At 41.0% G+C, this 144,179-nt stretch overlaps 6 protein-coding genes across 10 annotated transcripts; 3 read left to right on the top strand and 3 right to left on the bottom strand.

The window, feature by feature from the left end:
- Positions 1–6,423: 6,423 nt before the first annotated feature.
- Positions 6,424–7,991, bottom strand: LOC117496652 (protein NLRC3-like). Its single transcript, XM_034148368.1, has 2 exons — positions 7,260–7,991; positions 6,424–6,478 (listed from the first exon to the last, which is right to left on the bottom strand). Exons 1-2 carry the CDS (start codon positions 7,967–7,969, stop codon positions 6,424–6,426), a joined length of 765 nt encoding a protein of 254 aa, XP_034004259.1. The 5' UTR covers positions 7,970–7,991.
- A 23,430-nt stretch (positions 7,992–31,421) lies between these two features.
- LOC117496656 (protein FAM219B-like) lies at positions 31,422–48,981 on the top strand. 3 transcript variants are annotated; one of them, XR_004557312.1, is made up of 8 exons: positions 31,422–31,614; positions 32,768–32,876; positions 34,017–34,110; positions 36,594–36,671; positions 39,879–39,930; positions 42,570–42,686; positions 44,216–44,337; positions 48,840–48,981. XR_004557312.1 is itself a non-coding variant. In XM_034148373.1 (7 exons), the coding sequence occupies exons 1-6, from the start codon at positions 31,552–31,554 to the stop codon at positions 45,826–45,828; spliced, it is 510 nt and encodes a 169-aa protein (XP_034004264.1). In that variant the 5' UTR covers positions 31,423–31,551; the 3' UTR covers positions 45,829–45,837; positions 48,840–48,981. The 3 variants fall into 3 exon arrangements, 1 of the variants encoding a protein (XP_034004264.1); XR_004557313.1 differs by lacking the exon at positions 48,840–48,981 and adding an exon at positions 45,715–45,812; XM_034148373.1 differs by lacking the exons at positions 42,570–42,686; positions 44,216–44,337 and adding an exon at positions 45,715–45,837 and having other exon boundaries at positions 31,423–31,614.
- A 1,855-nt stretch (positions 48,982–50,836) lies between these two features.
- LOC117496658 lies at positions 50,837–141,421 on the bottom strand (the record flags this gene model as incomplete). Its single annotated transcript, XM_034148375.1, has 9 exons — positions 50,837–52,071; positions 136,560–136,701; positions 136,821–136,937; positions 138,409–138,668; positions 139,877–140,094; positions 140,489–140,535; positions 140,614–140,654; positions 140,785–140,825; positions 141,328–141,421. Coding segments are annotated over 9 exons (1,493 nt in total), but the record flags the coding sequence as incomplete, so codon positions are not given.
- Positions 67,083–70,750, bottom strand: LOC117496655 (protein NLRC3-like). Its single transcript, XM_034148372.1, has 2 exons — positions 70,182–70,750; positions 67,083–69,405 (listed from the first exon to the last, which is right to left on the bottom strand). The coding sequence occupies exons 1-2, from the start codon at positions 70,724–70,726 to the stop codon at positions 69,213–69,215; spliced, it is 738 nt and encodes a 245-aa protein (XP_034004263.1). The 5' UTR covers positions 70,727–70,750; the 3' UTR covers positions 67,083–69,212.
- Positions 105,415–114,253, top strand: LOC117496653. Of its 3 annotated transcripts, none has more exons than XR_004557311.1 (3): positions 105,415–105,753; positions 106,212–106,864; positions 113,399–113,520. XR_004557311.1 is itself a non-coding variant. In XM_034148369.1 (3 exons), the coding sequence occupies exons 1-3, from the start codon at positions 105,442–105,444 to the stop codon at positions 113,761–113,763; spliced, it is 936 nt and encodes a 311-aa protein (XP_034004260.1). In that variant the 5' UTR covers positions 105,415–105,441; the 3' UTR covers positions 113,764–114,253. The 3 variants fall into 3 exon arrangements, 2 of the variants coding, with proteins under 2 accessions (XP_034004260.1, XP_034004262.1); XM_034148369.1 differs by lacking the exon at positions 113,399–113,520 and adding an exon at positions 113,698–114,253 and having other exon boundaries at positions 106,212–106,769; XM_034148371.1 differs by having other exon boundaries at positions 106,212–106,769; positions 113,418–113,496.
- On the top strand, positions 123,262–132,309 carry LOC117496657 (cytochrome c oxidase subunit 5A, mitochondrial-like). The gene is made up of 5 exons (XM_034148374.1): positions 123,262–123,296; positions 123,377–123,493; positions 125,395–125,516; positions 126,890–127,012; positions 132,168–132,309. Exons 1-4 carry the CDS (start codon positions 123,263–123,265, stop codon positions 127,001–127,003), a joined length of 387 nt encoding a protein of 128 aa, XP_034004265.1. The 5' UTR covers position 123,262; the 3' UTR covers positions 127,004–127,012; positions 132,168–132,309.
- Positions 141,422–144,179: the final 2,758 nt, after the last annotated feature.

Genomic DNA, 144,179 nt, shown 5'->3' with positions numbered 1-144,179 from the left:
GTGCTGTGTACCGGAGGGGAGAGAGAGGAGCGAAGGGGGGAGAGAGAGAGGAACGAAGGGGGAGAGAGAGAGGAGTGAAGGGGGAGAGAGAGAGAGCAAAGGGGAGGAGAGAGAGAGGAGCGAAGGGGGGGAGAGAGAGGAGCGAAGGGGGGGAGAGAGAGAGGAGCGAAGGGGGAGAGAGAGGAACGAATGGGGGAGAGAGAGAGGAACGAATGGGGGAGAGAGAGAGGAGCGCATGGGGGAGAGAGAGAGGAGCGAAGGGGGGGAGAGAGAGAGGAACGAAGGGGGGAGAGAGAGGAACGAAGGGGGGGAGAGAGAGAGGAACGAATGGGGGAGAGAGAGAGGAACGCATGGGGGAGAGAGAGAGGAGCGAAGGGGGGGAGAGAGAGAGGAACGAAGGGGGGAGAGAGAGGAGCGAAGGGGGGGAGAGAGAGAGGAGCGAAGGGGAGAGAGAGAGAGGAGCGAAGGGGGGGAGAGAGAGGAGCGAAGGGGAGGAGAGAGTGAGGATCAGGATCATATCAGCCTGATGTCTGCAGCTCAGAGTCAACACAACTCTCACATATTCATCTCAGCACAGAAGTTAAAGATGGAGAACTGACCTGAGAGTCTCCAGTCTGCAGTCTGAACTCTCCAGAAGATCTCTCAGCAGCTCCACTCCTGAATCCTGCAGAGCGTTGAGACTCAGGTACAGACCTCTCAGATGGGATGGGTTGGACTTCAGAGCTGAGATCAGAGCAGAACAGCTGATCTCTGACAAACTGCAGCTCTGCAGACTGAATAAAGAAAACATGATGTAAGTTTAGAAAAACAAAGTTTCAGCTTAAAATATTCAAGGTTCAATAATCTGTTTATAGCTGGAGAAGTAGAGAATGTAGGAGTTTATAAAGTGGACATCCTGACAGGTTAAAAACTGTAAGATCCAGAAAGAGAAAGAGCTCTCATTAATATGAAAGACAACGTGCTTCACCTTCAATAAAAAGTGGAGACTTCACATCTGAACCTCTGCTCCATCTACACTAACTCATGATGTGCAGCCAGACTAATACAAACCCACTGAAACTGATTCAACTCAAGATCACACAGTTTACAAATATGACAAATATGTCGGGATGAATTTAGAAGAAATGTGATGAAAAATAAATAGAGAATATTTGTTTAGGAATAGTGGAGCCATACATCCAAAGCATCTTCAGTTTAAACTCCTCAGTCAGTATGAGCATCATGTAGCTTCATACAAATGTGAGAAACAGCTAAACCTGACATTATTTGTAAGTGTTTAACCTCTTAAGCCCTGAGCCTGTTTTTCAGGTCTCAGGCTCGAAAATGACATTCCCAGAACAAATGACCATATCTTCCCTTCTAACAGGGTTAAATTAATAATCTTTTTTCTCAAAGTAATGATAAACCTGTGAGTTGGATGTAGAAAAGTCAGAATCAATATAGATGTTTTTTATTTTAAAGAAAATTCAGATTTTACATAGTAAAAAACTGTAAATTATAGTGTCCGTCCAAAAATTATTTTTTACTTATAGTGAAAACCACCCTTGGATGATGGGTTAGTAGACAACATATAATAAGTACCCTGTATCAAGATTGATGCAAAACAAGTGAAATTTGACCTTTTTAGAGAGATTTAGCCAAAAAACGCCACTTCTGGGGTCATTTGGGTGGATTTGACCTATCTCTGGCCCCCCTTTGCTCGATTTTGATGAATGAAATCTCTTTATAACCGCTAGAGCCAATGGAATCGAGGGAAAGTTATATACACACACAAAACGTTAACAAATAAGGAGTGAGAGTGACGCGTTACCAAAACCGGAAGCTGCATACACTCTAGTGGCTACCATTAGCAGCTAACTTTTCCGCTCCGATTTTTACATAAAAAATGGAATTATGGATTATAAATAATTTCTTCAAAGGCACAGGTACATTATCAACCTATGGATCAACAGTTGTAGCATTTTTTTTTTTTCGTTTTAATGCCATTGAACACGTCTTTTGACCTAATTGACAGCTATGGTGAGACGATCTGCCGTAAAAGCTCCGTAAAGGTACGTGTTGTGATGTCTGTGTTTGCTTCCCCTGTCGCAAGTTCGGATCGCTCAGTGATGATACTATACCTAAATAATCAGTGGAGTCTCAGCTTTAATCGGCTATATTGTATGTGCAGCTACGATAAGTAATAAGGGTATTTTTATCTTGAATTGTGTGCCGCAGTGCGTTAGAATCTTTTCGCTCAGGGGTCATTTAGACGCTTCTTATGAGACTTGTGTTTTGTTTTGGTAAAAATGGTTAATATCTTCAGTTAGCTGAGATTCTTCCCGTTAATCTGGTGCTACACATTAATAGTTTCATAAATGTTAAGAAGCCCTGAGACATTATCTCGAAAAAAAAATGGTGGGAGGGGTCCAATGGGGGGACCGCCGTGCTTAACCTCTTAAGCCCAAGTCTCATAAGAAGGGTCTAAATGACCCCTGAGCGAAAAGATTCTAACGCACTGCGGCACACAATTCAAGATAAAGATACCCTTATTACTTATCGTAGCTGCACATACAATATAGCCTATTAAAGCTGAGACTCCACTGATTATTTAGGTATAGTATCATCACTGAGCGATCCGAACTTGCGACAGGGGAAGCAAACACAGACATCACAACACATACCTTTACGGAGCTTTTACGGCAGGTCGTCTCACCGTAGCTGTCAATTAGGTCAAATGACGTGTTCAATGGCATTAAAACGAAAAAAAAATATCTACAACTGTTGATCCATAGGTTGATAATGTACCTGTACCTTTTAAAAAATTATTTATAATCCATAATTCCATTTTTTATGTAAAAATCGGAGCGGAAAAGTTAGCTGCTAATGGTAGCCACCAGAGTGTATGCAGCTTCCGGTTTTGGTAACGCGTCACTCTCACTCCTTATTTGTTAACGTTTTGGTGTGTATATAACTTTCCCTCGATTCCATTGGCTCTAGCGGTTATAAAGAGATTTCATTCATCAAAATCGACCAAGGGGGGCCAGAGATAGGTCAAATCCACCCAAATGACCCCAGAAGTGGTGGTTTTTGGCTAAATCTCTCTAAAAAGGTCAAATTTAACTTGTTTTGCATCAATCTTGATACAGGGTACTTATTATATGTTGTAATTTGGATTCCTAAAGCTTTTAGTCTACTAACCCATCATCCAAGGGTAGTTTTCACTATAAGTACAAAATTATTTTTGGACGGACACTGTAATTTACAGTTTTTTACTATGTAAAATCTGAATTTTCTTTAAAATAAAAAACATCTATATTGATTCTGACCTCTCTACATCCAACTCACAGGTTTATCATTACTTTGAGAATAAAGATTATTAATTTAACCCTTTTAGAAGGGAAGATATGGTCATTTGTTCTGGGAATGTCATTTTCGAGCCTGAGACCTGAAAAACAGGCTCAGGGCTTAAGAGGTTAAGAGGTTAATAGTTTTGATAGAAATATGTATTAACTGTAATAAACTGTTTATTATATCATTTATAAAAGAAACCTGATAGAGAATATAAAATGAACTCCAGGTGTTTCAATGTTCAGAGTGAATTATGAAGTGTAGGATTTTCTTGTTGTATTTTAATGTAAAGCTCAACATTAGTCTGCCACAGTCAACACATGTTCTGTAGAATCCCATATGTCTGGTAACAAGCTGCACTGACTAACATGTGGCTTTGCATTGTCAGCTTGCATTATATTGTTCTTGGGAGAATGAAAGAAAAGAAACATAAGATGAACAAAAGGAGAAACTGCAGACAAATGGTAACATCCATGATTTGTTGTGCTAAGCTAGGCTACGCCTGGAAGGTGGACCTGGAGAGATTCCCCAGTGAGAGGAACACCTCCACCTCCCTGTGTTTAATACAATACTGCTGAACCAGCAGAGAGTCGACCCCTTACTGACCTGAGAGCCTCCAGTCTGCAGTCTGGACTCTCCAGAAGATCTCTCAGCAGCTCCACTCCTGAATCCTGCAGCTTGTTGTGACTCAGGTCCAGATATCTCAGATGTGAAGGGTTGGACTTCAGAGCTGAGATCAGAGCAGAACAGCTGATCTCTGACAACCTGCAGCGCCTCAGACTGAATAAAGAAAACATGATGTAACTTTAGAAAGCAAAGTTCCTAGAAAGGGCGCGAAAGTCATTTCATTCATTAAAATAATAGTGTCTTCATGTCTTAAAGCTGCTGAGTCATATACTGCACCTCAAACAACAAATACATCCAGAGTTACAGTTTCTTTACTTCCTCTACAGAAAAAAGGACAGTGAAAGAAACTCAGAAATCTCAGTTTCAGATGAAGCCTGCTGCAGACCCACCGGACATCCAAGGAGATAATAAGGTTCTCTAAGGTTTAATAATCGGTGATAAGAAGATGCAATTACAGTATGTATACAGATTTCATTGATCATGAGAAATGTGAATAAAAATAGCTCACAGTTTAGATTGTTTAGATTTCAAAATAAGGATTGCATTATCTGTAAATAAATCCCATAAAACAATACATCATTACAAATAACATGAAAGGAACAATGTGAACTTGGTTCAGGCGGCATCCAACTATTCAGGTCACTCACAATAACTTGTCGTGTAAAGGTCATCGCTTTCAGCAAGCCACAGTTGGTATAGTTAAAATAATCCTTGTAGCAATTCACTCTCAACACTGCACTCTGCTTCCAGTCAATCAGCCTTCAACTGAGTCCAGCAAAAGCTTCACATGGATAGTTTGCCGCCCACTCATGGCTTCTGTACATTTGCACTCTTCTCTTTGTTACAGTAATCATACGGGAACAAAATATATTTCTAAAACATGCTTTGAGGAAAAAGATCAGTTGTCTCCTTGCTTGGAGGCATAAGTTAAATGGATTGAATCAAAGATGGATTCCCCAATAACCTACTCGAAGCAGCCAACCGATGTTCTGTAACAGACAGAAGTAACTGTGATTGAGTGGAGCTGGCTATTTTTGAGGTATGGCCTCCTGAGGGGAGAGTGCTGTCCTCTGGAGCAAGTTGCCCTCGTAATGTTTTGTCTGATGGTCTGTCTTCTCAGGGTATTGAGGGCGCTCCATGCTGCCCTAAATGCATTTTGCTGCAGGGGAACATTCGGGGCTGTTTGACGAAGATTGTGAGAAATCAATCTCCAAGTTTGCTGATGCTTCTGGCAGAAGTGACGAGATAATGTAGACTGTCTCTATATAGTTATCAAGTGCATTATCTTTTTTTTGTGTTGCCTAAATCCACGTTTCTCTTGTTTGAACTTTATAATAACGCGCCAATGTTTCGGCAGATACCTGGATAATGCCTACAATCATATATTTAATTGATGTTATATACAATCAGAATCATTTCATAATAATAAATATATCTCTAAGGTTTAATAATCGGTTTCAGAGCTCAAAATGGTTTTAATGTCAGCAATGATGTGGAAAAACCCCTCTCCCACTCCGGCCTCCCTCTACCTGCTCCCTCCTCCAGCTCACCTGTGGGAAATCCTTTCCCCCATGAACAAAGAAGCTGGCTGGCCTCATGCAACTCCTGAGAACCAATCGTTTGAGTAAAATAATCAGTACGTGTTCCTTTCCTTTGTATTGTATGTTCATAGCAGCTCCAGTAGTTTACCTCCCTATTTTCTGTACCGTTTAGATTGGTTACTTTATTTCTACATTACATATAATAATGTAGAAAGATAACTGCTTTGCTGGAGTATCATTTGAAGTATGAATGTTATGTTTGAACTAACTAAGATGTGTTGTACTTTCCTACCAGATCAACCAGACAACAATTAAGACAAACAAGAATCAACAAATTACAATGAAACAATGATCTGGAACTCCTGCCTCCATGTGCTCATCTTTAAATCCACTGCGTTGACTGTTTAGTCCTTGAACCAACCACCCTCACCACCCTCCATATTCTTCAAAGGATGTAGATTCAAAACAATTGATAAGCTCAAACTCTCTGCAGCAGTTTTTCTCAGCAACATCTTTGACCTCCTTCATCTCCCTCACAGCTCATCAGTACTGACAGCATCTTCACTGACTCATGGAGCACAGTGAGAGTGAAGGCTGAAAGGATATCTCACATGAGAGCGGTTGGACTTCAGAGTCACACATTTACTTTCTCTGCTTTTTGTTGGTCTTTAAAATACTCAGCCATTTAGAAAGAAATATAAAATAATGTAAATGTCTTTGAACTCTTAGTACTAAACTCTGGAATTAGAAATAATATAAATGTTAAATAAATAGAAATCCACATGAACTACAGCCAGTGATCTGACCTGAGAGACTCCAGTTTACAGTTTGGACTCTTTAGTCCAGAACTCAGCATCTCCACTCCTGAATCCTGCAGCTTGTTGGCACTCAGGTCCAGCTTTCTCAGGTGGGAGGGGGTCGCACTTCAGAGCGAGGCCACGACTTCACAGTCAGAGTCTGAGATTCCACAGTTAGGAAATCTGCAAATGACACATATATTAACAGCATGTTATTATAAAACAAGGGGAAACATTACTTTACTTCATGCATTTGTTGAAAAAACATTTTGAATATAATGTTTTGAATAACTCTGATGTTAGTAATTAATATTTATTGAGTTTGCTGTAAGCCTTTTCAGTGTGATCTGATCCCATGTTTGTCCCGTCGGACCTACCTTCTGCTGTCAGTGAACAGAAATTAAACAAATCGACAATATAAGAGATGTACATAATGAAATGTTAATATATTTGGATGTGCATGACACTGAATGCATCATGTGTTGGCTTCTCAAAGCGTCTAAGAATGTATAATGCACACAAACATATAGAACAAACCAATAAGTTTACATTATTTTCAACAAAGCACCATGAAAAAGATGTTATCTGTGTATCAGCGTTAAAACACAATCTGACCTCTGTTCTTGGTGGGATTATGTAGGTCTTGTTTAAAAAGAGTCAACATAAATCAGATATTACTCTGTCTGATTGAACTATTAAGAAACTGCAGTAATGTAATAATAACTTTACTGCATTCACTGATATCTGTGAAATACTGCTGTATGTTGTGATCACATGTTGCTGTGATAAATCATAGGTCCTTCAGAAAAAGGAAGAAAATAAAAAACTGAAACATTTTTAATTATTAGAATAATTACATTTATCTTTCACAGTATTTGAAACAGCAAAAAGTTGAATAGTGTTTATTCGAAAACTAAACTTAATATCTACATTAGTTTATAAAGTTAATCACATCTGGACTCACACAGCCTCGCTGCAGTTCATCAAATCTGGAATCACTCTCTGTCGTCCCTCCTCTGATGTTCCGTACTTCTCGTGGTCCAACTCATCCAGAACCTCCTCTGACATCTGCAGCATGTAGGCCAGAGAAGACAAGTAGATCTGTGATGTGTCCTCTGACTTCAGTGCATCTGTGATCTCCTGATGGACTGAGTGGTCCTTCATCTCTGTCAGACAGTGGAAGATGTTGATGCTCCTGTCAAGAGAGATTTCATCACTGTGCATCTCCTTCAGGTTGTTGATGGCTCTCTGGATGGTTTCTGGATGGTTGTCTGTGCGACCCAGCAGGCCTCCTAACAGTCTCTGGTTGGACTCCAAAGAGAGGCCGTGGAGAAAGCGGACAAACAGGTCCAAGTGGCCATTTTCACTTCTGAGGGATTTCTTCATGGCTCCCTCCAGGAAGACATCCAGGGATGGGTAATCCTGATCACTGTTATACCTGTTGCTATAGTCTCCCTGCAGGAAGTCCTTCAGTACCTCTGTGTTCCTGTTGGTGTAACAGTGCAGCATGTAGACTGCAGCCAGGAACTCCTGAATGCTCAGATGAACAAAGCAGTAGACTGTTTGCTTGAAGATCACACTCTCTCTTTTGAAGATCTGTGTACAAACTCCTGAGTGCACCAAGGCCTCAGTGACATCAAGACCACAGCGCTCCAGGTCTTCTTGGTAGAACATGATGTCTCCTTTCTCCAGATGTTCAAACGCCAGCCTCCCCAGCTTCAGAAGAACCTCCCTGTCAGCCTTCGTCAGCTGCTGTGGACTCGTCTCATGTCCCGCACCATACTTCTGCTTCTTCCTCTTTGTCAGGACCAGCAGGAAGTGTGAGTACATGTCAGTGAGGGGTCTTGGGCAGCTCTCCTCGCTGGTCTGTAGTCCACATGTGGTCCAGAACTGCAGCAGTGATCCAGCAGAAGACTGGGATCAGACACATGATGTGGAGGCTCCTGGAGCTCTTGATGTGAGAGATGATTCTGCTGGACAGGTCTTCATCACTCGATCCTCCTCCTGAAGTACTCTCCTCCTTCTGGGCGTCAGTGAAGCCTCGTACTTCTGTACCCCACCCACACTACCCACCACCCGGTCCACACACTCAGGAGGGATCTGATTGGACGCTGCAGGTCGGGAAGTTATCCAGACGAGAGCCGAGGGAAGCCGCTTCCCCCTGATGAGGTTGTGTCAGCAGCACGTTGACTGAGGACTGCTGAGAGACATCAGACACAACCTCATTGTTTCTGAAGTCCAGAGAAAGTCTGCTTTCATCCAGGCCGTCAAAGATGAGCAGCACTTGCAGACAGCCAGCTGCTCTGCTGTGGACCTTCTGTAAGGTCGGATGGAAAACATGGAGCAGCCTGAGAAGACTGTACTGCTCACCTTTGATCAGGTTCAGCTCCCTGAAGGAGAGTGGGATCACCAAGACTGACATCTTGATTTTCCAAAACCCTCGGCCCAGTCCAGAGTGAACTTCTGCACTGAGAAGGTTTTTCCAACTCCACAGCGACTCCGTTGGTCAGGACCGCTCTGATGAGAGGTTGGTCAGGTAAGGCTTTAAAGATGTCCTGGCACTTGATTGGAGTTTCATGGAGGGGGCTTCTTCTGGGAAGCTGTCTCCAGCTGCCTCACCTCATGTTGGGGTATTAACCTCTTCACTCAGGCCTTGTGTGATGTAGAGCTCAGTGAAGATCCTGTTCAGGAGGGTTTCACTTGTATCAGTTCCTTCAGTCACATGTTCACATCTCCTCCTCAGACTGATCCGATGTTCATCTAAAACCTCCTGCAGACCACTATCTGCTGAAGGAGAAGGAAACGTGTGAGTAATACAAATAAAACAAATAAATAAAAGGGTTCAGAATGAATGTCTTTGCTGTAACAAATGAACCAGGAAGAATCCTGTTTTCAGACATGAAGACCCCAGCAAGACAGATATTTAGACTTACTTTGTACAGTGCTGGTCTCACTGTCTCTCTGCACTCCAGCTCTTGTTCTGATGTTTCCTCGTCCCTCTGTTGAGATGAACACATCCTTATAGCGCAGGTATATGTACATAATAAAAACATCTTCCTGTCTGGATTCATAACATAATTCAAAGTTGGACACAGCAAGTTCATCATATATAGCAACTCACACGTCATCAAAATTAGGGCTGGGCGATATGGCCTAAAAATAATATTGCAATATTTTTAACCTGTATCGCGATACACAATATAAATTGAGATATTTAGAAATCCCGTTCCATACCCAACACACCAGTATGAGGATTGTTACATTAAGACATTAAGGGCTATTCATGATCATTTGCATCTCGTCTTCATCTATTGTACATCGTGGATCACGTCGGAACTTTCAAAACACCAAACACAGTAGCCACTCAAATACTCGCTCAGTCTGGTCCACAAAGCCCTGCTCCTCCTCGGGAATAATGCTGAACCAGACGGGCTCGGAGGTAAAGACGGGTGAGGGTGTTTGCGGACGCAAAGGACAGCCATAGACTGTAGAGCAGCGGTTTTCAAAGTGTGAGGCGCGCCTCCCCTGGGGGGCGCCAGAGAGCTTCAGGGGAGGCGCAGCGTGAGACAAAAAATAACGAGAAAAGATGAGAAAAGTGACACTTGCCCACTGTTGGCTGTCTGTGGAGACCGAGTTTCCCCACCTCACCTCGCCAAAAAGGCTGTAAAAGTGCTCATTCCCTTTCATCTCCACCCACCTGTGTGAGTGCGGGTTTTCCGCATGGACTTTGAATCAAAATCAAGTGCCGAGTATGATCTGCGTTGATTCCTGTGTGCATCAAAGACGCAGACTCATTGTTCCCACTAAAGTAGGGTGAGTGTAATAAGGAGGCAAAATTGACTTTCAGTGTGTTGCCGGGAACATATAATGATTTAATCCACGATGTTGAAAATGTTAAAAATGTTTTAAAAACATGTGTTGAGAACACGGCGTGCGAAAATATACGGGTCGTGCTGCAGCTAGATTTGCCTGTCCTCTGTAAGAAGGTGCCGGCGACTGACATGCAAGGAAGAACGGCTGTCCACAGGCTGTTCCAACTTTAACAACTTTATTAACTTCCAGGGTAGTGAATTGAACATGCTATTGTAATTGGGTGTGTGGTATATTTTCGTGCACGGACACGCATGTTCCACAACACACAAACTGAACAACACTCAATTGTCCGATCGCTACCAGTGTCCTTGCGATCTTGTTTTAACAACAAAGTGCACATTACTGATGCAATATGGTTGAGACCATTCGGGCTTATTCTAGAGGGGTGCAAGGAATAGTCCAAGTAGTGGGGGAGTTGTATACAATATGTTTAAAACATAAAGATAAAAAGGTTTAAAAAAGTTATTGTTTAATGTTTTAAGGAGGTGACGCTACTCAGCCAATCAAATCGGTGCAGTCAGTGAGTCAGCACGATAGATTCAAACACACACACAGAGACGAGACAAGAGGAGAGAAACAGTCTTCATTTTCTCTCACTGGACCTCTTGTGAATGAAATTGAATACCTCTGCATTATAGCAACAACAACAATGATAATAATAATAATAATAGCAATAATAATTGGGAGGGGGGGCGCGGCTGTTTCTTATGTTCTCTGAGGGGAGGCTCACCTTCCCACACTTTGAAAACCCCTGCTGTAGAGGACAGCCCGCTAGGGGAAGCAGTGAGGTCTGTTGTGTGTACCATACAGAGTCTATGGTTCATACACATACATTAAAAACACTGAATTAATATGAGGTACTGTAAAGCTTGGCTGCTGATGTTTTCCTTTACTGATTCAACGTCAGCACGTCAGCACGTCAGCACGTCAGCACGTCAGTGACGATTTTCATTTCAAACCTTTATTTATCCAGGTTGTATCCCATTGAGATCATTGACCTCTTTTTCAAGGGAGACCTGCTCAAGTAGGTTCCACATGAAACATTAAAAACATAAACAGAACAACAAAAGGACATCATACATTAGCATTACAGGGATTACAATTTACATAACTATCCACATGCACAGGTACCAACAGCTTCCGATTGAGTAGCATCCAACCGAGCTTTAAAAACATTGAGTGGCACCAGATTGCTCAGTTTCCATTTTAATTGCAGACTATTCCAGGACAGTGGAGCTGCGCATCTAAATGCTATCTTCCCTAAGACAGTCCAAGCAGTTGGCACATTTAATAAAACCACAGCATGCGATCTCAGGCAGTAGCCACTTACAATTCGCCGTGAGATCAGGGAGCAGATGTAGGATGGAAGTTTCCCTAACATGGCTTTATATATAAAAATGTACCAGTGACTGAGCCTCCGTGCAGTTAGTGAAGGCAGACCAGCCCTTGCATACAGGGTACAGTGATGGGTTAATGCTTTACAGTTTGTCACAAATCTCAGTGCACTGTGATACGCAGCATCTAACTTGACCAGGCAATTGGCAGGTGCATTCATATAAATCAAATCACCATAGTCCAGCACAGGTAAAAAGGTCACAGTGACTAGCCTTTTCCTGGCCTCGAGCGAGAAACAGGACTTGTTCCTGTAGAAGAAACCTAGTCTAACCCTCAGTTTTTTAAGCAGGTTATTGACATGACATTTAAAAGTGAGACAATCATCAAGCCAGATACCAAGGTATTTGTAACAGGCAACCACTTCAAGTTTTATTCCTTGCGTAGTTAAAATATCTAAAACAGGCTCTGGTGTCTTTTTAGCTTTTGAAAAGAGCATTACCTTAGTTTTATCCACATTTAAAAGAAGCTTAAGCACTGAGAGCTGAGTCTGAATAATGTTAAAAGCAGCTTGCAATTCAACACCAGCCTCCTTAATGGAGGGACCTGCACAGTACATAACGGTATCGTCCGCATAAAAATGTAAGGTTGCTCCATCGACATTTTCACCTAAACTATTGATGTAGATGGAGAATAAAAGTGGACCTAAAACAGAACCTTGAGGAACACCATTAGTAATGTTTAACCACTCAGAAGACAGCCCATCAAAAATGAACACATTGGGACCTTTCAGAGAGGTAGTTCACAAACCACCCCACTGCATGGCTGGATATGCCAATACTGAGTAGCCTCTGCTTTAAGATGCAATGATCGACGGTATCAAACGCTTTGGAAAGGTCAATAAATAGAGCTGCACAACTCTGATTTTTATCTAAAATACTCGCCACATCATTCACCACTTTCATTGTGGCAGTGATGGTGCTATGTTGCTTTCTGAAGCCTGACTGATGTTTAGACAGGATGTCATTTGTACATAAAAACACCTTTACCTGCTCACTCACTAGGCGTTCAAGAACCTTAGCCAGAACTGATAATTTCGAGATGGGCCTATAATTATTTAAAACAGTTGCCTCCCCTCCTTTCAGCAAAGGCAGGACATACGCTGACTTCCACAATTTTGGAATTGTGTTTGTGCTGAGGGAGAGGTTAAAAAGAGAAGTGAGAGGTGGAGCAATAAAATCTGCTGCTATCTTTAAAAAGAAAGGTTCCACGTTGTCCGGGCCAGCCGGTTTCTTAGGATCTAACTTGGTTAAAGCTTCACGAACAACATCAACAGTAAAAGGAGTAAAACTAAAAGTGTTTTCCAGACCACATTGTTCAGAGTCACAGACTGTGGTGTTCACAGAAGCAGAGTTTGTCACAGAATCAAACAGAGAGCCACAGGACACAAAATGCTCATTAAAGCAATTTAACATAGTAGCCCTGTCCGATATAGAGCCAGATGCTGTGGTAATGCACGGAGGTAGCTCATTACGGATATCACCGGTGGATATCGATTTTATGGCTTTCCAAAATTTTCCAGGATTATTCAGGTTCTTTGTGGTAACTGACAGATAATACTTAGACTTAGCACTTTTTATTTGTGATGTGAAGCTATTTCTTAGCTGCCTAAAACGCAGCCATTCTACCTCTGAGCCAGATTTCCTAGCCTTTGCCCAGGCCTTGTTTCTCTCATGTAGGAGACTGGACAGTTCAGCAGAAAACCAAGGATTGTCTCGTCCCTTCACTCTAAAACTACGTAGGGGTGCATGTCTATCTATAATTTCCATAAAACCAAGATAAAAATAAGACCATGCAGTTTCAACATCAGCACACAGATCGATTTTACCCCAATCAAAATCAAACAGATCATGAACAAAACCCTGCTCCACAAAATGTTTTTTGTCTCTCTTACTGATAATGCGAGGTTTAACCTTTTGGACTTTTGTGTCCCTAATTGTGGCTACAACACAGTGATCACTCAGATCATTTGCAAATACTCCCACAGATAAGTATTTATGGGGAGCATTAGTTAAAATGAGATCAATTAAGGAGGATTTATTTGGGGACTTAATGTTAGGGCGAGTAGGACTGTCTATAATCTGAGTAACATTCAGAGAGATACAAAGGTTTTTAAAATCCTCTGACACAGAAGTTAACCAGTCCCAATTAAAATCACCAAGCAGCACTATTTCCTTGTAGTCAAGTTGAGATAAAAGTTTTGCCAATGAAGATAAAGAGTCCTTGACAGCTGAGGGGGGTCTGTAGCAGCCCACCACCTGTTGACCCTTTGCTACTTCAATATTTAAGGCTAAAAATTCTAGTTGTTTACTAATAGATTTGGAAACCATCTTGGTTACACAAAACTTATTTTTCACATAAATGGCAACGCCACCACCTTTTTAGGACGGTCGGTACGATATACACTATAACCATTTAAGTAGATGTCAGAGGCCAAAATAGATTTATCTAGCCACGTTTCTGATAAGACAATGATATCAGCATCAGTCGAGCTCGCCCAAATGCGGACAAAATCTAACTTAGGTAACAGACTGCGCACATTTAAGTGAATGAATCCCAACCCAGATCTAGAAATAAAATCAGCAGGAGTAGCTATCTGACTACTACTGCTACTGGGCGGTCCAGGGTTTAGTTGTACATTCCCTGATAGTAATAATAGCAAAAAAACCAAGCACCTTTTCCTTTTAACCGACACACATACATTGTCATCTGCTTTAAAGTCACCAGCAAACTCCGCAAAAGTGAGATTAGAGCTCAAGAAGCAGTCCTGAAGAACCATCATAGCAGGCAAGTGAGAAAGACAAACATTTGTCGAACTGAATGTCTGTGACAAGGCAACCAGTAATTGTTTGTGTAAGACATCCGAACCTTTACAGGGGATGTCCACTGCGGGCGGTAGAACAGACCTGAACCCAGTCGACTTCTCCGGATGACGAGAGAACTTCTCATAGTCCAAAATAGCTAACAGGCATAGCAGAATCACAATAGGGGCCATTTTCCCGGACCAGCACAGCATCCGGATAGGCGCGCAAGCAGGCCCGAAACGTGGAGGCGCTCCGGTATCTCCGCGATGACCCCGGTGCAAAACCTCCTCAGCACAGCAGGATAGGCGAAGCAGGCCCAGCTCGAGGCGTAGAGGCGCTCCGGTCTCTCCGCGATGTCCCCGGTGAAGATCCTCTCAGTACAGCAGTACAGGATAGGCGAAGCAGGTCCAGCCCGAAACGTAGAGGCGCTCCGGTCTCTCCGCGATATCCCCGTGGTAAAACCTCCTCGGCACCGTAGAGCACGACAGGTGGAGCAGGTGGATACAGGCCTCCGCTACAGCAGGTGTAAAGCAGGCCGCAGCCCGAGCGCGAAGCCGCTCCGGTCTCTCCGTTACGTTAAAAGAAACGTGTGTGTGTTTGTGTATATAATAATATTTATATAAATAAATGTGGATAAGTGGAGCTGCAGAACTCTGGATGTGATTCTCTCTGAAAGTGTGATATACGATGTTCATGAACTCATGTGAAACTCCGCCTCGGACATGTTGCGGTCTCATGAACCCCCGTCAGCTGGTCTCTGATCAGTGTCCCAGTGCAAAGTACGATAGTAGCAGAATCTCAACACTGACAGGTTTGTGCGTCAGAGCGTCACACAAATATCTCGATCAAGTTGACATTTTCAAGTTGCGGCTATACACGGGTACAGGGCCGGCTCGTGGCATAGGCAGTATAGGCAAATCCACCCGCAAATAAGGTGGGAAGAAAAGAAGAATTTCAAAATGTTGTCTCCATCCTCGGCTCTGTGTGCGTGTGGCACAGCACATTTTGTGTGAGCGAGCGAGACAGAGAGAGGGCACTGGCTACAGGGATTGTTGTTAGCATCCATAGACTGGATATCCAGGGGTGCACATCACTTTTTTAGTGAGTGACTCAGATGAGTACCAGGAGACAGCGTTTGGTACTCACCCCACACGGAGCGTGGTTTTAATAAGTGCAGTCTTCCTCACTATCCTCCTCAGTGTCTCCTTCACTGTCCTCTAGTTCCTCTTCTTGCATGGTAGATGATGAAGATGCTGCAGATGCACCTCCCTGTCCCTGTTTAAGCCTCAGATTTGCATTCTCCCAAACTTGTTGGCAAAACTGTGAGTCCTTGCATTTCCTGAGGCCAAGTTGAAGGATCAACGACTAAGAAATGAGCACATGACTTGAAGTCATATCTGATTTCAGATGTGGGAAGTAACTAAGTACACTTATTCAAGTACTGTACTTTGGGTACAATTTTGAGATACTTGTACTTTATTTGAGTATTTCTATTTTATGCTACTTTGTACTTCTACTCCACCACATTTATGTAATACCTTTAGTTACTTGACAGATCTGGATTAATGATGTGAAATATAATCAAGTCTTAAATCAGACTTTAGTTACACCTGGAGTAAATTCACAACTCGGAAGCTGCACAGCATCGAACCGCAAGACCCTGCAGCGCATCGTGAACACAGCTGAGAGGATCATTGATGCCTCACTCCCATCCCTCCTGGACATCTACAACACCCTCCTCACCCGCAAAGCACTCAGCATTGCTGGTGACCCCACCCATCCCTCCACCTGCCTCTTCACCCTCCTTCCTTCAGGGAGGATGCTCCGCAGCCTGAGGTCGAGCACCACCCGACTAAAACACGTTTCTTCCCACCAGGCTGTCAGGAGGCTGAACTCTCTCCCCTCCCTCCCCTCTCCCCCCTCTCCCCCCTCTCCCCCCTGCCCCCACTGGACTATAACTCCCACACACACAGACACTCAAATCCAGCACCAGACACTTTCTTTTTTACACTGCTATGGACAATGTTGCACTAATGTACATTTCCCAAAGATATTGAAGTGACTGTTATCTTGTATATATTGATTGTTGGGTTTTTATTTAGGTCTTAATGTGTGCATATGTATAAATGTGTCTTTTGATTGTGTATATATATATATATATATATATATATATAGGTATATACATATTTGCATACATATTTTTATATATTTGTTTTTATATTCGGGATTGTGGGAAACGGTATTTCGATCTCTCTGTACACACAAACTGGGTCAAACATAAAGTTGAGTTTGAGTTCACAGGAGAAACAGACTCTCACTTTGTTTCTGAGGGTCCAGGTTGATCCCTGAAGTCCAGAAGTCTGTCTGTAGACCGGTCACTCTTCAGAGACAGACAGCTGGGGACTGGAGACTCTGCTCTCCGTCTGCAGAAACAGAAAATGTTTTACACACATCATTGGATTTTGAAAAGAGCAGCTGAACCTGATTAAAGATTTTTGGACTTGCTCTGAACTTTCTGTTTTTGAGTCATGCTTGCAGGTTTCAGTCTTTACAATTCATTTGTGAGGATCAATAGTTTGACATGTTTGTATTTTATTCACTTAACTTAACACAAAGTCCTACATTCCGAGTGTGATTTCACTAAAGTAGTTTATTTTCTGTCGCTGATGAAGCCAAGGAACCAAGGAAGAAGATCTTCTTTACTGTACTCTACTGTGTTTCTTTACTGTATGCTTCTCCCTGAGTGTTTAGATAGTTTACATCAGTCTCAGTGATCTCAAACTTATTGGACACCATTAAAACCCTTTAACTGCCGGACCAAGAAAAAAGCTATGGAAAGATTATTTGTTTGCATTTTTCTATCAAATGGGCCACAAACTATTTTAATTTTTTTTACTGACCACACAGTTTTATTTTTATGAGCCTCTACCAACTGGTCAAGCTGGCCTTTTATGGTAAAAGTGCATTTTCAACAATCATCATATACAGTACAGTATTTGTATGCATCAAACTCAAATAAAACACAAACTGAAATACATTTGTTTCTTGTATGGAAAATGAGCAATATATACAACCAGATATATTCATAAAAGATAATAAATTATAATTGTAAAAAAAAAGAAATGGAAAAAAGTAATGTTAAAGGTTTTTCATAATAAAAGAAAGACTTGCTCATCTTACTGTATATGCTGAATTGGCCTAATAAGAAACCACTGGCTTAACAGCAAATGTCTACATCCTGTGTTGGCCTAACTTGCTCATCTGTGTGCAACTTTGGGCTGAATGCCATGCATGAAAGGTGCTATATCAATTATTATCACTCTTTCACTCTGAGACCCATAAGGCAGTACTAGATTTAGTAATATTACCATGAATCTAGCCATTTATTTACCATCTTTTATTGGAAAACATCTCTGAAACTCTGTAAAAAGTAATATTGCTAGTTTACCATAAAAAGCTAATTTGACCGGTTGGTTGAGCATATTTTCCAAAAAATAATTACACCCTTGTTAAAACTTTTTTTGTGCATCAAGTTATCTAAATATGTTCAGTAAGTGCTCTGACACTAAAATATGTCAAAATTGATATGGTTACCTTACAAAGGTTGACCAAAAAGAGTGATTTCTTCAGCAGTGATTTTTAGCATGCCAACTTCCTCAGTGGAAGCTAGCTGAAGGGCTTTCTGTTCAAACCACAATGACATCTAGAGGTTGTTTTGTGCATAACATGTCAACCAGAAGGTAGAGCTGGCTGAATCAGATGGAGTTACACTTCTTTTTTTTTTTTTCAACAAGATATGAAGACACAAAATGTGCTCTACCAAATGGTGGCGCTGGCAGTTAAAGGGTTAACAACATCCTGCCCACCAAGTTCTTACTCTTGTTATTTTCCATCTGAAAAAAATCTATTCAAAAAGATGTTTCTGACCCACGCCACGAGGGTTTAACTTTCTTCTTCTTTGTTTCTGTACTGCGCTCATGTAGTTACGAAATAACAGTTTAGATGATCAGATAACATAAACACTGAATCCTCTTCAGGTCAGTTCACAGGAGAAACAGACTCTCACTTTGTTTCTGAAGGTCCAGGTCGATCCCTGAAGTCCAGAAATGTGCCTTTAGACCCGTCACTCTTCAGAGACAGAGAGCTGGGGACGGAAGATGTGTCCTCCTTCTCATCTTTTGAATCACTCATCTTCTCCAGTCTGACAGATACACCAGTAACACTGCAGACACACACACACACCACACACACACACACACACACACACACACACACACACACACACACACACACACACACACACACACACACACACACACACACACACACACACACACACACACACACACACACACACACACCACACACACACACACACACACACACACACACACACACACACACACACACACACACACACACACACACACACACACACACACACACACACACACACACACACACACACACACACACACACACACACACACACTTCAATTGAATAAAAAACATCATAATGACAAACCTTGGTTTCAATACAACACATGAGTCAGACTTCTCACAGGTTGCTCATGTAACTATCATAGGAGGCTGTGGCTCAGTGAGGGAGTGCGCTGAACTTCTGATTACTGCAGTCAGCATGTTGTGGGTTTGCCCACATACTGTCACTTTGGATAAAAGCAGAGATTGCAAAAGTACACACACCTTTACTCAAGTGGAAGTACAGATACTCGTGTTTAAAAATACTCTGGTAAAAGTAGAAGTACTGACTAAACTTCTTTACTCCCCGTTAGTATATGTTGGTAGTGCGTGAGGCCATATGTACAGATATGTACATGGGACATGAAAACAGTGCATCTCATATTGACAAAAATAAACCTCGCTAACCGAGTTTTCCAAATCACTCTAAAAATAAGCCGTTGTGATACACGTGTAGACAACATCTGCAGAATCATAAATGATCATTACATTGGGGTCATTAAACCATTATTTCGCTAAGATAAAAAACATTAAAGTTTTGGATTTTAGTGTAATTCACAAATGTTCCACCAGATGGTGCCACACACACCCAGGGGGAAAAGATGATATATTAACCCAGTAATAAGTGGGCAAAATATGGGTACATTAGTGTTTAAAGTCGGGGGAACTGTTTTAATTCAGGACCACGGTGAAAAGATAACACATTTACCCAGAAATAATTGTCTGAATCATGGGTATATTAGTGTTTAAAGCCGTGGGAAATGTTTTAATTCAACAGGAGAGGGTAATTCAATTGTTACCCAGGGAACAGGGCTGCAAACATGGCTACATGAGTGTTAAAATGCTGTCAAACTGTTTTAATTCAGTCACAATTGTCGTTTTTAGACGGTGTATATTGGACTCAATAAACATACAGAGTTATGGACATAAATGTGTCAGTATAGACGGGATAATGTACATATTAATAATATTTAATTAGTTAAATGTACAATGAGCTAAAAACAGCAGAATCACTGCTGTTAGTAGGGTCTCAGAGACCCATAGACCCAGAGACCCAGGGTACAGCACCTCACTACCTTACCCAGAAAACAGGGCTCTGATCAGGGCTAAAGTAATGTTGTAAACTGGTGAATCTGTTTAAATGCAGGCAGCAGAGTCACTGCTTTTAGCAGGGTCTCAGAGACCCATTGACCCAGAGACCCAGGGTACAGCACCTCACTGTCTTACCCAGAAAACAGGGCTCTGATCAGGGCTAAAGTAATGTTATAAACTGGTGAATCTGTTTAAATGCAGGCAGCAGACTCACTGCTTTTAGCAGGGTCTCAGAGACCCATAGACCCAGAGACCCAGGGTACAGTACCTCGCTGTCTTACCAGTGTGAGAAAAAGTTTTTAGAGAGTACTTGTCCATGGACAAGTGAGTTTGGCAATTTACTTGTCCGAATACATTTTTCACTTGTCCAGAATGGACAAAAATTGGGGCCACTGGAATCTTCTTCTTCGCCATCGTATTTTACATTTTCCCACGGTTTTTACGACACCGCTAACGTAAGTGAGCGGTAAGATTTGACTGCATCACACATAGGGTTGGGTATCGTTTGGATTTGAACGATTACGGTTCTGCTTTTCGATTCCGGTTATTTTCGGTTCTCGATTCCGGTTCTTTGAGAGGGTAAAAATAAGTCCCATGACAAACTGGGAGAAAAATATATTTATGAAAACATTAAGTCAAATCTGTATTCCTATTTACAAATCACTTCATACTGTTGAATTTCGTTACGGTTATTGAATAAAATTATATAAAAATAATCTCTGCATTGTTTAGTTAGTTCTAAGTGGTGCAGTTTGAGAATGTACAATTGGCCCAGTCTCCTCTGATGTTACACTGCAACCTGCCTGTGAGACAGAGTCCAACCACACATGTCCAACACATAGGCCTAATAATAATGATACATTATATTTATAGCCTATAGGCCTAGCGCTTTTCTACAACTCAAAGACGCTTGCATGCTTACACATGTTCTGCAATACACATGCTGCAGCTGCTCACTGTTTGCAAAAGTAAATAAATAGTATTTTCATTTCAATAATGTACTTTCTATACCCTGCTTCATAAACAATACTGACATCCCTGTGCTCCTCGAGTCTGGGGGTCCGGGGATGTGAGGACAGCGCGAGGACACAGACAGGGAGGCTGCTTTACTTCATAAAGGAAATGGCGTCAATATTAACAACATAGGAGCTAAAACGCTTAATAACCTTCATTACGTGTTAGAGAAAGAACATAAGAAAGTTTGACAAATATGAGGCTGTTAAACGGGCAGCGGGTCCGCTGTGAGTAGAAAGAGAGAGAGAGAGACACTGAACTGCACCGTGCAGCGATCAGATGATCCGGAGCATAGAGAGAGAGAGCTGCGGTCCGCGGGGCTCCGCCTCCTGTCCTCACAACTCTTATTAATCACGGTACCGGACAATTGTTATTTGTTCCTACTCGGAACCGAGTTTTGCTTCCCAACCCTGCCACTGTGCTACACTTCCCGCCCCCCCCCCCGCCCCCGTCTAACAGTACAGAAAGCGGCGAGATGCATTTCCTTAGGAATCGACAAGCAGAACCGAAACTAACATTTCTAAACGAACAATGGCGGACACGGACAATTTGCGAACGAGTTCTGCCTTTTGAAAACTGAATTTATCTATAATTTGTTAATAAATGAGGGCGAAAAACGTCACTTGTCCACCGGACAAGTCAATTGAAAGATCTACTTGTCCGATATTGTAAATAACACGTCCCGGACGGTGGGACGTGTGCTTTTTCGCACACTGCTTACCCAGAAAACAGGGCTCTGATCAGGGCTAAAGTAATGTTATAAACTGGTGAATCTGTTTAAATGCAGGCAGCAGAGTCACTGCTTTTAGCAGGGTCTCAGAGACCCATTGACCCAGAGACCCAGGGTACAGCACCTCGCTGTCTTACCCAGAAAACAGGGCTCTGATCAGGGCTAAAGTAATGTTATAAACTGGTGAATCTGTTTAAATGCAGGCAGCAGACTCACTGCTTTTAGCAGGGTCTCAGAGACCCATAGACCCAGAGACCCAGGGTACAGTACCTCGCTGTCTTACCCAGAAAACAGGGCTCTGATCAGGGCTAAAGTAATGTTATAAACTGGTGAATCTGTTTAAATGCAGGAGACCTCCAGCATGAGTCCCTAACAGTGGCACTCCTCCATAACCTTGCACACCATGAGTCCCCGGGCCCCCGCAGTTAAGCACTTCCCCACGGACTAAACCCAGATATTCACACCCTCCAGAATCTCGTGCCCCTGGTAAGACTAACAAGGGGTGGATTTTGTGGTGGTCTACCGTCCGCCCTTAAGCATCCAACTGCGGACTCCTGACACTCAGACACTTTTCATATTTGTAGGTTACCAGTCCCACGCTTGTCTGGCAGTTATGCACATGGGGTTTTGTCCAAGGCAGTGTGCTTAAGTCAGGGGGCCCGGGGACTCAAGGTGCGCATGGCAGGCCGCCTATGAGCGGCCAAAATGTTTTAATTAACTCGTTATTGTCGTTTTTAGACAGTGTACATTGGACGACATAAACATACGGAGTTATGGACATAAACGTGTCAGTATAGACAGAACAATGTACATATTAATCATATTTAATTTATTAAATGTACAATAAACTAAAAACAGCAGAATCACTGCTTTAAGCAGCATATCACACGTCCAGGCAGACATACACACACCCAGGGGGGGAAAGAGAACACATTGACCCAGGAATAAGTGCTCAAAACGTGGGTAAAAGTGTGTTAAAAGGTCGGGGAACATGTTTCAAATGACAGCAGACTGCTGCTTGTTTGCAGGCTGACACAGTTCACTTGTCTCACACACACACCCAGGGGGGAAAAGTGAACACATTGACCCATGAATAAGTGTCTGAATCATGGGCACATTAGTGTTTAAAGTCGGGGGAACTGTTTTAATTCAGGACCAGGGTGAAAAGATAACACATTGACCCATGAATAAGTGTCTGAATCATGGGCACATTAGTGTTTAAAGTCGGGGGAACTGTTTTAATTCAGGACCAGGGTGAAAAGATAACACATTTACCCCGCTAAAGTGTTCAAAACATGGGTATATTAGTGCTCAAACTCGATGAAACTGTTTTAATTGCGGAGGTTTTACGTTTTGGTTCACTCGTCTCACACACCCAGAGTGTTAACAACATTTTTTACAAATTTTATAAATTAGTCTAGAGCTCCATCTATTGTAATTTGAGTGTATTACACGTCTGTCCATGGAACGCGAGTTGTGCGCCATTTGAGTGGAGTAAACTGATAGGCAGCTGGAGTAACATGTACATTGAGACGCATTGGGACATATCATCGTCACTTTCAATGTTAACCTTGTACATAGGAGGCACAATATGCTTACTCAAGTAAAAGTAAAGAAGTAAGGGCTTTGAAATGTACTTCAGTAAAAAGTACCCATAACTAGCAGCTGTTTTAAAGAGTACCTGACCTCCCTTTATATTAATAGAACAATAATGTCATTGTTAGCTAATGAATGTTTCCATGCTGAACAACGGCAACATGACAACGTTTTCATTGGTCCCTCTTCTTTAGAGAAGACCAGGAAATGATGGATACACGGATCGTGTTCAAATCAATAGGCACGCAATGACTCTAAATAATAATGATCACGCCACCAAACACACATTCAAACTAAAGGAACCAGCCTGTTTGGAAAATGTGAGAAGTAGAAAGTTCAGGTATTTGTGTTAAAAATGTAAGAAGTCAAAGTAAAAAGTCGTCAGAAAAATAATCTGAGACCTGTGTACACCTTCAGACAGCCTCCAAGTGAAGCACGCGCAGTTTACTCACAGTTTGAAAGCAGCGTGGAGAAGTCTTCAGCTGTGGAGCTGTGATCCGCTCAGGTTAAACTGTGATACGACTTCTGTGGCTATCTACCAGCGATCATGTTTAATATTAAAGACTACACACATGTATCCCTTATCAAAATGGTATTCTGCACTTTGCAGCACTTTTCCAGATAAGATGTGACTGTTTACTTGGTTAACTTTTGTTATGCATCGATACAGCGACACCAAATGACAAGGGTACTCACATACGTTGAGAACTAGAAACACAAATCACTTTTTCACACTGTTGTGAACATGTGTTATGCTTTTATCTTTGTGGTCTTTGTTCTCATATGTTTGATCTATTTCTGTGTAACTTGGTAATATTCATATTAATTCCTTGTTATTGTTGTCTTTCCATCTGTCGGTGATGATTATAACTACATAACGAAACACATGGCCTGATTTGCATATTTGAACTTAATGTGTGCACTGGAATACATTTATATGTGAAATGACCACTTATCACAACATAATGTGGACTGGCAGGCTGATAAACTAGGATATCTGATCTCGGTGGGTCTTAATGAGGCTTGATACAGACCTCAGTCAGTATACTATTTATAAGCAAATGCCTACTATAATATTTATATTATATGGCTTAAAGTATACATAAATTCGCTCACATTATAAATGATGGTTGGGTTGCATTTTTCTGAATCTTTTAACAATGTTAATGTGTGAAATTCAGCTGTGATGAATGAAGATGTCGTATTGATCCGTGGCTCACTCATAACGCGCAGGACTCGAGTGATTTTTGCTGTTGGGACTCGGGTTTGAGTCCAGCATGAACTTTTTAGTTATTTTCATTTCGATGGACACTGAATTATATTTTTGAATAGAGGATTGGATTGGATTAGTTTTGTGTCATAAAGATAAAGCAACACTTTCTCAGAATCAAGCAAAACTAAGAGTTTAAGAGAAAAAACAACCGAGTCAAGCAAAATAAATTAAAAAAATTAAACTATAAGTTGAAAACAAATCATTTGTGTAATCATGTCAACTATATGTCTTTTTTCTTTGTTTTAACATATTTTTGTTTGCAGTTCTCTTTCCTTCTTTCTCAATGATCAGACCTTTGCTCTCGCTGCAGCTCTCTCGTTTGCGCTCGTGATGTGTCGGTCGCGAACGAGCCGATTATTTTGAACGGCTCTTTGGTACGAACGAAGGGAACCGAGTCGTACTTGGTGAGAGCCGTTCTTTTTATCGTTCAATCGTTGGTCCGCACTCACTGCCTGTCAAAATCCACTCGCCTTTTAAAAAGCTTGATTTTGTTCCCCAAACGTATTCTGTGAAGACCCGCCCCTACTCTGATTGGTAGGTTTCAGCACGAGGAGTGAGATGGGGTGGGTCTTAAGGGAATACGCGAGAGAGAGAAGTCATAACAAGTGGTAGCCTAAAGCAGAGCCGGCCCGACCCATTAAGTGACATAAGCGGCCACTAAGGGCCCCCTAGCAAAAAAAAAATTAAAAAGAAAATGAATTATTTATTTTTTTATCTCAGTACACCGTTATTTATCTCAGTACACCGTCGCCGTGATAAGTATGTTTAATTAATCTTGTTAATATGCCTAGATTGCCTACTCTCAAAGTCATGTATTATATTATTGAGCCAATCATATAATACATTAACCGTGCTTTACCTGAACCTCATCATGAGAGAACGGCAGGATTGTAATTTCCCGTGTTCAGTGAATGCAACAGACGCAAGACACCAGACCAACCAGAGAGTTGAATGGAAATAAACATCTGTCTTATTGGCTGACAGGTACCTATCCTGTGAGCTGTGACAATGTTTAAAATAAACTGTCAGTCTTAGACTCAGAGTTTTTGAAGATGGACATAAGAACAATTTTTCTTAAAAAAGACGACAATTCTCAAGTGGTGGCTCACACAACAACCCCAGAGCCAGCACTTGAGCCAGGAGAAATTACAGCTACGTTGATGTTACTTTGAATTGCGGGGGTAAGCTAAACCGTTAGCAAGTAGCTATAGCTAGCCAGATATATTAAATAAACACTTTGTCATTCAATCTAAATGTAATGTTTATTAGCATTACCTGGTGATTTCAAAGAAAGCTCTCTGGGAAATGTTGACTTACTGTTCGACATGAAGCTAGAAGCTACCTTACAGTACACAGTTGATCCTGAATCCTGTCAGTTAAAGTGTTTCATAGTTAGCTTAGCTAAGCATCAACCTAGCACTGAAATATATGGATGTTATGTGACAGTATTTCTGAGAAAAAGTCAGCTGAAATGGTGGCATAGTTGCCACTGCTTTACGTGTCGACAGCATGTTTGAACGTATTTGCAGCAGTAAATGTGGCTGTTTGGCCACTGACGTTGCCATAACAACACCTGAATGTAAATGTGCAACCTCTTTTTGTGACAGATTCTTGCATGAAATTATAATTCTTCTGAATGATATTCCTATTGACAGTTAGTTTTTATGTGAACATTATGAGATGGACAGCCAGAGAGAATAAATGAAAAACAGTTATGAAATACTATATGACAAAACAAGAATACAGTTTAAAAGGGGAGTGATTTGTAAAATATCCATAAAGAAAAATCTGTTTACAGTTCTGTTTCATATGGGTGTTGAGAGATGTATCCATAGATCTCCTAATTTTGCTCTCAAAGTGCACCAGATTGATGCTTTTAACTTCAATATTTAAAAACAAATCTTCCCGGGGGAGCATGCCCCCGGACCCCCCTAGAGGAGGTGAGGATCCCCTAGAGGATGTTTACATGCTTATTTATACAATATGTGTGCTTATGCTAACATCATAAGACAGGAGCACTAGAGTGAGGGGGGGCCCCAAGCCAAAGCTCGCTTAGGGCCCCCAAAAGTCTAGGGCCGGCCCTGGCCTAAAGGACAGGTAGACGACGTGTTTTTCGGATGGAAAATGAGCCAAACGCGAAAACGCAGCAGCATTTGGATGCACTTCAACCAAAACCCAGGCAGTGATAAAGCAGAGTGTTCTAATATTAAGAGTTGCGTGAATTTCATGCAAGGCAAGGCAAATGTATTTACTTAACACATACATAGGGTAAATTCAAAGTAGTACATTCACTGACATGAATGACATGGATATGGCGCCACCCTGTGTCATGTTTACAATGCAGATTATTGACATTAGGTCTGGCAATACAGTCAATCATTATCCTGGTGATTATTATAAACTTAGTAACCCCGCCCCCTTTAAAAAAACGGCTCTTTTGAACGGCTCTTTGAAAGGAACGGAGCCATAAGATCCGGATCTCTTCAAAGAGACATAATTCCCATCACTAGTTTGCGCTCCTTCATTTTTTGTTTTCGATTCTGACTAGGGATGTCCCGATCCGATCACGTGATCGGGGATCGGAGCCGATCACGTGATTTTCACGTTCAGCTGGTGACTCGGGAGTCGGGACAGAGAAAATGTCAGGAGTTTGGAAGTATTATAAAATTGAAAGCGAAGGCAGTGTAACAGCCAGATGCAATGTTTGCAAGGCGGAGGTTCCGCGTGGTGGAAAGAACAGAGCTACGTTCAACACGACCAATCTAATACAAACACCACCAACAACAACACGACGAGTACACAGCGGCCACTCAGGTAACGGCACTGAAACAACCGACACTTTCAGAGACTTTTAAAAGGAAAGAGAAACTACCCCAGAACAGTGAAAAGGCCAAAAAAATAACAGCCAAGATAGCTGAATTCATCGCGTTGGATGACCAGCCGTTATCTGTTACCTTTTTTTTCCTCTTAATGCATTGCATAAAGATCGGATCGGGAAAAATCGGTATCGGCAGATTGTCAAAATCAAATGATCGGAATCGGATCGGGAGCAAAAAAAGGTGATCGGGACATCCCTTCTGACACAAACATCCGAGGGGGGCGGGACTTTCAGGGGTGCGTCCCCATTGGCTACTCAGTTTTTGAGTGACAGCCCAGTCCACCGGCGATTGTACAGTGCAACTGCGGTAGCTGAGCATGGACAGAAGACCCCCAGAAGAACCAGCATCTCAATTATTATAATACTACAAGTGAAAATATATGTAAGTATTGATCATTTGTGTTGTTTGTGCTGTACTATACGGTCTGTTTCTTTATTGTGTTAAGTGAGAAGTAAAGAAGAGCTGTGCTATGAAAGTTAGCTTTTGCTAACTTGAGATCCATAACAATGCTAGCTAAGTAGCCTAACAGCAGGGTTAGCTACTTAGCTACCAGTGCGTGAGCGCTCAGACACCGGCACACACACACAAACAGACTCGTGTGCCTGACTCTACCAACATGCTTTCATGATTCTGTTTAGACATGCAAGTATAAGCCATGATAGCTTATTTTATTAACACGCTCAATTGATATGAAAATCAATGGAGGCTGAGTTTACTTCTTCTCTCTGTAGGAAAACCTACCGTCCATGATGCCCCTGAGCTGAGTTTTATTTGTCATACAAATGTTGAGCTTTGGCTTCTCTTCTATGCATTGCAAAATGCTATACGTGGGCTACTCGTTCTGAGTATCAGATTTGAGCTCTCTTCCTATTCATTTCCAATTCTATTTAAAAAAAAAAGTTGAATTAATGGCACAATTAAGTTGTTTTTTTCTATATGGAGACCTTTTGATAGTTCACTTCATATTTTTCATTTCCTAAAACAATTATGTTCCTCTCATATTAACAGTGTGGATCATTGAGACAGCGTGGTGTCCAGAGGTCTTCTCCCATTTCCCACTTCCTGTGAGGGGACAGCACGAAGGGGGGGGGGGGGGGGGGGGGGGGGGGGGGGGCATGAAGAAAGACCTGAACCATCTTCATCCACGCTGGGCGTTGCTGTTATCGCTTGCTCAGTGTCATTTCATTTGACCAAATGTCTTTACATATACATTTAATAGATTTTATTATTATCTACCTTTTTGTTTTATGTCCTTTTATTTAAAACATTCTTTGAGACTTCATCTTCTGGTTCAAATTTCAATAAATGTAATGTGTATAATCACTCTTTTGTCTTTATTCTACATGAAAATGTTAGAGATTCCATTCAAATCTGTTGATTATTCATATCTTCCTCAGGATAGGAATAGTATGTTGAGTTTTTAATGCTAAATGTATATCATTTTCTCACAGGATATAGAATGAGACAACACAGTTTTTATCCATTGTGTATGAATGCTTCAGCTCTTCAGACCAACATAGTAAGATGTGAGCATGTTCCTAATTGTGTTGGTATGCAACCTAGGTCTGGTCTGTTTAATAAAGCAAATCTGCCACTTTTATATTGTAGAATTTGTTTTATTATTATTAAAGCAGTCTTTAATTGTTTGTCCTAAACATAGCAATGTATGCTTTTGAAATGTAACATGTCTTTGAAAAAAGAACAGTATACAGTTTATATTGTGTATCACCTTTAGCATAAAATAAATAGATAGACGGACACTTTATCAATCCCAAATTGGGAAATTATTTTGTTACAGCAGCAGTGTGTTCAGGTATTAAAATATTTAAAGTTGGAATAAAGTATAAACTACACAACACAAGTATAATGCACAGCAATCCATAAGATAAGTCTGATATTTTCATGAAAACTCCCCAGGAGGCACCAACACAAACGTGGCCGAGTGGTCTCCGGAGTTTGCTGCATGAGTTGCACTGTATGATCTGTGGTGTAGTGGGCTGTCACTCAAAAACTGAGTAGCCAATGGGGACGCACCCCTGAAAGTCCCGCCCACCTGGGACGTTTGTGTCAGAATCGCAAACAAAAAATGAAGGAGTGCAAAGGAGAATAGCTGCAGCGAGAGCAAAAGTCTGATCATTGAGAAAGAAGCAAAGAGAACTGCAAACAAAAAGATATGTTAAAACAAAGAAAAAAAGACTTGTAGTTTACATGATTACACAAATGATTTGTTTGCAACTTATAGTTTTATTTTTTAAATTACATTTATTTAGCTTGACTCTGGTTTTTTCTCTTAAACTCTTAGTTTTGCTTGATTCTGAGGAAGTGTTGCTTTATCTTAATGACACGAAACTAATCCCATACCTTTCATAATATTGTTTGCCGAGACCAAAATTAATGACCAAGCAGCATTTTAAAGTCTAAATATCCCTGCACATGTAGCAATGACATTTCTGCTGCTATCTTTGCAAAACGGGGGGAGCCTCGCTGCGAGGAAACGGTGGACCTCTGTCGCCTGTCAGCGCAACTTCAATGATGTCGTTTCAAAACGTAAACAAGGAAGGGCGGTGCCTGCCGGCCGTTCTGTGATTCTGTTTGTCGTCACTTCACAAGTGATGCGCGTTGCTGCTCCAAAGTTAAACTACTTTCAACAAAGGACGTTCACAACAGTTGATTTGAGCACGCAAAAACGGTGCCGGAGCATCAGCACTACAGTCCTTTATCCCCCCATACTTTGAAGGCTGGTCCGTGAAAATATTGTCGGTCCAGGCAGGAAATGAAAAAGTGAAATACATTTGAAAAAGTCACACTTGACTCTACGTTGCTGATTTTTGATCAAGTCTGTAAAAAATGTTTTTTGTGACATATGCCTACAGTATAACAGAGTAATAATAATGTATTAAAAACCCAGCAGAGCCTGGTTTTAATCAACACTCACCCTGTTGCTCGTGCTCTGTCGAAGTGTAAAATGGAGTCTGGCTTCATCACTTCCACTTCCCTGTCTGCAGCTCCTCCCTCTGTTTATCAGCAGAGGTGAAGTACACAGATCTTGATTAAAAGGAGAAGTACTCAGATATTGTACTTGAGTAAAAGTAGAAGTACTCAGATCTTGTACTTGAGTAAAAGTAGACGTACTCAGATCTTGTACTTCAGTAAAAGGAGAAGTACTCAGATCTTGTTCTCGAGTAAAAGTAGAAGTACTCAGATCTTGTTCTTGAGTAAAAGTAGAAGTACTCAGATCTTGTTCTTGAGTAAAAGTAGAAGTACTCAGATCTTGTACTTGAGTAAAAGGAGAAGTACTCAGATATTTTACTTGAGTAAAAGTAGAAGTACTCAGATCTTGTACTTGAGTAAAAGTAGAAGTACTCAGATATTGTACTTGAGTAAAAGGAGAAGTACTCAGATATTGTTCTTGAGTAAAAGTAGAAGTACCAGAGTATAGGAATATTCTGTTACAGTAAAAGTCCTGCATTCAAAATGTTCCTCAAGTAAAAGTAGAAAAGTATTATCATCAAAATATAGTTAAAGTAGCGACAGTAAAAGTAATGATTGTGCAGATTGGTCCATTTCAGAATAATATATATGATATGTTTCATAATGATTGATCATTAAAGTGTTCTCAAAGCTGGTAAAGGTGCAGCTAGTTTGAATGACTTTGTATACTGCAGGGTAGCTTGTGAATTTACTCCAGGTGGAACTAAAGTCTGATTTAACACTTGATTATATTTCACATCATTCATCCACATCTGTAAAGTCACTAAAGGTATTAAATACATGTAGTGGAGTAAAAGTACACCATTTACTTCTAACTTGTAGTGGAGTAAAAGTATGAATGCAGGACTTTTACTTCTAACAGAGTATTCATACACTGTGGTACTTCTACTTTGACTCAAGTACAAGATCTGAGTACTTATTCCACCTCTGATTGGTTGAAATAATCCTCTTTACAATTCCCTGCTACGTCAGTTATTCTCATGTTTTATTTTGAAAAACTTCTCCCGGAAGTAGTATGGAACCTTTTCACTCATGCATTAGCTGACAGAAGTGCCTCCCTGCTCCCGAGGAGAAGAGCAACAAAGTCCCACCATGGCTGTTTTGTGGAATAAATTGTGACAACTACCGACAAGATGATGAACGACATCATAGAGGAACCGGAGAAGGACACCCTGCTGGAGCCGCAAGTCTTCCCGGTAATGTCTGCTAAAGATAGCTAACGCTAACTTGTACATAGAAACTGGGAGGCTAGTTGAAGACGGTTTTTATGAATGGGCGTAGTGGCCAAATGGCAGTACTACAACTTCAAGGATGTCACTGGTATAAAAACAGCTATATTACAGCAGCAAACTGAAGTATAATAATTAATAAAGCACGATGAATAATTAAATCCTGGCAAGTTATGTGGAACAACGACACAAAAGCTAAAGTTTATAATAAAACTCAGACTGCGCATGCGCCTTGGGCTTATATCCGGGTACTTTCTGAACCTACACTCGCTCTATTTTTGGCTTCAAGCGCCACTGAGCAACTCTCATAGGAATGAACGCCTCTGTCTCTTTATACATCCATAGGCTAGCTGCTAGCTGATTAGCTTAGCCTGGGATTTTGACAGTTGTTTATATTAGTCGTGTTTACAAAATGAAGTGTTTCTCTTTTTCGTAAAACAATGCTAAGATTGAGTTTGATTGACATTAAGTGACATTATATAGTTGGCCCATAAACACCTACAGTGTTATCGTTTCTTATTCCATAAACAGAACTGCTGGGGACATCTGGAGGAGTTTTCACTTTATTTAGAGACAGTTATGGAGTAACTTATGTAGAAGTGGAAGAACTAATTGGATTTCTAACTTAAGTAAAAGTAGCTTAATAGAAAACATGCTATGTTATAAGTAAAAGTCCTGAATTAAAAAAGTATTGCCTCCAAATTAAGTACTAAAAGTACTTGTATACTGTAGGCGCATTCACACCGCAGTACTTTCCCCACAAAGGTTCATGAGAACTTAGTTCTCTTTAGTTCTCATGAACTAAGTACAGATCGCGTTCACACCGGAATAAGTTCCTGGGGAAGGATTAGGCAAATGAAGCCGCTGACGTCACTTCTTCTACTTCTGATTTGGGTTTACTGGCAGGCCGCAAACAACTTCACGGCGTATATTGCCACCCGGAGTCCCCGGACGGAAGTCCCCGGAGTTGGGGACTGGCTTCAGATTCATTTTGTAAAAAGCACTTTGAGCTGCACGTGTTGTATGAAAAGTGCTATATAAATAATGCTTTATTATTATGATTATTTAGCTGCCAAACATATATTAATGTACAGATTGTTCTCAATTCCTCCGTCCTCAGGGACCCAGTAATGGCACCAGACCTAAAACAGCTGACGGAGGCATCCGGCCAGTGGAGAAAAGAGGACCTTACATCATGTCGAGAGCTCCAGCAATACACCTCAAACTACGTGAGCAGCATTTCTTCACCCGTCATTACAAACTCTATTAACTATTATATAACGCCTGTGTGTTGGTCAGATTATAATGGTTGTTATTGTGGGGGAAACTTCTGAAGCAATTGGAAACAGGACTCGGAGAGACACGAGGAGAGCTTTCTTTAGTTGAAAGCCCAGTGGCGATCTGTTCATCTGTCATACTGATCATACAGTCAATAACTTTGTTGTTATTAGCATCTGGTTAGCTAGCTATGCTAACGAATATAAGAAGCTTTTTCTACAACCAGTGAGGTAAAGGCACATCTTTATATGATCATTAAAGTTATAAAAAAATAAGAGAATGAAGTAAACAGGTATAAAATACTATATGACAGTAAAATAAAGTTGTTATTAATAAACAAGAATACAGTTTGAAAGGAGAGTGATTTGTAAATATCCATAAAGAGAAATAAAATCTGTTTACAGTTCTGTTTCATATGGCTGTTGAGATATGTATCCATAGATCTCCTAATGTTGCTCTCAAAGTGCACCAGATTAATGCTTTTAACTTCAACATTTAAAAACAAATCTTCCCGGGGGAGCATGCACCCCGGACCCCCCTAGAGCAGGTTAGGTCCACCCCCCACTTAAATCATGTTTACATGGATAGGAAACTAAATACATTTGCACACATCTTGTGTCCATATCTTTCTGTTTTGGTGGTCATGCCACACCGTGCACGTGAATGCATGCGCGAGTCATGGTAAGATATCTGGATTAAGAGGTTGCTTTTTCTTTGCACAGCATGAAAGAAAGGCCAAATGAATGGGCTGTGATTTTTGTATTTTTAAGCAGAGGTCAATAATTTGTACGGCCCTCGGAGGATGTTGAAAAAATTGAAATGGCCCTTGAGAGGAAAAAGGTTCCCCACCCCTGCCTTAAGGACTACAAATATGGCCTCTTTCAGGTTAAAAGTGCCACTTATGATCCTGAAAATGTCAGAATTGGATTCAACATCCTCAATAACCCCCCAAAGCACTCCTAAATTGTTTTCTATGTGCTGGAAACCCGTACTTTACATTTCTATCTTAAAAAATGGGGTACTCAACATTTCTGGGTTCACAACAGGACTCTAAACTAGACTAAAAACACACGTCTGTTTATTTTCCACAGAGAAACACAGGGAGATGGCGAGGAAAGCCCTGAAGAAGAAAGCTCTTTCTCCAGGACCCCCTGTGGTGCATCAGCCCCGACAAGGAGCCAAGAGGTGAGGAGACGTTTGAAGATTACATTACATTTCATTTAGCTGACACTTTTATCCAAAGCAACTGACAATAAGTGCATTCAACCGTGAAGAGACCAACTCAAAAAGCAAGAGTCCTGCAGATACACTTCCTGTCTATAACCCTAACCAGATTAAAAGCTACTGCATTATAGTGATGTGTCGGTCGCGAACGAGCCGATTCTTTTGAACGGCTCTTTGGTACGAACGAGGGGAACCGAGTCCTACTTGGTGAGAGCCGTTCTTGTTATCGTTCAATCGTTGGTCCGCACTCACTGCCTGCCAAAATCCACTCGCCTTTTAAAAAGCTTGATTTTGTTCCCCAAACGTATTCTGTGAAGATCCGCCCCTACTCTGTTTGGTAGGTTTCAGCACGAGGAGTGAGATGGGGTGGGTCTTAACGGAATACGCGAGAGAGAGAAGTCATAACAAGTGGTACAGGACAGGTAGACAACGTGTTTTTCGGATGGAAAATGAGCCAAACGCGAAAACGCAGCAGCATTTGGATTCACTTCAACCAAAACCCAGGCAGTGATAAAGCGCACCATTTGTAAAGGCAAAATATCCTTTAAAGCAGGATCAACAAATAATCTCCATCGCCACTTAAAAACACAGTATCTAATATTAAGAGTTGCATGAATTTCATTCAAGGCAAGGCAACTTTATTTACTTAACACATACAGAGGGTAAATTCAAAGTACATTCACTGACATGATGACATGGATATGGCGCCACCTTGTGTGATGTTTACAATGCCGATTATTGACATTAGGTCTGGCAATACAGTCAATCATTATCCTGGTGATTATTTTGCAAATAAACCTAGTAACCTTAAAAAAAACGGCTCTTTTGAACGGCTCTTTTGAACGGCTCTTTGAAAGGAACGGAGCCATAAGATCCGGCTCCCTTCAAAGAGCCATAATTCCCATCACTACTGCATTAGCATCACTTCAATCCAAATGCTTTTCTAAGTGGTACGTACAGAAGTTAAAGGGGACCTATTATGCAAAATGCACTTTTTTATGTCTTTTTTACATAAATATGTGTCCCCGGTGTGTCAGGGAACTCACCAAGTGTCAAAAAACAAAACGCTGTAGTACATATGCCGGGCCTGTAAGTGGCGCTGTAGTCTGCGACAAAAGCAGCGAAGTAGACTTCCCGCGCATGGTTGCCCTTCTGTTTATTCTCCGCTGTGGACGCTCTGGCTCTTTTTCTCCCTCCCCGAGGCAAGCGTTTGCTCCGGCTGTAATTCTCTCCGGTAGTCCACCAGCAGATGACAAACACCCACCTCTCCGCCTCTTCCAAGGGACGAGAGGACCGTGCAGCAGAGTTTCAGTTAGATTTTTCGCCGGTCAACATGTCCGTTAAAGTTTAAATCTTCCGGACAAAATTAGAAAAGTGCCGGTCAGAGGTCTTCTTTGTTATTTATTGAGCTTTAAAACAAATTGATAACGACTCTATATAATAATATAAGAATACGAAACGGAGCGTCTCTTTTCCTCCCCCTCTTCTGACAGCCCAGCAGCTGATATCTGAGCAGGAGAGGCGGGGAGAGGCGGGGCTATTTCTTCGTTATCAGGACATGATCGTATAGGCGTAAACACGGAGCCGTTTGCCCCCCAGAGCGTTGCCTCCCCAGATCTACCCACCTAGGGACCCGTTATCGTTATCGTTATCGTTTTCTGCGTTTCCGTGTCGGCCTCGTGTGGCCGAACCGTCTATCTGATAGAGAACTGTAGCGGATACGACCGTTATCGTCCTCTCGTATTCACAGCAAGCATGGTAACATGACGCTCGTGCCGGGGCCGTGCCACGCCCCCCTCTTCTGCAGGGGGGCGTGGTCAGCTGCAGCTCATTTGCCACAGAATCAGCCCTTGCAAAAACAGGGCTGAAAAAGAGCAAATAGAGCGAAATGAGGCATGGCTAAAATGCATGATCTGTTTGGTATTTTGAAAAAAAACTTCACAGACATGTTTTATATAGGTATGGCCCGACAATATATGTATCAAATATAGCATGATAGGTCCACTTTAAAGCAGAATCAGTCTGTTTGGAACAGGGCTGTAATAGAGGGGTATGAGCAGTATGAGGCATGGCTACAATGATAATCAAGTTTTACACATCGCAGAAATCAGCACAACCTCAGGTAATGTTATATGTTACTCATTAAAGACTTCTATACACTATAATGGGGGATATTTGCCCATAAAACAAAAAAACGACTAAAAACGGAGCTTGAATTTGTAACTTAAACAGAACTTCGAACCATAATATTGAAAAAAAACATCCAACACAGAAAATTGCACACAGTTGTTGGGATTGTGCCAGAAGTGATTAGAAGCTTCTAACTTCTTCTGTTCATGAGTTATGCTTTGAAGATGACGTGATATTTGGGACCGTGGGTCTCAGAGGGTTAACGATGTTTGTTTTGCACGATTTTTAAAACATTTTCTGGTTTCTTCTTCCAGGACGGTGAAGTATAACAAGGGCTACGCTGCTCTGAGTCAACATGCTGGGGACAGTTTAGTGGCTCTGGACTCAGACAGGTGAGGTTCACAGGGTTCAATTCCTACTGAAGGCAGTCACCTGAACCCAGAGAGGGCAAAGTACACATCCTTTACTCAAGTAGAAGTACAGATACTCGTGTTTAAAAATACTCTGGTAAAAGTAGAAGTCCTGACTAAACTTCTTTACTCAAGTAAAAGTAAAGAGGGCTTTGAAATGTACTTCAGTAAAAAGTACCCATAACTAGCAGCTGTTTTAAAGAGTACCTGACCTCCCTTTATATTAATAGAACAATAATGTCATTGTTAGCTAATGAATGTTTCCATGCTGAACAACGGCAACATGACAACGTTTTCATTGGTCCCTCTTCTTTAGAGAAGACCAGGAAATGATGGATACACGGATCGTGTTCAAATCAATAGGCACGCAATGACTCTAAATAATAATGATCACGCCACCAAACACACATTCAAACTAAAGGAACCAGCCTGTTTGGGAAATGTGAGAAGTAGAAAGTACAGGTATTTGTGTTCAACATGTAAGAAGTAGAAAGTACAGGTATTTGTGTTCAAAATGTAAGAAGTAGAAAGTACAGGTATTTGTGTTCAAAATGTAAGAAGTAGAAAGTACAGGTATTTGTGTTCAAAATGTAAGAAGTAGAAAGTTCAGGTATTGGGTTCAACATGTAAGAAGTAGAAAGTACAGGTATTTGTGTTCAACATGTAAGAAGTAGAAAGTTCAGGTATTTGTGTTCAAAATGTAAGAAGTAGAAAGTACAGGTATTTGTGTTCAAAATGTAAGAAGTAGAAAGTACAGGTATTTGTGTTCAAAATGTAAGAAGTCAAAGTAAAAAGTCGTCAGAAAGATAAGTAGTGAAGTAAAGTACTGATACCAGAAAAAAGCACCGAAGTATTTGTACTCCACTTCTTCCCACCTCTGCCTGAACCCTGAATAACGTACTGATCTACTTAGCGTTTTACATTCTGTCCATAGAACATGTCACCTTGGAATTTACTAGAATGTGTCCAGCTCTAGTGTCCCTTAGTAGAGATACAGTTGAGAGTTTTCATGCACAGAATATTCAATTTTTGCCCTTATATATAAAAAAAGACTGTCTAATAGCTCATGAGTAATGGAAGTAAATATTATTCTAAAACTCCTGTTGACATGCAGACATGCAAATAGACTTTTGTTTTTAAAGTTTTCAGACAGGTTCAACCAGCTTTGGTGTTGCAATATCTGCACATATCCAAAACTCTATAAAGTCTAAGTGTTTAAAGTAGGTGAGTTTCATTGGACCGTCTTTTGGTCTTCCATCTCTAGTTCAATCAGGAGAGACGTTGATGTATGAAATACATATTTATTACGGGACACGTAATATGAATGTAATAATGATTGCCAGAATTATAACAGGAGAATGGAATGGTGTTTGGCGATTAGGCCCCAGTTTGCAGGGTAATCATTCAGGAGGGGAAGAACCGCTCCGATGAAACCCCCCGGGGTCTAGACACTGGTGGTGGTGATAAGTAGGTGAGAACGGACTGAAGGGAGAAGGTTTAGGCCACATTTACACGAGAACGAAACGGCTTGTATCTGCATAGTTTCTCTTACGTATAGCCCTATTATTTACACGAGGCCGTAACGAACGGACCCCACAAACGATAACGGGTCCCAAGGTGGATAGATTTGCAAACGAAACTCTCTGGGGGGTCAAACGAGTCCGTGTAATCACCTCTATACGAATATTTCCTGAAAAAATAACGATAGCCCCACCTCTCCCTGCCTCTGCTGCTCACTGCTGTAGCATGGCCAGTAGCTACTGCTAGTGCTACTGCTAATGACCATGCTACAGATGTTAGTGCAACATCTACAGCTCCTCTACCACAACCATCAGCAACAAGTGGACATGGAGAATTACATGAACCACTACATGTTGCTAAATCCACCGCGGGGCATAAACAGAAGGGTAGCCATGGCAACATTGCTCCGGGGTCTTCTTCGCTGCTTTTGGTGTATTTTGTGGCGGAAGTTACAGCGCCACTTACAGTCCCGGCATATGTACTACAGCGTGTCCAGCGGTCTCGTTTGAACAGACACGTTAAATGAAACGAATGCATGTGAACGGAAGACTTTTTTGAAAACGCATACTGTGCATAAACGCAAACGTTCCCGTGTAAAAGCAGCCTTAGCTTGGTCCTGAAGGAGACGGGAGGCGAAATGGGTGGAGGAGGGTTGCGTATTGTCACCTGAACTGACAGCTGACAGAGGGAAGAGCAGATATAAAGGGATTAGCGGGAGCTATGATAGGCTTGTGAGAATGGAGAGAGGAGAGATTGGTTAGCTGGGGAGTGACACCCGATCACTTAATGAGGGAGGAGAGAGGATTGAAATGACATGTAATATGAATGAAGAGCTTGGTCTTCCTGATTGAACTTGCGCTGAGCTTTCATTTGGTTTTGTTGTACCATGCAAAGAGCTGGCTGTAAACAGGCGACTCCAAATTGCATTTTGCACTCAAAGGATACTCCTTAAATGTTTTTCTAAACAAACATAAAGACTTTCTTGGTCTTTTTGGGCTGATAGAGGAACCCTAAGGGATTAGAAATCACCTTAACTCACATTTTATTCCACATGTTTGAGAGATGTAGTGTTTGTTTAGTTCTTTATTGGAGAAAAGAGGGATTTAAATCCACTTTAATCAGACAACACTTTGATACATTAAGAGAGTCTTTCCATACATTCCTAATTCTTTTGACGCCCTTCCGTATTTGATTTTGTATTTAATATATATATAATCCTTGAGTTATTAAGACTGTAAGGTGCTTTTTTTTGTTTACATTTGAGGCAGTGTGACTTCCTTTTGGGAGAGTTTTGATGTAGGAACACTGTTTGATTGAGTTCTCTGTGTTTTTGAGATTAAAACATAATAAACCAAAACAAAAAGCTCCTAAAAACCTGCATTTTATCAGAAAATCCTCCATTTAAAAAACAATGTCATATTGTGTCCTTGGGCAAGACACTTCACCTGAACTTGCTCCTGTGGGTATTGTCCACAGTAGACCATTACATGTATGATCTGTATGTGTAATGTGTATTTCTAAAGCGCTTTGAGTCATTGATAAAGCGCTATAATAAATATAAGGATTATTATTATTATTATTATTATTATTATTATTATATTGGAATAATTTGAAGTACATCAGTGTGTTTGAAGACGGATTTAAAGAACTTCCTGCTTGTCTTCACAGTGACGAGGAGATAGATTTTGAGCAGTACTCTTCGGGATACTCTTCAGCCGAGGTGAGTTCTCCTTCAGATGCTTTCACATATTTCCCTCACGATGCAGTCGAACTGGCCAAGTGACTATGAGTGTGTTTCCTGTTCATGCAAATATGTTCAAAGATGGGCTTCATTTCTCTATTTGCATCTTTGTGACTTCTGTGCAATCCATCCCTTTGTCAGCACACGGTTTCTGCACGGTGTAAAACTGGTTCATTATTTTAAGATTGTTTTTGTCTGACAGTCGCAACACCACATTATACTTATATAAAAAAGTATTTAGATCCTTTACTGAAGTAAAAGTATAACTAATTATATTTAAAAAGTACATTAGATGTCACTTGTTAGACTTTTATATATTTAAAGTGTGTTGTTTTTATGAATTTTTACTGTTATCCAAAGTGACTTACATACACTCAATACTGTGGAGTACAATCCCCACAGGAGCAATTTAGGGGAAAGTGTTATCAATGTTGAGTCAATTAAAAAAACACTGTGTCGATTAGAAGTGCAGTACTGCATCATAACATATCACCACTGTGCATGAAACCAGTCACACACACACACACACACACACACACACACACACACACACACACACACACACACACACACACACACACACACACACACACACACACACACACACACACACACACACACACACACACACACACACACACACACACACACCCACACACACCCACACACACCCTGCTCAGATATGTAGTCGGGTGGTTTTCCCGGCCGTTTAGCAGAAATCAGTCTTTCTTGTTTCCTCACATTACTGTAGAAGTAACTAGAATGTGTACTTAACCCTTGTGCCCTCCTCGGGCATTTTTGTACATTTTTCCTGACTTTTTTTCTTTGATTTGGGGTTCATATCAGCTGTGTTACAGCTTTTGGCATGGATTTTTGCAAGAAGTCTTCTTTTGAGTCAAATTTTTGAAATCCAATGTCGTTTACTCTTACATGTTTTGTATACTCTCGTGATGCATTTTGCACCCTCTGGACCCCTTCGTGGCAAAAATGTACACGCTCATAGAAACTGCTATTAAATCATCATACATCAATATTTTATTAAACTTTTTTTTCCATGAATCACTTGAACAACTTCTAACGTGCTCAAAACTACCAAACATCCAATAATTTTCAGGATTTTAACCCTTTAAATGCCTGTTTCATTATTTGAATTATTTAATTTCTCTTTAAAAAAAAAAGACAAAAAATGAATTTCTTTCAATATAATAATAATTAGAGGGATGAAACTTTGGTGGTTATTAGAGTCTGGGATGTGTCAAAGATTAGCAACAAAATTGATTTCACTGCATTATTAATTTTTACGTAGTGTCAGATACTACCTCTGGACACCTTCGTGGCAAAAATGTACACGCCCAAAACAACTTCTATTAAATCATCATACATCAATATCTTTTTCTACTTTTTTTTCATGAATCACATAAACAACTTCTCACGTACTCCAAACTACCAAACATTCAATCATTGTCAGGATTTTAACCCTTTAAATGCCTGTTTCATTATTTTAATTATTTCATTTCTCTCAAAAATGCCTCATTGACTTCCATTCAGACCACATTTGTTGATCTCACTGCCATTGCAGTATAAAACCATGCATTTTGTAATGTCAGCATTTCATTTAGAAGAAAAGTAGTGATATTTGATATTTCTACTCTATTCCAACAGATTACACCATTTTCCCACTGTAGGCCGATGCATGACATTCTTACATCTTTGCCAGTTATATTATGGAGCCGTGTGACTACCAGGGGGCCCCGAGAGTGGTGTGTGTGTGTATGTATATGTGTGTGCGTGTGTGTGTGTATATGCGCGTGTGTGTGTGTGTGTGTGTGTGTCATTTCCAGCAGCAGACTAGCAGGTCCTGCAGCATGTGACCTGGTGCTCTCAGGTGATAGAACAACAGTTTTTTAGGCCTGTGCACAAACAGCACACACCTCTCCTCCCTCTCCGTGTGTGTGTGTGAGAATCTGTAAGCATGCACAGATCATTTCATGGGAAAAAAAGGCCATCTTTTGAGGGATGTGTTTGATGTGTCTTTGAAGAGCTGCTTGATTACTCAAAAACAACTGTTAGTGTGTTTATGCACCTGGCTGCCAAAGATAAACATGCAGTTTGACCAAGGGCTTATTTCATTAGTGAGCAGAGAAGGAGAAAGACCTGGAGCAAAGAGAAGGAACTCAAATGAAGAAGCTTTTCAGTGCAGAAGAGACTTCAGAAATAATCTTGCAGCCTTCTTCTGCCAGCGAGCTGCAGGACTCATCTGAAGAAGACACAAGGTTCGAGGGGGGGTCTGACACTGAATGCTCTCTGGAGTCCAGCATTTCTTTGAGTTCCTCTGACCCTTCATCTGAAAGTGGAGAGGACACTGAGGGTCCGGCCCACCATCCACCACCACGGGGGGCTTTCTTCTCACAATCTGTGAGGACACCCTGGTTTTCCCCAGCTCCTGGGAGAACGACCTCCGTTCTTCTCTGTCCCCTCACTGTGGGTCTCTAGAGAAGACCAGGAAATGATGGATACACGGATCGTGCTCAAATCAATAGGCACGCAATAACTCTAATATTTGTGTCTTGTATTATTTAAAAACATTGTAAATGAACCTCTGTATGTCATGTTTTCAGCTCCATTGGACTCCAGATGTTACTCCCACGGCCGGGTGGAGACGGACGAGGAGTTTGACGCCGGCTGGGTGACGTACTTCAGCAAACCTGACATCGATGCCTGGGAGCTGAGGAAAGGTACCTTTGTGCTTTTTAAATATCTTCTGATGATGTGTCCTCGCTCTGTTGTTAATAGTGTGGTTCATGTTATGGTTATAGTTGGGGTTTCATTGAAAAGTGTGGACAAAAGAATACATTCTGTCAAAAGTTAGACCTATTTTCAGTCAATCTGGAAAAGTGTTCTGGTTGTTATAAGCCCCAATGTTTCTAGGAGTTGGGTTTTATTCCCACTTTTAACAAAACTGTGTGTATTGTTTGGATAAAATGGTGCAATATAATGGTTGCTCTTCTTATTATTGCTTATTCTAAATATAGTACAGGCAAGAGATGCAAATAAAGGACACAGCAGGACATTTAGATGAGAACACCAGGTCAAGCTAAATAAAATATATGAATAATATTAAATAAATAACCCAAAACAAAACTAAAAGGATCCCTAACGCATCACACTCTGAACTACACACAGATATAGTCCAAGTTACTGAGGGTCCCTGAACGCACCACACTCTGAACTACACACACATATAATCAAAGTTACTGAGGGTCCCTGAATGCACCACACTCTGAACTACACACACACACACACACACAGCTGGGTTACAGAGGGTCCCTGAATGCACCACACTCTGAACTACACACAGATATAATCAAAGTGGCTGAGGGTCCCTGAACGCACCACACTCTGAACTACACACACACACACACACAGCTGGGTTACTGAGGGTCCCTGAACGCGCCACACTCTGAACTACACACAGATATACTCAAAGTGACTGAGGGTCCTGAACGCACCACACTCTGAACTACACACAGATATAGTCCAAGTTACTGAGGCTCTCTGAACGCACCACACTCTGAACTACACACACACACAGCTGGGTTACTGAGGGTCCCTGAACGCACCACACTCTGAACTACACACACACACTGCTGGGTTACAGAGGGTCCCTGAACGCACCACACTTTGAACTACATACAGATATATTCAAAGTTACTGAGGCTCCCTGAACGCACCACACTCTGAACTACACACACACACTGCTGGGTTACAGAGGGTCCCTGAACGCACCACACTCTGAACTACACACAGATATATTCAAAGTTACTGAGGGTCCCTGAACGCACCACACTCTGAAAAAGGATCCCTTCAACATTTTTAAATAACTAGGTTGACGGTCCAATGCACTCAAGAACCAAAGACACACACATACAATATGCATATTATATTTATTGTCCCATTTCATGTTTTGTAATGGCTTGTGGCAATATTATGAATGTGTCATTATGCTGCTGTCAAATCCTCGTCTCAGTACGATACCAGTCACCTCTGTGGAAACATTGGTATAACTGACTTTTTTAATTTATATTGAAGTGTATGTCTTTTAAAAATGGACCTTGAGTCTCTTCAATAAAGCTGACGAATATCTTCTCCACAAGAAATTGTCTTAAAGTATTTTTCATGAACCTTAAATTCAGACGACTCTTGCTAATGATTGCTAATTCTTTGAAGTAATACATTTGTTTTTGTAATGAATGTAACCCTGAAGGCATGAACACCCTGATCGGGTACGACCTGGTGCCCGAGGCTAAGACCGTGGACTCGGCGCTCAGAGCGTGCCGGAGACTGAACGACATGGCCAGCGCCATCCGTATCCTGGAGGCCGTTAAGGTGAGATCACTTATCGAATTGTGGAAGAAATGAGGCCCTATGTCTCTTCCTAACCACTCTTACTTAATGTCCATGAGAATGTTCAAGATTCAAGGCTTTTATTGTCATGTGTACATAGCTACAGTTTAGATATGTCAATGGAAATCTGAGGCTCCTCCAACAGCGAAACACAGTAAAACAGATCAAATAGTGCAAGGCAAGTTTATTTATATAGCACCATTCAACACAAGGGAATACAAAGTGCTTTACAAACATGAAAGACATTAAGAGCATTAAACACAGTAGAAACATTAAAAAGATATTAAAACATGAATAACACAGGGACATGAATAAAAGGTAAGATGTGAAAAGTTCAATTAAAAGCAGCGGCAAAAAGAAAAGTCTTCAGCCTGGATTCAAAAGTAGTAAAGAGTGCAAGTAAATACAAATACAATAGAATATAATAGAACTAGTGCAAGAATAGTCTATAAGATGCAAACAGATGAATGTTCTGGATGTTCTTTCCAAAGCTCAGGTGTTCAACAGTCTGATGGCCTGTGGGATGAAACTGTTCTGGTATAATAACATAATGATCTGGGATTAAAGGAAGTAGTGAAGGAGAATTCATCAGGACACTGGGAGACGTTATGATGAGACGGAGGGTGTTTTGGATGTGCCTCTGTTGTGGGGAAACTACAAAGCCACTAAAAGCACATCTAGATACTTGAGTCCGTGCATAGCATGTTGTTTCTTGAGGGTTTCATAAATGTGTGAAGCTAATTGGTTGCATGAAAGCCATTTAGTATCATTGTATATAACGGCTTTGAATAAATAATACTCTATGGAATATATATATACATAAACACTTATCTTTCGTAAAGGATGGTCCAGTGTTTCCTTAAGGAGGCAACAAGGGAAGCAAGGTGCCCACTGAGAGGCTTCTAGGTCAATTCACTCTGTTAGGAACATTTCTGAGTGAAAGATGAATAAAATAGTGCGAGAGAATGATTTGAGATGTGCAAGTAAATACAAATAGAATAGAGATAGTGCAAGAAGAGTCTATATACAAGTACATGGAATCTGATATATTAGATACATAATTAGCAAGATGCAAACAGGTGAATGTTTATGGATGTTCTTTAGAAAGTGCAGGTGTTTAATAATCTCATGGTGCAATATAATGGATTGAAGTAGAGAACAATATTATCACCGTAGTATTCCCATGTGTTGTGTATGGAAAGACTTGTTGTTTATTTGATGACTAGATGCTAATTGTTGTTTAAACCAATCCTAAAGGAGGGCTTCAGTCCATATGTATTGCTGATCGCTGTAAGTAGTGTACGCTGTGTTCTCCATAACAACATCCTCTTCATTTGTTATTTCCTCTGTGTCTTTCAGGACAAAGCCGGCCCCCACAAAGAGATCTACCCGTACCTGATCCAGGAGCTGCAGCCCACGCTGTCAGAGCTCGGCATCTCCACTCCAGAACAGCTCGGCATGGACAAGTTATAGACCCTCCAGGTGACGATGCTCTCATTACAACATGTGTTTTTAGCACATCTCTGCACACGTGTCTCAGGGACAGTTTCACCCCAGAAATGACTCTACATCAGGGGTCTCCAAACCTCAGCAGATAAAGAAAGTATAATGGAATACGGCCCACAAATGAAACTTGTGCTCGTCTTATATTGTACTTCTTAAATATATATGTACAAATATATTACACAGTAGTATTCATGTGTTAATGAGACCACTTTTCTAATAAAGCTGGAAGCATTTTCTAACAAATCTTAGTTGATAAGAAAAAGCCCAATGACTTATTTCCATAACAAGCTTGAAACACACCGTTCCTATTCCTCCTTATTTTAATCATTCTGAAGCTTCTGTTTTAAGGGATGGGCTGCCAACACTCACGAGCATCACTTACCTACATCTGATTGGTTTTGCTAACTTATAAATGAACTTATGAGGCAATGAACCTCTACTGAGGGGCCCAGCCCTTCGTATATTTTTCTGTATGTGGCCCTCGGTGAAAAAGGTTTGGCCACCCCTACTCTATTTACTAATTACTCTTCTTTGTAACTCACTTTTTAAATCGGTTTCTATCAATGTGTTGGAGTCAGTTTCCCACGGTTACTGAAATCTGCCCTTTAAATGTCTGCCTTTGACATTTTGAAACACACACAGTGGCGTTTTTATATGTACAAAAGTGGAGGGGCACGAACAACTTAGATGTGTATAGCTTCTGGTGCTTTTTTAAACACGTAAACAAATAGCTGTAGGCTATCCGTGGTTCAGATCGAGAGAGAGAGGGGGGGGGGGGGACAGACACTCTATAATCGCTATACGCTGCTCTCTCTCGTCTCCTCTTCACAACTACACTTTTCGCTGCACACGTACTTACAGCCAATCAGCTATGAATTATGAGATGACGTTTGGTGGGGTTGCCAGCACTATGCCCCACCGGTGATTATTTTTTTTACCGCACACATTGAATAGAAAAAGACTCTGAGCATGCGCAGTGTAGTTTTTACAGAACCCATTCACTTTGACAGTGAGAGTGAGGGGCTAGATCGGGGCTTGACCCACATCGCTCAAAACGGCTCAATAGGCACACTGTAGACACTAAGTAGAAGAACGCAGACTAAAACAGCAATGCACAGACGAATCAGATGATTAAACATGATCTTAACATATATTTTAACATATATTCTTTTTGCATATTTTTGGAATTATTATTATTTTCATGACTTTCTGCTGACACTAGGTGGGGCTGCCCCTGAGGACGAGTCGCCACTGAACACACATGTCTTTCTTCAAAAAGCACGAACCAGTTACTCAAAAAGAAATATCTGAGAATCCACTCATTAAAACATGTATTTAGCACATCTCTGCACACGTCTCTGCACAGCCCTCCAATTTAAAATATAACACAAGGTAGTCTGTCATATATTCAGTGTGTTATAGACCAGGGGTGTCCAAACTTTTTTCTCCGAGGGCCACATACAGAAAGATATTCAAAGGGCTGGGCCGCTCACTAGAAGTTTATTGGCTCATAAGTGAAGTTATAAGTTAGCTAAACCAATCAAATGCCAGTAAATGATGCTGCAGCCTACATGACAGCTTTCCATAGGGTTTCATTCATTTTGTTAGCAGCTCATTCCTTAAAAGAGAAGCCTCAGATTGCTCATCATAAGAGGAAATAGGAAGAGTTGTTATTTCAATAAGTTACTGGGCTCTTATCAACTTAGATTTGTTAGAACATGTTTTTAATTGACTGAAAGTGGGCTCATTAACACATGAACACTACTGTGTAACATGTTTACAGATATATTTAAGAAGTACAATACAAGACAAGCTCAAGTTTCATTTTGTGGGCCGCATTCCATTATACTTTTTGCATTTGGCCCCCGGGCCGTAGTTTGGACATCCCTGTTACAGACCAAACGATTAATAAATAATGAAACATAAGCATTAGTTGCAAAGGAAAGTCAGATTGGTGCATCCAGACAGTCTGAACAGATAGAATGAATGCATGTGCTCTGTTTTATATCACATCAAAGTTAATATCTTTGGGTTTTGGACTGATACGACGACACGTTTAAAGACACCACCATTATGGATTTGATGATCGACATGTCCACACATTTTTTACATAGACTCACATCCTTTCAAATACCTCAGTCAGTTTCATCCCACAGGCAGTAAGACTGTTAAACACCTGAGCTCTGTGAAGAACATCCATAACATTCATCTGTCATCTTGCAATCTACTTATTTATATAAATAGTTATCACTGCAATAAACCGTATTTAATTTGGTCTTAATGTACATTCTTTAATTTCATATTCTGTTCTTGTACATATTCTATTTACATGTATATAGACTTCTTGCTCTATTTTGTATGTTATTGTATATGTTGCATTGTTGGAGGAGCTCAGGTCAGAAGAATTTCATTGCCATGTCTACACTGTAGCTTTGTGCATATGACAATAAAACCTTAGAGTTTGAACGTCTGCACAGCCTTCTCTTGATAACTGGACTCAAACTCACACTGTACATTTCACATTTATATTCAATCTCATATTTAATAATCCAGTCCTGGCTAAATTAAAGTATATATCTAGTCTTTTAAGTTCTCTAATGTTCAATGCCTTGTCTTTTCATGCTGCTGCAACGCAAACATTTCCCACATTGGGATCAATAAAGTTCTTCTTATCTGATCTTATCTTAAAATATACCACACAGTAGTCTGACATATATTCAGTGTTCCAAGTCTTTTAGTTTTTATGTTTTTTAGGTTCTTTTGTATTTAAATGTATATTTTTGACCTCTTTTTGCAACTTATGGTCTGAAGTTGTTTATGTTTGCACCACAATACACCAGAGCTAATCCCTCTGTGTGTACCTGGTGATAAACTTGATTCTGAATTTAGGAAGTTAATGCGTGTTAAAATGTGCAGCAGCTCATGAAGGATATTGACTTCCTCTCATCTGAACATGTCTCCTTCTCCTCTCTCCTCAGGTCCTTGGATGTATAACGAGATGACGATGAGCTCTTCTGATTCCCCACTTTAAATATGTCTATATATTGTTGATCAAATCCATGCTTTCCTGTTGTGTACAAAATGGTGGACCTAATAATAAAGAAACCAATCATTTAAGAACGTGTGTTGTTCTTTTAGTTTTGTATATAAATGCATCATGTTTTCCAAGTTGATCAAATAAACTCATGAATACAAGATTAAAACATAGTTTCTCTATCTTGGTCAAAGTGTTGATGAACCAGTTTGTACCTTTTGGTTTGATGAGCTTCAGGTCACCAGGACTTGCTTTGTTTTTATTTCTGTACTTGGGTACATTTCTACGCTGAAGGATTTTAATTCTGCTCTCTGCAATGAGCAAAAAACGCATTGGTGGCTAAATATATTTGACTAAATATACACTGTAATTAAAAAAGTATTTCCTTATCCATAATTACTCGTGACATATTGCATAGTTATGATATACCCCTGTTCTTTGGAAACAATATACATAAGAAACAAGACTTTAAATCCATATTTATTATATAAGAACTGCAGTGAGTGCATATTTGAGTTGTGTTGTATTTGTTAACACGACTAAAGTACACATTTTAATTATTGTTGTAGATTCACATATACACAAACCAAGTATAAAGTCCAGTCGTTGTTCTAATCAGTATTTACATATAAGTGCTTTGTTATTGTTTAACCTTTTATACATTGCAATAAAACAACACAATGATTTGCTTCTGAACATGAAATAGAAACCTTGCAGACAGGTGTTTGCCCCTCTTTGCTCTTCTCTTCACCACCAGATGGCGACAGGAGCCTGGATATCTGTTTCTTTCTCATAAGCAGTAAGTTGTACCAAAGCCCTAGAACTGAAAGAGTTGCGACAGCGGAAGTCCAAAATGCTTGATTGTCTCGTGGTGGTCTCTTTATAGGGCTTTGCTTCAGTCATACTCATACAGGGGCTGTTTCTCAAAGTTGAGGACGCTTCCTTGGTAGGACATGTCCTTCCGAGTCAGGTCCTTCAGAGGCGAGGCAAGAATCCTTCCTAGCATTCGGAGAACGAAGAATGGAACAGGCTAGCAAGTGTGCAGGTGTGCGTCATATGAGAGGCCCCGCCTTAAATTGAGCGCGATTTGTTTGAAGACTCATAACTGATTTGCGAAGATCGAAGATGTACTTGAGTAACTGTATTTTGTAAAAGGATCATCTCTCCAGGAGAGAACCACTAAACTAACATAACACGTCTCCTTCTGTTTGCAGCCTTGAAAAAGTCCTGGAGGATAAGCAGCCATAAGAAAATCATAAAATCACCATCACCAATCAATAATACAATGTGTATTCATATATCATACTTGATGTCTGCAAACCTCTTTTACACATATTGGTGCACATTGTAGCATAAACCACAAATATCAAGAAAAGAGGCAAAGTCAAAACAAGGTTCCTTTAAATTATTTATTTGGAGGCTCTGAAGGATCCTTCCTTGACATTGAGAAGCAGCCACAGTATAGGAAAAGCAATTACAAAAACTTTAAAAATAGAAAAGCATTTCCTTGTGTGTGTGGTTTAGGCATGGATGTACAATAAGAACTGGAAACAGCGTCGGAGGCGGGGTCTCGTTCTTTCCTATGAGAGCTGCTCATTGGCGCATGAAGGCAAAATGGCCCAACTTTTGAGAGAGCGAAACGTCACAGATTACCCGTCATGCCTGGCTGCCAGAGCAGAAGTACCCGTATGTGCGCTCACAGAGCATGCGCCCCTTAAGCCCCGCCCCCCGAGCTCCCACTCTCGGCTCACTAGAATTAATTGAGAGAGAAAATAAATCTAGATTTGGCTTTTAGTGCATTTTATAACTTTAACAACCGAATGATTCTAATAAAAAAGTATCCACCGATTTACAGACGTCTCTTTCCCCATGTTAGTCAATGGGAAAAATAATTTTTGGGCCGGGTGACGTCACGGACTGATACGGAAGTTGCAGTACCGCCGTTTGGACACAAGGAATATTGGGCACAGAGTCCGGCGCACTTCCTGGGGGCTTGGGTTTAGGGAGGGCGGCACCCTATCGCCCCCTATGGGCCAGCCGCCACTGGGTAGAAGTACAAAGTAGCAAAGATATTGAGATACTCAAGTAAAGTATAAGTACTTCAGAATTGTACTTAAGTACAGTATTTGAGTAAATGTGCTTAGTTACTGAACACCACTGGGTTTAATTCACTACCTAAGTATATTGTATTTACATTCACCAGCACAAACAGGTACAGGTTTTTACAGTTTGATAATACAAAACAAATAAAACTCCAAATCGCATGCCTTGGTACCAAATGCCCCAAAATCCCAAATCGTACCCAGAAGTCAGTACCAATTGGTAAAATAAGAACAAGCCCTTATTTTTGTCATGACCCGGCTCCTATGCCTGACAAAAATGTGAAAGGATCCAATGGATGCTGGTAAATTAAAGTATTGTATGTAATAAAGTAAACATGTACTTGAAAAAAAACTCAAGCTAACACCAAAGGAAGGCCGATACGGGTAGATGCTCTCAGGAGGGAGTCCAGGAGAAAAGAGAGAAGGAAAGTGGCCTTCGCTCAGAATCTGTGTTACCTTCAAGGACAAGTGGAAACATGTACAGGTAACAAAACAGAGGACTAGGACTTCAACTGTCACACACACTCCACAAGGTTTTTCCTCAGCTCAAGTTGAGCTCTTCGTAAAGATACGGGTCCAGCTCACGGAGAGCATTGATCAGAACCCTGCTGGCTGCAGCTCCTTTTCTTCGCACCGCGTCCACCACCTCTCGTGCTCCGCCATTTTGGAGTTTGGTTCTGGCCGACGTCATTTCAGATTCGGTGATCACTCCAGACTCAAAGAGTTTATCCAGAAGGTCGTTCAGGACAGTTGGAGTCACTCTTCGAATGAACTCTGTCCGAACTGAGAGCAGCCTCTGGTCTGCTGGGACGCTGCTCTCTGCTGGGACTCTGCTCACTGCTGGGACTCTGCTCGCTGCTGGGACTCTGCTCGCTGCTGGGACTCTGCTCTCTGCTGGGTCTCTGCTCTCTGCTGGGACTCTGCTCTCTGCTGGGACTCTGCTCTCTGCTTGGACTATGATCTCTGCTGAGACGCTGCTCTCTGCTGGGACTCTGCTCTCTGCTGAGACGCTGCTCTCTGCTGGGACTCTGCTCTCTGCTGGGACATTTCTCTGGGACAATTCATGCCTTGGATCTGGAAGATAAACAGGGAAAATATTTTTGTTAACCAACAATCACATTAAACAGATCTCTTAAAAATGTAAGTATCTCGACATTCCCAGAGGTGGATTTCTGTTCACTTAAAGTTATAATATGTAACATTTCCTGATTAAAATGGATAAAAACTCCTACAACTGTATTATTTATATTTTGTTGAGTTGTGTAAGCATAAGAAGCTGAAGACTACAACTCCCATAATGCCACGCTGTTTCACCACTGCACAACACTAGTTTTTATTATGGTTTTAGAATATAACAGGTTGTGAGTTTAATGTAGTAATGATGCGCCGCCATGGAGCCTTAATAGAGAATGCTATGAGATGGAGCTTTAGAGTTATCCAGTCTATCACTGGGTCTGAGCTCAGGTGGAGTCTTTACCTTCCAGTGACACGCGACAATCCCAGACTACGTTTCCACCTTGGTCCTTGACCTTCAAATCCACTGTCTCTGTGCTCGTCGTCAGGGTAACTAGAAATGTCGGGTGGTAGTTTGGTCCAAACCTGGAATCAAATCTTTTACTCTGGAAACCAGAAGCAGAAGTTAAATGTTTATCTGGATCTTTCCTGATTGTGAATCCACATGCAGATAAATGTGTGTTAATGATCATTGTGTTTCTTTAGAGGAGTATCAGTGACTCACCTGAGGCTGAATGAAGAAGCCCTCAGGTTCACAGTGCACACTGTAACTGTGATCAATGTCCAGCTCACAGTCGGAGGAGATTGGGATGTTCACAGGCAGAGCACGTCTGTGTTTAACAACCTTCAGAAACAGGACATTTTGATCAATTTAAAACAACATGTTGACAGACCTGCTCTACAGAGATATAAGAATTACAATCAATTAAGAATAACATCATGAGGACATATGTGAGTAGATTAATTAAAGTGTATAGGTTAGATATTTTTGGTTGAAATTCCAACTGGTGCCCAACCAGTCGATTCCCAGTCGAGGGGAGATTACATTACATTGCATTTAGCTGACGCTTTTATCCAAAGCGACTTACAATAAGTGCATTCGACCAGGAAGATACAAACTTGAAGAAAACAGAATCATATAAGTACATCAGGTTTCATAGAGCCAAAACATTTCAAGTGCTAATCAACTGGCTTTAGATAAGCCAGTCATTTATTAGTATATAAGTGCTTTGTTAGTAATTCTATGTTAGTAATTCTATCGCTCGAAGTGGAGTCGAAAGAGATGAGTTTTCAGTCTGCGCCGGAAGATGTGTGAGCTTTCTGCTGTCCTGATTTCAATGGGGAGCTCATTCCACCATTTTGGAGCCAGGATAGCAAACCGACGTGTTTTTGCAGATGGGAACTTGGGTCCCCCTCACAGTGCTGGTGTAGCGAGCCGTTTGGCCCATGCAGAGCGGAGTGCACGTGCTGGTTCCCAGTCGATCGCGAGATGTGTCTAAAAATAGAACAACAATATTCTGTTTTATCGTTAATGTCCTATAACATAATCTTCCTGTGCCAGAATAATGCTCTTGAACGCATCAAAGCTTTGTGATTGGCGCGACCCCATGTGTCGGGGCGTGGCTGGTGGGCAGTGGGCACTAGTTAGCTGACGTTGTCCGTGGCAACAGGAGTGACAGTCCGCACACACACAAGACCGCAATTATGGCAGAAGCAAAAAAGCCCAAAATATATAATTTTCACTCCGAGTGGGAGGATGATTATTTTTTTGTTTATTCCAATTCAAAGTCCATCTGTCTCATCTGCAATGCGAGCGTGACTTTACCGAAGAAGGGTCATTTAGAGCGGCATTTCAAAACGGTGCACAAACGCTACGAGACGGAATTCCCTCCTAATTCTGCCCTACGCTCTTCTGTTCGTTGCGTGCATATGTAACAGAATTAAACATGTGAAAACATAATTATAAGTTTGTGAATGTTTAATTCATAATAAGTTGTGCATTTTAAGAGATGAGATTGTTTCATTTGATATTTAAAGTTTTGTTTCCCGTGGGAACACCGTCCCGTTGCACGTCTTTGTTTACTTCCGGTATGTATTTTCCACCCTCCGCGGACTGGCCATCTGGAGAATCTGGAGAATCACAGAACGGCCGGTCGTCAAGGGCCGGCTCGATTCGCTGACGGGCTTCATTTTTTATGTTTTTAAAAGTTGCACCAACAGAGGTCCAACAGCAGCGAGCCTCCCTCCCACTTGACAGTTCGCTAGCACTTGGTAAAGAAAAAGGTTGGGCACCCCTGCCCAACTGCCCTGCCCCGAAAAAAGAAAAAAAAATTATCTTGTGCGCTCGCTTTTACACACCGCCTTCACTGTGTGTGTGTGTGTGTGTGTGTGTGTGTGTGTGTGTGTGTGTGTGTGTGTGTGTGTGTGTGTGTGTGTGTGTGTGTGTGTGTGTGTGTGTGGTGGGGAAATATTTTCCAAGGCCCATAACTTTGACCCAGTTTATCAGTTTGTACTGACCTCACTGAGCACAGGCACCTGTAGCCTTGGCGGACACAATTAGTCACATGAAGGAGGGTATAGGTGGGATAGTAGTTAGTTTAGATTTAAATAAAGCTTTTGATAGGGTTAGTCATGGATTTTTGTATAGAGTGTTAGAGAAGGCAGGATTTGGGAAAAGATTAATAGGGTGGGTAAGGAGGATTTATAGTAGTGCAGTCAGTTGCGTTAAAATTAATGGGGTGTTAACCAATGTGTTTAAGTTAGGGAGGTCGGTCCGGCAAGGATGCCCTATCTGATGCCCCTTTCACACCGGCGCTTTTTCCTGTTCACACCGCAGCGGCGCCGCGTCATAGCTCCGGAATGCGGTTCACTTCCAGCTCCAAAATATTGTCGGTCTAGAGGCAAGAGCTTCGGAGCTATGACGCGGCGTCGCTTACGTCTCTCTTACGTCGAGGCGTGCAGGAAACTAAACCCACCTCCCCTGAACATGGGTCGACTGAAGAGTCTCGTCATGCCTGCCTACAAGCAGTAGTGCTGAGCAAAGTGACTAGAAGGCAACCACACACTTATAAAAAAAAACACACTTTATAAAGTCAGGCAACACTAACCAGGCTTCGTGTGATTCTGTTTATTTGTACCTTACTTTGACCATCCGTTCACTGTTATTGATCATTGTGGAGAGCAGGCAGACGTTTTGTTTGTTATTATAGCAGCTATCGGATGGAATCCATACATGGGCTGCACAGGTTGTCATGTCCGACTATCACAAGTAGAATCATAATGAAAAATACGCAGGTAAAATGTGCCTGTAGAAAACGGCTTAGCAAGTAGTCAGTTTAGCTTCGGTTGCTATGCTAACATCACCCATGTTATACCAGAGAAACTTTCATAACAGCGTTGTGATGCCAAACAGCGTCAATTCAGACTGACACACATTCACGTAAGGGGAACTGGGGATATGTATCAGCTGCTTGTGTGACAGTCAGACAGTGAATACTTTAGAGCCGTGTGAGCTAACCCGGAGCTAACGGGAGAATAAACTCCTGTGGAAGAGCAGCCAGCACTGCAGCGGTCGGTAAATGCCGCTGAAACACATTAATAAACAATGAACCACGGCACTCTGGAGAAAAGTATAAGGTTGGAGAAGTCGTTATTTAATTTAATCTGGCTTCGTATGATTAAGCAACACAGTCTCACGGAATTTCGTGTTATAGTCACGAAATTAATCTATTGATTCGTGTTCACCAACACAATTTCGCCATTTTTTTCGTGTCACACAGAACGATTTTAAAAGCAATGTAAATAATAAGAAATTAGAAGGAAAAAGACATTTAAAAAAATACAGATTTAAGTATTCTGACACAGAACGATTTTAGAAGCAATGTATTTATATTGGTAGTATGTTTCGTGCCTGCACCAAATAATAACAAATTAGAAGGAAAAAAAGATGACATAAAATACAGATTTCAGTATTCTGAGGCTCTGAGCCATTTCTTTTCCTCACTGACGGCAACAAAACTCAGACATTATACAATTTAAAATAAAAGGGATAGGGTTAGGCTTAGGGTAAGATATTGAGTAAGAACATGTTTTTATGAACCACACAGCTTCTGGTCTCCCAAGACCCGACCGGACAAAAAGACGTGTTGCAGGCACGAAACATACTACCAATAGAAATACATTGCATTTAAAATCGTTCTGTGTGACACGAAAAAAATGTGAAAATCGTGTTGGTGAACACGAATCAATAGATTAAATTAATTTCGTGACTAATAACACGAAATGCCGTGAGACTGGGTTGGATTAAAAGCAACACGATCATCGACCCGACGCAGTCCCCCCCGTTGTTGTTGTTGTGAGCTCCGTTGGGGAGAAAATCAGCGATGTAAACGGTGACGTCATGACGCAGCAGCGGCAGCTGGGCGGTGTGAACAGAGCGGGAGCTGAAAAGGGAAACCGGAGCTGAACCAGAAAAGCTCTAGCTAGGAGCTAGAAAGGGAAAAGCGCTGGTGTGAAAGCCGCATCAGCAATGCTGTACGCGCTGTCAGCCGAGCCCCTCGCGACTCTGCTGCGGCAAAACAGGTTTATTAAAGGAGTGGAGGTGCTAGGAGGGGGGGTTAGTTTAGTTTATCAGTATGCAGACGACACCACCATTACCGTTAAAGATAGGGAAAGTGTTAGGGAAGTGTTGAAGACAGTCAGTTTGTATGGTAGGGCATCAGGAGCTAGGGTGAATTTAGATAAATCAGAGATGATGTACATAGGACAGGTGAGGGATAGGAGTTGTGATATAGGGTTGAAGGAAAATAAGGATTATTTTAGCGTGTTGGGGATCAATTTGGGGATTAAAGATGTGGAGGGTAGGGACAGACAGTATGTACAGGATTCTTACACCTTTTCCAAAGTCAAATTCAAGCACTTTTCAAGCATTTTCAAGGTGCATTTTCAAGCTTTTCAAGCATCTTACAGCTGTTGTAAATTACATATTTATATACACATACTTATACTCAAATGATTATTTCCCTACCTCACATTAAATCAGATGTTCTTTATGCTATAAACAACCAAATGTGTGTTTCATAATAGCATTCTACATGAGGATGAAAAATTAAAAATGTTAGAAAAGAAAACTAAGTTTAATATTTCAAAATGTGTGTCCTATCTGTACGTAGACTGGGCATCCCATATAACCTGGCTGAGCCAATATAAAACAATCAGCCAAATAACTTTTCAATATATTATTGATTACTATTTTTGAGGTACTTTTAGGTTGGCAGTAAACACAAGTCAGAGGTAAATGGTGTACTTTGACTCCACTACATGTATTTAATACCTTTAGTTACTTCACAGATGTGGATGAATGATGTGAAATATAATCAAGTGTTAAATCAGACTTTAGTTCCACCTGGAGTAAATTCACAAGCTACTCTGTAGTATACAAAGTCATTGAAACTAGCTGCAACTTTACCAGCTTTGATAACACTTTCATGATCAATCATTATAAAACATATCATATACAATTATTAGGGATGCTCCGATCGCCAATTTTGGAGCCGATCGCCGGAATCAGTATCGGCCGATACCGATACCGCTCTCTTTTCCTCTCTCCCCCTCTCTCCTGACAGCCCGTCAGTATCTCCTGCAGCTCACTGATCCAGTAATGAGTGACCCGACAGTGAAGAATAAATATATTTATAACTAGTTTAGCTTGTTCCAGAGGTAGATCAAATAGCTAAGTGTGTTAGGTCTAACTCTTAATGTGTGTTCTGCTCCGCTCACCGGTCCGTCACAGCGGGTGGAGCTGCAGGATTTCTGCTTCACACACACGTTGCATACCGCTATTTTATTGTCATTTTCGGACACTTAAAATACTGCCAGACTAGTGAAGCCATTTTGGCGAGCTTGTTTTGCCGCGCACAGAGAAAAGTGTCATGTATTTTACATGCAACGATAGCCTAATCTAAAATGCTCTACTATGGCGTACCTTTCGTGTGGTGTGTCGCTCGTCAGCGCAGACTCTCGCATCGTTATTGTTGCACACTTTGCAGGAGGCTACTCTTGGGCTTCGCTTGACCCTCGTCTTAGCCATGGCTTGTATTTGTCTTCTGCTAGCCAACGCTCGTTGAAACGGCAACCTCCTGGCATACTGTCATCTATCACTCATCAGAATGCCCAGGTCACACACGTAACAAAAACACTTGCCGGTTACGCGCATTGCGCGGGAAGGCCGGAGCGGAGCCGTTTTATGTAAAAGCGAAGCAATTAAGCGCGCTCCGACTTCTTTATTTTCTTTTAATCTAAAAAGCGAGGTAAAGCATTTACAATTTCAAGCACTTTATCCCAAATTCAAGCACCATTCCCAAAATTCAAGCACTTTTCAAACCTTGAAAACACCTCGTACAATTTCAAGCATTTTCAAGGATTTCCAGCACCCGTACGCACCCTGTATGTAGAGTTAATTAATGGAATAGTGAAGACGTTGAGGTTTTGGAAGATGAGGGGGCTTAAGTTGAGGGGGAAGATAGCTGTAGTGAATGGGTTAATCATGAGTAGGGCACTTTATATAATGACGGTTTTAGATGTGCCGGATAGTGAATGAAATAGATAAGATAGTTAGTGAGTTCATATGGGATGGGAGGGGGGTAAGGATAGCTAGAGAAGTGTTAGAAAATGAGTGTAGGGATGGAGGTTTACAGCTGATAAACTTAAGAAGGAAAATTAAAGCAATTAGGATTAAAATGATGGTTCGCTATTTGGGAAATAAGGAAGATCAGTTATGGAAAATATTCTTAAAGGAACAAATAAATAAATGTGGAGGATGTGGTGATAGTGCTATTTTTATGGTGCTAAGAAAGGGGATGTTGAAAGGTTTGAGTGCTTATCAAAGGGAAGTAATGAGTGCATGGTGTGAGTTTTTGAAGTATGTTAGGTATGAGTGTGTGAATGTGCAGCAGGTGTGGGAGCAGCCGATCTTCCTTAACCCTAGGATCACTCATGAGAAGTGTTCCTTATTCAATCTGCCGATGTGGAGAGCGGGGATGAGGAGGGTTAAGGACTTAGTTTTAGAGTATGTACCAGGCTTTATGAAGGCACAGGTGATAGTGGATGAGGTTAGGGAAATAGATGAAGTGATGTATCCAGGGACAGCTGAACGAATGATGGAAGAAATCAAAGATGGAATGCCGAGTGAATGGTTAACAATGATTGAGAGTGAGATCGTTATAGGAAAGGAGAGTGTGGTTGATTTATTTGTGGGGAAAGAGGATGTCAATGTTAAAATAGAAGATGTTAAAACAAAAAATATGTATAAATGGTTAAAAGGGGATGTTATTAGGAGACCTGCATCAGAGAGAGTATGGACGAGTGTTGTGAACGGTCTGACTGGAAGAAGAATGTGGGAGAATGTGAAAATTAAATGGAACAGTATTGAATGTGAACATTTTGATTTTTTGTTGAGACATAATAGGGTGTTTAACAATCTGATAATTAGTCATTTTGAGGAAACTGTTGAGAGAGAGGGTGATGTTTGTAGAGACCAGGTTGAAACATGTTTGCATGAGTTTGTTGAATGTAGAGAGCTTGGTGTTTTTTTTGGAAGGATGAAAGAGTTAATTGGTAGATGTTGGAATGAATGGTATGTGAGAGAAATGGATTGAAAGGAGCTGTGGCTGTTTGGTGTGATTGAGAAGAAGGATGAATGCAATGTGAATCTGTTAAACTATGTTCTGAGCCACGCCAGGCGTGCGGTCCAGATAAGGAGGAACATTGCCCATTTCGAAGGTAAAATGTCTGACGTGTGGCACATAATGAAGAGGACAACAAAAAGGGACATAAACCTTGTTCTCATACACGTGAAAAATGACATATTTTGTGAGGATTTTGTAAATGGCAGCAAATTAATTGAGATGGATGAGGAGGGAGCTTTGTGCTTCAACTTTGAAAAGTGACATAAGACACACTACTTTTCAGTGAAATAATGACAGTATATGTCATTTTTTGTATGCGTTTCATACATTATATGCAGAAAGTACTTTATGTAATTGTGATGAACTGTTAAATGTCTATTTTTGATAATAAAAGATAAAAAAAAAAAAAAAAAAAAAAAAAGTAGGGGCTTGGACTGTGAGCTGTAGGGTCCCCGGTTCAAGTCCCCGAACAGACGTAAAATATGGAGTGTGGACTGCTACTTGGAGAGGTCCCAGTTCACCTCCTGCCCTGCCGTGGTGCCCTTGAGCAAGGCACTGGACAACCCCCCACCGTGCATTTATGTGTGACCTTTAAAGAGGGTTTCATCCCTCCAATTCTATTCTATTCAGTAGGGAGCCTGGGGCCACAACTTCTCTGTGGAAACAGCTGTGGTTTAAAACAAGCATTTAGGCTGATGGTGAGCACATTACCTCCTCCTCAAGGACGTTGTTCTGCAGCAGAAACACATCCAGTATTTGTTCCACTCTGCCCGGGGGTCGTAGGAACAGCAGAATTTTTCCCTTTATTCGCCACTTTAGAAGCCTTCTCAATTTATCGATGATAAGGCCAAAGGAAGAGAGGTGAAGCACCTTCACCACCACGTGAGTGTGTGTGACCTCCAGCGGCTCCAAGATGCTCAGGCCTTCATCAGTGATGTGGACGACAGACAACAGGCCGTCCAGGAGCAGCGCTGTGGAGCAAAGAGCTGGTCATCTGTTGCATTGCTGCTAACACAGCTTCATCATCTTCAATGTCACACCACTTTAGCTCAGAGCTAATGTTCATCTAATGTCATTCACTTTGGAGCCTCACTGGGATGTACCAGTTTATGTCCTTCACCTTTTATTTGTAATGTTTAATTATTGTTCCGTCCCCTTGTGATCTTTCTGGATGTGAGCGTGCGTAATTATTTTCTCATTCACAAGACTGCTGAAATGTTTGTAATCTGCAGCCAGAGCAGCTTGACTGTGTCCGGTCTCATGTCTGAGTGATTCTCTAGATGTGTGAAGAGTTCTCTAAAGCTTTTAGGGCGTAGAAAGTCTAACTTATAAATGTTGTTGTCTGTCGTTTTGTTTTGTACATGCTTCAGCCAGACTGACAATGTAAAGAGCAGAAAGAGCAAGAGATGGATAACAAAGTCATAATTAATCAAACTGCTAGCTGAGAGTGAGAGTTAGCGTTGAGTTAGCACTGTTAGCAGCTAAACATGCTGTGGACTGACAGGTCACAGTTTAAATGTCTTTAATATCCAGTGAGGAGACTGCAGAGGACCCAAAGAAAATCCAACTCAGTATTTAGAGCTGCATTGCATCGTATGCTTCAATAATGATGTCATGAAACACATCCACTAAATGGATGTTTTAATCATTTCATTCTTCTTCTTTTGGGGACACGACTATTTTGAATGTAAAGAACAGATTTGGTGTCTGAATTATCTTATCAAGGTTCAAGGTTCAAGGTTCAAGGTTCTTTATTTAGTCATACGTACATAGCTACAGTGCAGTTGTGCCGATGAAAATCTTGTGTCACAGGCTTCTCCAACAGAGCAACACAAAACACAGATACACAGAAAAATATAGTGCAAGTAAATAGTAAATACTAATACAAAAAGAAATAGTTTAAAAAAAGTGAAATAGTGAAATAGTACAATAAGAGTCTATATGCAAGTTATTGAAATAGGATATATAGGTAAATAGATAAATAATTTTTAAATATTTGTTCAGGTAGCAGCCAGATGAATATTAGGGATGTTGTTTCAACTGTTCAGGTGTTTAACAGATTTTGCTTCAACAGTTCTGGTGGTTAACAGTCTTATTGTCTTTGTTAAACTAGTTAACTTTTGAACAGTAGTGGATGGTATAAGGTGCTAAACATTATATAAGTGTATTTGTTAACACTGCAGATGTCTTTACCATCCTCTGTCTCGCTGTGTGGCAGGTGGAGCTGGCAGACGGCAGCTTCATCAGAACACTTCACGTCGAACAGCGGCCCTGCTGCCTGCTTGCCAGCTGATTGGAGGAGGCTCTCATCCCAAGTGGCCGCCCTGTACAGAAGCTCCGCCTCCTGAGCCATGACGAACACCAGGCCAGTCGAAGCACACTGGAACATACCTGGACCAGGACACCTGAACCTGTAGACACACAAGAGACAAGTTACTATGACCTGGAGGAGGGTTTGTTGAAAGATCTGAAACACCTGATGATTACAGGAGCATCACTGAAGATGTGTCCACATGCATCAGAATGTGTGTAAATACATTTTCATTAAATTAACAAAATGTCTAGTCCAGCGAGGATCTAGACTGGTACAAGAAAACAATCCTGCACACAGAGGCATTATCTTATTGATGTCTGCTGGAAAGAGATTGGATGCAATACCTCAAGGTGAAAGACTTGAAATTAAACACAATTAAATTAATATATATTTTCAATGTGTTTAAAATAATATTTGGTCATGTTATAGGATTACCTGTATGAAGACTCAGTTGTGTGTTCAGGTGAGAAGGATTCAGGAGCCTGGAACAAACAAAGTTATTTATTTGATTAGAAATCAAGTTAAGTTCTAGCTTCAACTCTCAACTGCTCCTCTCTCACCTTTCTGTCTGTCTTCACTTCCTGTTCCACATCGGAGTCACCTGATGGAGAGAAGAGGTAACGGAGAACAATAATAATAAAACAATCATAATTCTTGTACTATAAATACCTTTTAAGATCAGATGTATTGTACAATATATTGATGAATGGAGGGTATGGTTCAGTACTCACAGTTCTTCTGTATCTTGGCTCTGATTGGCTCGTCATTTATCCTGCAGGGATGAACACAATCCAACAGTTTGAGATCAAGTTAAAAAATAGTTAGTTCTTTGAGTTAGTCAGCTTCAGAGTCCTGACTGATCCAATGCTTTACATCACATCATATCTTCTCTGCAAACACTACGACTGACTGCCCACAGCTCTCAGCTGCATTAGAGAATTCACTAGGCATTAGTCCAGGAACATAGAAAAACAAACATACTTCCTTTTTAACTGTAACATCCCATTTGTCTGTTAATGAGTTGCTCCTGACTGAAATGTGGCGTTGCATTGTCAGCTTGTATTATATTGCTTGATAATAATGAAAGTAAAGAAACACAAGATGAACAAAAGGAGAAACTGCAGACAAATGGCCCCTTACTGACCAGAGAGTCTCCAGTCTGCAGTCTGGACTCTCCAGAAGATCTCTCAGCAGCTCCACTCCTGAATCCTGCAGAGCGTTCTTACTCAGGTCCAGATCTCTCAGGTAGGAGGGGTTGGACTTCAGAGCTGAGGCCAGAGCAGAACAGCTGATCTCTGACAACCTGCAGCGCCTCAGTCTGAATAAAGAACACATGATCACATGGTCAGTTCAAACTATTCAGTCAGTATAAGCATCTTTTAGCTTTATAAAAATGTTGGAAGAAGCAAATACTGAATATATGTTTTGTGTTTGATTGGAAATACTTATTAATTGTACTAATTTGTCTTTTATATAATGTAGTGAAATAAAGCTTGATGGAGGTTCAGTTTGAATTATGCAGAGTATAATTCTTATTATAATATTTACATTTAAAGCTGAATATTGCTCTGCCACTGTCAGGGAAAGAAACCACAGAAGAAGAAAACAGACTTTAGCATCAAGATACTCAGTGAGGATCAGGATCATATCAGCCTGATGTCTGCAGCTCAGAGTCAACACAACTCTCACATATTCATCTCAGCACAGAAGTTAAAGATGGAGAACTGACCTGAGAGCCTCCAGTCTGCAGTCTGGACTCTCCAGAAGATCTCTCAGCAGCTCCACATCTGAATCCTGCAGAGCGTTCTGACTCAGGTACAGAACTCTCAGATGTGATGGGTTGGACTTCAGAGCTGAGATCAGAGCAGAACAGCTGATCTCTGACAAACTGCAGCTCTGCAGACTGAATAAAGAAAACATGATGTAAGTTTAGAAAAACAAAGTTTCAGCTTAAAATATTCAAGGTTCAATAATCTGTTTATAGCTGGAGAAGTAGAGAATGTAGGAGTTTATAAAGTGGACATCCTGACAGGTTAAAAACTGTAAGATCCAGAAAGAGAAAAGAGCTCTCATTAATATGAAAGACAACGTGCTTCACCTTCAATAAAAAGTGGAGACTTCACATCTGAACCTCTGCTCCATCTACACTAACTCATGATGTGCAGCCAGACTAAAACAAACCCACTGAAACTGATTCAACTCAAGATCACAGTTTACAAATATGACAAATATGTCGGGATGAATTTAGAAATGTGATAAAAAATAAATAGAGAATATTTATTTAGGAATAGTGGGGCCATACATCCAAAGCATCTTCAGTTTAAACTCCTCAGTCAGTATGAGCATCATGTAGCTTCATACAAATGTGAGAAACAGCTAAAACTGAACATATTTGTTAGTGTTTGATAGTTTTAATATAAATATTTAATTATTGTATTCATGTGTTTAAAATGTCATTTATTTAAAACACATGATGGAGAATATAAGATGAATTTGAGGTTTTTAGGAGGTTCAGAGTGAATTATGCAGTTTGATTTTTCCTTAAAGAGCAACTTGCAGGTTAGAGACCCCAGTGAATAAATGTGTAGGAAAATGATGTATACACTAGATTTTCAAAAGAATATACATAAATAAACACTACAGTGACATCTGGCGTGGTTTTTGTGAGACATTTTTACTTCCGCATAAAAAAAGACCACCCGCGTGTGACGTCACATGAGGGAGAGCGGCCGGTCTAACGTATTAATAAACATGGATCACAATGCTACTTTTGACACAGAAGAGGTTGAAAATGTATATTTGAATGCATATGACGGACCACAACCTTATAATGATGAGCCTGCTAGGCGTCCAAGAGACCAGGAGCAGCCAAGGATTAGAAGGAATAACGGCCATCGGAGAGAAATGGAGCTGTGGTGTGAGGAGAACCCGTGGAGAACAGGGCAGCTGTCTTGGTGAGTGACCGGCGTTAGCTACAGTTCATGTTAGCTAACGTCGGTCACATCACAACATTGTAAAGTTAGCTATCATATATCAGGCTATAACTAAAGTAGTATTGATCATATAGAAACGTTACTGGCAGGACTGTTGATACTGATCCATGACAGAAACGAATGCGCAAGTATCAGCCGTATCTCGCGTTACCTAATGCAACTCCACACTACGTCTGACGGTGCTGTGTACCGGAGGGGAGAGAGAGGAGCGAAGGGGGGAGAGAGAGAGGAGCGAAGGGGGGGAGAGAGAGGAGTGAAGGGGGGGAGAGAGAGAGGAGCGAAGGGGGGGAGAGAGAGAGGAACGAAGGGGGGGAGAGAGAGAGGAACGAAGGGGGGAGAGAGAGAGCAGCGAAGGGGGGAGAGAGAGAGAGCAGCGAAGGGGGGGAGAGAGAGAGGAACGAAGGGGAGAGAGAGAGGAGCGAAGGGGGGGAGAGAGAGAGGAATGAAGGGGGGAGAGAGAGAGCAGCGAAGGGGGGAGAGAGAGAGAGCAGCGAAGGGGGGGAGAGAGAGAGGAACGAAGGGGAGAGAGAGAGGAACGCATGGGGGGGAGAGAGAGCAGCGAAGGGGGGAGAGAGAGAGAGGATCAGGATCATATCAGCCTGATGTCTGCAACTCAGAGTCAACACAACTCTCACATATTCATCTCAGCACAGAAGTTAAAGATGGAGAACTGACCTGAGAGTCTTCAGTCTGCAGTCTGGCCTCTCCAGAAGATCTCTCAGCAGCTCCACTCCTGAATCCTGCAGAGCGTTGAGACTCAGGTCCAGATCTCTCAGATGGGATGGGTTGGACTTCAGAGCTGAGATCAGAGCAGAACAGCTGATCTCTGACAAACTGCAGCCCTGCAGACTGAATAAAGAAAACATGATGTAAGTTTAGAAAAACAAAGTTTCAGCTTAAAATATTCAAGGTTCAATAATCTGTTTATAGCTGGAGAAGTAGAGAATGTAGGAGTTTATAAAGTGGACATCCTGACAGGTTAAAAACTGTAAGATCCAGAAAGAGAAAAGAGCTCTCATTAATATGAAAGACAACGTGCTTCACCTTCAATAAAAAGTGGAGACTTCACATCTGAACCTCTGCTCCATCTACACTAACTCATGATGTGCAGCCAGACTAATACAAACCCACTGAAACTGATTCAACTCAAGATCACACAGTTTACAAATATGACAAATATGTCGGAATGAATTTAGAAGAAATGTGATAAAAAATAAATAGAAAATATTTATTTAGGAATAGTGGAGCCATACATCCAAAGCATCTTCAGTTTAAACTCCTCAGTCAGTATGAGCATCATGTAGCTTCATACAAATGTGAGAAACAGCTAAACCTGACATTATTTGTTAGTGTTTAATAGTTTTGATAGAAATATGTATTAACTGTAATAAACTGTTTATTATATCATTTATAAAAGAAACCTGATAGAGAATATAAAATGAACTCCAGGTGTTTCAATGTTCAGAGTGAATTATGAAGTGTAGGATTTTCTTGTTGTATTTTAATGTAAAGCTCAACATTAGTCTGCCACAGTCAACACATGTTCTGTAGAATCCCATATGTCTGGTAACAAGTTGCACTGACTAACATGTGGCTTTGCATTGTCAGCTTGCATTATATTGTTCTTGGGAGAATGAAAGAAAAGAAACATAAGATGAACAAAAGGAGAAACTGCAGACAAATGGTAACATCCATGATTTGTTGTGCTAAGCTAGGCTACGCCTGGAAGGTGGACCTGGAGAGATTCCCCAGTGAGAGGAACCCCTCCACCTCCCTGTGTTTAATACAATACTGCTGAATCAGCAGAGAGTCGACCCCTTACTGACCTGAGAACCACCAGTCTGCAGTCTGGACTCTCCAGAAGATCTCTCAGCAGCTCCACTCCTGAATCCTGCAGCTTGTTGTAACTCAGGTTCAGAACTCTCAGATGTGAAGGGTTGGACTTCAGAGCTGAGATCAGAGCAGAACAGCTGATCTCTGACAACCTGCAGCCTCTCAGTCTGAATAAAGAAAACATGATGTAACTTTAGAAAACAAAGTTCCTAGAAAGGGCGCTAAAGTCATTTCTGTCCCCGCCTACTTTCATTAGAGCGAAGTGTAAAATAATAGTGTCTTCATGTCTTAAAGCTGCTGAGTCATATACTGCACCTCAAACAACAAATAAATCCAGAGTTACAGTTTCTTTACTTCCTCTACAGAAAAAAGGACAGTGAAAGAAACTCAGAAATCTCAGTTTCAGATGAAGCCTGCTGCAGACCCACCGGACATCCAAGGAGATAATAAGGTTCTCTAAGGTTTCATAATCGGTGATAATCGGTGATAAGAAGATGCAATTACAGTATGTATACAGATTTCATTGATCATGAGAAATGTGAATAAAAATAGCTCACAGTTTAGATTGTTTAGATTTCAAAATAAGGATTGCATTATCTGTAAATAAATCCCATAAAACAATACATCATTACAAATAACATGAAAGGAACAATGTGAACTTGGTTCAGGCGGCATCCAACTATTCAGGTCACTCACAATAACTTGTCGTGTAAAGGTCATCGCTTTCAGCAAGCCACAGTTGGTATAGTTAAAATAATCCTTGTAGCAATTCACTCTCAACACTGCACTCTGCTTCCAGTCAATCAGCCTTCAACTGAGTCCAGCAAAAGCTTCACATGGATAGTTTGCCGCCCACTCACGGCTTCTGTACATTTGCACTCTTCTCTTTGTTACAGTAATCATACGGGAACAAAATATATTTCTAAAACATGCTTTGAGGAAAAAGATCAGTTGTTTCCTTGCTTGGAGCATAAGTTAAATGGATTTGAATCAAAGATGGATTCCCCAATAACTACTCGAAGCAGCCAACCGATGTTCTGTAACAGACAGAAGTAACTGTGATTGAGTGGAGCTGGCTATTTTTGAGGTATGGCCTCCTGAGGGGAGAGTGCTGTCCGCTGGAGCAAGTTGCCCTCGTAATGTTTTGTCTGATGGTCTGTCTTCTCAGGGCATTGAGGGCGCTCCATGCTGCCCTAAATGCATTTTGCTGCAGGGAACATTCGGGGCTGTTTGGACGAAGATTGTGAGAAATCAATCTCCAAGTTTGCTGATGCTTCTGGGCAGAAGTGACGAGATAATGTAGACTGTCTCTATATAGTTATCAAGTGCATTATCTTTTTTTTGTGTTTCCTAAATCCACGTTTCTCTTGTTTGAACTTTATAATGACACGCCAATGTTTCGGCAGATACCTGGATAATGCCTACAATCATATATTTCATTTATGTTATATACAATCAGAATCATTTCATAATAATAAATAATATCTCTAAGGTTTAATAATCGGTTCAGAGCTCAAAATGGTTTTAATGTCAGCAATGATGTGGAAAACCCCTCTCCCACTCCGGCCTCCCTCTACCTGCTCCCTCCTCCAGCTCACCTGTGGGAAATCCTTTCCCCCATGAACAAAGAAGCTGGCTGGCCTCATGCAACTCCTGAGAACCAATCGTTTGAGTAAATAATCAGTACGTGTTCCTTTCCTTTGTATTGTATGTTCATAGCAGCTCCAGTAGTTTACCTCCCTATTTTCTGTACCGTTTAGATTTGGTTACTTTATTTCTACATTACATATAATAATGTAGAAAGATAACTGCTTTGCTGGAGTATCATTTGAAGTATGAATGTTATGTTTGAACTAACTAAGATGTGTTGTACTTTCCTACCAGATCAACCAGACAACAATTAAGACAAACAAGAATCAACAAATTACAATAAAACAATGATCTGGAACTCCTGCCTCCATGTGCTCATCTTTAAATCCACTGCGTTGACTGTTTAGTCCTTGAACCAACCACCCTCACCACCCTCCATATTCTTCAAAGGATGTAGATTCAAAACAATTGATAAGCTCAAACTCTCTGCAGCAGTTTTTCTCAGCAGCATCTTTGACCTCCTTCATCTCCCTCACAGCTCATCAGTACTGACAGCATCTTCACTGACTCATGGAGCACAGTGAGAGTGAAGGCTGAAAGGATATCTCACATGAGAGCGGTTGGACTTCAGAGTCACACATTTACTTTCTCTGCTTTTTGTTGGTCTTTAAAATACTCAGCCATTTAGAAAGAAATATAAAATAATGTAAATGTCTTTGAACTCTTAGTACTAAACTCTGGAATTAGAAATAATATAAATGTTAAATGAATAGAAATCCACATGAACTACAGCCAGTGATCTGACCTGAGATACTCCAGTTTACAGTTTGGACTCTTTAGTCCAGAACTCAGCATCTCCACTCCTGAATCCTGCAGCTTGTTGGCTCTCAGGTCCAGCTCTCTCAGGTGGGAGGGGTCGCACTTCAGAGCGGAGGCCACGACTTCACAGTCAGAGTCTGAGATTCCACAGTAAGGAAATCTGCAATGACACATATATTACAGCATGTTATTATAAAACAAGGGGAAACATTACATTTACTTCATGCATTTGTTGAAAAACCATTTTGAATATAATGTTTTGAATAACTCTGATGTTAGTAATTCATATTTTATTGAGTTTGCTGTAAGCATTTTCAGTGTGATCTTTTGTTTGTCACGTCGGACCTACCTTCTGCTGTCAGTGAACAGAAATTAAACAAATCGACAATATAAGAGATGTCCATAATGAAAAGTTAATATATTTGGATGTGCATGACACTGAATGCATAATGTGTTGGCTTCTCAAAGCGTCTAAGAATGTATAATGCACACAAACATATTGAACAAACCAATAAATTTACATTATTTTCAACAAAACACCATGAAAAATATGTTATCTGTGTATCAGCGTTAAAACACAATCTGACCTCTGTTCTTGGTGGGATTATGTAGGTCTTGTTTTAAAAGAGTCAACATAAATCAGATATTACTCTGTCTGATTTAACTATTAAGAAACTGCAGTAATGTAATAATAACTTTACTGCATTCACTGATATCTGTGAAATACTGCTGTATGTTGTGATCACATGTTGCTGTGATAAATCATAGGTCCTTCAGAAAAATGAAGAAAAGAAAAAACTGAAACATTTTTAATTATTAGAATAATTACATTTATCTTTCACAGCATTTGAAACAGCAAAAAGTTGAATAGTGTTTATTCGAAAACTAAACTTAATATCTACATTAGTTTATAAAGTTAATCACATCTGGACTCACACAGCCTCGCTGCAGTTCATCAAATCTGGAATCACTCTCTGTCGTCCCTCCTCTGATGTTTCGTACTTCTCGTGGTCCAACTCATCCAGAACCTCCTCTGACATCTGCAGCATGTAGGCCAGAGAAGACAAGTAGATCCGTGATGTGTTCTCTGACTTCAGTAAATCTGTGATCTCCTGATGGACTGAGTGGTCCTTCATCTCTGTCAGACAGTGGAAGATGTTGATGCTCCTGTCAGGAGAGATTTCATCACTGTTCATGTCCTTCAGGTTGTTGATGGCTCTCTGGATGGTTTCTGGACGGTTGTCTGTGCGACCCAGCAGGCCTCCTAACAGTCTCTGGTTGGACTCCAGAGAGAGGCCGTGGAGAAAGCGGACAAACAGGTCCAAGTGGCCATTTTTACTTCTGAGGGATTTCTTCATGGCTCCCTCCAGGAAGACATCCAGGGATGGGTAATCCTGATCACTGTTATACCTGTTGCTATAGTCTCCCTGCAGGAAGTCCTTCAGTACCTCTGTGTTCCTGTTGGTGTAACAGTGCAGCATGTAGACTGCAGCCAGAAACTCCTGAATGCTCAGATGAACAAAGCAGTAGACTGTTTGCTTGAAGATCACTCTCTCTCTTTTGAAGATCTGTGTACAAACTCCTGAGTGCACCAAGGCCTCGGTGGTATCAAGACCACAGCGCTCCAGGTCTTCTTGGTAGAACATGATGTCTCCTTTCTCCAGATGTTCAAACGCCAGCCTCCCCAGCTTCAGAAGAACCTCCCTGTCAGCCTTCGTCAGCTGCTGTGGACTCGTCTCATGTCCCGCACCATACTTCTGCTTCTTCCTCTTTGTCAGGACCAGCAGGAAGTGTGAGTACATGTCAGTGAGGGTCTTGGGCAGCTGTCCTCGCTGGTCTGTAGTCAACATGTGGTCCAGAACTGCAGCAGTGATCCAGCAGAAGACTGGGATCAGACACATGATGTGGAGGCTCCTGGAGCTCTTGATGTGAGAGATGATTCTGCTGGACAGGTCTTCATCACTCGATCTCCTCCTGAAGTACTCCTCCTTCTGGGCGTCAGTGAAGCCTCTTACTTCTGTTACCCTGTCCACACACTCAGGAGGGATCTGATTGGCCGCTGCAGGTCGGGAAGTTATCCAGACCAGAGCCGAGGGAAGCAGCTTCCCCTGATGAGGTTTGTCAGCAGCACGTTGACTGAGGACTGCTGTGAGACATCAGACACAACCTCATTGTTTCTGAAGTCCAGAGAAAGTCTGCTTTCATCCAGGCCGTCAAAGATGAACAGCACTTTGCAGACAGCCAGCTGCTCTGCTGTGACCTTCTGTAAGGTCGGATGGAAAACATGGAGCAGCCTGAGAAGACTGTACTGCTCACCTTTGATCAGGTTCAGCTCCCTGAAGGAGAGCGGGATCACCAGACTGACATCTTGGTTTTCTAAACCCTCGGCCCAGTCCAGAGTGAACTTCTGCACTGAGAAGGTTTTTCCAACTCCAGCGACTCCGTTGGTCAGGACCGCTCTGATGAGAGGTTGGTCAGGTAAGGCTTTAAAGATGTCCTGGCACTTGATTGGAGTTTCATGGAGGGGCTTTTTCTGGGAAGCTGTCTCCAGCTGCCTCACCTCATGTTGGGTATTAACCTCTTCACTCAGGCCTTGTGTGATGTAGAGCTCAGTGAAGATCCTGTTCAGGAGGGTTTCACTTGTATCAGTTCCTTCAGTCACATGTTCACATGTCCTCCTCAGACTGATCTGATGTTCATCTAAAACCTCCTGCAGACCACTATCTGCTGAAGGAGAAGGAAACATGTGAGTAATACAAATAAAACAAATAAATAAAAGGGTTCAGAATGAATGTCTTTGCTGTAACAAATGAACCAGGAAGAATCCTGTTTTCAGACATGAAGACCCCAGCAGACAGATATTTAGACTTACTTCGTACAGTGCTGGTCTCACTGTCTCTCTGCACTCCAGCTCTTGTTCTGGATTTGTTCCTCTTCCCTCTGTTGAGATGAACACATCCTTTATAGCGCAGGTATATGTACATAATACAAACATCTTCCTGTCTGGATTCATAACATAATTCAAAGTTGGACACAGCAAGTTCATCGCATATAGCAACTCACACGTCATAAAAATTAGGGCTGGGCGATATGGCCTAAAAATAATATTGCAATATCTTTAACCTGTATCGTGATACACAATATAAATTGAGATATTTAGAAATCCCATTCCATACCCAACACACCAGTATGAGGATTGTTACATTAAGACATTAAGGGCTATTCATGATCATTTGCATCTTGTCTTCATATATTGTACATCGTGGATCACGTCGGAACTTTCAAAACACCAAACACAGTAGCCACACAAATACTCGCTCAGTCTGGTCCACAAAGCCCTGCTCCTCCTCGGGAATAATGCTGAACCAGACGGGCTCGGAGGTAAAGACGGGTGAGGGTGTTTGCGGACGCAAAGGACAGCCATAGACTGTAGAGGACAGCCCGCTAGGGGAAGCAGTGAGGTCTGTTGTGTGTACCATACAGAGTCTATGGTTCATACACATACATTAAAAACACTGAATTAATATGAGGTACTGTAAAGCTCTGGCTGCTGATGTTTTCCTTTACTGATTCAACGTCAGCACGTCAGCACGTCAGCACGTCAGCACGTCAGCACGTCAGCACGTCAGCACGACAGTAGCAGAATCTCAACACTGACAGGTTTGTGCGTCAGAGCGTCACACAACTATCACGATCAAGTTGACATTTTCAAGTTGCGGCTATACGCGGGTACAGGGCCGGCTCGTAGCATAGGCAGTATAGGCGAATCTACCCACAAATAGGGTGGGAAGAAAAAAAGAATTTCAAAATGTTGTCTCCATCCTCGGCTCTGTGTGCGTGTGGCACAGCGCATTTTGTGTGAGCGAGCGAGACAGAGAGAGGGCACTGGTTACAGGGATTGTTGTTAGCATCCATAGACTGGATATCCAGGGGTGCACATCACTTTTTTAGTGAGTGACTCAGATGAGTACCAGGAGACAGCGTTTGGTACTCACCCCACACGTAGCGTGGTTTTAATAAGTGCAGTCTTCCTCACTATCCTCCTCAGTGTCTCCTTCACTGTCCTCTAGTTCCTCTTCTTGCATGGTAGATGATGAAGATGCTGCAGATGCACCTCCCTGTCCCTGTTTAAGCCTCAGATTTGCATTCTCCAAAACTTGTTGGCAAAACTGTGAAGTCCTTGCATTTCCTGAGGCCAAGTTGAAGGATCAACTACTAAGAAATGAGCACATGACTTGAAGTCATATCTGATTTCAGATGTGGGAAGTAACTAAGTACACTTATTCAAGTACTGTACTTAGGTACAATTTTGAGATACTTGTACTTTATTTGAGTATTTCTATTTTATGCTACTTTGTACTTCTACTCCACCACATTTATGTAATACCTTTAGTTACTTGACAGATCTGGATTAATGATGTGAAATATAATCAAGTCTTAAATCAGACTTTTGTTACACCTGGAGTAAATTCACAACTCGGAAGCTGCACAGCATCGAACCGCAAGACCCTGCAGCGCATCGTGAACACAGCTGAGAGGATCATTGATGCCTCACTCCCATCCCTCCTGGACATCTACAACACCCTCCTCACCCGCAAAGCACTCAGCATTGCTGGTGACCCCACCCATCCCTCCACCTGCCTCTTCACCCTCCTTCCTTCAGGGAGGAGGCTCCGCAGCCTGAGGTTGAGCACCACCCGACTAAAACACGTTTCTTCTCACCAGGCTGTCAGGAGGCTGAACTCTCTTCCCTCCCTCCCCTCTCCCTCCTTTAGTGTATGCTTCTCCCTGAGTGTTTAGATAGTTTACATCAGTCTCAGTGATCTCAAACTTATTGGACACCATTAAAACCCTTTAACTGCCGGACCAAGAAAAAAGATATGGAAAGATTATTTGTTTGCATTTTTCTATCAAATGGGCTACAAACTATTTTTATTTTGTTGACTGACCACACAGTTTTGTTTTTATGAGCCTCTACCAACTGGTCAAGCTGGCCTTTTATGGTAAAAGTGCATTTTCAACAATCATCATATACAGTACAGCAGGGGTACTCAAACTTTGTTATTAAAGGTCCACTTGTGAACTTTATACAAGGTCACTGGTCCGGATCAATGCCAGTAAAGTCACCCCCCACCCAAAAAAGGCATTAGAAGCATTAGAAAGTCAAGGTAAACTTGCGGTTAACTTGCGGTCTGCAATGCGTGTCACGCTCGCGCACACAAGTAAATATATATGCACGTTCATTCTCACAATCAGACACGCGTCAGACACAAGACGCGCGTACACAATGATGTACATATATTTATCAGAATCAGAATTTTTTTTTATTTATTTATTTTTTTAATTATTATTATTTTATTTTTTTTATAATGGGACACAGGGTTCGGTCCGGATTGATTTGCAGTTCGGTCCGGATCCGGACCTTGGTCCGGAGTTTGAGAAGCCCTGCAGTACAGTATTTGTATGCATCAAACTCAAATAAAACACAAACTGAAATACATTTGTTTCTTTTATGGAAAATGAGTAATATATACAACCAGATAAATTCATAAAAGATAATAAATTATAATTGTAAAAAAAAAAAAATGGAAAAAAGTAATGTTAAGGGTTTTTCATAATAAAAGAAAGACTTGCTCATCTTGCTGTATATGCTGAATTGGCCTAATAAGAAACCACTGGCTTAACAGCAAATGTCTACATCCTGTGTTGGCCTAACTTGCTCATCTGTGTGCAACTTTAGGCTGAGTGCCATGCATGAAAGGTGCTATATACATTATTATCACTCTTTCACTCTGAGACCCATAAGGCAGTACTAGATTTAGTAATATTACCATGAATCTAGCCAGTTATTTACCATCTTTTATTGGAAAACATCTCTGAAACTCTGTAAAAAGTAATATTGCTAGTTTACCATAAAAAGCCAATTCCACCGATTGGTTGAGCATATTTTCCAAAAAATAATTACAACCTTGTTAAAACTTTTTTTGGGCATCAAGTTATCTAAATATGTTCAGTAAGTGCTCTGACACTAAAATGTGTCAAAATTGATATGGTTACCTTACACAAGTTGACCAAAAAGAGTGATTTCTTCAGCAGTGATTTTTAGCATGCCAACTTCCTCAGTGGAAGCTAGCTGAAAGGCATTCTGTTCAAACCACAGTGACATCTAGAGGTTGTTTTGTGCATAACACGTCAACCAGATGGTAGAGCTGGCTGAATCAGATGGAGTTCAACTTCTTTCTTTTTTTTCAACAAGATATCAAGACACAAAATGTGCTCTACCAAATGGTGGCGCTGGCAGTTAAAGGGTTAACAACATCCTGCCCACCAAGTTCTTACTCTTGTTATTTTCCATCTGAAAAAAATCTATTCAAAAAGATGTTTCTGACCCACGCCACGAGGGTTTAACTTTCTTCTTCTTTGGGGCGGAGGAGTGGACGTCGAGGAAGATGGCTGCTTAAGTTCGTGGCTCCGGCGCCATCACCATTTATTTTTGCTTAAATATCCCACTATCAGTGATACTTTTTATCTCAGTCACAAGTTATTAGTCCCAATAGTCATCTGTTACATTTAAACATGCCGAATACTAAAAAACATCCGAAAACCATAGTTAATGCAACTCAACAACACCTGGTTCTCAAGGCTAATGCTAGCCCGAAGCCGGCGAATGTCTCACCGGACATTACGGTGTTGAACTCAGCTGCTACTGAGCCTACCAACACCGCGATTCTTGAGCTTCTTCAAAAGCTATCTGAGGACCAAACAAAGCACTTTACTGACCTTCGGAAAGAACTATCGGAAACGCGGAGAGCCGTTGTGGCTGTTGAGGAGAAGCTAGCCAACGTGTTTACCCGAATTACCAGTGCTGAGGCCCGGCTGGATATGCTGGAAGACACAGAAGACCAGCGCCGCAATTCTCAGCCAGCCCTAGCGTCGGAGGTAGAAACGCTGAATGCTAAGCTGGTGGAATACGAGGATAGGGATAGGGTGAATCCACGCATCTATGGATTCCCGGAGCATTCTGAGGAGAAAGATGCTTTATCCTTCCTGAAGACAACGCTACCGGACATCCTTCAGACGGATTTTCCTGGGGGCCTGGATTTGGAGCGTGCTCACAGGTCTCTAGCCCCAATCAGGCCCGGGGCTCCACCGAGACCTTTCGTGGTGCGTTTCCTGAGATTCCAGCAAAAGGAGCACATGAGAAACGTCGCGAGGGAAATCGGAGCATCATTTGTCCTGTGTGTATGTGTGTGGTTGTCGCGCTGGCGCTGTGTTTGTTGATGTCCATTACAGATGGAGCGTCTTATTTTGGACAGTTTAAAACGCGAGGGTCGTGATTGGTTCGTGCACGTTCCGTGATGGCCGGCCGGCCCCCAGTCTGACTTGATACCGCCCCCGTGATAAATAAATGTAATTATTGTGAAGCCAGCTGCAATGGATCATTGATCCACCAGGGGGTGCAGTGGGGTTCCACACTGGAGTCATGTGAAATCAACTTCGACACAGTAAGCTGGATGTACAGTATGTCTGGTACTAATGTATAGCGGATCTTTGTTAAGATCCATATGTCACGGATAGGATCATAGTCTGTGCTAAATAAGACATGTAATCATTTACAAAACATCACCATGTTGTTATTTAACAAAATAATGTTGTTTAGTCGAAAAAAACGAACAGCAGCCGGCTCTCGATTTTTAATCCTAATTTAATCGTTTATGTTCGCCGAATTGACATGAAATCACTGACAAATATGAATATACTGTATTCAACTTCATTAAAATGTTATTAACGTGCCTAAACTCAGTAATTCACTAAAAATTACTGATCCCTCCGCGTCGCGTCGCGGAGGGATCTTGATCCCTGGGTGTTATTTTTCCCCATAATGACCAAGTCGCTGCAAATTATCCCGCTTATTACATGGCCACATTCTCAACAAAGTAACGACATGACTCCCAATATTAATTAAAATGCTTTTATGGATTTAGAAAATATTTTTATTGATTTAAAAAATAGTTGTATGTATTGATTTAAATGTACATGCATCCGCTAAGAAAAATAGTCCGTTGTTACCGTTTTTTAAACAGTCAGAATGAAACGGCAGCTCTCAGCTGTGTGTTTACACTCCTAATGGCCCATCACAGCTCTCTCCCCCCCCTGATCTTTCTTTTCCAACAGTTAAGTTAACTGTAGGTTACTCTGAGTGACAAGCTTACAGTTAGTGAAGTAACACTTTTCTTTTGTGAGTCACAACCTCGCTGTTTCATTCTAACATAACGCTCCAAATATGACTGTTTCCACTCGGACTTCAATACAGCAACACCATTGTTTGGTTTCCATGGTAGCGTGTCTCTTTAGTAGCGTGCACTCCTTTCCTGTAAATGACAGGTTCAGCCAGGCAAAACAGTAATATGAAATATGAACGTTAGTTTTTAACTGAAATTATCAAATAAAGTCAAAATGTCACAGTGTTTACAAACATTGACCATACCGTTCACCAGCCCCCACCCCCCTATGTTGAATATAGCCTACTCTTTGTTTAAAACGAATTGGCCATCGGAATGTGTGTGTGTCTTGACGGGAAGTGCAGTGTAAATGGGGGGCTTATATGCATTTGAAAAGCAATATAAATCACACAGTTCGTATACAATAGGCTTTAAAAGCACCATCGATAACCATTGCCCTTCTCCTATTCAAACCAAAAGAGAAAATGCAGATATTACACTCTGAAAAGAAATGGTAGACATATCTGTACTCTTAGTGCCAAGTAGCTAAACTACTGTTCAGTTGGGATTAAGGTTGTCAGTATAACAGCATTTAAAATGTGTCATAATCATAGCCTTAGGTGCTGTTCCTGCGACCCAATGTCTATCTCTTAGGCCCCGGCTCCAAGGGAACGCATACGGCAAAACGCATCGGAGTAACGCAAATGCAACCGCAAAAAAGCTTCCGCCCACACGCAATATACACCGGATTGTGTCAAGCTCCACGAGACGGCTCCGTTTACATCCAACCGCTGGAAAAGCTGCAGTACATATGCCGAACCTGTACGTGGCGCTGTAACTTCCTCCACAAAAGCAGCAACTTCCTCCACAAAAGCAGCGAAGAAGAATGGTTGTCATGGCTGCACTTCCGCGGTGGGGGCGGAGGGAACTGCGCAGAGTTTTTCGCCGGTCAATGTGTGTTAAAGTTTAAATCTTCATGCTTCCTCATGCAGCAGCTGATCCAGTAAGTAAACCCGACAGTAAAAATAAACATATTTATAACTAGTTTAGGTAGTTTGAGAGGTAATTAAAATAGATAAGGGTGGTGATCTGACTTGAAGTGTGTGTTTTGCTCGCGCTGCATCACAGCGGGAGGAGCTGCGTGTCTCCGTCCTGTCAGATTAGACTTCACTCGCGTTTATGTTCATATCGAGATAAAGATAAATAATCTGAATTCAGTGTGCAGTGTACTTTTGCGGGGGTGAGCAGCAGAGGTGGGGAGAGGCGGGGAGAGGCGGGGCTATGAAACGCATGACCGTATAGGCGACCCCATGGCCCCGTTGGACCCCCCAGAGCGCTCCGTTCCCAGATCTATCCACCTTTGGACCCGTTGTCGTTTGCGGGGTCTGTTTCTACGTTTCTGTTACGGCGTCGTCGAGCTTAAAGGGCTATACGCATGAGAAATATGCGGATTCAACCCGTTTTCGTCCTCGTGGAGCCTACGCCTCAGAGGAGATGCAGTCATGATGGCTGACAACATTTGCCATTCAAAACAGTCAGCATTATTCTAAGATTTTTTTTTTTTTTAAATAGGTTCCTTGATGATTACCTGGGTGTTTTCAGGCTCTATTTTATCTCTGCTCTGATGTTAGTCGGTTGCTTTGTTGCTTTTCTTGGACAAAGGGACACCAAATGTATCACATTACTGTCTCATGCATGTCAGCGTGCACTTACCTTCAACATACCAAGGAAACAATGTATGTTTTGATAAATGAATGCTGTTTTGGGGTATATATCAGGATAGAACATATCCAACAGGATTAGATGTCCAACCCTTCATCATGTAATTGGTTTTAATCTATGAAGGACAGCCAAATATATTGTGTTGTTCGTGTGGCATTAGTTATCCATGTCCCAGACATTAATTAGGCATACATACACATATATGGTGATACATAAAATAAAGGAAGATTCCATCAAACAATATCTCTGGTGATGTTTAAATAAGAGTTCAGAAATGCACCCACTGCCCTCACCCAGTCCACCTAGAAGCACCAGTAACACTCAAACATAATTAGGGGTGCCATTCTGAGCAATTATGGAATTTAGTGGTCACATTGTCAGAATGATTTGGCCAGAGAGGAATGATTCAATTAATTCATCATGGGTCATTAGTCATGTTCTCCTTTGGCCAGCGGAAGAGGCAGTCCTGAAGGTACCAAATGACCAGTAAAGTGGAGAGTAATGCAATTTGATTTTAGAGTTATTAGATGGTGAGAGAGAGAGAGAAGGAGAAAGAGACAGAAAGACTGACATATACAGTAGACTAAGACAGACAGAGATGCAAACAGAGGGAGACAAATTGTTTTCCTTATAATGTTTGTTTAGCTTTTCCTGTTGGGTTGTACAAAATATTCAGTGAATCACAAATACATAATGCCACAGGAAAGCTAAACTGGACTGTCAACTAAATCAATGTATAAACTTTATTGAGGCCTGTAATTAGTCAACTACAGGTCTCTTGGGTCAGTCTTTTCTTCCAAAAAGCTTGTGACAATGTGTAATATATAATTTATATATAGTACTTGATGATAGAGGTCTCCGTTATGAAAGGACTTTCTCAGATTGGAAGAGAATCAAAAAGTGAAAGGAGTGAAAAAAAGTAATTATTTTGCAATTTATGTTATTGTTTTGTTAAAAATGTAAGGAAGAGTGTCTAAAATATCTGGGGAATGTTACACATTATTGATACTTTGAACATGCTTCCAAAAAGCTTGTGACAAGATGTTAAGTTAACAGGTATTCACTCAGAGGGGGGTCGGTGATTTATTGCTCTTGGGGCATTAAAAACAAGATTTTAACTTTAGTTTTTTATATAATATCTGCATTTTCTCTTGTGAAAAACTAAGTCTTAGTTTGGCCATAGTTATTTAATATATAGCGCCATCTCCTGGTTAAACCCTGAAATTGGAAAATAGTGGGAGGGCTTAACATTCCCACATACTGGTCTTTGGCAGGTCTTAGGCAGGTAACTGGCTGGTAGTAGGCAGGAAGCTGTATGCTGGCGTCCGAAATAAGATGCCCCATCTGTATGTATGGAAAGCCCGAAGTGCCATAATTGCGCGTCCGTGTTCACGCGCGGCCTGTTTGTGCCTATATACGCGGGATGGAGTTAAGAGTGTACGGACGCTGATGTGTATAGGCTTGGTGGGAGAGTGCTGCTGCGAGTGTATGCGTGTGGGTGCTGGGCAGGCTGTATGGCTGGGCGTATATCGACATTCCATGTCAAAGTGGTACAAACTACTATCTTGTTGTATCTCTTTTTTCGGTTATTTCACATGTTCTTACGTTACTTGCCCACATTTTTATTTTTCTCTTGATTATTTGATGTTGTGATGGATCTTTTGCATGTGTTCTGATGACTCACTACGCTGACGCGTTGCTCAGCAGTTCGTTAGATCATTGTCTAGCAATTAACAGATATCACCTGTTCTAATGGTTGGTGATGGTGCTGCCCCTCTTAGGCAGTTAGAGTTCCCAGATTTGAGTTATTTGTCCAGTTAGGGACTTATCAGGAATGTCGAGGAGGGACGTATCTCCTCACTTTTCTTGGTTTGTTTTTGAGTTTGTTTATGTTTTATGTTTTTTCTTTTTTGGGGAAGGTTTTTTTTGGGATCCAGATCACCATTTCTTGCTTGTTGAGGTGACTATACTTTATATTGTATTCTTACACTTCTCTACTTATGACTAATCTCAATTTGATTTCCATTAATGCCAGGGGACTCAATATCCCACATAAAAGGACCACTATTTTAGGATTTTTGCACAAGAAAAATATTGACTTTGCCATGATACAGGAATCACATTTACTCCGCAAGGATGCGGCCCGCTTTGCAAATAGGCTCTATCACCCTATTGTCTTTTCGTCTGCTCCTACAAAGACCAAGGGTGTGATGATAGTTTGTAGGCGCAAGCTGAAATTGGATCTGATCGGCTCTTGGACGGACAAGGAGGGGCGACTGGCCATTGCCAAGATTTGTCTGGACGGGCAGAATATAGCATTGATTTCTGCCTATGCTCCCAACACTTTCGAGGCTGGCTTTTATGACCAATTAACCAAAACTCTACGGGATCTCACGGGCTTTCGTCTGGTTATGGGCGCAGATTTCAATGCAGTATGGGATAGCAACATGGATAGAACGGGTGGGGCTGAGAGTAGAGACCAACGTCTCGCTTCTGATGCGTTACGCCGGTGGGCGGCCCAAACAAATATGATAGACATCTGGCGTGTGATGAATCCCTCCATAAAAGATTACTCTTTTTTCTCAGGTAGACATAAATCCTTTTCTAGGATAGATTTTCTCTTTGCGTCCAAAGATCTATTTCATAATGTTCGAAAGGCTTTCTATATACCAGTTACATGGACTGATCACAAACCCATCTACTGTTCTGTCACACTTAGGGCTGTCCCCACTAGAGCTCCCAGATGGCGTTTTAACTCCTCACTGCTGCGTGACGAAACATACAAGTCTCAGTTTGAGACTAACCTCCGCGAGTTTTTGGGGTTCAACAAGGGGTCAGTGTCTGACCCGAGATTTTTGTGGGAGGCAACGAAGGGCTTTATTAGAAGCAACACCACTCTGTACGCATCCACCCGAAACAAGGAACGTGCAGCTAAATTGGAAGCATTAGAACTAAAGTATGCTGCTCTCGATGCTAACTTACAACACCATTACAGCGATTCTGTTGCACTCCAAAAGACCTGATCAAAAAATAAATTAATTCTCTCCTCAGACGCCGTTCAGAATTTCTTATGCACAGAACCAGACAGACTTACTACTTCCACTCCGCCAGACCTAGCCACCTGCTGGCCTTGAGGCTTCGGACCAATGAACATTTTGCTGATATTTTCAGTGTTAAATCTATAGATGGCACTGTTCTAACCGATCCCAAGAGCGTGAACACCACCTTTGTTTCTTTCTACAAAGATCTGTACAGTTCGGAGAGTGGCTTTGTCCAATCTGTATGCGATGATTTTTTAAATAATATCCAAATGGAGTCTCTTTCTGTCAGCGACTCTGAAAATCTGAATGCCCCCATCACACACCACGAAATTGAGAAAGCAGTAATGGACATGCGTAAGGGCAGGTCGCCAGGCCCAGATGGTATTCCACCTGAATTCTATCTCACCTTTTGGCCCTTGCTCGGCCCCTTGCTTGTAGAGATGATATTATTTTCTATTAAGGAGGGTTCATTTTTGAGAGACGTAAACACTGCCCTGTTATCCTTGCTTCTTAAAAAAGGCAAGGATCCGACAGAGTGTACTAGTTACAGGCCCCTCTCACTCTTAAACACTGACGTAAAGATCTATGCCAAAGTGCTGGCTAGGCGCCTTCAGTCTCACATGACGGATCTAGTACATAGCGATCAGACAGGCTTTATAAAATCCAGGCTAGCCGCTGACAATGTAAGGAGGCTATTACACATCATAGATGGGGCCCAACATCTACCTTCCCCAGCTGCAGTTCTCTCACTTGATGCGATGAAGGCCTTCGACCGTCTAGAATGGCCCTTTTTGTGGTCGGTACTCGGGGCAATGGGCTTTGGCGCCCCTTTTATTGACATGGTCAAGGTGCTATATAAAAACCCAACAGCTATGATGCTTACAGGCAAGGTATGCTCCCCATCTTTTGCTATCTCGAGAGGATCAAGGCAAGGCTGTCCGCTAAGCCCCTTGCTATTTGCGCTGTCACTTGAGCCGCTGGCACAGACCATTCGTCAGTCACCCACGTTATCCCCAATCTCCATTAATGGTACGCATCATCATCTTTCGTTATATGCTGATGATGTGCTATTGTATTTGGGCAATGCTGTACAATGTATCCCAAGAATACTGTCTATTGTCGATCGATATGGTCAGCTTTCTGGGTTTAAGATAAATTGGCAGAAATCTGCTTTGATGCCACTTAACCAGGCAATGATCAATGCACCTGTCCCTCCATCTATCCCAGTTGTCAACACTTTTACATACCTGGGGATAGACGTTTTTCCTTCGATTCAGACAATAGTTAAACATAACTATGGTAACACGCTTCATAAAATAATTTCTGATTTGGATAGATGGTCTTCTCTGCCTAATTCACTTCGCAGCCGTGTATCAATAATCAAGATGAACATTCTACCCAGAGTACATTTTTTCAGTTCAATGCTACCTCTTCCTCCACCAACTCAGTACTGGAGCAAGCTACAGACAGCTGTGACGAAATTGTTATGGCAAGGCAAACGCCCACGCATCAAGCTCTCTACAATGCAGCGGGACAGACAGGCCGGGGGTTTGTCTCTCCCAAATTTTAAACACTATTATTGGGCCTTCACGCTTAGACCCTTATTAACCTGGCTCCAGTCTGAGGAATCAGTGTCATGGCGGGCCCTGGAAGAGAGTCTAGTGCATCCTTACACCCTTCAAGATCTCTTGTATTCTAACATTCCTATTGCGCAGTGTCGTTGCAGGTTCGGCCCCATTGTATCACAATTGCTGTCTGTCTGGAGGGCGGTAGAGAAACTATGTGGCTGCCCCTATGCATGGAATCCATGTTCCCCATTATTTAACAATGCCAGATTGTTGATTGGTGGCCATCCCATTCAGTTTCCTCAGTGGAAAGTGAGAGGGGTTCATATACTGGGGAACGTCTATGGAGATGAAGGTCTGCGTTAGTTTCGGGAGCTGTGTACAGAATTTGATTTACCTCGTTCCTCCTTTTTCTTTTATTTACAGTTGAGGTCGGCTTTAAGGGCTAGCGGTATTCCATTGCAAAGTCCTCTATCACCACACCCGCTTCATAACATTCTACACTCCACTAGAGGTACAAGTGGCCTTGTTTCCAAACTTTACTGGTTCATTTCACAACACGCTTATAGACCTCTGGCGTTAGATGCGATATGGAGGGCCGATATCCCAGATCTGGATCCAGAGTTTGATTGGGATGAAGTCTGGTCCAATATACTAATAGCTTCTAGGAATCCTGACCACCAGCACATACATTATAATTTTACTCATAGAGTTTACCTTACGCCTAGGAAGCTTTGTTTAATGAAAATAATTGCTGATCCAAATTGCACTCTATGTGACGTAGACGCTATTGGTACTTATTTACATATGTTCTGGGAATGTCCGCCAGTGGCCTGATTCTGGGAGATGGTTGCCTCTAACCTTTCGGCGATATTTGAGACTAACGTGCCTCATTCACCTGTCACACTTATCTTAAACGACCTGTCCAACCTGGGTTTAACCCTGACCAAAAGGCGAGCACTATTAGCCGGGCTTACAGCAGCAAAAAAATTGGTTGCGACTCGGTGGAAGCCTCCCCATTCCCTCACACGTAAGGTCTGGGTTCTAACATATCTAGACATATCGTATCTAGAAATATCGACAGCCCGGGTACATTGGGCAAAGGAGTCAACAATAGAGATGTGGACTTCGCTCATTGTGAACCTCAAGGGCATATTAGGATAACTATCTAATGGGGATGGTGATCTGGATGGGTGGGTGGGGAGGGACGTCACGTCACTGGGTTTTGTTTCTTTCTTTAGTTTTGTGCTGTTTTTGTAATGTATTGCATTTTATGTTATTGATTGTCCCATTTCTTTTATAAATAAAACATTTGATCACAAAAAAAAAAAACTTTCTTCTTCTTTGTTTCTGTACTGCGCTCATGTAGTTACGAAATAACAGTTTAGATGATCAGATAACATAAACACTGAATCCTCTTCAGGTCAGTTCACAGGAGAAACAGACTCTTACTTTGTTTCTGAGGGTCCAGGTCGATCCCTGAAGTCCAGAAATGTGCCTTTAGACCCGTCACTCTTCAGAGACAGAGAGCTGGGGACGGAAGATGTGTCCTCCTTCTCATCTTTTGAATCACTCATCTTCTCCAGTCTGACAGATACACCAGTAACACTGCACACACACACACACACACACACACATACACACACACACACACACACACACACACACACACACACACACACACACACACACACACACACACACACACACACACACACACACACAATTTTACATTACAATTGAATAAAAAACATCATAATGACAAACCTTGGTTTCAATACAACACATAAGTCAGACTTCTCACAGGTTGCTCATGTAACTATCATAGGAGGCTGTGGCTGAGTGAGGGAGTGTGCTGAACTTCTGATTACTGCAGTCAGCATGTCGTGGGTTTGCCCACATACTGTCGCTTTGGATAAAAGCAGAGATTGCAAAAGTACACACACCTTTACTCAAGTAGAAGTACAGATACTCGTGTTTAAAAATACACATCATTTTACATTACAATTTAACTTGTTAAGCCCGAGAGGACCCTAATCGGGGGCCTGCTGGGTGTTTTTTCACGACACTGTGTCTCAGGGCTTCTTAATATTTAAAAACCTATTAATGTGTCATACTCACGTAACCGTTAGAAACTCAGCTAACTGAAGATATGAACCATTTTTACAGAAACAAAGCACAAGTCTAATGCCGAGCCTCTGAATTAGCCCTGAGCGAAAAAATGCTTACGCACTTAGCACAGAACTCGGGAAAAATACCCTTATTACTGATCGTATATGCACATACAAGACATCGATTAGCATCGTGAGATTCCACAGATTCCAGATATATAATCTGGAATCTGAGCGATTAGAACTCGCGGCGAAATGACAACAAACAACAACAAAAATAAATAGCTTTAGGTAGCCAAAACCGCTAAAAACGTCTGACCTGTGTTGTTTTCTGATCAAAAGTCATGTACAATGGCATTAAAACGATAAAGAAGTGGCTGAAGGTTAATCCATAGGTTAATCCAATGTGTCTGTGTCACTTAGAAATGATTACTGATGATCCATCATTCAATTTTTATGTTAAAAACTGACTTTTGATATTAGCTGCTAATGATAGCAACCAGAGTGTATGACAGCTTCCTGTTCCGGGGCATTCTGGATACATATCACTCTATTCACCAATGGGTAATATTTAAATGGATTTTAGGAACTTCCCCTCGATTCTATTGGCTCTAACGGTTAAAAAGAGATGTCAATCATCAAAATTGACCGAGGGGGGCCAGAGATAGGTCAAATCCACCCAAATGACCCCAGAAGTATTTTCTTTTTTTCTAAATCTCTCTAAAAAGGTCAAATGTCACTTGTTTTGCATCAATCTTGATACAGGGTACTTATTATATGTTATCGTTTGGATTCCTAAAGCTTTTAGTCTACTATCCCATCTTTCAAGGGTGGTTTTCACTATAAGTAATGTTTGTTTTTTGGACGGACACTATAATTTACATTTTATTAATATGTTCAATCTGAATTTACTTTAAAATAAAAAAATCTATATTGATTCTGACTTTTTTACATCCAACTCACAGGTTTATCATTACTTTGAGAAAGAAGATTATTAATTATTAATTTACCCTTTTTAAAAGTGAAAATATAGTCATTTGTTCTGGGAATGTGATTTTCGAGCCTGAGACCTGAAAAACAGGCTCAGGGCTTAACAGGTTAATAAAAAACATCATAATGACAAACTTTGGTTTCAATACAACACATAAGTCAGACTTCTCACAGGTTGCTCATGTAACTATCATAGGAGGCTGTGGCTCAGTGAGGGAGTGCGCTAAACATCTGATTACTGCAGTCAGCATGTCGTGGGTTTTCCCACATCCTGTCGCTATGGATAAAAGCAGAGAGGGAAAAAGTACACACATCCTTTACTCAAGTAGAAGTACAGATACTCGTGTTTAAAAATACTCTGGTAAAAGTAGAAGTACTGACTAAACTTCTTTACTCAAGTAAAAGTAAAGAAGTATGGGCTTTGAAATAAGTAAAAAGTACCCATAACTAGCAGCTGTTTTAAAGAGTACCTGACCTCCCTTTATATTAATAGAACAATAATGTCATTGTTAGCTAATGAATGTTTCCATGCTGAACAACGGCAACATGACAACATTTTCATTGGTCCCTCTTCTTTAGAGAAGACCAGGAAATGATGGATACACGGATCGTGTTCAAATCAATAGGCACGCAATGACTCTAAATAATAATGATCACGCCACCAAACACACATTCAAACTAAAGGAACCAGCCTGTTTGGAAAATGTAAGAAGTAGAAAGTACTGTACAGGTATTTGTGTTCAAAATGTAAGAAGTAGAAAGTACAGGTATTTGTGTTCAAAATGTAAGGAGTAGAAAGTACAGGTATTTGTGTTCAAAATGTAAGAAGTAGAAAGTACAGGTATTTGTGTTCAAAATGTAAGAAGTAAAAGTAAAAAGTCGTCAGAAAAATAAGTAGTGGAGTAAAGTACTGATACCAGAAAAATGTACTTAAAGGTGGGGTAGGTAAGTTTGAGAAACCGGATCGAGATACACTTTTTCTTATATTCCATGGAATCCTCTTAACATCCCGATAGCAATGAATATCTTAAGTGCTTTTACAAAAAATGTAAGCGTATGATAAGGCAGTGGTCCGCGGCCTGGTACCGACAGGAAAGATATATTCCGGCTGATTCGGTGTTTGTCGTCACTTCACAAGCGGTGCGGGTTGCTGCTCGAAACTACTTTCAACAAACGACGTTCACAACAGTTGATTTGAGCACGCAAAAATGGTGCCGGAGCATCAGCACTACAGCCCTTTATCCCCCCATACTTTGAAGGCCGGTCCGTGAAAATATTGCCGGTCCAGGCAGGAAATGAAAAAGTGAAATACATTTGAAAAAGTCCACCTCTGATTGGCTGAAATAATCCTCTTTACAATTCCCTGCTACGTCAGTTATTCTCATATGTGAAGAAGGGGCAAAGCTGAAATGTTGCAATTGTGGAGGGGAGCATGGCTCAGCGTACCGTGGATGTGAGGTTAGCAAGAAAGCAGAAGAGGTGCAGTGAGTCAGGGTGACGCAGGAAGTTAGCTATGCAGAGGCAGCAAAGAAAGTTTCAGGAGGAACGCAGGTTACAATGCAAAACAACAATAAGAGCAAAGAAACAGAAAAAGTCCACAACTGTGTTAAGTTGAAGCAGCCGCGGCGCCAGGATTTCAATTGTGGGTGGGCCAATGTAATTTCGGCTGGGCCTGTTCAGTATCAAAACAGTACTCATACTGTATATTTGTATATTAATATGAGTATATTATTATGTTAAATGTGTGTTAAAGACAATGGGATGAGGTTGAAAGCTCTTAAAAAAGCTTTTGTATACCATCTTTACTGTGATAAATACATACATGTTAAGCATACACACCTGAAGAACTACGTTACACAAACACAGGTTAGTCTGTGTACCGCTGCACTGCTGCTGGTTTAAACAAAGACAGTCATGATGCTAGTGCTGTGCATGTAGGTTCTCTTTTATTTATCAGCAGCAGATCAATAAGTGTCATTAGTATCAAAACAATATAATAACAGTGGCAATATATATATATATATATAACAATAGGTAGGCTCAGCAGCAGACACACCTTAGTGCAAAGTTAGGTGTCAGTATTAATAACAGTGGCATATATAATCACAATAATACAAAATTAATTGTCCCAGGTATAGGCAATTTGGGGTGAAGTGTCTTGCCCAGGGACACAACGACATCCTGACTGCAGTGGGGTTTGAACCTGTGCTCCCCTGATCCGAACACCAACGCACCAGACCACTGCACAACACGCCTCCCAACAAGTCATTGTACAGTTTATCAACGACGACAAGTTTTTCTTAATTTTTGTATTGAAGGCCTGTTGGATTTAATCAGCTCGCTTAGCACTGCCAGAAGCCCAGCCTGAAAGGTATTTTGTTGCTGGTCGTCCGATTCCTGGGCCTTGTGTGAATGCAGCAGCCGTTCGTCGTGCATCTCCTTGGCACGCAGGTCCTCATTCTCCTTGCTGACCATGGCACGGCAGTCCATCGCCATGATGGTGTCAAGGAAGCTGTCATCGCGTGCCCACTTTCCTAAGGTGAAATATGCAAGATACAAGATCAGTTTAATCGCAACAACGAGACAACATTGTCCAACATTGGACATGGTGCAGGCAGGGACAGTGTACACAATGTATTGTTTTGTGCTTAATGTATGCTTGAACTTTGTTTTATAGGGATTAGTGGACATCAGTTAGATGTGTAACCTTCTTTCAAGTAGTTACAGTGTAAGTGGATTGACATCTAACATAACATGGCTGAGTACAATTATAACAATCAATAAAAAAAGGAAAAATAAATAGAATTTTAATTACATTTCTACTTAAATGTGCAAAAATATTAGAACATCAGTCTTTGTGGCATGCAGGTAATCAATAGTGATGGGAATTATGGCTCTTTGAAGGGAGCCGGATCTTATGGCTCCGTTCCTTTCAAAGAGCCGTTCAAAAGAGCCGTTCAAAAGAGCCGTTTTTTAAAAAAGGGGGCGGGGTTACTAGGTTTATCTGCGAAATAATCACCAGGATAATGATTGACTGCATTGCCAGACCTAATGTCAATAATCTGCATTGTAAACATGACACAAGGTGGCGCCATATCCATGTCATTCATGTCAGTGAATGTACTTTGAATTTACCCTCTGCATGTGTTAAGTAAATAAAGTTGCCTTGCCTTGAATGAAATTCACGCAACTCTTAATATTAGTAGTGTGTTTTTAAGTGGCGATGGAGATTATTTGTTGACCCTGCTTTAAAGGATATTTTGCCTTTACAAATGGTGCGCTTTATCACTGCCTGGGTTTTGGTTGAAGTGCATCCAAATGCTGCTGCGTTTTCGCGTTTGGCTCATTTTCCATCCGAAAAACACGTCGTCTATCTGTCCAGTACCACTTGTTATGACTTCTCTCTCTCGCGTATTCCGTTAAGACCCACCCCACCTAACTCCTCGTGCTGAAACCTACCAATCAGAGTAGGGGCGGGTCTTCACAGAATACGTTTGGGGAACAAAATCAAGCTTTTTAAAAGGCGAGTGAATTTTGGCAGGCAGTGAGTGCGGACCAACTTTGATTGAACGATAAGAAGAACGGCTCTCACCAAGTACGACTCGGTTCCCCTCGTTCGTACCAAAGAGCCGTTCAAAAGAATCGGCTCGTTCGCGACCGACACATCACTAGTAATCAACTGTTTAAGCTTTTACCATTAACATGTAGAATGAATGTTGCAAATGACTTGAAATTATAGCAACTACAATGTATTGTTAAGGTAGCATTATGTCCAGCTAGCATGCTAATTGCTAACGTTATATTATCGTTTTATCCCGGAGGGGAAAACTAGTTTCTAATCCTGAGAGAAACACCTCGCCTGAAACACACGATTAGTGCCATGAGTTAGTGAAGCAAATTACAGAACATTGCACACTTATTCACAAGTCAAAACGTGTTCATAGCGGGGACGGCTGAGAATAGCTAGCTAGCTAGATGTTGTTAGCCAGCTTGGACCTATGATAGCAAGTTCTAGCATGGCTAGCTCGATCTACTGAGCAAATAAAAGTACATCTAAGACCAGTATTGTGCAGATTAAAACAGTGCAGTGCATGTATTTTATTTTACCTTTGTAGTCGTCCCGACATGACTTTGCCAGGTCTGCTAACTTTGCTGAGCCACGGAAACTGCTTTCAGTAGAAGCTTCTGAATGCGGCGCTTCGTGTCCTCCGAGTAAATCGCCAGAAGCGCCGACACATCCTCATCACTCCACCACTCCGAGGATTTATTTAGTGTTGCTATAATAACTGCTTTCACAAAAGTAATCTCTTCGGGTGCGCTGGCCGAAGCGAGCAAATACAATGGCCGCTTACAAAAAAAAATTCAGAGTCAAACGGGCGTGGTTTGCATTCCGCACAGCCAATCAGACGCACAAACTATTTTCTCCCACAACAGTCCCTGCTCTCTAGCAGGGACTGAAAAGCGGGTCTGACGAACTAATTTGAACTACTTTAGTTCCTGGGGCTTTTTGGTGTGAACGCAAATATATCGTAGTTCTGATGAACTATTGTGGGAAAAGTACTCCAAAGTACTCCGGTGTGAACGCGCCTTATATTAGAGGATGCTGGGGGTTCACTGCAAGACAAAGTAATATGGTGTGGGGATTTTAATTCACATAACTCGCTATGGAGAAGCAGTAGCACAGATGCAAGTGGTGCAGTAGTTGAGGAATGTATAGATGACCACGGGCTAGTGTGTATTAACACTGGGGAAGGAACACGATATAATTGCACGAAGAATATAGAAACAGTACTCGACCTGACATCTAGTGCTATAGCAGGTATAAGTACATGGAATGTGGTAAAGCATGCTACAGTGGGCAGCGATCATTATCCGGTAATGACTAAAGTTGGGACCAACATAAGTTTTGAAAAGGAAAAGAAAATTCCTAGATGGAAATTGGGAAAGGCTAATTGGGATGCCTTCCAAGTTGTAAGTACGAATAGATGTGAAACACTTCAAGAGGAAAATGATGATGATATAAATAAATTAAATGATGAGCTGGTTAAGGTTATCATTCATTCAGCTGAGGAAACAGTTCCGGAAATTGCAGGAGCTAGGCGTACCAAGAGTGTACCCTGGTGGGACTTTAGGCGCGTTCACACCAAGTACTTTTCCCACAGTAGTTCCTGAGAACTTTAGTTCATGAGAGTTCTTTTAGTTCTGACGAACTAAAGCAGATCGCGTTCACACCAAAATGAGTTCCTGGGGGTGGATTAGGCAAATGAGCCGCTGACGCCACTTCTTCTTCTTCTGCTTAGCTTTTCCTGGCAGGCCGCAAACAACTTCACGGCGAGTACAGTAGGTGGCGGTATGCACCTTAAAGTTGCAATCCGCCAAAAAACCGAGAGAAGAAGAAAAAAAACTTCCGCTTCCGCTGTATGCTTCTGTTTACCTTCCGACCTCAGTCAGACACGCTATGGAGTTGACTGAAGTTGTGGTTTTGGTGCCGAGTTATTTAAGCCAATAACTCAGCCACAAATACAGATCGCGGTTAAGAAGCCTTAACAAAAGGACTGGACGGCGACAAGCACACGCTATGGACATGTTTCGTCAGCTGAGGATGATGACCGTTATCACGCCCAAAGAACAGCAATGGTACGTTCAGTAAATCACATTAATACTATCTAATGTAGGATTTATGGAGTTATGTCGGGCTAATTTGTGTCTTTGTATGTGTTCCAGATATGCGGTGCTTGAAGCGAAACGACTGCAACATGGACAATATCAAGATCCAGGTGGCAGCATGTTGCGTATTGCATAACCTGTGTGAGCGTCGTGGTGATGAGTACAGGGAGGAATGGACTGCCTTACCGGCGACCCAGCTTGATGACAACCATTCATATTTTTTTGTTTATTACAAATGAAAGTAAAATATACACAAGTGTCTTGATTAAATGATTGTAGAATAAGGATTTTGGACATTTGCCCTGCAGCCATGAATTGCATTAAAAGCAGCAAGAAACTTTGAATTGATTTCATTTTATATCTGAGTAGGCAATATCAATATAATCAATTACTGTAGTACATGTCATTCATTTATTTGTGATATAAAGTCTGCCTAGGTGGTGCATATTCTGGAAAATCAATTGAGAAACAAAAAGAACAATCTCAAATTGTTTAAATGACTTCTGATTTGTCTGACCATAGGAAAGAGTTAGATAAGAAATAATACCACTAACATGTCTGTAGTATTGCACAGTAAATAGGCTCAGCAGTTAACACCTTTATTATATATCCTCCTATGTTCCCTTACTATAATTAATTAAAATATTGAACTCACAACACTGTTAATTACAAACTTAACCATTTATCTTTCTATAAATAGTGTTTGTGTTGATGGACGCCATTTTGAAATACAATTGAATGATCTTTTTCAAAGACACATATATGGGGTGGGACACAATAAATAAAGCTTCGCCAGTTTCATGGTGTCATGATGGTATCAGAATAATCACTTACATGTGATGTATAGGATGCTACACAGGTCACCATAAAGATAAAGTGTCAGGAGAAATAAGCAAGATACATTTTCTGTTTAATCGCAATGTAGGTTCTCTTTTATTTATCAGCAGCAGATCAATAAGTGTCAGTAGTATCAAAACAATATAATAACAGTGGCAATAAATAAATATATATATATTATATATATATATATATATATATAATAACATATATATATATATATATAATAACATATATATATATATATATATAATAACATATATATATATATATATATATATATATATATATATAATAACAATAGGTAGGCTCAGCAGCAGACACACCTTAGTGCAAAGTGAAGTGTCAGTATTAATAACAGTGGCATATATATAATCACAATAATACAAAATGAACTGTCCCAGGTGTAGGCAATTTGGGGTGAAGTGTCTTGCCCAGGGACACAACGACATCCTGACTGCAGTGGGGTTTGAACTTGTGCTCCCCTGATCCGAACACCAACGCACCAGACCACTGCACCACACGCCTCCCAACAAGTCATTGTACAGTTTATCAACGACGACAAGTTTTTCTTAATTTTTGTATTGAAGGCCTGTTGGATTTAATCAGCTCGCTTAGCACTGCAAGAAGCCCAGCCTGAAAGGTATTTTATTGCTCCACCTGGCACCATGAGCAGCTGGTCGTCCGATTCCTGGGCCTTGTGTGAATGCAGCAGCCGTTCGTCGTGCATCTCCTTGGCACGCAGGTCCTCATTCTCCTTGCTGACCATGGCACGGCAGTCCATCGCCATGATGGTGTCAAGGAAGCTGTCATCGCGTGCCCACTTTCCTAAGGTGAAATATGCAAGATACAAGATCAGTTTAATCGCAACAACGACACAACATTGTCCAAATACCAGAAGGGGAGCAGCCCATAACAGAGAGCCCCCCACGTCAGAGTCATCACTGTGGGCGATCTCCACCTCTGAGGCCCAATCCCAAACCACTCCCTCGACCCTACCCCTCCGTGACGGAGTGAACTCCGTCTGTAGCCACACTCGCAGCTCAACGAGGCTCCCTCCTGTCAGATGGAGGGAGTAAATACAGCGGCAAGCTTTGGGACAAACTCCCCTCTCTCCGGCAGAAACAGGAAATGCCGTAACTGTATGTAACAACGGTTTCAAATCAGCTTCTCTTAGACAAAAAATGTAAATTAATAACTCAAATAAAACTCCAAACATCTTTCATTGTGTTACTTTTTCTGTAAAGCTCTTTTAGTTTTAAACCTGATGTTTATAAGTTTCTTAGTTTTTGCAACAGTCTGTAAATAAACACAACTTTATAATAAAATGCACACATTTACCTTTTTCTAGACTAAACACAGGTATGATCCTAAGTTAAAAAAATATGAGGTTATCATGAGGTTGTTAACATCGCAATTTATCAGTGGATGTTTGCTGGAACTACTTTTTAACAGCGTGTTTCCTGACGGACACACACAGCGTGACTCCGGTCAGGTAGAGACCGGTCTCAAGTCAGCACCGATGCAGACTCGCTGTTTGAGGGCTTGATAGCCCACTCCCCCTCCACACTCGTTGGTTTGGAACAGCACTTAATGTGGCGGACCCTCCGCGCGAACGCGCAAACGGAGGGGTAGTGTGTAGGGGTAGGGTGTAGCATGTCGTTGTGTCCCCGAGACACTTCACCCCAAAGTGCTCCTGTGGGGATTGCCCACAGTATTGAGTAGGTAAGCTTTGGATAAAAGCATCTAACAAGTGACATGTAATGATTCAAAAAGCTTTTGGTGGCCATATTGAATAACAAACCAATGTGGTTCACTTGTTATCCACAGTTTAGCTGCTAAATGTTACCTTTACAAAGCTACGCTGAAAACACAGCAAAGTTCATATAACGGTATTAGGTTAGTTGAAACTAATATTTTTATAGTTAAACTCAACACTTTTCTTTGTGCTCCACATATCTAAATGTATAAAGTGTGTTTTCACCTCCGTTCCCTCCTGTTTGCTGCAGTATGGCAGCAGCGGTCAGGATGGGATCCTCTGTGATCAGATAGTGGTCCTGATGGTGTCCGCTGACCGGGCGCAGGCTGCCTACTCTCAGCGGGGGGGAACTGAACGTGGAAACTGTGTTTCTCTGAGGGATCCTCCATGTAGTCTGAGAAGCCTTCTGAGGAAACAAGGTCAAACTATTTAGGATAATACTATGAGAAGGAACAATGTTTAGACAGTAAATAGAATTTCAATTACATTTCTACTTAAATGTGCAAAAATATTAGAACATCAGTCTTTGTGGCATGCAGGTAATCAACTGTTTAAGCTTTTACCATTAACATGTAGAATGAATGTTGCAAATTACTTGAAATTAGAGCAACTACAATCTATTGTGGGTTTATCCCGGAGGGGAAAACTAGTTTCTAATCCTGAGAGAAACACCTCGCCTGAAACACACGATTAGTGCCATGAGTTAGTGAAGCAAATTACAGAACATTGCACACTTATTCACAAGTCAAAACGTGTTCATAGCGGGCATGGATGAGAATAGCTAGCTAGCTAGATGTTATTAGCCAGCTTGGACCTAACGTTAGCTAGTTCTAGCATGGCTAGCTCGATCTACTGAGCAAATAAAAGTACATCTAAGACCAGTATTGTGCAGATTAAAACAGTGTGTGTATTTTATTTTACCTTGGTAGTCGTCCCGACATGACTTTGCCAGGTCTGCTAACTTTGCAGAGCCACAGAAACTGCATTCAGTAGAAGCTTCTGGCGCTTCGCGTCCTCCGAGTCAATCGCCAGAAGCGCAGACACATCCTCATCCTCATCACTCCACCGCTCCAATTGATTTATTTAGTGTTGCTATAATAACTGCTTTCACAAAAGGAATCTCTTCGTGTGTGCTGCGAAGCGAGGAAATACAATGGCCGCTTACAACAAAAAATTCTGAGTCAAACGGGCGTGGTTTGCATTCCGCACAGCCAATCAGACGTACGAACTACTTTATCCCACGAAAGACCCTGCTCTGTGGCAGGGACTGAAAAGCGAGTCTCGCGAACTAAGTTGAGCTACTTTAGTTCCTGGGGCTTTTTGGTGTGAACGCAAATATATCGTAGTTCTGATGAACTATTGTGGGAAAAGTACACCAAAGTACTCCGGTGTGAACGCACCTTTTGAATGTAACAAATCCATTAAAGACAGAAATAAAGCATTCAGGCAACTCAAAAAACTCCATTCTCAGGAAGCTTTGAATCAGTATAAAAGGGCCCAGGCTATAGTAAGGAGAACAATAAGAACGCAAAAACGCACTTTTTGGAGGCAATATTGCAATAGTATTGGAAGAGAAGTACAGCTTGCAGATGTTTGGGGCATGATTAGGAGAATGGAGGGAATTCGAATAAATTATGAGTTACCAGTTTTGAGCAGAGGGGACAAAATGGCTGTCACAAACTTAGGAAAGGCTGAACTCCTAGCTCACACATTTAGGAAAGTTCATAGTTCAGATAACCTTACAGAGGAAGCCAGGCAGTGCAAAAATAATACACTAATGGAAAACCCGAGCATATTGGATAGAGTAGAAGCGTTAGGGCAGGGGTGTCAAACTCAAGGCCCCCGGGCGACTTCATTTTATGTGGCCCCACAAGAGCTTGCAAAGAATAAAATATGTTTATTATACGGTTACATGCTACTTTACAGAAGCACGTTGCCCATAAACGACATGTCCCACAATGCATCTCAAATTCGACTTTTTCTCAGAATTTGACTTTTTTTGTCCAAATATGCCTTTTTCCTTAAAATTAGCATTTTCTCATGAATAGATTTTTTTTTTAAATGTCACTTCTCTTTTTCAAAATGTCACTTTTTTTTCTTTTTTTTTTAATGTGGCTTTTCTTTTAAAATCATATTGTGACATTCTCACTGAAGAGACTTGCAATTATTTGCCCCAGACTTCTGCTTTCAGACGTAGTTAATTATGAAGTTATTACCCTATCCGATAATAATCCAATGCAGAGGCAATAATGTAATATAATACATTATTATATTCAATATTTATATATGTCTTTTTATATAGTCTTAAAGTTACAACCGGCCCTTTGAGTGCAACCATAATGCTGATGTGGCCCGTGATGAAATTTAGTTTGACACCCCTGCGTTAGGGGATCAATTGGACCTGCATTTTAGTATGTTTGAGTTGAGAAGAGCAATTACTAGTGCTCGCCACCTTCAACTTCAACTTCAAACATCGCAAAATAAACTGGTCAGACTACTGCTTGACCTTTCATCTAGAACCCACCTCACCTCTGCCCACTTTGACAACCTAGGATGGCTTAGAGTAGACGACAGAGTACAGCTACTTGCAATGGGCCTGGTCTACAAGATCCACTACACTAGTGATGTGTCGGTCGCGAACGAGCCGATTCTTTTGAACGGCTCTTTGGTACGAACGAGGGGAACCGAGTCCTACTTGGTGAGAGCCGTTCTTGTTATCGTTCAATCGTTGGTCCGCACGGTCCGCACTCACTGCCTGCCAAAATCCACTCGCCTTTTAAAAAGCTTGATTTTGTTCCCCAAACGTATTCTGTGAAGATCCGCCACTACTCTGATTGGTAGGTTTCAGCACGAGGAGTGAGATGGGGTGGGTCTTAACGGAATACGCGCGAGAGAGAAGTCATAACAAGTGGTACAGGACAGGTAGACGACGTGTTTTTCGGATGGAAAATGAGCCAAACGCGAAAACGCAGCAGCATTTGGATGCACTTCAACCAAAACCCAGGCAGTGATAAAGCGCACCATTTGTAAAGGCAAAATATCCTTTAAAGCAGGGTCAACAAATAATCTCCATCGCCACTTAAAAACACAGTATCTAATATTAAGAGTTGCATGAATTTCATTCAAGGCAAGGCAACTTTATTTACTTAACACATACAGAGGGTAAATTCAAAGTACATTCACTGACATGAATGACATGGATATGGCGCCACCTTGTGTCATGTTTACAATGCCGATTATTGACATTAGGTCTGGCAATCATTATCCTGGTGATTATTTTGCAGATAAACCTAGTAACCTTAAAAAAACGGCTCTTTTGAACGGCTCTTTTGAACGGCTCTTTGAAAGGAACGGAGCCATAAGATCCGGCTCCCTTCAAAGAGCCATAATTCCCATCACTACACTACACCTCTATGGCAGTGGTTCCCAAACGGTGTGCCGCGTAGTGATGTGTCGGTCGCGAACGAGCCGGCTCAAAGAGCCGGCTCTTTTAAGTGAACGACGGGAGCCGGCTCGCGCCCGCGAACGAGCCGTTTTTTTTTGTTATTTTGTTGTTGTTAAGTAATACAAGACAGAATGATATGATGATCTCCGCGCTACAGCTGCTCCGTGCATGCATGCAGTGACATGTAATATCCAAGGATTAGAGACTGTTGGATGCTGCTGTTTTGAGCATTGCAATACATTTATTTTTATTATGTTTTTTTATGATTAGAGACGGTTGGATGCTGCTGTACTGAGCATTGCAATATATTTATTTTCACTATGTTATTTATTTATGATTATCCTTGGGCTCGGCAAAGATTTGATGTCAGCTGTTGCTGTCTTTTTTTCTATAGTTAATACTGAAATAGAGCCCTGCTGTTTAGTCAGGGCCTTTTCTTTAAATATAATTTTAAAATGTCGATAGAGTAGCCCATTTTTTAAAATGTCTATGCTTAAGTTTTTATCTCAATCTCAATCTTTATTTATTTATATAGCACATTTAAAACAACCTTCAGTTGACCAAAGTGCTGTACAGGCAATACATATTAAATAACACAATGGGAGTACAATAATAAAACAATAATTAAAAACATGATAAAAAGCACAATAACTAGAAAAATATTTTTTAAAAAACACATACAAATGTAAAAATGTAATGTTCAACTAGTATTAAAAGCCAGTGCAAAGAGGTGAGTTTTTAGCTGAGATTTAAAAAGTTCAATAGACTCAGCAGTCCGGATATGTACTGGGAGGCTGTTCCACAGTCTAGGAGCTGCAACACTGAAAGCCCTGTCACCTCGGGTTTTGTTATAGGTGTTGCTATCTGCTTTGTGTAGCGTGGTTCGACAAGCAAGTCTGTGCATTCATTGGGTGGTATCAGAGAGATACAAGGGTCTGTAAATGCAATGAAAACAATTGGCCACAGCAAATAATTGATATTAAACATGTCATTTTTACTTTTGAATACTTCCGTACAAAGGATGTATTGAATAATTTAAGTGATATGTGTACACATATAAATCATTAGTCAAAACAAGGCTACATTTGATTGAATTATAAAAGGTATAATATGTGGTAAACTGAAGAGCCGTTTGGGAGCCGAAAGAGCCGGCTCTTCTTGGTGAGCCGAGCCAAATGATCCGGCTCACCAAGAAGAGCCGGAATTCCCATCACTAGTGCCGCGGCACACTGGTGTGCCGTGAGCCAAGTCCGGGTGTGCCGTGGGATTTTGTGACAACCATACGTTATTATTGCAATATACAACTACACAAAAATAATTATTTTTTAATTTACTATATCAGTACTTTGTATGCACTCATTTCATAATACAGAGGCAACTCTATACCTAAAAACAATTCTTTAAAAAAAAAATCCTCACAGAACCCCATATTTCACTGTTAACGCAGTTGCAGGTGGGAATTATAAGACTGTGACACATCGAAGGCTGAAGGACAACACTAGAACTGTGTAACTTTTTTTCAATAAAATATTAAAGTCTTCCAGTCCGTGACTTTTCCTGAAAGTGTGTTATGTAGCACCCTATGTTGTTAAAAATTGTCAATATGAAGTCAGATTGAAGAAATCGCCCAAAAAATTGCCATTTATACCTATTTCCGCCCAGCGGGTCATATTGACCCCACCCCTTTTCATATAAACATGACGTGTTGCTATAGCAACGCCTTTTGTCTACTGCGGTTCCTTATAGATTGAGAGATAGATTGAGAGAGAGAGCGATAGATGGATAGATATATTGATAGATAGTTATAGATAGAGAGAGAGAGAGAGAGAGAGAGAGAGAGAGAGAGAGAGAGAGAGAGAGAGAGAGAGAGAGAGAGAGAGAGAGAGAGAGAGAGAGAGATAGAGACAGTCTGTAGTGAAGGAGTGCGCTCCCGCTCACGGGAGACTGCTCGCGCTGCGCTCCGCAGCAAATAGCTGTGGGGCGAGTTGAAAGTACATTATGCTGGCCGCGGTGTCTAAATAATGCTTCCGGGCCAGCGGGCCATTTATAATGTCGAGCCCTGAGAGTCCACAGATTATATTGGTATACATTTCATCCCTGTGCTTTGATGACGCCTAATTTGATAAAGTTTCAAATTAATTTCTGAAATATTTCGTTAATAAATATTTCATGAGTAATATAGTTGTCTGTCACATTTTATTTGGCATTAGTAAATAATTATGCACATTTACAGATATTTTACATGATATGAGTGATAACACGTGTTATAAGGGCTATTTCGCACAATAGGTGTGCCTTGAGATTTTTACTTGTCCTTTGGTGTGCCTTGGGCACAAAAAGTTTGGGAACCACTGCTCTATGGTACCCATGTACATGTAAAAAATCTTCCCAAAGGTCAAGGAATACCATGATCATAACACCAGAGGGAGCTCCACAAATCATGTAAAACCCTTATTTGGCACAAAAAAGGGGGAATACACGTTTCGCAATTATGCCACATCAAGGTGGAACGCTCTTCCCACAACTGTAAAGGAAAGTAAAACTATACTTACCTTCAAAACCTCTCTTAAAGAGCACCTTCGGGGGAGAGCATTGCAAAACTGGCCCCGGTAATGGTACAAATCTCAACCTGTCGTACAATGGACAGCTTCCCCCCCCCCATCTATGTATATACTCGCATTTTAGACTCTGTTACTAACTGTATATCTGTAGACTTGGTATGTCTTAAATGTCCGGTTAGGATGTATTAGAACGAAATCTAAAATGAAAATTGTAAATAAGCCATCTGTATGTAAAAAACCACCTGTATGTAAATTGTAAATAAGTCATCTGTATGTCAAATATGTCTTATATGTCTTAAATGATATGATGAATTGGAAATGGGGGACCCTGATGTAAACAAGACGAAAGTCTTTCTCTGGTCTGCATCCCCTTAACAATTGTATGTTTTGAGCTGTACTGTACTGTACCCAATATACAAGCTGTTAATAAACTTTTCAATCAATCAATCAATCAAGCCAAACCACTCCTGGGAAAGATGGTGTTTTTCATAAAATGTTGGAACACATGACAGATAACTCTCTAGCCATTGTGATAAGATTGTTTAACAGGGTGTGGGATACTGGTCAACTTTACATTACATTACATGTCACTTGTTAGACGCTTTTATCCAAAGCGACTTACATACTCAATACTGTGGGCAATCCCCACAGGAGCAATTTGGGGTGAAGTGGGGTTTGAACTTGTGACCCCCGGATCCGAACACCAACGCACAACCCACTGCACCACACGCCTCCACTTCCATCAGTGTGGAAACAAGCAATAATAGTGCCCATCCTAAAGCCAGGGAAAGACCCTTCAGATCCATCCAGCTACAGACCTATTGCCCTGACATCTAATTGTTGCAAAATCATGGACAGAATGGTTACAGAAAGGTTCACGTATATCTTAGAAAGTAAAGCTCTGTTATCACCATATCAAAGTGGGTGTCGTAGGGGTCGGAATACAATGGATTCTATATTGTAGAATCCATTGTATATATATTTACATTACAATTTAATAAAAAATATCATAATGACAAACTTTGGTTTCAATACAACACATAAGTCAGACTTCTCACAGGTTGCTCATGTAACTATCATAGGAGGCTGTGGCTCAGTGAGGTAGTGCGCTGAACTTCTGATTACTGCAGTCAGCATGTCGTGGGTTTGCCCATATCCTGTCACTTTGGATAAAAACTGAGAGAGCAAGAGTACACACATCCTTTACTCAAGTAGAAGTACAGATACTCGTGTTTAAAAATACTCTGGTAAAAGTAGAAGTACTGACTAAACTTCTTTACTCAAGTAAAAGTAAAGAAGTAAGGGCTTTGAAATGTACTTAAGTAAAAAGTACCCATAACTAGCAGCTGTTTTAAAGAGTACCTGACCTCCCTTTATATTAATAGAACAATAATGTAATTGTTAGCTAATGAATGTTTCCATGCTGAACAACGGCAACATGACAACGTTTTCATTGGTCCCTCTTCTTTAGAGAAGACCAGGAAATGATGGATACACGGATCGGGTTCAAATCAATAGGCACGCAATGACTCTAAATAATAATGATCACGCCACCAAACACACATTCAAACTAAAGGAACCAGCCTGTTTGGGAAAATGTAAACTACTTTCAACAAAGGACGTTCACAACAGTTGATTTGAGCATGCGAAAACGGTGCCGGAGCATCAGCACTACAGCCCTTTATCCCCCCATACTTTGAAGGCCGGTCCGTGAAAATATTGTCGGTCCAGGCAGGAAATGAAAAAGTGAAATACATTTGAAAAAGTCACACTTGACTCTACGTGACTCTACATTGCTGAGTCTGTAAAAAAAAACTTTTTTGTGACATACAGTAGGCCTACAGTATAACAGAGTAATAATAATGTATTAAAAACCCAGCAGAGCCTGGTTTTAATCAACACTCACCCTGTTGCTCGTGCTCTGTTGAAGTGTAAAATGGAGTCTGGTTTCATCACTTCCACTTCCCTCTCTGCAGTTCCTCCCTTTGTTTATCAGCAGAGGGAGGAGAAGTACACAGATCTTGTACTTGAGTAAAAGTAGAAGTACTCAGGTCTTGTATTTGAATAAAAGTAGAAGTACTCAGATCTTGTACTTGAGTAAAAGCATAAGTACTCAGGTCTTGTATTTGAATAAAAGTAGAAGTACTCAGGTCTTGTATTTGAGTAAAAGTAGAAGTACTCAGGTATTGTATTTGAATAAAAGTAGAAGTACTCAGATCTTGTACTTGAGTAAAATCAGAAGTACCAGTCCCAGAGTGTAGGAATAATCTGTTACAGTAAAAGTCCACCATTTCAGAATAATACACCATTTACTTCTAACTTGTAGTGGAGTAAAAGTACAAATGCAGGACCTTTACTTCTAACAGAATATTTCTACACTGTGGTACTTCTACTTTTACTCAATTACAAGATCTGAGTACTTCTACTTTAACTCAAGTACAAGATCTGAGTACTTCTTCCACCTCTGATTGGCTGAAATAATCCTCTTTACAGTAGAGAGGCGAAGTCCCTCCCCTTCCGGTGGGACTCATGGGACCTTATTTCGGAAAAAGTTTGAATTGAAGTCAATGGGGAGAGAAAGATTATCTTTCGATCCCGTTTGAATTGTGCCACGAATTACACATATGATGTTTGTCAATCTTAAAAAATAATTTCCATGTCAAGAAAGTCACAGTTTGTCGTAAAACTGTTGAAATATAAAACTATGAAAAATACGCCACTAGAAAGACTACAAATCCCAGAATCCCGGTCCCACATGCTGGCTCTTACGGAACCGACTAACCCCTAGATATCCGCCGCGGTTTTGGTCCGGCCTCCTCCGGCGTCATACCCTACCGGGCGCGTTTCAGAAGCATTTCAGAAGCGGAGCGTCTTGCCTGCCGGCTCGCAGTTTTTGTTGATTTGGACATATTTCCTGGACAGGCTACTTTGTACAGACAAAGTTAATAATAACTGTAATATTCCAGTTATAAACGACATGAATCAAAGATGTGTTGCTGTATTTTAGTGATAAAAAAATGCATTCATCATCATAATTATTCTATATATATAATTTACACAGTGCCTGTAAACCGGAGGAGAACGCTGGCATTTCTCCTCCTACTTGAAAGACTACGGAGGGATTGGGTCTGCAAAATGAGTTTGTGTGTGTGTATATTTATATATATATATGCTATATATGCTCTGAACGTTCCACTTCCTGCCTGCCCGACCTTACGTTACGGCTGCGCCGCGTCAAAAATAGGATTCATCCTAATTTTAGAGGAGCCCTGCGCCGCTTCTGGGACGCTTCTGGGACGCTTCTGGGACGCTTCTGGGACGCTTCTGAGCCGTAACGCGCCACGTGTGGTGGAATAGCACCCATTGACTAGAGTGGCCGCGATCGCTGTGAGCACCGCGGCGCAGCCGTAACGCGCCCGTAAGGCGCCCGTAACGCGCCCGTAAGGCGCCCGTAACGCGCCCGTAACGCGCCGCAGACGGACCCGGTGGAATCTAGGGGTAACTCCCCTTTTGTGTATGTACAGCTCTCAACATGCCCAGACTTGTAGTGATTTTCACCTCGTTTAATACTTTTCGCCTCATTCTGAAAGAAAGAAGTGAAATGTGCCAATGTGACGGCCGTCTTGGTGTGTGGTGCGAGATGGGAGATGTAGTTCATTGAGCGGTTTCACACAAAAAAAGTGTTACTTCACAGTTTTACGACACATTTTAATTTTTTTGACTTGTAAAATTATCTTTTAAATTGACAAACATCATATGTGTAATTCGTGGCACAATTAAAACGGGATCGGAAGGGAGGGATTTCGCCTCTCTATAGAGAGGCGAAGTCCCTCCCCTTCCGGTTGAGCTCCATGGGACCTTATTTCGGCACATTTCACCTCTTTCTTTCAGATTGAGGCAAAAAGTATTAAAAGAGGTGAAAATCACTATAAGTCTGGGCATGTTGAGAGCTGTACATACACAAAAGGGGAGTTAGTCGGTTCCGTAAGAGCCAGCATGCGGGATCGGGATTCTGGGATTTGTAGTCTTTCTAGTTGCGTATTTTTTATAGTCTTATATTTCAACAGTTTTACGACAAACTGTGACTTTTTTTACATGGAAATTATTATTTAAGATTGACAAACATCATATGTGTAATTCGTGGCACAATTCAAACGGGATCGAAAGATAATCTTTCTCTTTCCATTGACTTCAATTCATGGGTACCAAGTACGTCATTTCCGGAATGCCCGCCGCCATCTTTGTGACCGACTCTCACAGTTTGTTTACACTCGTCATGGCAGCAAACACAGCGCATTTAAACGGGAAAGAGAGAGAGAGATATTTGGTAAAGACGGCGATTATTGGATGCGATCCCTATTTGTTGCCCCCAACTGTATTTTGTTTATTGAATTCGGCTAAGTGTCTTCCCCAACTAACTTTTCCCGACATATATATTTATCTTGTTCACAATCCATCTCCATTCACCGGAGAGAGCCTGAAGGCTTTTAAGAGCACAGATGCATATCAATACGCCGTTGCCGGGTGGGTGAACGACACCAAGATATGGCATGTGGAGAAGACACACCTACATGTGATCACAGCGAAGGTAAGTAATTTACCAACAATCATAAAACGTGTTATTATAGTTGTATTTATGTCTAAAGTGATGATGTTAGCTTGCTAGCCAGTTGCTAGCATATGGTATTTCTAGCTAACATCATAACTCCAGCTGGCAGCTACAGTAGCTATATATATTGTTTTAAAGCAACATACTCTTCTTTCAATGACAAATTGCAAGAGGTCCATGTTTATTTCACGATTCTCTATCACTTGCACTATTGTTATATTTCGCGTTGCTCTATCTTTACTTGTTTTTTGATGTCTTAAGGATATTGTATGTTGTAGCCTACTTTTGGAGCAGCCTGGGACTTCAGATATGAAATGCCAATCTGCGCTGTAGCTATTGTATTTGACAATAAACCTTTGAATCTTACATTTGTACAAGCTCAGGAGAGTTTAGCTTTTATATGACAAAATTAATGTACTGCATTTTTCACTTAACAGGTCAATCATTCCCAGGCTTTGAACAGCAAACCAACATCTCCATGGATTGTGGTGCAGGAGGACGGGACAGTGGTGATGGCGCATTGTACATGCATGGCAGGGTTAGGAGAGGTTTGTTCCCACGCAGCAGCACTTATGTTTACAGTTTTGGCTGCTGTTGAGAAGAGAGAAAACCAGACATGCACAGAGAAGCCATGCACATGGACACAGCCTAGCACTAAAATGGTGAAGTACGATGAGGTGTCTAACATCTTCGCCATCAAAGAACAAGTTCAAACCGAAGACCTGTTTCAGCACATGAGACCATCTGCTGATGATTTCAAGTTATTCTGTGAACAACTCCACCAAAGTGAAGAACAAGAGACAAAGCCCAAGAAAAGTGCTATCCTGTCGGTCATTGAAGGCCATTCCCACAGATACACGCCAAAGACTGTACAACTGGATCTGCCAACACCCCTTACCAGTCTGTATCAAAGCAGCAGACTTGTACTGGATTTGCCTGCACTGCTAGAGGAGGGTGCCAAAGTCTTTGAGGAGCTGAATCTCACACCAGAGCAGGTAAGAAATAGAAATGGCTTACGGTAAAATAAAAGCGTGTCACAATGCTAAATCCTAAACATCAACAAGAATAACTTCACTGCTTTCTGATAATTACAGCTCTTTTGATAGTTCAATTCTTTTTGAGTTATGAAACAAAAATATATTGTAATATATTGGTAAATATAATACAATATATTGGATCATACATTTCCATATATGGGAAAGTAGTCCTTATATTTTTAAATATATTGCAATATATGCATGGACCATGTATGGCTATATATTGATACATATAAAAAAAATATATTGCAATGAAAACAAAAACTGCACTATACATTTATATGTAATAGTTTTATTGAAACACTCATTTATCTTTCATGAGTTTACATAAAATTGAACAGATATTCATAAACAGTTATCTCACTTCGTTTTGTATAGTTACCCACTTTATATATGAACATATGTTTGATGGTAGCCTACATATAAAAAAAGTACAAATTGTCCATTGAATGATGGAAAATAATATACAGTTTATAAATATATATAGACACACACATATATGCACGCATATATATATGCATATATGCACGCATATATATATTCATATATGCGTGCATATATGCACGCATATATATATATTCATATATATAAATATATATATATGCATATATGCAAGCATATATATATGAATATATGCACGCGTATATATCTATGCATATATTACGGCCGACCGGTTATTTGGAGTGGAACGCACCCACGGCAGACAGCCCAAACAGTATTCGAATGCGCCACTTCCGGCTGATTTCGGGGAGCCCCCCCCCCCTCTCCAGCAATAGATTTATCTGATTGGCAGATTCAAATCTGCGTTGCTGCCTCTGTCTGTTGATTCTGTCGCTGAGTGTCAAAGAGAAAGCATTCATCAGGTGCTTCGAAACGGAAAATTAAAAAGAAACGAGAGGAAAATACAGCACCAGAGTCAGGTATGTGTGTGAGCATTTAAAACTATTTTAAATTGAAATAATTCTGCATGTACACTATAAGTAGTCTAGTTGCTTAATCCGTATGTCCCGTCTCTCGGCACTACACCAGCTACATTAGCTAACGTTAGTTAAATTAGCTATGTTAGTTCCCTCGTGTATGAGTGTATAACCGGTCCGCAGCTTTGTGAACATTCAATTTCGAAGATTTTCGATGTTACAGTCAACTGAAGTCGACCCAAAACAGCCAAAAATAGCGGACCTTTAGATCGCTAACATTTTAGCATAAGTCAATGGAGTTTAACATAGCGAAAACTAGCCCCGGCTAACGGACATTTTCTGACTGGTGACGATGATGAGCTAGTTAAGTAATGTAACCACAGTTAGTCTATGTCTTGTAAATTCCCCTTGTTCTCCTTGATCTGCATTATATCGTTCGTGTTTTAGTCAGGCACATTTAGGGACAGCTAAAGTAGTTCAGCTACGGGTCTTCGAGCTGGTTACACATGTGCGTTCAGGACATTATTGCGCATCGTCACATGCATAATTACCATCGTCACAGAGAGAATGCGTTCGTGAAGAATGTGAGCATATATGCAGATCTTTAGTGTTGGTAATGTTATAAGATTGTATGCATAGTGTCCTGCTCAGTCAGTGTGTTAATGAGTCTTGATGTCCCGTTTTTAGTTTCTATGTTGTTCAGGAATTGAGCTAATGCTAGCTAGTTAGCTAAGTTAAGCTATGATAGTGTGTGGATGAGATGCTAACTTAGCTTTTATTAGCCGTGTGTTTGCAACGTGTCTAATGTGTTTTAGCAACAATTAGTATTGCTGTTGCTTATTATTAATAACCATCGTCTGGTTAGTTATTGTAATTTGAACCTTATTTCTATTTCTGTGTATTTTGCAGAAACCATTCATTCATTCTCTACTCTACGTTAGGCTATGTGTTGTGGACTAATGCATTCAAGTTAGTTCACATTTTAGTTGTTATTGCCCCTGCTGACAATTGTGTGGATAATATGTAGCCTACAGTCAATGGCATTTCACATTTTGCTCTCCAGTGTATGTTATTTTAATGTTGACCCATAATACTATATATCTATATATTTTACAGGAGCATTGTTGAAATTCATAGGTCGAACTAAGCCTGCAGAACCACAAGTCAAGAGGACAGAGGAGCCAGATAGCAGTGGTGACTGAGACAGAATAAATAAGGAGAGAGGGCCCATGCAGAGGCAGACATCAGTAGTGAGGAATCAGACCCAAAAGATACGAGGACAGAGGAGCCAGATCGCAGTGGTGAGGAACGCACTGTCATTTAATTTCACTGTCATTTTACTTTTCACATATCACTTTATTCACTATTCAGCTTAGTTATCCTTGCCATGAAGGATTGAATGGATGAATGTTCTATATTATTTTAATGACAGATTGAACCACAGCAATATTGTTTTAGAGATTGTATATGTTTAACTGCTATGCCTGTCATCTCTGCTCTGTGTCATTGTGTTGTCTCCTGGGTTCTGTAGTGCCCGGAGTCTGTCTTTTTATTTTTTTCCTCCCAAACCCCATCCCCTCAGGACGCCTTTTGCCTCCTGTCAGGTCATCATTGTAATAAGAATTTGTTCTTAATTGATTTTCCTGGCTAAATAAAGGTTCTACTACTATTTATTCAGTTATTTTATTACTGGTACTGCTAATTGCATTATGCGTATTGTTGTATATACGTATGTATTTACTACTACTACTTACAAAATCGAGGGTTGTAGCTTTGTGTCAGTACATATTTCAGGGTTTTTCTATGCCTTTGTTCATCTAAATTCTAATACTCATAGGCGACTACCACTCCTGCCGATGCCGAGGCCCAGTTCTCCCTTCCCACCACCCCAGGCTCATTGTGCTAGGTAAAACTCTCATTCAATAAAAGTAGTCTTTTAAAGGTGGGGTAGGTAATTTTGGAGAAACCAGCTCGAGATCGCTAGAATTTGAAAATACACAGCCGGAAAAAATGTGCCACTTCCTTACAGAGCCCCTCCTCCAACACACACGAACGCGCACATGACCAATGAGGGCACGAGATAAGTTTGTGCACAGATGGAAGGCTGACAGGCAGGTAGGCCATCCAGTCATTTCAGCCGGGCCGGCTCAAATGATTGGTCGTGCTTTTTACAGTACTACGGCTTCCACAGATGATATTTTTTTATGGATTTTTTTGTCAAAGCACTTAAGATATTCATTGCTATCGGGATGTTAAGAGTATTCCATGGAATATAACAAAAAGTGTATCTCGAGCCGGTTTCTCAAACTTACCTACCCCACCTTTAAAGATGAATGCAATTACATTTTTTTAAGTTTTAAACAGAACTGTCACAGATGCAGATGCTTGGTCCAAATTCCATAAAATATACCAACCAGTAGCGCCACACTCAGACGAAAATGTACAAAGCCTATTCTTCCACTATTTGTATTCCCACATTATTCACCAAGCCAGCCCATGCTTTAATATAGATATTATGGATATTGTTATAATTCCTGCTGTCTTTTGTGAACTTCTAATTATTTGTAATTGTTCTGTTCCACAGATGCTGTAGTAAACCACCATCCAGGGACCAAGACATCAGATATAAGAACATCCATTAACACAAGAATTTGTGAGTAAAGGCACGAAAAAAACAAGATTGACGATCAAATAGGGTACAAGACTGTTTTTTTGGCCCTGTTCCGGACCTTGTTTTAATGAGTGATCAGCTCATGTTTAAAGTTGTCACCAGGTGAAACAAAAAACAAGATTGTTAAATAGGATAACAGACTGCTCTTTTTGGCCCTGTATGAAATAACAATGCATCATTTATTAACTATACCTATACAAAATGTAATACATTTTCCCTTCATTATGTAATAACACCTCCTTTTGTAATAATTTGCCCATTATGTAGTAAACAAGTTCAATGCAAATATGTAATACATGTCGCCACATTTTGAAATATATTATTACATATTGCTGTGGTTATTACAAAATGAGTTGCAAACAATAACATTACAACTGTTTATTTATTTATTCAACCATGAATCATCCTTAATCATAATTTAAAAATATTTCAGTAGAATATCTTTCATTGGCCAAAACTAGATCAAGTGTTACCATATTCATTAGCCAACATGTATATCAACATCAATTTTGGGATATATTTACAGTTTGGTTATGGTTACATAATGAATATTACAGTTTTTTAAAAGGGCAACTCACGCATTTTGTAATAACCATTGCAAAATGTAATAATTTATTACAAAATGCAGGGAAATTTATTTTATATTGCGTTCAGGCTGTTACAGAATGCAGCAGATTATTACAAAATGTGGGTTTTATTACATAATTACATGAAAATGTTCTTGAGTCATTACATAATGTGTTGTTTATAGGCCTTTTCTTTTATTCTTTCCTTGTCCTTCTTTTAATGAGTATTTTGATAACTGTTACACATTGATAGAAAAAAACAGATTAAGCTTCTCATTATTCAGACTCAGCTGTCAGCGCTTAAGCTTCTTTTAAATGTTGATAAAACCAAGGTAATGCTCTTTTCAAAAACTAAAAAGACACCAGAGCCTGTTTTAGATATTGTAACTACGCAAGGGATAAAACTTGAAGTGGTTACCTGTTACAAATACCTTGGTATCTGGCTTGATGATTGTCTCACTTTTAAACTTCATGTCAATAACCTGCTTAAAAAACTGAGGGTTAGTCTAGGTTTCTTCTACAGGAACAAGTCCTGTTTCTCACTTGAGGCCAGAAAAAGGCTAGTCACTGTGACCTTTTTACCTGTACTGGACTATGGTGATCTGATCTATATGAATGCACCTGCCCATTACCTGATCAAGTTAGATGCCGCCTTGTTTGTTTGTAGCCTTTATTTATCCAGGTTAAAAATCCCATTGAGATCAACGATCTCTTTTACAAGGGAGACCTGCGGTACATTGAGTAATATCACAGTGCACTGAGATTTGTGACAAACTGTAAAGCATTAACCCATCACTGTACCCTGTATGCAAGGGCAGGTTTGCCTTCACTAACTGTACGGAAGCTCAGTCACTGGTACATTTTTATATACAAAGCCATGTTAGGGAAACTTCCATCCTACATCTGCTCCCTGATCTCACGGCGAATTGTAAGTGGCTACTGCCTGAGATCGAATGCTGTGGTTTTATTAAATGTGCCAACTGCTTGGACTGTCTTAGGGAAAATAGCTTTTAGATGCGCAGCTCCGCTAACTTGGAACAGTCTGCAAAAGGAATGGAAGCTGAGCAATTTGGTTCCACTAAATGTTTTTAAAGCAAGGATAGATGCTATCCAATCGGAAACTGTTGGAACCTGTAAATGTTACTAGCTATGTAAACTGTAGTCACTGTAAATATGCTGTATGATGTCCTTTTTTGTTTTTCTGTTATGTTTATATGTATTCATGTGGAACCTACTTGTAGCAGGTCACCCTTGAAAAAGAGATCAATGATCTCAATGGGATTCACCTGCATAAATAAAGGTTTGAAATGAAATGAAAGATTTTTTTTATCAGAACATGCATTTCTCCTCATTGTGAACATATATTGCACTCATGTTCAGAATATATGGTACGTACATGGTCTTTTATAAATCTGAATATATATATAGTGCATACATGTCCCCATATAATTGTGAATATATAGCGAATACATGTCCCCATATAATTGTGAATATATATAGTACATGTCCCCATATAATTGTGAATATATTCTACATACATGTCCCCATATAAATCTGAATATATAGCGCATACATGTCCCCATATATTTGTGAATATATATAGTACATGTCCCCATATAATTGTGAATATATTCTACATACATGTCCCCATATAAATCTGAATATATAGTACATACATGTCCTCATATATTTGTGAATATATAGCGAATACATGTCCCCATATAATTGTGAATATATATAGTACATGTCCCCATATAATTGTGAATATATTCTACATACATGTCCCCATATAAATCTGAATATATAGCGCATACATGTCCCCATATATTTGTGAATATATATAGTACATGTCCCCATATAATTGTGAATATATTCTACATACATGTCCCCATATAAATCTGAATATATAGTACATACATGTCCCCATATATTTGTGAATATATATAGTACATGTCCCCATATAAATGTTAATATATAGTAAATGTATGTTCACATATATACACAACCAATATATTATATATATTTACATATATTACTCAATATATGGAAAGCGGCAATTACTGATGTATTCTCACATATATTACAATATATTATCACAATATATTATTCAATATATATATATATTGTAATATATTAACACAATATATTATTCTATATATCTTCAATATATTTTCAATATATTTTGTAGATATGAATAAATATGTTTTTCATGTTGATTATTAATCAGTATCACTTGGTGTAGCCAACAGCAAGATTTCCTTTATTAAATCTTTTCAATTAACCAGTAAATCAGAAAACAAAATAATGCAATATATTGACAGTTAATATATGGGGAAATATATTTTCTTTGCGTAAGGGTTAGTTGAGGAGAAGACCAGGAAACAGAGTAGGTCGAGGGTCTGGTTTGAGCAGAGAGCAGGGAGAGTTACTGCGTCATCCTTCCATGAGGCAGCCAAGACAGAGAGCTCTTCGTCTTTGATTAAAAGAGTTTGCTATCCTCGCTCCTCTCAGTTTTCCACTGAAGCGACCAGGTATATATATATACATTTAGGCAACAAGACTAAATCATACATTCTTTCCACTACTTCATCATGAATAAAGACAATAATGGAGTAACTAGATATTATGAGGGTAAAACAAGATATTAACATTCTAATAGCAGTATTTTAGGGACTTTTTAAAGTGATGAGTTTTTTTCCAAAATGTTCAAAATAACATGTTCTTTTCCTCAGATGGGGTTTACAAAACGAGGAGACTGCCAAAAAGTCTTACCTGGTGGCTATGCAAGATCACCATGAAGACATTAATGTTGCAGCATCAGGGCTCATCCTTAACCCAGAGCTGCCATGGATTGGTGCATCCCCAGATGGTATCGTGACCTGTGCTTGCCATGAGCCTGGCATTTTAGAAATTAAGTGTCCTTTCAGCGCTAAAGACCGCAGTCTACTTGAATGCACCAAAGACTCGCGGTTCTGCCTGACTGTCCCTGAGGGAGGTGTGATGAGCCTAAAGCTGGATCACAGCTATATGTATCAAGTGCAGGCACAAATGCGTGTCGCAGAGGTAATGTTCTGTGATTTTGTTGTGTGGACACCTCAAGAACTTTTTAAACAGCGCATCATGTTTGATGGCGCATTTTTTGATGTTGCCCATTCAAAGGTGGTAAACTTCATCAGAACGGGGATACTACCAGAGTTGTTGGGTAAATGGTTTACTGTGCCACGCTTCTCCCCCACTGCAACCTCTGACAAAACATCTGGGGGACATTAAGAAGCTGACAATAAATAAGCTCTTGTCAGACACTGGTCTTTTTCTTTTGTCTTCATGGTCAGGTTTTTGTGTACCCATTAACCTTACATATTCATTCACTGTAGATTGTGCAATAAATAACTGTATCTAATACTTGCAGATGCATTGTAGTATAAGTAGGAGTATTTAAAAAACCTCAAAGAACAAATACTTGGATAAAGTGACGTTTATTAGTTCAAAACTGGACATTTTAATGTATTAATTGTAAAAATAATAGAGAGAAGATCCAACATACATAGAAAAGGGAATACACAATAAGCATTTTGTTTCATTTAGCTAACGCTTTTATCAAAAGCGACTTACAAATAGTATTTATCTATTCTGTGGGTACCACAGATGGGCAGACATTACAAAGAGCACAGCAAACTGTTACCATCTTGTCAAGGGAAGTAGGTTGTCCTTGAGTGGCTGCTTGGCAAAGAGACAGCGGGATGGTGCTCTGAAGGATGGTGTATTTGTTCCTGACCAGGCCAATGACTCTTTCCACATGGATCCTGACGGCAGCGAGTCCCCTTGTGGATTCAAGTTCCAGTGGATGCAGTTGCTGCTTGCCTTTGGTGAATGCTGGTATTTTCAATTGTGCATTATACAGTCCCACAGTGTCTTTCACATTGAAGCCTCTATCAGCAAGAACAACATCTCCTGGTGATAATTTCTCAAGATATGAGCAGTTTTCTGTAATGTACTTGTCGCTTGTGCGTCCCCCCCAGCCCTTTGACACAAAGGATGTAACACCCTGTGGTGTTATAGAAATTAGATATTTTACAGTGTTGTGGTGCTTGTAATAGGAGTATGTTTGTGCACGTGCCCTTAAATTCTTTGGCTTCTCTACAAAAATTTCAAAACAGTCAATGATGGAAGTGCAGTTGCTAAAATTATCCCTGAAACACATGGGCAGACTAACCTGAATTTGATCTTTTGAGGGCCAAAATATAAGTGGTGACAGTCTGACATACATGACATCTAAAGTATTGTTGAACATTCTGACAACACTGCTCTTAGACATATGAAAAAGGTAAACAAAAAAATATAAAGGTAAGTTAAGCCTCATTCTCATCAGTGTTAATAAAAAGCTATGAAAGGGAGTCAGTCTTGGACCGGCTTTCACAAACCCAGACAGGAAACCAAAAACAACCATCATTTTAGCATAGCTTGGTAGGCCTGTTAGTTCCTGTACCATCTCATCATTTCCTTTGAAGGCTTCTTCATTGAAAGACAGCATATTAACTTTGTCCTTAAGACAATTAACCTCAGCTCTTAATCGTGCACACTCGTTTGTCAATGCCTTGACTGTAGCTTGGCAGGCTGCATTTGAGCATGGTTCCACAATACCTGAGCTAAGAATGGCTTGAGAGTAACTGTGGTCATCTTTCACACATTCTACCTGTTCAACTAAGGTGATGTCAAGCCCAGTGGCATCACTGGTGCTGGGAGGTGCCACAGTCTCATGGTCACTATCAGAAACCAAAGTCTCAGTCCGTTTCCTTTTCATCTGCTGAGTATGCTCAAATCTGCTGGTGGCATAGATGCTTCTCTGCCGCTGTCCAGCTGACGTGTGCGCAAACAGGCTGGGGATGTAGTCAGGGCTCATGGGGTTGTCATTTTTTCTTCCTAAGCAGACAGAGGCAAACATGGTAGAATATTAATGTGTGTATAGGCCTCCTAATAAGATAATGACAAGAAGTATTACGATCCTTAACTGAAGTAAAAGTAGCAATAATACATGTAATATACATACACAAGTAATTTAAGGCATGCATTCAATAATATTGAGAACGGCAATTTCTTTCTCAATGTTCTGCCAGAAATGTGTCTTTTATTCAAATTCAGTCGGTTTCAAGCGTAAAGGAACACAGAGCAAAACTAATGCAGTCCTTTCAAAACTGGGAATATTTTACTCATGCTATGTTACCATTACACTGCTAACGGTAAGTATTTTGAAAACGTATTTCTGACAAAAATATAACAATAAGTGAAGAGCTTACCGGAAACAAAGTGTTGACTGCACAATCTGGAGTTAGATGTCGGCTGCCAGTGGTCCCTTCTGATGGCAGCTGTAACATCTTGGTGAATACAAGATCTTGGATTACGGAGATCACGTTAATGACGTAATGCATGTGTGCATGTTACGCGCCAGTTGAATAAAGATGGACACTCGGAATGTCACAAGTAGTCCGCTTCATCTGTTTATGTAGACACTTATATGTCCATAGAACAGAATATTACATGGTGTCAGAGTTAGTTCAGTTATCATCGACCTGACGACGGAAGATGGAGAACACAGGCGTTCCAACACCACGAATGGACTGGGACTCGTCTAATCTGCCGGACGCATGGAGAAAATTTCGGCAGCATGTGCAGCTAATGTTTTCAGGCCCGCTACATGCTAAAGACGAGGAGGAAAAATGTAGCTATCTACTCCTATGGATTGGGGAAAAAGGCAGAGACGTCTTTAACACATGGACTCTCACAGAAGACCAGAGTAAGGTACTAAAAACGTACTATGACGGTTATGAAGCTTATGTAACTCCGAAAGCAAATCCCATATTTGCGCGCTATAAATTTCATGAAAAAATCCAAGGAGACAGTGAGAGTTTCGACCAGTTTGTAACGGAGCTAAAATTGCTAAGTAAAGACTGCAACTACCCAAACAGTGAGGAAATGATTAGAGACAGGATTGTCTTTGCTACAAACTCACAAAGAGTGCGCGAAAAACTGCTATGTCACGGTCCAGACTTGACGCTAGAGAAAGCCATTGACATTGCATGTTCACATGAGCTATCACAGCAGCAGCTAAAGGCAATGCTAACCCCCGCTGCTAGCCACGACAGTCGCTCTGCTCACGCAGTTAGCAGAAAACCTTTTAGAGCAGACCAAGCATCCCGTGGGCACAAGACGACATGGAATGATCGTAACAGCACCGTGAGGAGCAAGGAATCTGGAGCATGCGGGAGGGAGCACAGTCGCACTGAGGAATGTCCAGCAAAGGGTCGCCAATGCAGCAAATGCAATAAGCCCAACCACTTTGCTAAAGTGTGTAGGTCACAAACACAGCAGCCACAGACGAGATATAATCCCAGAAAATTGCATACCATCTCAAACAGTGCCGAACAGTCACTAGAAGAACCAGAACTCTATATTGATGCTATCATAAAAGAGCATGAAAACACAGATAGAGAACAGGCATATGCAGAAGTAGAAATAGGAAAAGCGAGGCACAAACTGAAGTTTAAAATGGACACTGGTGCTCAGACTAGTATTATACCAGCAGACACATTCCGCGAGATATATGGAAGTGTAATACTAGGCCCCCCATCAAGCAAACCCTCAGATTATGGTGGGCACAGGATAAAAGCAGAAGGAACATGTAGACTGACATGTAAACACGGTGAGAAAACAGCCATGATAGGTTTTGACATAGTCCATACAAATGCTCCACCTCTGTTAGGCTTAAGAGCATGTCTAGATTTAAACCTAGTCAAAATGATACATGTAGTTGATGCAAAGCCGATAACACACACAACCATGATGGAAGAGTTTGCTGATGTGTTTGAAGGCATCGGACTGTTTCCTGGAGAATGCAGTTTCCAACTCAAACCCTCTGTACCACCAGTGGTATGTCCACCTCGTCGCATCCCATATGCTCTGCGTGACCGGCTCAAGAATGAGTTGGACGACATGGAAAAACTGGACGTTATCCAAAGAGTCACAGAGCCAACTGAATGGGTTAATGCACTAGTAGTGTTGGAAAAGCCGAAAACAAATAGGCTGAGAATATGCCTAGACCCCCGCGCCCTGAACAAAGCCATCCAAAGACCCCACTATCCACTCCCTACTCTAGATGACGTCACACCAAAACTGGCTGGAGCACAGTATTTCAGTGTACTAGACGCCAGATCTGGATACTGGAATATAAAACTCACACACGACTCATCTATGCTAACCACATTCAACACGATCTACGGCAGGTACCGTTTCAAGAGACTGCCTTTTGGAATCATATCTGCACAGGATGAGTTCCAGAGGAGAGTGGATGAGGTCTATGAGGGGCTTCCAGGCGTTGCCGCCATCGTAGATGACATCATAGTCTACGGCCGCACCAAAGAGGAGCACGACGCTAGCCTGCGTGCCATGCTGGAGAGAACCAGAGAAAAAGGCATAAAGCTGAATCAGGACAAGTGCAAAATCTGTGTGCCTGAGGTAAGCTATTTTGGGCACAAGCTGACACGAGAAGGCATCCGCCCTGACCCGAACAAGATTAAGGCCATCAAAGAAATGCCTAACCCACAAAGCAAGGCAGAGTTGGAGACCATACTGGGCATGGTCACTTACCTTTCCAGGTTCGCCCCGAGAATGTCAGAGGCAACAGCTCCACTCCGGCAACTGATAAAGGAAAACAGTGAGTTTGTGTGGGACTCAAATCATGATGCAGCCTTCCAACGAGTAAAAGACATCCTAACACAGGAGCCTGGCCCAGTACTCACCTACTTCGATCACACAAAGGATGTGAAGTTACAAGTCGATGCTTCCAAACACGGCTTAGGAGCTGTCCTGCTCCAGGAAGAGAAACCAGTCGCATACGCATCAAAGACACTGACTGAAACTGAAGAGAACTATGCTCAAATCGAAAAGGAGCTATACGCAGTGCTCTTTGGATGTAGGCGGTTTCATCAATACCTGTATGGACGACAGGTGATCGTCGAGTCAGATCATAAGCCACTTGAGTCAATCATGCGTAAGCCCTTAGCAGCTGCACCACCGCGTCTGCAACGCATGATACTGCAGCTACAGAGATATGACATCACTATCGAGCACAAACCAGGAAAACAAATCCCCGTCGCAGACACTCTGTCCAGAAAGCCACTTGAGTGTTACGACCGCTCCATGAGTGAGGGCATGGACTACCAAATCCACACTGTGATCAGCAACGCTCCGGTAAGCGACCGCAAAATGGCAGAGATCAGAGCCGCTACAGCCAAAGATGAGCAGCTCTCAGTGCTGAGACAGGTGATCCAAGCAGGGTGGCCCGAGAAAAACAAAAAATGTCCACCTGCAGTCTCAGAGTATTGGAATCATAGGGATGAGATATCAGAGACAGATGGCATCCTACTGAAAGGAGAGAAAATCATCGTGCCGCACTCACTCAGGGCTGAAATGCTTTCACGCATTCACACTGGACACTTAGGGATGGAAAAGTGCAAACAACGTGCAAGAGATGTGCTGTTCTGGCCAAGGATGGGTAAGCAGATAGAGACATTAGTAGGGACCTGCAGTACCTGCCTTGAGCGACGCAGCTCACTCCCAAAAGAGCCTATGATGTCACACCCAATCCCAGAACAACCTTGGCAAGTAATAGCCACTGATCTGTTCACATGGAACAGTACTGACTATGTAGTTGTAGTTGACTATTATAGTAGGTTCTTTGAGGTAGAAAAAATCACCAGCCTCACCTCCTCAGTAGTCATCCAAAAGCTGAAGGCCATGTTCGCTCGATTTGGAATACCGCAGACACTAGTCAGCGATAATGGACCTTGCTACAGTTCACAAGAGTTTAAAACTTTTGCTCATGCATGGGACTTCAAGCATGTCACAAGCAGTCCTCTGTATCCACAGAGCAACGGGCTAGCAGAAAAAACAGTTCAGACTGCCAAAGCTCTCATGGACAAAGCACACGCTCAGAGAACTGACCTGTACCTCAGCTTGTTGGAGTATAGAAACACACCAGTGGATGGTTTGAAATCGCCAGCGCAGCTACTCATGAGCAAGCGTCTGCGTTCCATCCTTCCCACCACTGAAAAGCATCTACAACCAGAGCTTGCCTGTCACAGCACCGTTCACAGCAGGAAAAAACAGTGTCAAACACGACAAAAACAATATTATGACAGGAATGCCAGATCACTGCCTGCACTACCAGTGGGAGCCACGATCCGCTTCCAGCTTCCAACAGGGACATGGAAACCTGCAACAGTAGTCGAGCCAGCAGGTACCCAGAGATCCTACAACATCTGCACGGACGGAGGTCACAAGTTTCGGCGCAACAGGCGTCACCTTCTACAAACGTGTGAGAGTGACACAGATCAGGAGACTCCATCAGACGAGCAGTTGGAGCCTGAGAACACTGAGACTTTGCAGCAGGACACTGAGAAACAAACAGGCCCCAGAGAGCAATCACACATTGTTTACAATAAAATCACAAGATCAGGCCGCATGGTGAAGCCAAGAGATGTGTTAGACCTATGAAAAAAAAAAGGAAAAGAGAAATGCAATACTGACAGTGCACTTTGAGTGAATCTGTTTATAATGCAACACTGACAATACACTGTGATTTTTGTTTGTTTAGAAATTTAAAAACAGTTTTGTTTCAGAAGCAGTACTACATGCTCTATTAGAATTATTTCTGGGCAACTGTTCAAAAAAAAGATAAGTTAAAACTACTAAATGTTGATGTACCAGCCTTATAATATTCCCTCAGTGATAGAGTAATCACTATTAGTAGATATAGTGCCTTAAGACGCACATTCATTTTAAATGCTTTAAATGCATATGGTTATAATTTGTTATGGCAGCTATACTGTTCTTTTCTAAAGAAGGGGGATGTAACATCTTGGTGAATACAAGATCTTGGATTACGGAGATCACGTTAATGACGTAATGCATGTGTGCATGTTACGCGCCAGTTGAATAAAGATGGACACTCGGAATGTCACAAGTAGTCCGCTTCATCTGTTTATGTAGACACTTATATGTCCATAGAACAGAATATTACAGCAGCCAGCCATTTATTACGACGGTCTACGTCTTTGGGGATCGATACAAACTGTAGTCCGGGGTTCCTCTGGCGACTATTGTCACAGCCCACAGCACAACAAATCCCAGGCATATCCACAAACTTTATTATTCACGATGTGTCTTTCTCTGTTGCTTCCTCCGTGTTCTCTGTTGTTGTAATGACTTGCTGTGACCGGACACCAAAATGGCGGCGCTAGAATACAGTAACGTCACGTGGTACCCATGAATACAAACTTTTTCCGAAATAAGGTCCCATGAGTCCCACCGGAAGGGGAGGGACTTCGCCTCTCTATTCCCTCCTACATCAGTTATTCTCATGTTTTATTTTGAAAAACTTCTCCCGGAAGTAGTATGGAACCTGTCATTCATGCATTAGCTGACAGGACCATATTGAGTGCCTCCCTGCTCCCGAGGAGAAGAACAACAAAGTCCCACCATGGCTGTTTTGTGGAGTAAATTGTGACAACTACCGACAAGATGATGAACGATATCATAGAGGAACCGGAGATGGACACCCTGCTGGAGCCGCAAGTCTTCCCGGTAATGTCTGCTAAAGATAGCCCGGCTAACGCTAGCTTGTAAATAGAAACTGGGAGGCTAGTTGAAGACGGTTTTTATGAATGGGCGTAGTGACCAAACGGGGGTACTACAACTTCAAGGATGTCACTGGTATAAAAACAGCTTTATTCCAGCAGCAAATTGAAGTATAATAATTAATAAAGAACAATGAATAATAAAATCTTGGCAAGTTATGTGGAACAACGACTCAAAGGCTATAGTTTATAAGAAAAGTAAGACTGCACATGCGCTATGGGTCCACATCCGGGTATTTTCTGAACCTACAGTCGCTCTATTTTTGGCTTCAAGCGCCACTGAGCAACTCTCATAGGAATGAACGCCTCTCTCTCTTTATTCATCCATAGGCTAGCTGCTAGCTGATTAGCTTAGCCTGGGATTCCGACAGTTGTTTATATTAGTCGTGTTTACAAAATGAAGTGTTTCTCTTTTTCGTAAAACAATGCTAAGATTGAGTTTGATTGACATTAAGTGACATTATATAGTTGGCCCACAAACACCTACAGTGTTATACTTTCTTATTCCATAAACAGAACTGCTGGGGACCTCTGGAGGAGTTTTCACTTTTTTTAGAGACAGTTATGGAGTAACTTTTGTAGGAGTGGAAGAACTACTTAGATATCTAACTTAAGTGAAAGTAGCCTAATAGAAAACATACTATGTTACAAGTAAAAGTCCTGCATTCAAAAAGTATTGCCTCAAAACTAAGTACCAAAAGTAAAAGTACTTATTGTGTGTAATGTCCCATTTTAAAGTTATATACATAAATGTGTAATCATCCCAGCTTGTACAGGTAGAGCTCATTGTAATGCCTTTATATGCTGTTATTGGATATCTTAACCTTTAATTGTATATCTTAGTTTATGTATAGTTTGTATGAGCTAATAATCTGAATCTGTAAAGTATCTAGAAACTCATTTTGTTAAACAAATGTAGTAAAAAGCACAATATTGGCTTCCAAATTGTAGTAGAAGTATAACTCAATTAAAGTACAAGTACTTGAGTTAATGCATTTTAAATCATTACACATAGCTAAAGTACACTTTAAAATGTAAATACTGTTCCAAGTAAAACGCCTATTCAAAAGTTACTTAACTACCCATTGATTCTCATCAAAATACCTAAAGTACCAACAAAAGTACTTATTTTGCACAAAGGCCTTTTCCAAAATACTGTTTACTTTAACAAATTGGATTTTTATTTGTTTAAGCATTAGTTTTGGCAGCTGGTAAAAGAAGAGCTATTTTAAACGATGTATACAGTGTTTGTTAGAGCCGTTTTTACTTTAAGGTCATTATGGTTTGAATGTTTGGCTTATTAATATAAGGCTTTAGATTCAAATAGCTATTTATCTTTCATGAATTACACTAGGGTTTAAAAGATGAACCTTTAGATGATTAATACGTTGATTGAAGTCTCTCTTTTTGCTGTGAAATGTGCGCTATCAAGGAGAATTAGACGGGGATCGATTCATCACATTATATCATGTAGAATTGTCAGAGAGAAACCATGATATATTAATAGAACAATAATGTCATTGTTAGCTAATGAATGTTTCTATGCTGAACAACGGCAACATGACAACGTTTTCATTGGTCCCTCTTCTTTAGAGAAGGCCAGGAAATGATGGATACACGGATCGTGTTCAAATCAATAGGCACGCAATGACTCTAATATTTGTGTCTCTTGTATTATTTAAAAACATTGTAAATGAACCTCTGTATGTCATGTTTTCAGCTCCATTGGCCTCCAGATGTTACTCCCACGGCCGGGTGGAGACGGACGAGGAGTTTGACGCCGGCTGGGTGACGTACTTCAGCAAACCTGACATCGATGCCTGGGAGCTGAGGAAAGGTACCTTTGTGCTTTTTAAATATCTTCTGATGATGTGTCCTCGCTCTGTTGTTAATAGTGTGGTTCATGTTATGGTTATAGTTGGGGTTTCATTGAAAAGTGTGGACAAAAGAATACATTCTGTCAAAAGTTAGACCTATTTTCAGTCAATCTGGAAAAGTGTTCTGGTTGTTATAAGCCCCAATGTTTCTAGGAGTTGGGTTTTATTCCCACTTTTAACAAAACTGTGTGTATTGTTTGGATAAAATGGTGCAATATAATGGTTGCTCTTCTTCTTATTGCTTATTCTAAATATAGTACAGGCAAGAGATGCAAATAAAGGACACAGCAGGACATTTAGATGAGAACACCAGGTCAAGCTAAATAAAATATATGAATAATATTAAATAAATAACCCAAAACAAAACTAAAAGGATCCCTAATGCACCACACACTGAACTACACACAGATATAGTCCAAGTTACTGAGGGTCCCTGAACGCACCACACTCTGAACTACACACACACACAGCTGGGTTACTGAGGGTCCCTGAACGCGCCACACTCTGAACTACACACAGATATAATCAAAGTGACTGAGGGTCCCTGAATGCACCACACTCTGAACTACTCACACGTATAGTCAAAGTTACTGAGGGTCCCTGAACGCACCACACTCTGAACTACACACACATATAGTCAAAGTTACTGAGTGTCCCTGAACACACCACACTCTGAACTACACACACACACTGCTGGGTTACAGAGGGTCCCTGAACGCACCACACTCTGAACTACACACGCACACAGCTGGGTTACTGAGGGTCCCTGAACGCGCCACACTCTGAACTACACACAGATATAATCAAAGTGACTGAGGGTCCCTGAATGCACCACACTCTGAACTACACACACATATAGTCAAAGTTACTGAGTGTCCCTGAACGCACCACACTCTGAACTACACACACACACTGCTGGGTTACAGAGGTTCCCTGAACGCACCACACTCTGAACTACACACACACAGCTGGGTTACTGAGGGTCCCTGAACGCGCCACACTCTGAACTACACACAGATATAATCAGAGTTACTGAGGGTCCCTGAACGCACCACACTCTGAACTACACACACACACAACTGTTACTGAGGGTCCCTGAACGCACCACACTCTGAACTACACACAGATATAATCAAAGTTACTGAGGGTCCCTGAACGCACCACACTCTGAACTACACACACATATAATCAAAGTTACCGAGGGTCCCTGAACGCACCACACTCTGAACTACACACACACACAGCTGGGTTACAGAGGGTCCCTGAACGCACCACACTCTGAACTACACACACATATAGTCAAAGTTACTGAGTGTCCCTGAACGCACCACACTCTGAACTACACACAGATATAATCAAAGTTACTGAGTGTCCCTGAACGCACCACACTCTGAACTACACACAGATATAATCAAAGTTACTGAGTGTCCCTGAACGCACCACACTCTGAAAAAGGATCCCTTCAACATTTTTAAATTACTAGGTTGACGGTCCAATGCACTCAAGAACCAAAGACACACACATACGATATGCATATTATATTTATTGTCCCATTTCATGTTTTGTAATGGTTTGTGGCAATATTATGAATGTGTCATAATGCTGCTGTCAAATCCTCGTCTCAGTACGATACCAGTCACCTCTGTGGAAACATTGGTATAACTGTCTTTTTTAATTTATATTGAAGTGTATGTCTTTTAAAAATGGACCTTGAGTCTCTTCAATAAAGCTGACGAATATCTTCTCCACAAGAAATTGTCTTAAAGTATTTTTCATGAACCTTAAATTCAGACGACTCTTGCTAATGATTGCTAATTCTTTGAAGTAATACATTTGTTTTGTAATGAATGTAACCCTGAAGGCATGAACACCCTGATCGGGTACGACCTGGTGCCCGAGGCTAAGACCGTGGACTCGGCGCTCAGAGCGTGCCGGAGACTGAACGACATGGCCAGCGCCATCCGTATCCTGGAGGCCGTTAAGGTGAGATCACTTATCGAATTGTGGAAGAAATGAGGCCCTATGTCTCTTCCTAACCACTCTTACTTAATGTCCATGAGAATGTTCAAGATTCAAGGCTTTTATTGTCATGTGTACATAGCTACAGTTTAGATATGTCAATGGAAATCTGAGGCTCCTCCAACAGCGAAACACAGTAAAACAGATCAAATAGTGCAAGGCAAGTTTATTTATATAGCACCATTCAACACAAGGGAATACAAAGTGCTTTACAAACATGAAAGACATTAAGAGCATTAAACACAGTAGAAACATTAAAAAGATATTAAAACATGAATAACACAGGTACATGAATAAAAGGTAAGATGTGAAAAGTTCAATTAAAGCAGCGGCAAAAAGAAAAGTCTTCAGCCTGGATTCAAAAGTAGTAAAGAGTGCAAGTAAATACAAATACAATAGAATATAATAGAACTAGTGCAAGAATAGTCTATAAGATGCAAACAGATGAATGTTCTGGATGTTCTTTCCAAAGCTCAGGTGTTCAACAGTCTGATGGCCTGTGGGATGAAACTGTTCTGGTATAATAACATAATGATCTGGGATTAAAGGAAGTAGTGAAGGAGAATTCATCAGGACACTGGGAGACGTTATGATGAGACGGAGGGTGTTTTGGATGTGCCTCTGTTGTGGGGAAACTACAAAGCCACTAAAAGCACATCTCGATACTTGAGTCCGTGCATAGCATGTTGTTTCTTGAGGGTTTCATAAATGTGTGAAGCTAATTGGTTGCATGAAAGCCATTTAGTATCATTGTATATAACGGCTTTGAATAAATAATACTCTATGGAATATATATATACATAAACACTTATCTTTCGTAAGGATGGTCCAGTTGTTTCCTTAAGGAGGCAACAAGGGAAGCAAGGTGCCACTGAGAGGCTTCTAGGTCAATTCACTCTGTTAGGAACATTTCTGAGTGAAAGATGAATAAATAGTGCGAGAGAATGATTTGAGATGTGCAAGTAAATACAAATAGAATAGAGATAGTGCAAGAAGAGTCTATATACAAGTACATGGAATCTGATATATTAGATACATAATTAGCAAGATGCAAACAGGTGAATGTTTATGGATGTTCTTTAAAAGTGCAGGTGTTTAATAATCTCATGGTGCAATATAATGGATTGAAGTAGAGAACAATATTATCACCGTAGTATTCCCATGTGTTGTGTATGGAAAGACTTGTTGTTTATTTGATTACTAGATGCTAATTGTTGTTTAAACCAATCCTAAAGGAGGGCTTCAGTCCATATGTATTGCTGATCGCTGTAAGTAGTGTACGCTGTGTTCTCCATAACAACATCCTCTTCATTTGTTATTTCCTCTGTGTCTTTCAGGACAAAGCCGGCCCCCACAAAGAGATCTACCCGTACCTGATCCAGGAGCTGCAGCCCACGCTGTCAGAGCTCGGCATCTCCACTCCAGAACAGCTCGGCATGGACAAGTTATAGACCCTCCAGGTGACGATGCTCTCATTACAACATGTGTTTTTAGCACATCTCTGCACACGTGTCTCAGGGACAGTTTCACCCAGAAATGACTCTACATCAGGGGTCTCCAAACCTCAGCAGATAAAGAAAGTATAATGGAATACGGCCCACAAATGAAACTTGTGCTCGTCTTATATTGTACTTCTTAAATATATATGTACAAATATATTACACAGTAGTATTCATGTGTTAATGAGACCACTTTTCTAATAAAGCTGGAAACATTTTCTAACAAATCTTAGTTGATAAGAAAAAGCCCAATGACTTATTTCCATAACAAGCTTGAAACACACCGTTCCTATTCCTCCTTATTTTAATCAATCTGAAGCTTCTGTTTTAAGGGATGAGCTGCCAACACTCACGAGCATCACTTACCTACATTTGATTGGTTTTGCTAACTTATAAATGAACTTATGAGGCAATGAACCTCTACTGAGGGGCCCAGCCCTTCGTATATTTTTCTGTATGTGGCCCTCGGTGAAAAAGGTTTGGCCACCCCTGCTCTATTTACTAATTACTCTTCTTTGTAACTCACTTTTTAAATCGGTTTCAATCAATGTGTTGGAGTCAGTTTCCCACGGTTACTGAAATCTGCCCTTTAAATGTCTGCCTTTGACATTTTGAAACACACACAGTGGCGTTTTACATACGTTCACATACAGAAAAATATTGGAAGGGCTGGGCCGCTCACTAGAGGTTTATTGGCTCATAAGTGAAGTTATAAGTTAGCTAAACCAATCAAATGTCAGTAAATGATGCTGCAGCCTACATGACAGCTTTCCATAGGGTTTCATTCATTTTGTTAGCAGCTCATTCCTTAAAAGAGAAGCCTCAGATTGCTCATCATAAGAGGAAATAGGAAGGGTTGTTATTTCAATAAGTTATTGGGCTCTTATCAACTTAGATTTGTTAGAACATGTTTTTAATTGACTGAAAGTGGGCTCATTAACACATGAACACTACTGTGTAACATGTTTACAGATATATTTAAGAAGTACAATACAAGACAAGCTCAAGTTTCATTTTGTGGGCCGCATGCCATTATACTTTCTGCATTTGGCCCCCGGGCCGTAGTTTGGACATCCCTGTTAGAGACCAAACGATTAATAAATAATGAAACATAAGCATTAGTTGCAAAGGAAAGTCAGATTGGTGCATCCAGACAGTCTGAACAGATAGAATGAATGCATGTGCTCTGTTTTATATCACATCAAAGTTAATATCTTTGGGTTTTGGACTGATACGACAACACGTTTAAAGACACCACCATTATGGATTTGATGATCGACATGTCCACACATGTTTTACATAGACTCACATACTTTCAAATACCTCAGTCAGTTTCATCCCACAGGCAGTAAGACTGTTAAACACCTGAGCTCTGTGAAGAACATCCATAACATTCATCTGTCATCTTGGAATCTACTTATTTATATAAATAGTTATCACCGCAATAAACCGTATTTAATTTGGTCTTAATGTACATTATTTAATTTCATATTCTGTTCTTGTACATATTCTATTTACATGTATATAGACTTCTTGCTCTATTTTGTATGTTATTGTATATGTTGCATTGTTGGAGGAGCTCAGGTCAGAAGAATTTCATTCATTTTTTTTTTTTAGAAATCCACATTTCAAGAGAAATAGAGAAACTGGGATCGACGCTAGGCAAAAAAATACCGACAAACATCTTGATAATTGATTCATCGTTAAGGAAACTGCTATTTGAAGTCTCTAAAATCTAAACAACGTGCTGTTCACTGGGTGTTATATCAGATCACAGTGAATATCTTTGGGTTTTAGTCTGAGAAATCCACATTTTGAGAGAATTTGAGAAACTGGGATCGATAGTAGAAATCGATCCCAGTTTAATTATGTTACGCCCAGGTGTAGGGGAACCTAGGCGCAGCATAAAGTTGCACTGTCCCCACTTTTCCCACTCCCAAGATCATGGAGGCCGAGACAGAGAATGTCGTTTGGTAAATGTAATTACCAACATGATTACAAAGAGGAGTAACAAAACCACAAAACAAACAAACCTTTTAACACAAAAATCTTACCTAACGAATGAGAAAAATAAACGTACAGGCTTCTTACCTACTCTAACGTAAAAACAGGAGAAAACGAATTATCCAAAAGAAAAGGGTTTTGCACTCCTGAGAAAAATAAAGCGTGTCTTCAAAGACAGGTAAAGGAGCTTTTCTTTCTACAGTCTCACAACAGAAGAGAAGGACCGGTATACGGTAATAATAGGTACACAGCACCACAGGACAGATATCTGAACGCAATGTGTGTTGGGAGAAGTCAAGTCAAAATACAGACAATTATCTGAATACTTGATTCATCGTTAAGGAAATAGCCACTACTTCATTATATATGTTGCATTGTTGGAGGAGCTCAGGTCAGAAGAATTTCATTGCCATGTCTACACTGTAGCTTTGTGCATATGACAATAAAACCTTAGAGTTTGAACGTCTGCACAGCCTTCTCTTGATAACTGGACTCAAACTCACACTGTACATTTCACATTTATATTCAATATCATATTTAATAATCCAGTCCTGGCTAAATTAAAGTATATATCTAGTCTTTTAAGTTCTCTAATGTTCAATGCCTTGTCTTTTCATGCTGCTGCAACGCAAACATTTCCCACATTGGGATCAATAAAGTTCTTCTTATCTGATCTTATCTTAAAATATACCACACAGTAGTCTGACATATATTCAGTGTTCCAAGTCTTTTAGTTTTTATGTTTTTTAGGTTCTTTTGTATTTAAATGTATATTTTTGACCTCTTTTTGCAACTTATGGTCTGAAGTTGTTTATGTTTGCACCACAATACACCAGAGCTAATCCCTCTGTGTGTACCAGAGGCCTGTACTACGAAGCTGGTTCAATTTAACCTGGATATGTTTGAGTTAGCCGGTTGGCCTAAGCCAAAACATACGCGCTGGCGCTAAGCTGTACTACGACGCTGGTTATCAAGTGGATCGCTCAAGCCAGCCGTGTCCTATCTAGTTAGGTGCGCGTTCACATGAAAGGGGTGGTATCTGGAGCATTCGACCAATCACAAACATGGAGAAGCGTACTGACAGCGCAGCGTCATACTTCCTGAATGAAAAGTGAACTTTAATATTAGTCAAATATGAAGAAGTTAAACTTTAAACATCCATGACTTAAACACTTTACCCAGGATAAAAGCCACATAGCTGCACCTGCAAGGTGAATACAGCTGGTAAAAGAAAAAGTGTTTGAATGCGTACATTAACAGGTTTATGAAATCACTGCCCCGTCCAAGACACGATCTGACTTTAATTACATTTGACTCGAGTGTTTCGTCAACTTAATGTGTTGCTTAAAATAATACTTCTGCATACAGTATGTGACACTGTGAGTGTTGCACGGCTAGATACGGCTCAAGAAGCTGACTCAGATAAGGAAGTATATGATACATTATGATGTGATGTGATATGAATGATAATGGGACACATCTACGTCTGCACTCACAGTGCCGAGGACTGTACTTAATGTTACTCTGATCCGGTTACTTATGTTGTGGCAGATATTTAAGTAAGCTTTCTTAACGCTAATGTTATAATAGTCAGATTGCTCTGAAGATGGGAGGGGATATTCTATAAATTTTCACGTTCACACAGTCAGTTGATTTTTGCCAGCCGTCTTTCCTGCAACGGCAGTTTTTCTGTATTTCCTCTATCCTCTAATATGAATTGATCGCTTTAAACTCCGCACACGGAGCTCTGATTGGTCAGCAGGCGGTGCTTTTACTGAGTTGATCTCTTAGCCTGCCACCTAACCTGGGGGCTATACTACGAATCAAGATTTTCGTTTAGCAAGCTAACTTCAGGGGTTTCCGGTCCTACGAAGCTGGTTCACTTTTTAGCGGGCTAGATAACTTATTCTGAACGACTATCCTCCGGAGCAGGATAGGTTCCAGGATAAAAGCACTGCCTGCTGACCAATCAGAGCTCAGTGTGCGGAGTTTAAAGCGATCAATTCATATGACAGGAGGAGAAAGGAAATACAGTTTAAACTGCCGTTGCAGGAAAGACAGCCGGCCAAAATCAACTGACTGTGTGAACATGAAAATGAATAGAATATCCCCTCCCATCTTCAGAGCAATCTGACTATTATAACATTAGCGTTAAGAAAGCTTACTTAAATATCTGCCACAACATAAGTAACCTACAGTCCGCGGCACTGTAAGTGCAGACGTACCCCATTATCATTCATATCACATGATATCACATCATAATGTATCATATATTTCCTTATCTGAGTCAGCTTCTTGAGCCGTATCTGGCGTGCAACACTCACAGTGTCACATACTGTATGCAGAAGTATTATTTTAAGCAACACATTAAGTTGACACTCGAGTCAAATGTAATTAAAGTCAGATCCACTCGTGTCTTGGACGGGGCAGCAGTGATATCATAAAACTGTTAATGAACGTATTCAAACACTTTTTCTTTTACCAGCAGTATTCACCTTGCAGCTGCAACTATGTGGCTTTTATCCTGGATAAAGTGTTTAAGTCATGGATGTTTAAAGTTTAACGTCTTCATATTTGTCTAATATTAGTTGACTTTTCATTCAGGAAATATATGACGCGCTGCGCTGTCAGTACACGGCTTGTCCATGTTTGTGATTGGTCGAATGCTCCAAATACCACCCCTTTTATGTGAACGCGCACCTAACTAGATAGGACACGGCTTGCGGTCGAGGTGATAGCCAGCGTCGTAGGACAGTTTAGCGAGAGCGTTTTTTTTTTTTGGATTTAGTCAGCCGGATAACTCAAAACATATCCAGGATATGTTGAACTAGATTCGTAGTATACCCCCCTGCTCCGGAGCAGGTTTGCCGCTCAGCATAAGTTACCATGGAAATCTAGCCTGCTAAAAAGAGAACCAGCGTCGTAGGACCGGAAAGCCCGAGATTTCCCTGAATTTAGCCGGCTAAGCGAAAATCCAGCTTCGTAGTACAGGCCTCTGGTGATAAACTTGATTCTGAATTTAGGAAGTTAATGCGTGTTAAAATGTGCAGCAGCTCATGAAGGATATTGACTTCCTCTCATCTGAACATGTCTCCTTCTCCTCTCTCCTCAGGTCCTTGGATGTATAACGAGATGACGATGAGCTCTTCTGATTCCCCACTTTAAATATGTCTATATATTGTTGATCAAATCCATGCTTTCCTGTTGTGTACAAAATGGTGGACCTAATAATAAAGAAACCAATCATTTAAGAACGTGTGTTGTTCTTTTAGTTTTGTATATAAATGCATCATGTTTTCCAAGTTGATCAAATAAACTCATGAATACAAGATTAAAACATAGTTTCTCTATCTTGGTCAAAGTGTTGATGAACCAGTTTGTACCTTTTGGTTTGATGAGCTTCAGGTCACCAGGACTTGCTTTGTTTTTATTTCTGTACTTGGGTACATTTCTACGCTGAAGGATTTTAATTCTGCTCTCTGCAATGAGCAAAAAACGCATTGGTGGCTAAATATATTTGACTAAATATACACTGTAATTAAAAAAGTATTTCCTTATCCATAATTACTCGTGACATATTGCATAGTTAGGATATACCCCTGTTCTTTGGAAACAATATACATAAGAAACAAGACTTTAAATCCATATGTATTCTATAAGAACTGCAGTGAGTGCATATTTGAGTTGTGTTGTATTTGTTAACACGACTAAAGTACACATTTGAATTATTGTTGTAGATTCACATATACACAAACCAAGTATAAAGTCCAGTCGTTGTTCTAATCAGTATTTACATATAAGTGCTTTGTTATTGTTTAACCTTTTATACACTGCAATAAAACAACACAATGATTTGCTTCTGAATATGAAATAGAAACCTTGCAGACAGGTGTTTGCCCCTCTTTGCTCTTCTCTTCACCACCAGATGGCGACAGGAGCCTGGATATCTGTTTCTTTCTCATAAGCAGTAAGTTGTACCAAAGCCCTAGAACTGAAAGAGTTGCAACAGCGGAAGTCCAAAATGTTTGATCGTCTCGTGGTGGTTTCTTTATAGGGCTTTGCTTCAGTCATACTCATACAGGGGCTGTTTCTCAAAGTCAAGGACGCTTCCTTGGTAGGACATGTCCTTCCGAGTCAGGTCCTTCAGAGGCTAGACAAGAATCCTTCCGGAGAACGAAGAATGGAACAGGCTAGCAAGTGTGCAGGTGTGCGTCATATGAGAGGCCCCGCCTTAAATTGAGCGTGATTTGTTTGAAGACTCATCATAACTGATTTGTGAAGATCGAAGATGGACTTGAGTAACTGTATTTTGTAAAAGGATCATCTCTCCAGGAGAGAACCACTAAACTAACATAACACGTTCTCCTTCTGTTTGCAGCCTTGAAAAAGTCCTGGAGGATAAGCAGCCATAAGAAAATCATAACATCACCATCACCAATCAATAATACAATGTGTATTCATATATCATACTTGATGTCTGCAAACCTCTTTTACACATCTTGGTGCACATTGTAGCATAAACCACAAATATCAAGAAAAGAGGCAATGTCCAAACAAGGTTCATTTTAATTATTTATTTGGAGGCTCTGAAGGATCCTTCCTTGACATTGAGAAGCAGCCACAGTATAGGAAAAGCAATTAAAAAAACTTTAAAAATAGAAAAGCATTTCCTTGTGTGTGTGGTTTAGGCATGGATGTATAATAAGAACTGGAAACAGCGTCGGAGGCGGGGTCTCGTTCTTTCCTATGAGAGCTGCTCATTGGCGCATGAAGGCAAAATGGCCCAACTTTTGAGAGAGCGAAACGTCACAGATTACCCATCATGCCTGGCTGTCAGAGCAGAAGAACCCGTATGTGCGCTCACAGAGCATGCGCCCCTTAAGCCCCCGCCCCCCGAGCGTCCACTCTCGGCTCACTAGAATGAATGGAGAGAATATAAATCTAGATTCAGCTTTTAGTGCATTTTTACAACTTTAAGGACCGAATGATTCTAATAAGGGATATAAAATAGTTCATACTGGGTAGTTTATTGAGTTAAAAAAAAAATATCCACCGATTTACAGACGTCTTTTTCCCAATGTTAGTCAATGGGAAAAAGGTATTTTCGGGCCGGGTGACGTCACGGACTGATACGGAAGGTGCAGTACCGCCGTTTGGACACAACACATTTTGGGCACAGAGTCCGGAGCACTTCCTGGGGGCTTGGGTTTAGGGAGGGCGGTGCCCTATCGCCCCCTATGGGCCAGCCGCCACTGGGTAGAAGTACAAAGTAGCAAAAATATTGAGATACTCAAGTAAAGTATAAGTACTTCAGAATTGTACTTAAGTACAGTATTTGAGTAAATGTACTTAGTTACTGAACACCACTGGGTTTAATTCACTACCTAAGTATATTATATTTACATTCACCAGCACAAACAGGTACAGGTTTTTACAGTTTGATAATACAAAACAAATAAAACTCCAAATCGCATGCCTAGGTACCAAATGCCCCAAAATCCCAAATCTTACCCAGCAGTCAGTACCAATTGGTAAAATAAGAACAAGCCCTTATTTTTGTCATAACCCGGCTTCTATGCCTGACAAAAATGTGAAAGGACGAAATGGATGCTGGTAAATTAAAGTATTGTATGTAATAAAGTAAACATGTACTTGAAAAAAACTCAAGATAACACCAAAGGAAGGCCGATACGGGTAGATGCTCTCAGGAGGGAGTCCAGGAGAAAAGAGAGAAGGAAAGTGGCCTTCGCTCAGAATCTGTGTTACCTTCAAGGACAAGTGGAAAAATGTGCAGGAAACAAAACAGAGGACTAGGACTTCAACTGTCACACACACTCCACAAGGTTTTTCCTCAGCTCAAGTTGAGCTCTTCGCAAAGATACGGGTCCAGCTCACGGAGAGCATTGATCAGAACCCTGCTGGCTGCAGCTCCTTTTCTTCGCACCGCGTCCACCATCTCTCGTGCTCCGTCATTTTGGGGTTTTGCTCTGGCCGACGTCATTTCAGATTCACTGATCACTTCAGAGTCAAAGAGTTTATCCAGAAGGTCGTTCAGGACAGTTGGAGTCACTCTTCGAATGAACTCTGTCCGAACTGTGAGCAGCCTCTGGTCTGCTGGGACTCTGCTCTCTGCTGGGACTCTGCTCTCTGCTGGGACTCTGCTCTCTGCTGGGACTCTGCTCTCTGCTCGGACTCTGCTCTCTGCTCGGACTCTGCTCTCTGGGACATTTCTCCGGAACAAATCCTGCCTTGGAACTGGAAGATAAACAGGGAAATACTTTTGTTAACCAACAATCACATTAAACTACGGAGCCCTGGAGGGTTCATAGAGAGAAAAATAAATAAAACGAGGCCACGCTTTATTAACTTGTGCGCACAAGATGTAATTCGTGGCCTCAATTTAAATAAAACGAGGCCACGCTTTATTAATTTGTGCGCACGATATACTTTCTCGTTACGCCATTTTATTAGTTTAAACGTAGCAGCCTCGATCTCTATTCAGCTGTTCTAATGAAGGGAAACACAGTGAAGTAAACAGTAAAAGGCACAGCTCTTTGCAGCTGGGGCTGCTCTTCTCAGATTCTGCTGAGTTACACGTTACTGCCTCCAGTGCCCTGTACGACGAAGCCAGTTCAACAGACCCTGGATATGTTTGAGTTACCCGGCTTAACTAACGCTAACAAACGCGATCTCGCTAAGCGGTCCTACGAAGCTGGTTATCAACTCAGTAAATCAACCAGGGTTTCTCTGTCCGGCTGAGAGCGCGTTCACGTGAAAGAGACAGGGTTAGCAACATTTGACCAATCACAAACATGGAGAAGCGTGCTGACAGCGCAGCGTCATACTTCATGAATGAATAGTAAATAGCAAATCCTGCATTGTGTGGGACATGTATTTTATGGGCAACCTGCTTCTGTAAAGTGGCATGTAACCGTATAATAAACGTATTATATTCTTTGCAAGCTCTTGCGGGGCCACATAAAATGAAGTCGCGGGCCGGATTTGGCCCCCGGGCCTTGAGTTTGACACCCCTGCTTTAGGGGCTCCGTATTAAACAGATCTCTTAAAAATGTAAGTAATTCGACATTCCCAGAGGGGGATTTCTGTTCACTTAAAGTTATAATATGTAACATTTCCTCATTAAAATGTATAAAAACTCCTACACCTGTATTATTTATATTTTGTTGAGTTGTGTACAAACATTATCGCAAATGGTTCAGAGAGATGTGTAATTTTAATCGAGGTAACAGTACGTTCATCACGGTCTCCTGTAATGGCGGCGTATCCACTTAAGCATTAGAAGCTGAAGACTACAACTCCCATAATGCCACGCTGTTTCACCACCGCACAATACTAGTTTTTATTATGGTTTTAGAATATAACAGGTTGTGTGTTTAATGTAGTAATGATGCGCTGCCATGGAGCCTTAATAGAGAATGCTATGAGATGGAGCTTTAGAGTTATCCAGTCTATCACTGGGTCTGAGCTCAGGTGGAGTCTTTACCTTCCAGTGACACGCGATAATCCCAGACTACGTTTCCACCTTGGTCCTTGACCTTCAAAACCACTCTCTCTGTGCTCGTCGTCAGGGAAACTTGAAATGTCGGGTGGTAGTTTGGTCCAAACCTGGAATCAAATCTTTTACTCTGGAAACCAGAAGCAGAAGTTAAATGTTTATCTGGATCTTTCCTGATTGTGAATCCACATGCAGATAAATGTGTGTTAATGATCACTGTGTTTCTTTAGAGGAGTATCAGTGACTCACCTGAGGCTGAATGAAGAAGCCCTCAGGTTCACAGTGCACACTGTAACTGTGATCAATGTCCAGCTCACAGTCGGAGGAGATTGGGATGTTCACAGCACGTCTGTGTTTTTTAACAACCTTCAGAAACAGGACATTTTGATCAATTTAAAACAACATGTTGACAGACCTGCTCTACAGAGATATAAGAATTACAATCAATTAAGAATAACATCATGAGGACATATGTGAGTAGATTAATGAAAGTGTATAGGTTAGATATTTTTGGATGAGATTCCAATTCTCCAACACATTTTTTTATATATTTATTAGGGTTGTTTACGGAGCCCCTAAAAGGCTCATGAAGTATCTTGTGCGCACGATACACTTCAGAGACATGTTTTGTCTATATCTGAGACCTATAAGTATTGATGAAGAACAGTATAATAGGGGACCTTTAAGGCTTCGATTAGGGTTGGACTCCCAAAATACTTCCCTTCAATCTTTCAGTTGTTGAGTGTTTCAACTGAGCCTTTCAGTATTTGCTAACCATCTGATTTACTGTCGATGTTAATGATGTAACCTGCCATTCATACATTCATCATCACATTATTGATTTAATACTTATGTTATTCTGTAGTTTATATATTCTGAGCAGTTCATGATTATTTCATTTATAAAGAACCGTTTTATGTGTTTTGTGTGTGAAGTAAATCAGCCTATGTTCACAGAGTAAACTCAGATTCTCAGATGATGAGACTAATCGTGTTCTCATATCATCTCTCTCAGTAGGGAGCTTGGGGACACAACTTCTTAACGTTTATTTTTACGTATTTTAAAGTATTAAGGTATCGAGTTTGATAACCAGTAGAGTGTGGCACTCCACGTAAATAATTAATAATTCATTATTAAATCTGCATGGGCTCTCCCCATCCGTCTATGGGCTGGGGGGGGATCCCCCGGCACTGTTTTTTGAGCACACTTTCTGCGAGGTAGGCGCAGCAGGGTGTGCTCTGTCAGCCGCAGCCCAGATTTCTCCTCGGTCACAACCGGGTTAAAGGAGAATGTGGGGCAGCAGCTGCTGACCAGAAAAGCCGGTCAGGGGCAGTAGGGTGGAATGATGTTGTTGGACGACAGTGCGCGTATACATCAGGGCTCCACCCACTGTACCCATAGAGTCCAGTAGAGGGCGGAGCCTGTGAGAGATATAACGTTGGGTTACGTATTGTAACCCTTGTTATATTAGCACAGGCGGAGCCCTCTACTCAGGCACTGTCTGTCCTATATCGCTCGCTGAAGAGAGGTGTAGGATGATAGTCAGGAGGCGAGGCCTCCTTTTATACGGTGTGATGCGTGCGCATTCAGGTAGGCCCGCCCCAAGGCCGGCTACGTCTATAGAAATCTCAGTAGGTGAATGCTTGCATAGAGGGTAGTACCCATAGGGTCCAGTAGAGGGCTCCGCCTGTGCTAATATAACAAGGGTTACAATACGTAACCCAACGTTTCATCCCTCCAATTCTATTCTATTCAGTAGGGAGCCTGGGGCCACAACTTCTCTGTGGAAACAGCTGTGGTTTAAAACAAGCATTTAGGCTGATGGTGAGCACATTACCTCCTCCTCAAGGACGTTGTTCTGCAGCAGAAATACATCCAGTATTTGTTCCTCTCGGCCCGGGGGTCGTAGGAGCAGCAGAATTTGGCCCTTTATTCGCAACTTTAGAAGCCTTCTCAATTTATCGAGGATGAGGCCAAAGAGAGAGAGGTGAAGCACCTTCACCACCACGTGAGTGTGTGTGACCTCCAGCGGCTCCAAGATGCTCAGGCCTTCATCAGTGATGTGGACGACAGACAACAGGCCGTCCAGGAGCAGCGCTGTGGAGCAAAGAGCTGGTCATCTGTTGTATTGCTGCTAACACAGCTTCATCATCTTCAATGTCACACCACTTTAGCTCAGAGCTAATGTTCATCTAATGTCATTCACTTCGGAGCCTCACTGGGATGTACCAGTTTATATCCTTCACCTTTTATTAGTAATGTTTAATTATTGTTCCGTCCCCCTGTGATCTTTCTGGATGTGAGCGTGCGAAATTATTGTCTAATTTACAAGACTGCTGAAATGTTTGTAATCTGCAGCCAGAGCAGCTTGACTGTGTCCGGTCTCATGTCTGAGTGATTCTCTAGATGTGTGAAGAGTTCTCTAAAGCTTTCAGGGCGTAGAAAGTCTAACTTATAAATGTTGTTGTCTGTTGTTTTGTTTTGTACATGCTTCAGCCAGACTGACAATGTAAAGAGCAGAAAGAGCAAGAGATGGATAACAAAGTCATAATTAATCAAACTGCTAGCTGAGAGTGAGAGTTAGCGTTGAGTTAGCACTGTTAGCAGCTAAACATGCTGTGGACTGACAGGTCACAGTTTAAATGTCTTTAATATCCAGTGAGGAGACTGCAGAGGACCCAAAGAAAATCCAACTCAGTATTTAGAGCTGCATTGCATCGTATGCTTCAATAATGATGTCATGAAACACATCCACTAAATGGATGTTTTAATCATTTCATTCTACTTCTTTTGGACTCAACTATTTTGAATGTAAAGAACAGATTTGGTGTCTGAATTATCTTATCAAGGTTCAAGGTTCTCTATTTAGTCATACGTACATAGCTACAGTGTAGTTGTGCCAATGAAAATCTTGTGTCACAGGCTTCTCCAACAGAGCAACACAAAACACAGATACACAGAAAAATATAGTGCAAGTAAATAGTAAATAGTAATACAAAAAGAAAAATAGTTTTAAAAAAGTGAAATAGTGAAATAGTGCAATAAGAGTCTATATGCAAGTTATTGAAATAGGATATAAAGGTAAATAGATAAATAATTTTTAAATATGTGTTTAAGTAGCAGCCAGATGAATATTAGGGATGTTGTTTCAACTGTTCAGGTGTTTAACAGATTTTGCTTCAACAGTTCTGGTGGTTAACAGTCTTATTGTCTTTGTTAAACTAGTTAACTTTTGAACAGTAGTGGATGGTATAAGGTGCTAAACATTATATAAGTGTATTTGTTAACACTGCAGATGTCTTTACCATCCTCTGTCTCGCTGTGTGGCAGGTGGAGCTGGCAGACGGCAGCTTCATCAGAACTCTTCACGTCGAACAGCGGCCCTGCTGCCTGCTTGCCAGCTGATTGGAGGAGGCTCTCATCCCAAGTGGCCGCCCTGTACAGAAGCTCCGCCTCCTGAGCCATGACGAACACCAGGCCAGTCGAAGCACACTGGAACATACCTGGACCAGGACACCTGAACCTGTAGACACACAAGAGACAAGTTACTACAACAAGCCTTCACTGGCCTGTGTTCTGACTGACAGGTGTTCATCCAGCTGGAGTCTGACCTGGAGGAGGGTTTGTTGAAAGATCTGAAACACCTGATGATTACAGGAGCATCACTGAAGATGTGTCCACATGCATCAGAATGTGTGTAAACACATTTTCATTAAATTAACAAAATGTCTAGTCCAGCGAGGATCTAGACTGGTACAAGAAAACAATCCTACACACAGAGGCATTATCTTATTGATGTCTGCTGGAAAGAGATTGGATGCAGTACCTCAAGGTGAAAGACTTGAAATTAAACACAATTAAATCAATATATATTTTCAATGTGTTTAAAATAATATTTGGTCATGTTATAGGATTACCTGTATGAAGACTCAGTTGTGTGTTCAGGTGAGAAGGATTCAGGAGCCTGGAACAAACAAAGTTATTTATTTTATTAGAAATCAAGTTAAGTTCTAGCTTCAACTCTCAACTGCTCCTCTCTCACCTTTCTGTCTGTCTTCACTTCCTGTTCCACATCGGAGTCACCTGATGGAGAGAAGAGGTGACAGAGAACAATAATAATAAAACTATAATAATTATTGTACTATAAATACCTTTTAAGATCAGATGTATTGTACAATATCTTGATGAATGGAGGGTATGGTTCAGTACTCACAGTTCTTCTGTATCTTGGCTCTGATTGGCTCGTCATTGATCCTGCAGGGATGAACACAATCCAACAGTTTGAGATCAAGTTAAAATAATAGTTTGTTCTTTGAGTTAGTCAGCTTCAGAGTCCTGACTGATCCAATGCTTTACATCACATCATATCTTCTCTGCAAACACTACGACTGACTGCGCACAGCTCTCAGCTGCATTAGAGAATTCACTAGGCATTAGTCCAGGAACATAGAAAAACAAACAGACTTCCTTTTTAACTGTAACATCCCATTTGTCTGTTAATGAGTTGCTCCTGACTGAAATGTGGCGTTGCATTGTCAGCTTGTATTATATTGCTTGATAATAATGAAAGTAAAGAAACACAAGATGAACAAAAGGAGAAACTGCAGACAAATGGTAACATCCATGATTTGTTGTGCTAAGCTAGGCTACGCCTGGAAGGTGGACCTGGAGAGATTCCCCAGTGAGAGGAACACCTCCACCTCCCTGTGTTTAATACAATACTGCTGAACCAGCAGAGAGTCGACCCCTTACTGACCTGAGAGTCTCCAGTCTGCAGTCTGGACTCTCCAGAAGATCTCTCAGCAGCTCCACTCCTGAATCCTGCAGCTTGTTCTCTCTCAGGTCCAGATCTCTCAGGTAGGAGGGGTTGGACTTCAGAGCTGAGGCCAGAGCAGAACAGCTGATCTCTGACAACCTGCAGCCTCTCAGTCTGAATAAAGAACACATGATCACATGGTTAGTTTAAACTATTCAGTCAGTATAAGCATCTTTTAGCTTCATAAAAATGTTGGAAGAAGCAAATACTGAATATATGTTTTGTGTTTGATTGGAAATACTTATTAATTGTACTCCTTTGTCTTTTATATAATGTAGTAAAATGAAGCTTGATGGAGGTTCAGTGTGAATTATGCAGAGTATAATTCTTATTGTAATGTTTACATTTAAAGCTGAACATTGCTCTGCCACTGTCAGGGAAAGAAACCACAGAAGAAGAAAACAGACTTTAGCATCAAGATACTCCGTGAGGATCAGGATCATATCAGCCTGATGTCTGCAGCTCAGAGTCAACACAACTCTCACATATTCATCTCAGCACAGAAGTTAAAGATGGAGAACTGACCTGAGAGCCTCCAGTCTGCAGTCTGGACTCTCCAGAAGATCTCTCAGCAGCTCCACTCCTGAATCCTGCAGAGCGTTGAGACTCAGGTCCAGATCTCTCAGATGTGATGGGTTGGACTTCAGAGCTGAGATCAGAGCAGAACAGCTGATCTCTGACAAACTGCAGCCTCTCAGACTGAATAAAGAAAACATGATGTAAGTTTAGAAAAACAAAGTTTCAGCTTAAAATATTCAAGGTTCAATAATCTGTTTTTAGCTGGAGAAGTAGAGAATGTAGGAGTTTATAAAGTGGACATCCTGACAGGTTAAAAACTGTAAGATCCAGAAAGAGAAAAGAGCTCTCATTAATATGAAAGACAACGTGCTTCACCTTCAATAAAAAGTGGAGACTTCACATCTGAACCTCTGCTCCATCTACACTAACTCATGATGTGCAGCCAGACTAATACAACCCACTGAAACTGATTCAACTCAAGATCACACACTTTACAAATATGACAAATATGTCGGGATGAATTTAGAAGAAATGTGATAAAAAAATAGACAGAGAATATTTATTTTCAGAAATAGTGGAGCCATACATCCAAAGCATCTTCAGTTTAAACTCCTCAGTCAGTATGAGCATCATGTAGGCTTCATACAAATGTGAGAACAGTCTAAAACTGAACATATTTGTCAGTGTTTGATAGTTTTAAATAAAAATATTAATTATTGTAATTCATGTGTTTATAATGTCATTTATTTAAAAACACATGATGGGAGATATAAGATGAATTTGAGGTTTTTAGGAGGTGCAGAGTGAATGATGCAGTTTGATTTTTCCTTAAAGAGCAACTTGCAGGTTAGAGACCCCAGTGAATAAATGTGTAAGGAAAATGAGTATACACTAGATTTTCAAAACAATATACATAAATAACACTACAGTGACATCTGGCGTGGTTTTCTGTAAGACATTTTTACTTCCGCATAAAAGAAGACCACCGCCGCGTGTGACGTCACATGAGGGAGAGCGGCCGGTCTAACTGTATTAATAAACATGGATCACAATGCTACTTTTACACAGAAGAGGTTGAAATGTATATTCGAATGGCATATGACGGACCACAACTTATAATTATGAGCCTGCTAGGCGTTCCAAGAGACCAGAGGCCTGTACTACGAAGCCGGATTGTCGCTTAGCCGGCTGACTTCAGGGAAAACTCAGGCTTTCCGGTCCTACGACGCTGGTTCTCTTTTTAGCGGGCTAGATCTCCATGGTAACTTATGCTGAGCGCTAAACCTCCTCGGGAGGAGGTTTGGTTGCAGGCTAAGAGATCAACTCAGTGAAAGCACCGCCTGCTGACCAATCAGAGCTTCGTGGTGCGGAGTTTTAAAGCTATCAAGTCATATAACAGGATAGAGGAAATACAGAAAAAACTGCCGTTGCAGGAAAGACGGCCGGCAAAAATCAACTGACTGTGTGAACGTGAACATGATAGAATATCCCCTCCCATTTCAGAGCAATCTGACTATTATAACATTAGCGTTAAGAAAGCTTACTTAAATATCTGCCACAACATAAGTAACCGGATCAGAGTAACATTAAGTACAGTCCGCTGCACTGTGAGTGCAGACGGCGATGTGTCCCATTATCATTCATATCATATCACATCATAATGTATCATATATTTCCTTATTTGAGTCAGCTTCTTGAGCCGTATCTGGCCGTGCAACACTCACAGTGTCACATACTGTATGCAGAAGTATTATTTTAAGCAACACATTAAGTTGACGAAACACTCGAGTCAAATTCTCCTAATTAAAGTCAGATCCACTCGTGTCTTAGACGGGGCAGTGATATCATAAACCTGTTAATGTACGCATTCAAACGCTTTTTCTTTTACCAGCTGCATTCACCTTGCAGGTGCAGCTTTGTGGCTTTTATCCTGGATAAAGTGTTTAAGTCATGGATGTTTAAAGTTTAACGTCTTCATAATTGTCTAATATTAAAGTTCACTTTTCATTCAGGAAGTATGACGCTGCGCTGTCAGTACACTTGTCCATGTTTGAGATTGGTCGAATGCTCCAAATACCACCCCTTTCATGTGAACGCGCACCTAACTAGATAGGACACGGCTGGCTTGAGCGATCCACTTGATAACCAGCGTCGTAGTACAGCTTAGCGAGAGCGCGTATGTTTTGGATTGGGCCAACCGGCTAACTCCAACATATCCAGGTTAGGAAAATCCGGCTTCGTAGTACAGGCCCCAGGAGCAGCCAAGGATTAGA

This window comes from Trematomus bernacchii, unplaced genomic scaffold (genome assembly GCF_902827165.1).
Source record: "Trematomus bernacchii unplaced genomic scaffold, fTreBer1.1, whole genome shotgun sequence".
NCBI classification, from domain to species: domain Eukaryota; kingdom Metazoa; phylum Chordata; class Actinopteri; order Perciformes; family Nototheniidae; genus Trematomus; species Trematomus bernacchii.
This window is presented reverse-complemented; position numbering and strand designations above follow the sequence as displayed.

Excerpts from the sequence above, each read along its gene's own strand:
- LOC117496652 (XM_034148368.1), bottom strand. The coding sequence starts at position 7,969 with ATGTTCTACCAAGAAGACCTGGAGCGCTGTGGTCTTGATGTCACTGAG. Across the intron at positions 6,479-7,259 it reads ATGAACTGCAGCGAGGCTGT|ATTTCCTAACTGTGGAATCT; the intron begins GTGAGTCCAGAT and ends TGTCATTTGCAG.
- LOC117496656 (XM_034148373.1), top strand. The coding sequence starts at position 31,552 with ATGATGAACGACATCATAGAGGAACCGGAGAAGGACACCCTGCTGGAG. Across the intron at positions 31,615-32,767 it reads TGGAGCCGCAAGTCTTCCCG|GGACCCAGTAATGGCACCAG; the intron begins GTAATGTCTGCT and ends CTCCGTCCTCAG. Across the intron at positions 34,111-36,593 it reads CCCCGACAAGGAGCCAAGAG|GACGGTGAAGTATAACAAGG; the intron begins GTGAGGAGACGT and ends TTCTTCTTCCAG.
- LOC117496655 (XM_034148372.1), bottom strand. The coding sequence starts at position 70,726 with ATGCTGCACTGTTACACCAACAGGAACACAGAGGTACTGAAGGACTTC. Across the intron at positions 69,406-70,181 it reads ATGAACTGCAGCGAGGCTGT|ATTTCCTTACTGTGGAATCT; the intron begins GTGAGTCCAGAT and ends GTGTCATTGCAG.
- LOC117496653 (XM_034148369.1), top strand. The coding sequence starts at position 105,442 with ATGGCAGCAAACACAGCGCATTTAAACGGGAAAGAGAGAGAGAGATAT. Across the intron at positions 105,754-106,211 it reads TACATGTGATCACAGCGAAG|GTCAATCATTCCCAGGCTTT; the intron begins GTAAGTAATTTA and ends TTCACTTAACAG. Across the intron at positions 106,770-113,697 it reads TGAATCTCACACCAGAGCAG|ATGGGGTTTACAAAACGAGG; the intron begins GTAAGAAATAGA and ends TCTTTTCCTCAG.
- LOC117496657 (XM_034148374.1), top strand. The coding sequence starts at position 123,263 with ATGATGGATACACGGATCGTGTTCAAATCAATAG. Across the intron at positions 123,494-125,394 it reads TGCCTGGGAGCTGAGGAAAG|GCATGAACACCCTGATCGGG; the intron begins GTACCTTTGTGC and ends GTAACCCTGAAG. Across the intron at positions 125,517-126,889 it reads GTATCCTGGAGGCCGTTAAG|GACAAAGCCGGCCCCCACAA; the intron begins GTGAGATCACTT and ends TGTGTCTTTCAG.